Source organism: Amblyomma maculatum, chromosome 11 (assembly GCF_055883805.1).
Source record: "Amblyomma maculatum isolate TAMU_Amacu chromosome 11, ASM5588380v1, whole genome shotgun sequence".
Classification (NCBI taxonomy): domain Eukaryota; kingdom Metazoa; phylum Arthropoda; class Arachnida; order Ixodida; family Ixodidae; genus Amblyomma; species Amblyomma maculatum.
In genome coordinates, this window is record NC_139354.1 from 28,886,167 (window position 1) to 29,030,345 (window position 144,179).

The following is a 144,179-nucleotide window of genomic DNA, read 5'->3' on the forward strand; positions in this document are numbered from 1 at the left end:
TCAGTATGTGTTGTGAACGTTCTGCACACGGCGGCTGACGTGCGATGCGTGTCTTGCGCCGTCATGCTGAACGTGCATAAGCTACGGCGGCTGCGGGTGCTAAGCAGCGGCAGTTCTTTTTTTTTCGTGGGAGTTGTTTATTCTTGCCGTCATGTTGAACGTGCAGCGTAGCATATGCTATGGCGGCTGCGGATGTTAGGAAGCAGCAATTTTTTTGTTTTCTTTTTGGAGAGTCATCCTTACTTGTGCTGAACGTGCGGCACAGTATAAGCTATGGCGGCTGCGGACATTGAGAAGAGGCAGGTTTTTGTCTTTTTTTTGCGAGAGCCATGTATTCTTACATCTATAAATCTATGAAAGCACGCGGCCAGCTTCGATTATGACACCGAATTTTAGCATTGTTCGCTTCAAATGTCATTTGTAGCTATCACGCTTTCCAATGATTTTGTGGCAGTGGACTATGCCCGACCCAAGGACGGCAGGCTTTTTTTTTTGCGAGTCGTCCATTTTTACATCTATAAATCAATGAAAGCATGTGGTCAGCTGCAGTCATGACACCGACTTTTAGCATTGTTCGCATCAAATGGCATTTGTAGCTATCACGCTTTCCAGTGATCTTGTGGCAGTGGAATATGCCCACCACAAGCACAGCATGATAAATCGAACCAGGCCTGTGCAATCAAGTTGAAACGGAGGAACACGCTACTGGACGTTTTTTTTTTTTTTTCGAATTCTCGGGGGGAAAAGTGGGGTGTGGGTTCATCATGCGAGTGGGTTGATTATGCGACAAATACAGTATCATTTTTCATGATCACAAGTAGCATCTCAAGCCAATTTCTGTATATCGAATTGCCAATATATCGAACAATTTCACGATCCCCTTCGAGTTCGATATATCCGAATTTGACTGTACAAACATTCAAGGTACTCTCTTTGATCAGTCGCTAAATGCACAACATTCCAGTGGGCTTGCAATTCGTAACTGTGAAACAACGTATCTTGTGTACTGCAGCTCACCCTGAGCCTCATTATTAGTATTGTTTACTAATATACTACCGTTTAATACAACTTACTACTTACTACCTATCAAAAATTGCTGTACAAGCTTTAATTTCAATGAACGCGGTAAGTGGTACTAATGCATAATGCATTCAAGTTGAAAGATGTAATCTGAATTTGCAAATGAAGAAAGGTATAAGCACTGTTAAATTCAAATGCAAGGACCTTAACAAAAAATGAACCTGTGTATATGCAGTCCAGATGCATCTCAATAGCTTCAAATTTGGCATGCTCTATTTTGGAGTTTGCACAAGGTTGTGCACAGCAAGTGTTCACAACAGTAAAATCACAGCATAGATGGCACGTGATCTGTGAGGCTTGCCTTGCTGCTGGAGAGGTTATGCTTTTTCACTGTGGCTATGTCCAAAGTTATCTGCTGTCCTCGTACCAGGTGGCCTCAGGTTTTTAAGCAGATGTGGACATTCAGCCAAGAAGTAGAGTCACCTTCCTTCACCACAATGAGGAGGGCATGACACGCTTGGTTTCCCATATCCTATCACTTGGATGTCACAGAGTCACCAGATGGCCGTGTTGCCTGGTCCCATATCAGTTACTACTGCACCGATCGTAATGCCACCGTCTTCCACACGGCAAATGATTGCAAAAAGGCAACTTTTCACCTCCTCTGCATTGAATGAGGAAGCTGCAAGGAACAAACATCACGATGAATAATGTATCAGATAACATATGACATTTTAAAATATCCTCATATTCCTATCGCAAAATGCAGCGTCTTCCAGTATGAAACCAGCATTTTTTTTCTCATTGGTTTGTGCTATGAATACTAGCACTGCAAGATTCACTGGAGCTTAGATATGAAGACACTGGTAGCACTAGTATGATGGAAGAAAATACTGGGACTTGGTTTATACAAACTGGGTGTGCCACTGGTATCCTTCATGGCACTCGGAAATGTGCTGTACGCATGCTCTGGAGCCAGACTGCTCCCAGTATCATTATGGAAATAGTCGGAAGTCCGAAAACTGGGGAGCCGAGACAGGGCAAATGAAAAAATATTGTCCTGCTAATCGCTGTTATCACGAAACACATTGGGCACCTGAGTTGAAAATGAAGGCAGATTTATCTTCATTCGAGCATTTAGATGAGCAAGTCTACCTTTAAGTGACCTCGATTGGTGCAGCTATGATCCGCACGTCATTCACTATGTCAAGCAATTAACTGACAACTGAAAAAATATACTAATAATGTAGGCTACTGTAAAAAACTTGATCATTTTTTGTGATAGCACTGGAACACTGATTACCACCAAAATGCTCAATGTGGCTTAATCGCTGGCTTCAAATAAGGTCGAAACATTAGCTAGCGCACCCCTTACCGGCCAAGCAGAAACAACTGATTGAAAGAAATAAAATGGGAAAAAAAATTGTCTGGCGAACAATGAACCACTGGGTGAAAAAAAGAACATACAGCCCTTGCAATGCAAATCCAGTATGCGTTTCTCCCTTTTTGCACTCTTTCCTGCACTATGTATGAAGCAGCTAGCTAAGCCCTCGGTCATTACCATGCTTTCTGAAATGTTTACAGATGACTAAGATTTAGTTACAACCAAAATATGACTAAATATTCCTTGAAGTTTTGTGCTGGAGCTTAGTGTTTAGCAGCAATTACACGCGTGGTAGCAGAGCACGACCAAACAGCCGACGCTCTTGAAACTCTACGTGTTAAAATGTTTTGCATGCACATCATAGTGCACATAGACATCCAGAACATTACTGTCAAGTTTCGAAAGCTAGCAGCATGCTCCAGTGCTCAAGACGTTGCAGTCATTATAGCAGTATCCATAGCCTCTACACTTCGATACATAAAAGTCTCAACACCAAAATAACGAAGCAGACTTAAAATGCAAAAGTAATGATATGCATTTCAGTTATCTACATTGTGTAGCAGTTAGCGTCTATTACTGGTAAACCCAGGGTCCCTTGTTCGAATCCTGTCAGCGCTTGGCACTGAACTTTTTTTTTTTATTCTACTTGAGCTACTTTATTCTTTTTTAGTTTCTATTCAAGGCTTTTTTTTCCCCTGGGCGACCGCTGCCACCCATACGAGCATGCCAGTAAGCCACGTCCCAGTATGCATCATCCCAGTGTCCAGCGCCACATTGATCCGATAATCAGGTATGGCGCTGGGACGTTGGGCCCCAGTGGCACTGGGTTTCGCAATAGGGATATTAATGCACTGCTGGAATTACATTAGAGCAAAGCATAGCACTTATAGGACACAGCTACACAATACAGTAAATTGATAGCATCAGCAAAAATATCAGCTCCAGTCTTTATTATACACCAACATCCTGACCCAATTTCAGCCGATTCATGGCCCTGCTGCCCATGTTTTCCTCCAGGCTGACCTTGACATATGTCAACACTGGACTGAGGAATTCAACTATCTTGTCAATGCAGATAAGTCCTGAACAATGACGCTCACTGGACTTTGCTCTCCTCTTGACATACAGATCCTTGCTCTTGAACGTCATGAAATCAGGCTTGTAACCTGAGCAACTGTGCTTGGTGTTGAGCTAGATGTGCAACTGTCATTCACAGCCCATGTCCACCAAAAGTTGGCAAATCTCACCTTCCACACAATTAATGGAATGCCACTAAACACGTTGCAGCAGCTGTACACAGCTCTCAGTTTGCTGGTAAATGATGCTATGGAAGGAACAAAATATCACTATTTTGCAGTACGTTGATGTGCCACTTTACTAATAAAAAATAAAGCAGCAGTTTAGTTTGGCTAAGCATACGTATACATGCAGAAGTATTATTTGCACTCGTCTAGCTAAGTTATGCATCGCTTAGCTTTGCTTTACACATCTTGCCACATTTAGGCAAGTATTTACTGGGTGCTCTAGTTTTTTATCAGGATGAAGGAGAACTAATTAAGGTTTTCAGGTTTGTCAGAGGAGAAGACACAAAAGACAACTTTCACAGTGCAGTATGAAAGACTGGCCGCTCAGCATGTAAGGGAACTGGCTACCAGGATGGTACAGTGGTCTAATGCAGTGGCCAGCAAAGCTGATCTCTCTGCCGTGGTCCTAGTTTGAAACACACTGGCACCGAGGTTTTTCGAGCAGTTGCAGGAAGGAGGCTTTATAGCTATGCCAGCAAAACATTTTTAGCTTATCCAACCCTGCATGGCAACATGCTGTTGCTTTCAGCCTGGCCATATGTAAAACCATTGATCGAAATTAAAATGCAACTATCCAGTCACTTACAAGTGAAGTGGTAGGCCACTGCCTGTTTCCATCTGCTTGTGATGCCAGCCAGCATAAAGACCAGTCCATGTGCACCAAGTTCTTTTTTGGCAAAATTTGATGGGCCTATTGTTGGCTGTCCTGAAAAATCCAAGCGCAGTGTTATATCAAGGTGCATGCATGCTAGAGACCAAATAAGGAGAGTATAAATTGAAAGAAACCTTCTGTGCCAATTTAATGCATTTAGATGGCTCTTGCTCTCACAAAAGCTCTCATTTCTGACTTAGAATCTGTTCAAAACCGCGGTTGTCGCTTCATACTTTCCAACTATCATCGCACTAGTAGTGTTACTGCCATGAAAGCTAACCTTTCCCTCCCCCTTCTTTCTTATCGCTGGTCAATAGCTTCTTTGTGTACTTTTCACAAGATTTATCATAATCCTTATCTTAAAGACAAGTTATTAAAAAGACCACCATATATTTCAGCACGCATTGATCACCGGCACAAAGTTTGCATCCCTCCTTGTCACACAAGATGTTTTCATGATTCATTCATACCTAGAACTTGTGTCAGCTGGAATCACCTTCTCCATAATATTGCTGAACTTACTGATGCTGTTGCCTTTTGAAATGCTATTATAGATTTTATATAAGTGCGTGCCTGTACTACTTTTAATTTATTATCTGCTGCTTTTTTGTGTCTTTTCATGCATGTTATACCCACTCCCCTCTGTAGCACCTAACGGCACTGAGGGTAAAATAAATAAATAAATGCAATTAAAGTGCCACAAATAGATGCCTTCAAAGTGCAAAATGTCATGCTGACAACCTAGTTGATTAAATTCCGTGATAAGCATTTTGTCCGAGCACCTTGGACTAGTCCCAGCATGCAAAGGACTTTTGAGGTTTCCAGTTTCTGTACGCACAATACTGATCTAGTGTGATAATATCAATGCGAAAATTCTGACAAAATATTTGCTGCACCTATAACACATCCTGATGCATCATAATCCAATTGAGGCAAAATCTGCCTTTCATCTACCAAAAACAGGCATTCCTTTCTTTTTGAGCCATGGCAGCCACCCTATCCTTCAGGGCAACAAAACCTCATCCAGAATCCCTGTGGAAGTAAGTACAGTTATGGAGCAAATACAAGTGAGAATGTTGTGAGCTTTAAAGTTAAAAGACTGAAATTTACCTGGCCTGAGCTTGATGTGCTCAGTGTGGTTCTGTAAGATCCTTACTAATGGCAAGGAGACAAATCTCCTTCACAAAATCGTACCCTTTGGTTCCACAAGCAACCTTCACGTGGAGAGCTTTTTGAAGTGTACCAGGAGACCATGAGCCTCCTCTCATTGAGCCCTTTGGTAAAGCCTTGATTTGATCATTTGAAAGGATGCGGCCCAGGGACTCATGGAGCTTATCGCTCTCATTTTCTGCTTTTCGACGCCGCTTTTGCTCCAGGTTGAGCCGTTGCTCCAGCTCTAGCACCCGGTCTTCTTTCGAGGTTCCTGCACACAGATAAAAATGTGTTGGCTGAAGACACACTTCAGGCTTAACCACAGCGCAAAAAGTGCAATAGTTCAAGTGACAGAAAGCGAATCTGTGGCACAATAAGGGCTGGCTACCCAGTTTGCTGTTAGCAATACTAGGCTCAGAAAGTGGACCATTGTCTCACCTTCCAATGCTGAAGTAGCCTGCCATTCAGATGGTGCGCAAGGGGTCGTTGGCTACTCTGTCATTTCCATTGCCCCAACTTCCAATGCTAAAGCAGATTGTCCTTTGGGTGGTGCGTAAGGTGTCGCTGGCTGCTCTGGCATTTCCAATGGTAAAGGAGGCTTCCCATTGGGTAGTGTTTTAGGTGTCGCTGGCTGCTCTGCAGTTTGCAAACCTACAGAATTAGTATTTTACAAAGGAAAGCCTAATGTTCAATCTTCATGCCCTTAGCTGAACACTAAGAGATCACGTATGTTGATACTGAATGCATTACCTGGGCAGTCACCGGTGTAGCACACTGATACGACTGCTCAGGTGTTACAAATCTTTTGTCACAAAAAATGCAGAATGAAAACTTTGCACCTCATAATTTTCATGCACGAGACATCTATTGTGTGATCACGCTGAATGCATTCACCCAACGTCGGTGGGGACGGCACAACAGCCATGCTGTTTTCCAGTGCCTGCAAAGGCATGCCTGAATGAACAAGAGCATGTTGACATTGCAATGAATGAAGAGTTAGTTCCAAACCTGCAGAATTAGTATTATACAAATAAAATCTTAATGTTCAGTAGTCATACCGTTTGCTGGACACTAAAAGATCTCATATGCTGATACTGAATGAATGTTCTGGGCAGTCACAGGCACACCACACTGATACGGCTGTTCAGGTGAAAAATGCACAATGAAAAATGTGCACCTCATAATTTTCATGCACGAGACAGCTATCGTGTGATCAAGCTGAATGCATTCACCTAACGTCAGTGGGGATGGCTCAACAGCCATGCTGTTTTCTAGTGCCTGCATGCTGCTTTCCAGTGCCTGCAAAGGCGTGTCTGCATAAACAAGAGTACACTATTGATATTCCAATGAATGGAGAGTTAACAGCAATGCAAGCTTGGAAGTTCCAAATGGTTAGCTCACCAGAAAAGATGGTAGGCACAGCATCTGGCTTGTCATTTCCTTCCTTTAAAGTAGGACCACTCAAACTGGTCAATGATCCTGCATAGGATTATATACAAAAGAAAAACATAACCATGTACGAACACTGTTGACTGATTTTGTATTTAAAAAGGGTCCATGTGCAACAGGTGATGCACAGTGCAATCATGGTTGGTTTGTTGGGTTTAGCGTCCCAAAGTGACTCAGGTTATGAGAGATGCCACAGTGAAATCATGAATTCATTACCAATTATTTCCTACCGCCGCAATGGGAGGATGCAAAAAATAGCTGTAATTCTGCATTACCACATTCCACGCAATTTTCCACCCTTCTTGCTGGTGAATTTACGACCAGAACTTTAACCACAGCTTTGCGCTGATGCCAACTGTAGTACAGAGTGGCAAATGAATGGCACCAACGACATACAACTGAACCGTAAGAAAGAAAATCGAGACATTAAAATTACGGCAAACGATGCAGTTTATACCTGTTAAAACCACAGTCAACCAGAGAAAAAGCCGGCACAACAGGTAGTTTTCGTGCAAGTTATGAACCGCATTGTTTAGTTACCTTCAGACGTATACATTAGCTTCACGTTAAATTCTGCACTTCGTTGTCATTCGTGACCCTCTTCATTAAATGGCAATGCCAGAGTGAAAACAGCCGTACATCAGCGGAAAGTTAGGGTCAAATATAAGGAAGGCCAGTAAAATATTGCACAGCAGATGTAGCGTTATATACCACCAGCATATTATTCGCACTTTTCTGCGACGCTGGCGCCACCACGCGACTTTTCTCGAAAGCGGCCCACGGGTGAACGGCATTTGCAATGCAGGCAGCAGCCCTTTGCGAAATGGACGCGCCAACCCAAAAAGCGAAGAGCAATCGTATATGTAGTGTTCCACAGTGCACAAATCGTGCAGTTTCAGATAAAATAAGCCTGTACAACTTCCCCAAGAATAAAAGAACTGTAGTCGCTTTAGACCTTGAAGCTGCGAATCGAGAAGAAAGTGACTGACTACAAGGTTTTCTGCAGTGAGCACTTCAAGAAGGAACATTTTTGCTGGAGTAATCTGAGATATTTTTTCTTAGTAGTAATGCATTTTCACCTGAAATATACAACGCAAGACAATCAGAAAAGCGTTTAGAAGGCAGCAAATGGTTTCATTGAATGGAAGGTAATGAAGTTGGTAATGAGATAATGAATATTTTGGAGGTGTGTATCTGCCCATGTGAGCCAGAATGATATTAATATTATATGTATTGCAATACAGGTACATGCCTGCAAGAAAAAAAAAAAAATGCGGTAACAGATAGTTTGGCTTGGGCGAGTTGTTTCATTCCAATTGGTCATACTTGTGCGACGGGCGAACACGTCATGTTTCTTGTTCGTCCGTGTCTTTAAAGCGCATGTATGATCGTTGAAAAACATGTTTAAATGTCGCACATACATTCGCTATTTCTACGGCAGTGGTAAATTAATCAAACAGCTAAACTGGGCTTGTTTGTTTACACCTGCCACATTTCAAACGTACGCACTGCGCACGAATGGGGTATACAACGTGAGTCACAGTAATGTTGCACACGCGTAAAAAAAAACGCCATTGTTGTTCTTTTGCAGCAGATCTCCACGGTCACAGCGACAGCGAAGCTTCGCATGTCGCCCAGCAGCTCACGAGGCAGCCAATTGCAGAAGGCATAAGGGTACCCAACTTGTGTTCTGGCTTTTGTTTTTGTTTTTTTGCGAGAGAAGTTTGTTTTCCTAATCTAGTTTCAGCGAAGAACCTACAGACGCTCACTTCGTCTAATCCGTGCATATATGAGCGCATCCAGGTAATTCAGTAAAAGCTTAAGAGTAGTAAAAGAAAAAAAATTGCTAGTGTGGCTAGATAGTATTAATTTTTGATAGGAACAGGAAAAAGTCATTTATTGCAACGCAAGTCTGTATCCCAGTGTAGCAGCGCACTGCAGCGCTGACTTTTTTTTTTTTTTTTTTTTTTTTTGAGCGCGATGTTTAGAAACCGGATACTATCTTAACTGTACTCCCCTAGAGCGAACTACGTGGCGACGGTAACAGAACAACGCTGAAAACACGCCGCTCTGTCGCCGAGTCCAGCCGCTTCGTGCGGTGTGCACCAGCGGCAACGATCAGGCGTTGGTGTCGTCGCGCGACGAATCCGCCTCATGCGGTAAATGTTGCCTCATCTTCAACGACACACCTCCGCGTTTCATTTGCCAGTGACAAAAATCGTCTCAAGATGCACAACCGGGCCGGGAGCTGCATGCTCCTTCATACGTGCGCGCTTCTGCGAAACCTCTATCACCCCTGGGCTCGCCATTATACAGTAGGTCGTGGCCATGGCAGTGATACAACTGCGCCATCTATAGGCGCTGAAAAGTGCGGATACTGCAAGAGCTGGTGACCATCTCAGAAAAAAAGTAGTTCTCAAGTGCACCGCGAGCAATTCGAGCGCAGAAGTCGGCAGGTGCGCAAGCAAATTAATGTGCCTGTGGATCGCCCAAAAGTTAATGAACACAGCCGTTTTACAGAAAATAAGCGCAAAGAATGTATTCAGATGAAATGAAGAGAACTTACCTCACATACTCGAGCTCCTTTAGGGGCTGCTTTCATCCACAGGGCACTGAATAAAAAGCTTTGCCGCTTTCGGTGCGGTTTTTGCAGTTTGGCGCACTGCCTCCCGTCATGTCAGTGCTACAGTCTGAAGAGCTGAATTTGTCTTGAGTCATCACTGCTGCTATTCGCATCCAGAAAACGAACTCTCGGATGCGTCAACTTCCGCGGAACCACGCCGTTACCGCACAGCAGGAGAGCGCGACATCGACGCCATGGTGTAAACGATGTAAACAAGGAGCACCGATCACTTGACTCCAGAGACCATCTGCAGAGCCAAAAGCCATTCGCGCGCACGGCGGAAAAAATCAAACCAAAAGCAAAGCTAAAAAGGTTCTTCAATTCCCCACTGGATGACGCCACTTGTCAAGGAGCTTCGAAAGCGGGAAAATTCGAGTCGTGAACCCATCTATAGCGGGCTATCGATGGGAATAGGTGCGGACAGGAAAGCGGTAAGAAATCAACAGATTTTAACATACCTTTTTTTCTGAAGGTGGCTCGCAAGCAATCTGCCGTGCCGGCAACAGCAAACTTCGGCAGGCTAAGGTTTAGCTTATGTCATCTGCAGAAGAATCTGACACAGAATCCTATTTAAACCATTACCTAGTACTCGTAAGGTCAAACTTCTCCTTCAGAGGTATCCTGTGTTGGTACCAGTCCTGCATAAAATGTTCTGAGCAAACATGCGTTTTTTGATGCAGAGAGAGTGCCGGATCACTGGATTCAATTTAATTGTTGCGAAGCTCTTTTTACTCGGGAAATTGGTGGTGAATTACTGTGTTCTTTTTCGTCTAATAACTCATGCAGTCAACAACACAGCTGCTGCCCATTGCTGCAAAGGAATGTATTAAAGTGTGAGCTGAAACTATAATACGTGGATTCCACAATCTATGCTGCTTACAAGCAAGCATATGGGCTGTGTCAGCATTGTACCAGTTTGTTTCAGAGTAATGCCGCTGTCACCTGCCTGTGGCAGTAGCACCTCATAGGATTATACGTACAGGCGACGCCACACTGTGCAACCCCGCTGCGGTGGCACACTGGTTCGGGTGCTCGACCACTGTGCCCAAGGATGCAGGATCGAATTGTAATCTCGGTGGTCACTTTTTGTTAGAGGTGAAAAGCAAGGCACCCGTGGGCTGTATGATGTCAGTGCACGTTAAGACCTCAGGTGGGCGAAATTTCCAGAGTCCTTCACTATGGCATCGCTGTAGCCTGAGTAGCTTTGGGATGTTATATCCCATGCCCATGAACCAAGCAACCAACAACACTGTACAAGCTGCGCCCAGTAGAGCCGCTGCATTGTCACCGTCAACAGCTCGACATTCCTGCAAGACTGTGACGCCATCAAGCACAGTGTTGGCTGTAAACATTTTCTGTCTAGCAGCGTGAGTCGCAGGTTTTGGAGCGCCATCTTTTATATTACTTTGGAGGAAATCTAAACCGTCCTCAACTGTGCTTTTTGGGACACGCAATCTTGAAATTGTGAAGAACATATGATGCAAATTTCGTTGATATCTGTGAGCATCGAAAAATTGTTGGAGTTGCCCTCTCAAATGGTAGCTACATTGAAGAACATTGTCACTGCAGATTGTAGTGCCACCTTTGTTTATAAACATGATGCTTGTCTTTCGGATGTATATTATCAGAAATAAATTCACAGGTAATCATACTTTTTGTTGGCTGGTACGTGAAGGATCGTCTTGCTTCCTTCTAGCCTTTTTTTTTTTTTCATAGCAGCACTGGTACACCTGAAGTTGCATATCTGTGGCTCCCTGACCATGGCACTATACCTCTCACCACTATAGCAGTGTATATCTTTGTTACAACTCTGACAGCTTGAGAGGCTTATCTAGTGTCAGTAGGCCTGATGCTACAGCTGCTAGGTTTTGGCATTTGGTACTCAGCAGTGGCCTTGTCTCAGAGTTGATTGAGCAGGTTTTCTCCTTCACAAAAACAAAGCATATTTTTCAGTTCAGTTCAGTTTTACTTCTTAAGGGGGCCCATTCGAGGGGGTGTCACAAAAGCCGTGGGAGTATTTGTTTATTTATTATTTATATTATTTATCGATACTGTCAGCCATAAGGTTGTTACAGGCTGAATACAAGTGCATATAATTAAAGAACGCACAGTCACATGCTTACATAATAAATCAATTAGGAATTGGACATAACCGTCCTCTTCAGACACGGGACTTAGGTACAACACTAGTTGACAAATATTCACTAAACAATTCGGTCTGCAAAAGTGACAGGGATATCTAACCATGTATGTGACTGTACAAACAATTTTCAGATTGGAGGATACTTTCTATTTGCAGAAGTGCCTGATTCAGGTAATTCCAGTTTGTTATTCTGGAGGAAAGCAAATATTTAAAACAGTTAGTATTGCCCGTCATAGGTGTAACCTGATAGCTGTGAGAGCTTCATACTGAATGGCAGGATCGCTGTTGCAAATAAGAGCTTGTGTTTATGTTGAAGTGATTGTTGCATAACAGATAAAGAAATTTTAGCCTGGCGATCTTTCTTCATTTCGATAGTGGAGGAAGTTCTAATTCATGTAGCATGTCAGTCATAGAATCTGCATATCTATATTTTGATAGAATGAACCTGGCTGCCCTTGTTTGAACCTCTAATTGAAATACAGATGATTATTTAATGCTGAAGGTGATTAGTGGCACATGCTTGAAAAAAAGATGTCATAGGGAAGGCTGTGCAGGATATAGTGTACATGTGTGTAGCACGAAAGTGCCTTACGGGATGCTCAAACGAACAGGAATTATGACTGCACTTGCCAGTACAAGGAAGAAGGTACATGCGTTACTGTGATTCTGCACTTTTTTTGCGACACTACGCACAGTGCAGTCTGAATATTATTGCTCTGCTCTTTTATTTTGCGACTGCATATTCTGCTTTTAACCCCACAGACAAAATCGTTTGCACTATCCTGCCTGCCTTATATTTATCCCAGATTAGTTCCCAGATGTTTGGTACTGTTTAAGCCTGTCGGTACTTCTGGCAGTTCACAGTGCATTAAGCATTCCTCTCCTACTGACTGTAATCTCATTCTAGCCATGAAAGCAGGTTAATGCACTAAACCAAATAGGGTATATTGTAACAAGGTGGATTGTTGAGCTAGTGGGTTAAATGTCATTGTAAACAACAGTAGAGAGAGCAGTGATACTGAAACTTGCAGACAAGGATGATGCAGCACCATTCTTGTCTGTGCATTTCTTCCATGTCTTAGTTTTCTCTGCTGCCGCTTATAATGCTCTGCACGACTGCACTTATGAGTATACCACACCATAACTGTGATGCCTGAAATTTTAGACAGCTTTCTCCTTGGACTAGGACACTAATCGCTGGCCATTGGTTTTGTCAATGCTGTTCTGTAGGAGGCCATGCTGTCATGTGGGGATGCCTCTAGGCAGCAGCAGAAGGTATGCAAGCCAATTCGTGGCTGCTGTGACTTGCCACTTGCACAGCAGCATTCACTCAAATCTGCTGCTAGCTGCCATCACCTTCATCGCAGCTCAGATAAACGTGAGTTTGTTACTGTCTTATGAGTCCATAAAGTTTGTAGGGGTGATGTGGCTGCAGTTATTACTGGACCAGCTAATTGAAATTAGAGCCCCTGGCACTACATTGGGTATAGTCAGACTGTTGATGACGATTATGCAATTACTTGGCCAAGTAACCAGCAATCGAAAAATATTGACCTAACGTTAATTCTCTGGGGTCATCTGGATTCGCATCTTATTTAACATCTCTTCTAAACATATCAGCTACACATATCAAAACAAAACCAGTTTCCAAAAAGGGATCTCAATATAACGAATTATGGGGGACCACAAAGAATTGTTCATTATTTTGAAATATTGTAATGAAAAATCTGTAGTTATAGGCCAGTTGTAAAAAACCTAGGTAAGAAAATGATGTACCTTGGCAGGCACATATGTCGACAACAAAATCTCAAATGAAAATGTTTCACTAATTTCAAAGCTAATATATTTAAAGAAATCAGCTTTTTCTTTCGCCTGCAGCACACATAACTGCACACTGCTACATCATAAAAGGATATACATCTTCCACTTAGTGCAGCACCTCATTGGGTACGTGACCGAACCAATCAATGAAAGTATGGACTTCGTCCATGCGAAAAAAAAAAAAAACATCAGAGTTTGATATGACCTTATCTTCAGTGTTCCTTAAAATTTAGAAAAAAAAAATGAAATATAAACGTTATTTTGAAACATATGCTGTATCGAAATTCATAATTCTAATATTTTACATTGTAAACATGAAACCTGTTGAGGACTGTTAAAAAAGTCATTATATGGTGTAATAGTAATGAGATTTGACTGTACGAGTGTGCAGTTGATGCTGATTGCAAGCAACACCTGCCACCTCATGAGCATTTGTCACCTTGTGGGAACAGGTTGCACCTGCATCGTCTGCTTTTTTTGTCTGTTCTGCACCCATTTTTGTGTTCTGTAACTCCCTTTGATTTAGGAAGAGTATCCATAGAGTTTAAGTGCCTACTTACTGGACAGGGCGATAAAATGCTGCTACCAATCAAACTTTGACATGTCTGTCATATTTGTGCTGCTACTGTGTTTGCATTACCACATTAGTGCCACTGGTAAGCCTTTGTGTGTGCTAAGAGTGAGTATAGCTAGAAGTGATGACCATTCAAAGGGTTGAGAAAATGGGCAAATGCAGTAAACTCATCTCAGTGCCTTGCCGAACATGTGGTAAATGAGGGAGTAGGCAATTCATTCAACTTGCTTTCATTGTGTACGAATGACGTGAGAGTGATCTGCGAACCTGTCTTCCTGAAGTGCACGAGCCCTGTCTTTTCATTTCACCTTAAGCTCTTTCTTTTGCCTGATCCAATGCTTCCATTTACCCAAAAATTGTAGAGCCCTAAAGAGCACTGCCCATGGTATGGCATTTTAAACAAACAAGCCAAAAGCTTCGATCAGGTATTGGTGATAGTGTCTACAAAATTCTGCACCTATGGGCATGTCAGAAAGCAGCAAAAACCCAATTCAAAGCTCTTTCGTGCTCCCCTTCTGAAAGCCAGCTTCCACATTCTCTATGCTTCCCAGACAAGCTGCAAGGATATGATGTCCAGCTAGAGGCGGCAGATCGCCGGAGCTCATGAATGCCTTTTGGACCCCTCGCCAGAAAGCATTAAACAGCCTTACAATCAGTTCTCTGGTTCTGAAACATAATTTACACTGCACTGTTTCAATATAAATGTGTATATAACCAGTCTTTCAATAAAAATAGCTACTCCACCTTCTCAGCTACCCTACTCATTCCTAAGCATGCCATCGTGCAACCAAAACACAAATACTACAACATGAGGTCATTATTATTATTTCAGCCAGGCTATATTCACTGCAGAGTGAAGACCTCTCCCATTTTGTTCCAATTAACCTAGCTAAACCCAGTTGACCCCTGCATATTTCTTACGAAGTGTCTAAAGGTACGTCCGACGTATCCATTCGATTCTCGTAAAGATACGGCGGACGTCGATATACAGGCTCATGGCTATATGCACGTCGAACGCGGCCACATTCCGCTTGCTACGCGTGAATGAATCTTATCCTCTATGATATCAGCTAGCCGCCACTCTCGATGAGGTGCTACGAAGAGTGCATCCGTTCTAACATAGATCATGATCTTCACTTAGGGTTGTGTACGGCAAGCATCGCTGTCACGCACATAGCTGCAGGCGATGCTACGTACTGCACCAGCTCCACCAGCTGCCATCGAGACACGCACATTCACGTGCAGCTTTCGCTTCGCACTAAACTATCACCTCGATCTGCCAGTAATGCGAGCGAGCTATTCCTAGCATTTACGCTGTCTTAGATCCTGCATCGACCTTCGAAGGTCTAGCGTCGGCACAACACACACACACCTCGCCGTGCAGAACATTCGGCAGTCCAAAGTATGTATGTGAAATGGCATTTGGCTCGTTCCTCACATGTAGACCGAGGAAACAGGATGTTTCTATCTAAATTCTTCGTTTAAATTCTGCCTCAGAGCCGTGGCAAAAGACATGCCAAATCTACTAGACGCCTGCGCTGCTACTGCGGCGAGCTGCACATCGACTCGTCGAGGCGAATACCTACTGCACCGCACCGCAAGAGTGCACAGCCGGAAAGCCGGAAGCGCGAATGAACCGAATTCCCTGTGAACAGCAATGTTCTTTGGTATTTAGGGGAAGACTAGACTAAAGTGCTTAGCCTGCATCTTTTTCTTGTCGTTGAATTTTGCGTACATGTAGTTTAAACCCCCGCATGCTCGAGGTTAGCGTGACCCGACTGAACGGCCGCGCAGCTTTGAAACGATCGGGATCGATATGCATGTATCGCCGGACTTAGGTACGCGGTAGAAAATGTGCGCTGCACATTTCGTTGCAGAAGCTGACTCTTGGAATTTTGCAGAGTGCGCCATGTAAGTGATCGTTGCTACAACCACGCATCCATGTCCCAACGGCTGGCCCACCCCGAGGCGCATAAATGTTCAACCGTGGACGTATCAATGATCGAAGAGAGGACAGATTTTCATAATATTGGGCGCGAAATCGATAGCTACTAGTGCTCAGTGTTAGAGAAATTCTGCCTTGATCATGCGCAATTCAGTGTTTCAGGTGTGGTCAGTAGCTATAAGTTTGAACAGTTCGCCTGTCAAGTCGGCGGCGCCAGCAATGGACCGGCGGAGCGATTTTCCACGCTACACCGCTGTCATGCTAGAAAGCCTACCTAGGCGGCGTTTGACATTCAGCTGCTTTTTGTGGGCCCCGTAATTGAAAGCAACGCCTTCAGAAATGCGTTAAATGTTCAAAAATGTATTCTCTTCAACAGTTTCACTCCAGGCTGTCAAAGCAGGCGGACGTTGATAAAACAGTTGAGCACTCCAGTCTTCAGAAATCTGTAGCCTTCAGTTTGTAAAATTATTGGAATAGGTCACTTTCCGATCGCTGGGACATAGACCCTCATGACAGCGCTTTCACGTGAATAAGGACCACACCAGACCGAAAGCTTGTCTCATATAACATAGCTAACCAGGGTATACCTTACAGCATTGTGTTGATTTTTATGGTGCATAAGTGACTAATGCTACCATGCACCAAGAACAAGGTTTAATTCATTTATTTTATGTGTAATGGCTAAAATGCTCTTTAGGATGTAGCTTGTTTAGGAACATTTTAGGAAACCAAAAATGCAGGAAATTTGCACGTCTCTCCTAGGATCATGCTGGGATGGAAAGGGATCTGTTGCAAAATTGTACAAAATGTTTCCTCTTATTTTCTCGACTCTGGCACACGTGTAAGATATGGTTCATTGTTAGTTCATCTCCACACTCCTTGCATATTGGTTTGTCCTCTTTCATAAGTATGAAGCTGTGTGTGAGGTGTGGGTATGCGTTTTGTGAAGATGACCTAAAATGGCCTCCATGTTGTGTTTTTGATTACTGCATGATTTCTATTCCTTAATGACAGGTTTGACAAGTATAGTTTGTAGTTTATTTCAATGTTTCAAAAATCCTGCCATTTCACTCTCACTTTTCTTTGCACAAGCTTCTTGGTATTTTCATGCAGCATATTCACCCTCTGTAATTTAGCATTGCGTCAAGGTAACCTGGTTATTTCTTTTCATCACCTTTCAAGACAACTGTCCCGATTTCATAAAGTGTAGGGTTTCTGACGACAGGAACTCCTTGGAAGTCATAGAAATAAATGAGATCCACAATCATGAGCTATCTAGGGTATGCATATACATGTCCATCGCTCAGTGGAATGGTGTCAGTACACTGTTAGAAACAACCATTGTCTGAGGTGGTCCTTTAATGGGCATTGAAATGCTATGTAACTACAGGTACTGATAGAACTCTTGATCATGTTATGTGATGATGCGATCCTTGCATGCACATAGGTATACATTTCAGAATCTGCAGTGCACCATTTGCCACCAGTTTGTGTGAAAATGTATTTTTCATGCATGTTAACCAGTATTTAACAGATGACCCCTGTGCACAAGCCAAAAGTGCCACGAGCCAAATGTCATGAGGCCACACGACATGGCAGGAGCTGTTAAGTCAAGCTTACAAAGTTATATTTGAAATATGTTTTAGGACGTTTCAGCTCCAATTAAGAAAGGTTGAGGCTTACAGAGGTCTATGCCAGGTAACTATCACCTAACAGGGCAGCCTACGACCATATGCTAATGAGTATATCTGAGATAACAGAGACATGAATTAAGGAATTAGTAATTATGGTTGTAGCAAAGGGCATGTAAATTAACGGGAATCCACAGTGGGATCTGCAGACAAGAACCATAACGCTGGCACACCATACCCTTACAGGTGGAGATTAGGAGTCTCCCTAATTTTTTTTCTGCTCAAAGCTTGTCATTTCCTTCGTTCTTCCAGATGAGGAAGATGTAAAAATGATAGCATCGAAAATTCCAGAGACCATCGTTAACAAGGATGTTGATCCCAACAGCGTAAAAAGGAATTTCAGAAAACATGGGTGACTAGTAATGCTGGCAACAGTTGAAGCGAAGTGGAAAGGCATGAAATTGAAATGCAACATATGCAGAAATATGTTGCAAGACGACCAGTCTGTGGTGTGCGACATCTGTCTCCGTTAGTTTCATCAAGTGATTGGCCAAAGCAGATGGGGCTTGTGGTTTTGTGATAAGTGCAGTGTAGTAGCATAGATGCAACCTTGCCTATTAATGATTGGAGTGGAGTAAGTGCATTGTTTTGTTTTTGTAAGATGTTCATGGTTTCCATGCAAACATTATGAGAATTTTTTTCCTAGAGAATGTTTGCTGAAATGTGAATATAATGTGCAATAAAACTAGTGTTTTCTTGCTATTTACTTTTCCTTGTAATCATTAGTTCTGTGAAGAAAACCACAGGCTAGAAGGAAATGTAATGGCATGCATTTTGATACTTGACTCCGTTGTGCTGGCTCAGTAGTTAGAGTGCTTGGCAGGAGCATTTCAATAGAGGCAAAACAATAGGCCGTCATGCACCGTGCGGTGTCAGTGCATGTAAAAGAACTCCAAGTGGTCGAAATTATACCGGAGCCCTCAACTATCGTGTTCCTCATAGCCGTAGCTATTTTGGGATGCTAAGCCAGATATATATCACATCATACTCTGAGTAAGATGGTATTCATGGTCAGTTAATCATACACTAAATGACCAATTTTTTTCTCCATGGTACAGCAGCTGTTGTACAATTTTACTTTAGCCTTCGTGAAGAATGTCCCACTGGCTCCACATGGCCTTCTGTTGACCCTTGATATGCGTCACAATCACACACCCGAGTATGTATTTGTCTAAGGGCACCTATGCATGCAAGGGGGGGACCATTACTTTCCATTTGTCAGAACTGAAATGCACTATCCACATCATTCCTGTAATTCTACTGCCTGCTATTTGAACTGTCCAGCATTGATGCAAGTTTCAAAGAACTGCAATTAGCAAATTAATCCAAGCAGGAAACCATGCCATGCAAACTAAAATTAGCCAAATGTTGCAAAACATAGATGAGAGGTTACAAAATCTAAAAAACAATGCAGCCTACCTATGGCGAGTAGGGTTTCACATCCTAAAGTGACATATGTAGCTATGAAAAATACCGTAGTGGAGAGCTCCAGACTAATTTGACTGCCCGAGCTTTGTACTTTGCGTTGATATATTGCAGAAAACAGAAGCATTTGCATTTCACCTGCACCAAAGTGCGACTGCTATCACTGGCATTAAACATCACGACCTTGGGGCAAGTAGACGAACGTGCCACTAAGATGTCGCAGAGTCTACGTACATGCTATACACATCAACCTTTCTAGCATTAAAGCTGTCACATGCATGGCAGATATTCATGTTCTGCTTTGGACTGACAAATTTAAAAGTGTACTATTTGTGTTTGTCTAGCATGAAAAACAAAGGAAACTAAGGAAAAACGAAAAAAAAATGAACATATGCTGAAAAAGCACTAGTCATTAACACATAAAGCATATTCGTTCCTTTATTAATGATAAAGTAGCCTTCAACAATAGTACAAAGCCTGAACATTTAGGAAGGTGCTGTGCCAGGCAGCTATTTGACAGAAACCTGAACCATTTCACCTGTAGTAATGCGCATCCCGGCGGTGTGGGCTGGACACTTATTTTTCGGTCCACTCAAACATGCGAAAACTGCATCATATGCATTCCCATTTTTCGAGTTTTGAGCTCTGTAGTGCAGGCTAACAAATTGTCGATGACTTATTTTCGTCTGATTGTTGCACAGCGCGTGTAAATAAATTACCACTGCACCTAATAAACACTGACATGCACGTGCAACATCGCCGATCATAAACGCACACACTGATGTCCGTCCGGACATCGGCGCACTCATCACAACACTCTCCGTAGTCTGACACAGCACTCCAGTAGGACGTAATCCGTACATCACAGCATCTCACGGTAAGCACAAACCACACCTCCAACAAACACGAATGACGCGATGCTTGGGCTAGAGACACGCCGGCGGCACCCAGCTTTTTCAGCGCCGCTTGTATATGTACTACGTAGAACCTGCAGCACCAAACCTCAATGCGAGCAGAAAGCGATGCGTTACGTGACGCATCGCATCACAGATGGAAGTGAGGAAACTTTGAAGAATCAAAACTACATAACTACATAACGACCGTCTTAGACGTTAATCCACATGATAACGAGGACCAAATGAGCGGGCGTGGGGGCCGCGGGCTGGCCGTCAACACCGCGATTACATGCGCTTGCGCTGTGCTTGCCACCCTGCCGCGGTCCAACTCACGTAAACCTATCATCATGCCATCACGTAGTATATCACCCATTCTAGGCACCATTCTTGCCCCTGTACTATTCTTTGTAATTTCACATTTCACGCATGCAGTCTGCAGTACATACTTCTTGCACCTCGCACGTACGCCTCATACCAACTTCGATTTGGCTACATATGGCTACCATGTTGTCGGATCCGTCCGGCTTTCCCGACGGATCCCAAGGCCCATATCGGAGAAAAATGCATTGGGTCCGTCGGAAGAACCCTACCGATCGGGTCCGTCCGCCGTACCTCTGAAAAATATTTCCCGGATCCGTCCGTCGGATCCCGAAGAAAAACGCACCGGGGTCCGTCGGACGTACCGTTAAGACCATTGATCGGGTCCGTCCGACGTACCTTTAGCCACAGCCTATTTCTTAACCTCATCCACACACCTAATCTTCTGCCACCCCCTGCTACGCTTACCTTCGCTTACAGTCCAGTTGGTTTCTCTTAGAGACCATCTGTTGTTCACTCTTCATGCTACATAGCTCGCTCATGCCCATTTTTTTCCTAATTTCAATTAGAATGTAAGTAACTTGAGATATTTCTCCTACCCACGCTGCATGCATTCCATCTCTTAATGTTACACCTACCATTTTTTTTCCAGGGCCTTGCTCAGTCAAAACATGTTCACAATAAACAGTCTTGTTTAGCACACTTCAGACATTAAGAGCAGCTGGAAACCATCATGCAAGAGTCAATGCCCCGCATGATCATAAGGGGCTGGCATTTTATGGAATGTCTGCTCCTTTACGCGACGTCGCTGGTTTGTCACTTCAACCCCTTCATGTCATGCCATTTTTATTAATTTTATCGTAATGAAGTGTAAACCTTTTACCTCTCTCTGTTGATTAAGGCACTGCTCTAAAGGCAGTGTCGTTTCAGGTCATTATCTCTCCTTTCTTAGGGATCAAAATAATTTAGCATTCTTCCAAACATTTGATACTCTCAAGAAAGGCATAAAGCATATGCGCAGTAAGGTATTCCACAGTCATCGAGAGATGTAGCCAAGCCACTGCACCCACAAGTGCCCTTTGTCTAAGCAATAAGTCACGGACTCACAACTCGGATCACGAGCTGAATGTTGGTCCAGACTCGCTGACAACTCAGGTCTCAGTGGAAGTTGAGACTCACTCATGACTCAGATCTTGTTCTGAATGCGAGTCGGAACTCACGACTCACACCGTGATCTGAATGTTAGCATGAGTATACACAAGTGAGTCAAATCGTGGGTCAGCCCGCAGACTTGTGGAGTATAGTACCAAACATTCACCTCTACTAAACTTGTTAAAGGAGTAAGAAACAATCTAATTAAAAGATTTAATCTGTATCAGAGCATACGGGATCAGGACTCTAGTGGCTAGCATTGTGGTGCAGAGATTTTTGCTGCAACAGTATCCAAGAAAAGCAGAAGCCAAAAGAAGCAGCATAGAAAGTGATGCCACTTTTCTCTTTACATTATTTCGAGAATTTCCTTGTCTGTAACTATCTTGAGCCCTTGTCGTTACATGAATGGATTCCTTTTTTCTGTTCCCCTTAGGTACTGCTCGTGGCGTCCCAGTGATCATCTGGGTTCACAAGCACCAGCCTTTGGATTCTGCACAGAATCCAGGTCCAAATTCAGAGCTGCCGGTGGACAAGAACTCGAGTCATGGTGGGTCACTTCACTTAAATGGTCCTCCTATTTACTGGGAACAGTGTGGCAACCAAGAAGAACCAGCTGCAGGGCCCTCAGAAAAAAGTGTGTCCAATCTGTGGGTTCTGAAACCTGGGGGAGCGGAGTACTGCATGGTTGTGAAGCAGCCTGCTGGTGTTCTGAAGAATGTCTCCTCAAAATGTCTCCTTGAAAATCGCATGTAAAAGTATGGGAAAGCTATGTTGTATATTGATCTCCAATTTCACCGGTTGTTCGATGCATCGAACTTCGCACCACACACTGGAAAGTGCACCTTCCCCAAAGACGATCACATTATCTTAAGCCATTTGCAGCGTAAAGTTTTTAAGCTGTGCACGGAAGGAATGAGAGAGAACAGTTCGGAGATGGTTGTTCTAGAGCAGTGAGCCCTTTCCCCGAAGACACGCGCATCTGAAGTGATCGTATTCTGTGCAGCAGTACGTGACATTTGCAAGCCATATGTGTGAAGGAACGAGAGTAAACCGGTTTGGCAACGGCCAGTACGGAGCAGATGCAGCTGTGGCATTCAGGAGAGGGAAAACGCAATAGAGCCCGTGGCAGACAGAACATTGGGCACTTTCTCCAGTCTGTTGTGAGCCCTCTGTGCACGACGGGCGATGTGAGATGCATGTCTTGTTGTCGTTGTACTTAACGTGCGACATAGCTTAATCTATGGTGGCTGTGGACATTAAAAATTGGCATATTTCTTTTTTCCGAATGTTGTCTTTCGGTATTGTCGTTCTGAACGTGTGGCATAGAATAAGCTGTGGCGGCTGTGGATGTTAAGAGGCAGATTTGTTTTTGTTTTTTTTTTTGCGAGAGTCGTCCTTGTCATGCTGAACATGCGACATAGCGTAAGCTTTGGCGGCGTGAACGTTAAGAAAAGGCACATTTTTTATGAGAGTCCATGCTTGCATCTATAAATCAGTGAAAGCATGCGGTAAGCTGTGATCATGACGCATCTTTCTGCATTGTTCACTTCATATGCCATTTGAAATTATCACATTTTTCAATGATTTTGTGGCAGTGGATTCCGCCTGCCCCAGGTGCGGCGTGATAAATTGAACCAGGCTTGTGCACATTCTGCTCCGTCATCGCAGGAGCTAACATCAAAACTATAGTCAAAGGATAAAAATGCCATGACATCATTACTGCACAGCATCTTTGGCGCGCCGACAATAAATGAACTGTGGGTACAATGGCCGAAACGAAGAGACGCGCTACAGACTGACGCTTTTTTGTTTTAAAATTCTCGGTGACAAAAAGTTAGGGTGGGTTCATAATGTGAGGGGGTTTATTATGTGACAAATGTAATATGAGCTTTCCCAATTGTAAGTGGCGTCTCAGGCAGATTTCTGTATATATAGAATTATCGATATATCGAACTATTTCGCAATCCCTTTTGAGTTCAATATATTCTAAGTTGACGGTATTTAGTTTGTCGAGTATTCTAGTGGTGCTAAATACTCTAAAAAGTGGGCAAATTTTTAGGTTGCTCTGAGTCTGACTTTGGGTGGTAGTACAAACTGGCTGGCAGCTAGGCTTTAATACCAGTTACCTTCAAATGCCCTGTCTCCTCAGCCTTGCTGATATGTTAGTCGATTGTCACTTGTACATTTGGCACAGAGACACACAAAAATAAATACAAAAATGATAAAAAAAGTGCAAGGACGAAGTACACACAGAACCACACTGCACATTGCGGTAGCCTGAGCCATTATGCCATTTGCCTTCCATCTCTTGTCGATCTCTCAGGCATCTAGTACTCATCAAATTGTATGCTGTCGAATGCAATAACTTACGTACAATCCCTCTTCAATGCACAGAGGTCTGCGAGACGGTTTGCTGACAAGAATACCAGGTTCTAAGGTCTTAGTTAGCCATGATGCAGTTGGCTAACTATCGTTCTTGCAGTTTACAACGCTTGCTTAGAAACAAACTAATTTTAACAGCTTGAGGATGGGAGTGCCTAATGATCCCTGAAAGCAAAAGTCCAAATTAAATGCCAGGCAGACCAACCTCCCTGTTTCTGACACTTTGCATTTCGATGTTCCCTTGATCAGTCCTGCATTTTGTGCTTATGGCTAGAAGTGGAGATGCTTTATAGCTCTAACTGCTTTGGAAAAAAATTCAGTTATCCCAGTGATTTTAAAATTACTGTCCCACTTCCCAAGTGTATGAAGGATGCAACATGTCGCACAGAGAAAAGGCAGAAGCCACCGGGTAAGTAATGTATGATATCAAATGAAAAGCATCACAAAAATGTTTCTGGTTTATTCATATCTAGCCAAGTGTGTATACAGATCATTCCGCTTGAAGAACATCAGAGTGAACGATCTTTTGCTAGGCTGCTTATGGAAGCAATTGTTTACATGTGCGAGGAATGCAGAGACAAGGCAGAAGGCTTAGAATCTCGGTGCCAACTGATTTTGTTTCTTTTATGAGCCAGCCCCTTCTCAAGAAGCCAGTCGGCTTCGGTCAGCTACGGTTGGCTATGTTCTGCTAACAGCGCCATGGCCTAGTTGTGGCATATTTTGGGTTCATCACAGCCCTCCTCTCTAGAGAGAGCATAAACTTAACAAACGGTACACAAGCCTAGAGGTTTAGGCAGCTTGGTGCATTCAAATGTCTGCTACTGCACGTGTGGTAGCGTGCTAGAATCCAATGCCATGGGACGAGTTGCTAGGCGTCAGGGTGGAAATGGCTGTTTTGTACTGAGTTTCCATGAAAGGTGGTTTCACTCTGCCATGAAAAAACTTCCGGCTGGCCCTGCATTTCTGTAGTGAGCATTTTCCACCCACGACGAAGGATCTTGAATGATTTGTCATACGTTGCTTGTATTAGTCGAACTGCGTCGTTATGCAGAAACACATGACTACATAAATCAAGTTCGTTCACATATGTCCTCCTACCAGTGGGCTGTCGCAGAGGTGTAGCTCTGAGCTTGTTCATGATATCACATAGGCTAGATGTATAATCACTTGCGGAAATTCTTGCTTGTTGTAGGCCAGATGCAAAAAACGCACCAGCTAGACAGTGTCGCATCGTAGACAAGTTCCACAGCACAACAGCTGATGTCTGCCTTGAACACCATGTGTAAACCCAAGAGCAAAATGGGAAAAGACTCCAACCAAGACTGTTGCTCAGTTCATGAGTGCTGCTTTCAGTTACCAGTGAAACCTTTCAATTATTCCATTGCTCATTGGGTGGTAGACCGTACTTCTGATGTGCGAGGTGCCTTGTAAGTTTTGTCAGACTGGCAAACAAGGCAGATTTAAATAGGCTCTCTCTATCCTTTGTAATGGAATAAGGAACACCAAAACGGTATAGCCAGTTGCCTACAAAAGTGCAACCAACAGTTTTGACTGTAATATCCAGAATCAGAATAGCCTCCACCCAACGCGTGAAACAGGACGCAAGTCAGTATGTATGTTCGGCCCTGACAAGGTGTCAACGGCCCGATTATGTCCACATGAATGTGGTTGAATTGAGCATCCGGTTATGGGAACTCCTTCAATGGTGTCGCAGTTTTAACTTGGAACGTTGACACACAAGGCGCTTGTCTGCTGTTGGGAATTGTGGTAGATGCGGGCCATGTAAAACATACCGTGAAGGTTTTGGGTTGCCCAAAATTTTGGATGAGAAAGCTCTTGTAGCGTTGCGCACGCTTCACAACGAAGACAAGCAGGCACTAATGGTCGGGGTTTAACTGTAGATGTGTCGCAAGAAATGTCTCTTGCTCCGAGCACTGGAACCACTGCAGGATGAGTGACGATGTTTCCTGCAAGCGACTCAGTTTGTCACTATTGCATTGAACTGCCACCACATTTTCGAGGTCTGTTTGCATGAGACAAGTGATGGCATTTGCTGCCCGCTGCATGACAGAGCATCGACAACAGAGTTGTCAACGCCCTTGTTAATTGTGGCGGATGTCTGTGGTGAATTCTGATATGTAGGACATCTGCCGTAGTTCACGAGCTGTGTGGGCACCATTGGAATTGAGGGACCGTAAAGTACATGAGGGGCTTGTGAGCTGTATTACATTCAGTTCCTTCTAAGTATTGACGAAAGTGCCATATTGCTGCACAGACGGCCTATAGTTATCGCCTGAAAGTGCTGTAACGCTGTTTGGTTAATGTCAGTTTTCGAGAAAAGAAAGCGATAGGCCGCTGTACTTATTTGCTGAGTTTGAAGAACGACACTGACAGCTGCGTCCGAGGCGTCAACCATGACGCACTGAAGAACTCCTGGTTGTGGGTAGGAGAGAAGTGCAGCATTGGTAAGGCATTCCTCGATCCCTTGAAAAGCCAATTTGGTATTGTCCGTGTTGATGGAGAGGGTGTAGATTGGCTGTGCACTGAGGTGAGAAACTTCGGTAGTAGCTTACGAGACCCAGAAACTCGCGGATTGGGTGGTTAGTGCTGGGCCGCTGAAACTTTTCAACAGCGCTAACCTTCTCTGGGTGGGGTTGAATCCCAGAGCTTGAGACATGGCCAAGGTCAGCTTCTGAACACCCAGATGCCGTGCTCTGCCAGGCACTAAAATGTGGATCGTAAGTGCACCTTATGGTTGTCCGGTGAAGTGCTTGAGATGAGCAGGTAATCGAGGTATGCATGGCAAAAGTCAAGGCCGTGCAAAACACTGTTCACAAACCACTTGAATGTCTGACCAGCATTTTTCAGGGCAAAGGGCATGTAGAGCAACTTGAACAGGCCGAAAGGCATTGCTATCACCGTCTTCGAGATGTCTTCTGGGGCCATTGGTGTCTAATGGTAGGCCTGCACAAGGTCGATTTAGAGAACATCGTCACACCCTGTAGGCTTAATTGCTGTCTCGCCATCAATGTGAGGTACTGGTAGCGGTCGGGCACTGTTGTTTGATTGAGGGCCTGGTAATCCCCGCAGGGCCACCTGACTCCTGGTGCATACTTAGGTACCATGTGCAGTGATGACGCTGAAGGGCTGGTGGATGGACTAATGGATTATGTTGAGCTCGAGCATATGGTCAAACTCCTGTCTTGCTACTTCATTTATTTAGAAACATGCTGCCAGCCTGATTCCCAGGCTTTAGGCAGGAGTAGGCATACAATGCATGCATAGGATCGTAGCAAAAAAGGTGAATAAATACATGGAACCATAGTTAATCATAAAACCAAACCAGCGTTAGGCCAGTGTCTTCTTCTTCATCTTCTTCTCAATCCTTCTCAATTTCTTGCAATTTCACCGGTTGGGTTGTGCACGTGCTTCTCGGAATGAGTCTTCGTTGTTTTCTTTCGTTCAATAAACATTCAGTTGCTAGTCCAGGCTTGTCCTGTCATCTTATTCCCTGTGTCTCGTCCTTTGGCTGGTAAATATGAACCCTTACCAATTTGTCCAGTTGTCAACCTTAGTGCTAAGTAAATTTGCAGAAAAAGAAAGAATGTACAAAGAAACAGGTTGCAACAAAACTCAAAGGCAATACTTAACGCAAATATCCGAATACATTTCAGTAAAAAGCAATGTAGTAAATGCATTGTCTTCAGACAGCACGGTACAAAATAATGATACACTTGTACATTGAACAACTTTAGCAGATAAGGCTTTCCACTGGTGAGCCGTTTTAGGAAAGAATGATTCCTTGAAAATGTTAGTTTTCCAGGAGTATTCTGTAACCCTTTTAGGGTGAAAGGAACATGTTGCACTTGGATTAACGGTTTCAGTGTAAAGCATTTTGTCCATTCCTAATTGGTCATGGTAAAGCAAATAGAAGGTTTTCATCCTATCCTAATAAAGTCTTGAAGCCAGGCTTTCCAAACTTGCATCTGATAGGAGCAGCGTTGGGGATGTGCGCTAGTTATGTGGATTATAAATGAACCTTACCGATTTACATACTTTTTTTTAGTTTGGCAATGTTTGTGTGGAGGAGTCCTAAATAACGGCAGCATATTTCAATATCGCTTTGATGTACGTTTTATATGCAAAGTTTTATGTTGTGTGTTGATTTTGCCAGTTTTCGCAGGTAACCTAGTTTTTTTATTGCCTTTTTTTCAACATATTCTATGTGCTCATTTCATATCAGGTCGCTTGTAATTATTATTCCAAGATATTTATAGCTTGCTACTGTGACTAAAACATGGTTGCCAATGCAGTCTATGAAGTGTAAAGGCTGCTTTTTGCGAGTGACGGTCATTGCGACTGTGTTCTGGTGATTAGTAGCCATTTTTCACGTGGTGATAAACCATTTTTGTATTTTTACTAGTGATGTATTTAAATCTACTTGATCTTTAGGACTATTGATGTCATTGCAAAGTATACAGTCAGCTGTGAAAAGTTTTGTTTTCAGCTTTTGTGGAGACAGGCGTAATGGCCATGCATAAACTGATGGGCCTGTGGTGATGATGTGGTGGCATACATTGTGTTTGATGGCAGTGCCTGCCTGTAGTGGCTGCGTGAGCTCGGGGAAATCGCGAAGGATGCTAGCGAATCAGGCAGCACCCATGAGTGCCATGAGCATGGGACTGAGGGCCGGATGCTTGAATGGCTTCCCACATACTCAGCACCCAAGACGTGATGATCCAACTTCACGAACTGGTCGTCAAGCCGGCAACGAGGCACACGCCGCGCGGGATACTCGCCCTCGACCTGAAGGGAGCGTTTGATAACGTGTCCCACGCGAGCGTGTTGCGGAATCTGAATATGACCAGGTGTGGCCGAAAGACATTCGACTACATCAAAGAATTTCTGTCAAACCGAACAGCGACCATCAGAATAGGGGAGAAGTCAGACCCTGTCGAGCTGGGTGATAGGGGCACCCCACAGGGATCGGTCTTGTCGCCCCTGCTCTTCAATCTGGCCCTCCTGCCCCTGCCCGGTCTACTCAAGCAAATCGAAGGCGTGGACCATGCGTTCTACGCCGACGATATTACGGTGTGGACAGCTCCGAGCCGGTTCTGATGCCTGGATGGAGGAAGCCTTGCAGAAGGCGGCAACAACCGTGCACGAGTACGCAAAGTCATGCGGACTGAGCTGCGCTCCCCAGAAATCAGAGTTGCTTATTATCTAACCGGGAAAATCCAAGAAAGAGCTGCCGCCGGACGTGATCGTCACCATCGACGGAACGGCTATCAAGCCAACACAGCAGATTAGGATCCTCGGCCTACTACTTCAGGCCGACGGGAAGGCACACGCCGCCGTCACAAAGATCAAAACTACAGCCGAACAGATACTCAGTATGATCAGAAGGGTATCTAATAGAAACCGAGGCCTCAAAGAGGACGATGTCATGCGCCTGATACGCGCATTCGTCGTGTCACGGGTTACCTACTCCGCCCCCTATCTCCAGCTGACGAAGGCGAATAGGGACACCCTAAACACGATGCTTCGTAAGGCAACGAAGCAAGCACTGGGCATTCCCATATACTCGTCCACACAAAGACTGCTGGACATGGGCGCCCACAACACGGTGGAGGAGCTCATTGAAGCCCACCTCTCTAATCAGAGAATCCGGCTCAGTCATACGAAACACGGACGAGCCGTCTTACGCAAGATAGGATGGCAGATTGAGCCAGTACCCCTCAAGGAAGCCCTTCCGGAAGACTGGAAGACGGCCATTCAGACCAAACCCCTTCCCCGGAACATGACGCCGGGCAAGGACGACGAGAGGCGCACCGCGCGGGCCAAAGCCATAGCCCGGAAGCTGGAAGAGAACCCCAGGGTCCTCTACGCGGACGCCTCGCTCCGAAAACACAGTGACCGTGCAGCAGTGGTGGTTACGTCAAAAGACAGGCTGATCGTCAGCGCGTCCATAAAGACAGACGCCGCAGTTGCAGAAGAAGCGGCAATGGCCCTCGCACTCGCACAGCCGAGCGTGGACACCGTGGTCACTGACTCAAAGACAGCCTACAGAAGCTTCCGCAGAGGGGTAATATCCTCCGCGGCCCGAGCCATTCTATCCAAGTGCAAGCCTCCGGGAAGAGCTATAGAGCTCGTGTGGGTCCCGGCTCACTCGCAGGTAGCAGGCAACATCATCGCAGACTACCATGCCCGAGAAATGTCAATCCGAGGCGAGAACGAGCCGGAAGAGCTACCGCATCCGGTTACCAGCTTTCGGGAAATTACAAGTATGTATCGAGAGGAAAGGTGCAGACTGCCAGAACCGCACCCCAAGCTCACCAGGCAACAACAGACGATCCTGCGCCGAGCGCAGGCGGGATCGCTTGCGCATCCCGTATTGATGAGCCGCATGTACCCTGCGGAACACGACATGCTCTGTCCTTTTTGTAAAAAAGAAAAGGGCACCCTGCCGCACGTTTTGGCAGAATGCAAACAACTCAAACCCCCCCCTCCTCCCCATCCCGCCAACACCCCCAATCCCCAACCCCTTGAGCGATGGGAGACCTTGTTGTCCAGCCCCGCCCTATCGATCCAGCTCGCACTGACAGACAGGGGCCAGGAGCTGCTGGAAACATATGGGTCCCGCAACTAGGGAACCACCCCGTCTGGTGCAAGCATGCACCACCGAATTATTTCGGGCTTAATAAATGTTAATTCCTCCTCCTCCCACATACTTGTGCTTGCGACAGGATATCCTGCAAATTTTGATTGCGGACATCGACAAGCAGCCCTAAGCTACAGAAAACGTCTGCTCTTAAGATGAGGAATTTTCATTTTCCACTACAAAAATCCACAGAAATATCTGCATAAGTCCCAGGTCCAGTGTGAGAGAGCATTGACGGTACGTCAGTATTGTCATATATTTTCACAGCTTGCAGCGGTGCTGCTGCTGGCCGTTTACAATCAGCTGGCAATGCCGGCACTAAACTGACTTCTACCCCTTTACCCACCAGGAAACGGGGGCCTTCTCACGATTGGTCAAGAGTACCGATGGACTGTATGGCATGGCGGGGGCACTGGTCGCCCTCAGTGCTGGCCTGGAGAGTTCCCCGACTTTTCGCACAGAGACACATAGTTCCGTGCAGCACTGCCTCAAACTTGCAGTGGTACCAGTACATTTTTGTCGTAGTTGTGGAGCAGTACGCTGTGGTACGTTCTGGTTATCGCTTGACTGCAGTGCCACAATGCTGTCAGAGAGGCGAAAAATCTTGTCTAGTATCTCTTGCAGGGAGTAGGTGGGCACGAGTGGTGCATCTGCATGCACCACCCGGTGGCGCATCTGCATGGCGACGGCCATGATTTTGTCGGAGAGTTCAGCCATCTTGGTAATGTCTGTCTTGCTGGACACCAGGAGGCCTATCAGCACATTTGCTAGGAGTCTGCAGAAATAGCTCGCGAACTAGGCAGCTGTTGTCGCTTGCTGTGCTGCTGGCCAGTTGTTGCAGGTAGCGCAATATTTGGTTAGTCCTGCATCATCCAGTTCAGTGTCCTGCAGTAGCTGCTAGAGGCACTCTGGCTCTGAAGGTCTAAGACGACATGTCAACTTCTCTTTAAGGCTTTGGTAGGCATTGTCCATGTATGGTGCAAGAGGTAGGTCTTGCACCTTGCTCGCTATTGCAGGCAAGAGGTTGCTCACCACGTGGCATTTCGGGCTCTCGGCAGTAATGTGACGTGCAGCGAACTGGGACTTGACTTACACAAACCAAGTTTCTGTTTCGCCGGTCCAAAACGGAGGCAGTACGGAGGAGTTGATTGCCAGTAGAGCTATTGTAGAACTGGCGATGTTGCTTTGCTAGTCCATGGCAATCAAGTCCGGGTCACCACTTCTTGGCATGCACAAGGAATGCATCAAGGCGGAAGGCTTGGAGTTTCAGTGCCAACTGATGTATATTCTTTTATGCGCCAGCCTCTTCTCGAGTAGCAGGTCAACTTCAGTTGTCTATGATTGTCTATACAAGGTTTTCAGCTGCAAACACCTGAAAACCTTGTTATGAGTATTTGTCAGGACGCGTTAAAAATAACCATAGGAATGATTCAGAGGGCTCAAAGGATAGGCAAGTATACTCTTGAGCGTAAACAACCAATTTTTGCAAATTTTGCATGACAGAGATATTGAACTGATCCTAGGCATCAGCAATATACTAAAAAAAACTTATTATGCAGTCTCACGAGACTACTCGTGGCGTGTTAGAGAAATTCGTCAGAAGCACTGGGCTGTTGGTAAGCCGAGGAAACTTAACGGTAAAGACAAGGTGTCCCTGGCATATGACAGGCTAATATATATGGAGAGGCATTCATGTGGGATGAAGACGCCCAGTCAGTAAATAAACTAAAGAAATGACTAGCCTTAAGCAATTCCATACCCAAAGTATGCAATGCTCTGTTATCTTAATAAACTGCCAAAGCATTAAAAGCAAAATTGACGAGTTTTATGCCCTACTCAGATGATTAATCAAGACATCATTTTTGCTACTGAATCGTGGGTAGATGATTCGGTAAGACAGTGAAGTGTTTCCTTCAATGTATCAGGTCTTTAGAAAAGACGGGAACTCTAGGGGCGGCAGAGCATTAGCTAAGGAATAGCTAAGCTAAGTGTCTAGCAATAGACATGGAAACGAGCGATCACGAATCAACCTGGTGCAGGCTCCTCACTCTTCATAAAGAATAGCACTTTCTCTTCATTCAGTATCTATTAGGACTATATTTTGCTATGTACAAAGTTATTGAACCCATAGCTATTTGGTTGCCTCCAGTTCATGGTTAACATTTTTTTATTATTTATGCCATATTTTGGTGCACATAAGAGAAACGTTGAACTCATAGCCATTGGCATGTCCTGGGTTCAATTAATGCAGGTTGCAAATGCAGCAAGCAAGGAAAGGGGGCCAATGTAGTACATAACCAATCCTTGACATTCATATTTTAGTAGACATAGTTATATACTGTAGCAATTTTCATTTACACATCACGGTATGTTTTTATTTAAAGGTGACTGAAATAAAGCGGTATGCTTTATATGATCTATCAATGAACTCTAATAGAGAGAACCGTTAAAGGGCCACTGTCCAGGGAAGGACCTTTTAAGCAAAGGAGCCCAGTGTTTCGATCAGGTACCGGAGACAGTCTGTGCAAAATGCTACAGTGACACGCGCGCCGCGAAGCAACGAAAATACAAATCAAAGCTCTCTCATGCTCTCCTTCGGGAAGCCAGCTTCCCCGTTTCCTGCGCTGGCCCGTCGAGCCACAGTTATGACGTACTTCCCAAGAATGACGTCCATTGGTCCGTCTCGCTGACTGACGGGAGAAGGATGGGTGTCTACCGCTCGCTGCGCGCTTTTCCCTCGCCACGGCCAGACTGAATCCAGCGGCGCGCGCTCCCTCGCCCATTTTTTTTTCGCACTCGCGGAGTGCCACGCCCCACCTCTTGCCAAACGCAGAGGAGGAAGGGTAATTTGTCTTCCGGAGGCTCGTTGACCTCGGGCAGGAGAGTGAAAAACCTTTGCGTGGGAACGGAAGGAGAGAAGCATGACAGAATCGGGTGATTGCGGTGGCTGTAACTGCGTTATCAGTTACTCTTCAAAAACATTTTGCGGCCTTGCGTTTTAGGGGCGAAGTCTCACAGTTACCGGGGAAGAAAATATTTTCGACCGGAGGGTGGACAGTGGGCCTTTAAATTTTATGAACCTTTTGTTTGCATTCTGCCCTGTTTTTATACTTGGCTCATTTTTTAAAACCCAACCGTTTTGCTTATCTTTGCTGTTTTATTGGCTTGTTACTCCATTCCTTGGATCCTGCCTTTTAGTTTGTGAGATTTTTGTTCTCCCATTTATTTGGCTGGGCCCACTATATAATTCTTATATTTTGCTTTCAGTTATCTATTTTTGTGCCCTCGGGTTGAATTTCTCTGGAAGTGCTGTGGGTAATAAGAACTGAATTGTGAGTGATCTTGTACCTGATGAATTCTCTGCAGGTGACCTTCTTGATGATCCGGTTACAATAAAAGAGGCAACGGCTCAACAGAGACTTGTGAATGGCAGCTGTTTTTATTCCATTCGATTTAGGCAGTGAGTTTTTGCTATTGACTTTTCCTGTAGTCTGTTTATACTACACACACACAGCCCTACAAATGGTAATCTTTACGCACAGGCCAAAAATAGCTCAAAGATGATTGCCACAATTCTGGTACATAATTAATAATAACATGGCTACAGATTTAATATGCTGGTGTAGATGTTGTTTATTTAAACCTGCTCCAGAAGATGAGAATGTAGTGCTGTGCTGTTTGTTTGGTCTCTTGGCTGTGTTTTTAGTGCAGTCCTCCTTCGATGGTGCAGACAAGAAATGAAGGTGCGCTGCAGTAATGAGTAAATGTGTAGCAAAATACACCTTGCAAAATCCAGTAAGCATCAAGATATATGATCCTTAATGGCGTATATTTATTGCATCTTTTTTCTGTCTTCATTAAAGTTGTTAGCAATGTGTTGTGTGTATCTTCCTCATTTCAAAGTTCAACTGGCACCCACAACAGTAATCATACCAACTATCCTGCAGGAATGCTGCACTTTTTGTTTGGTCTCGTGGCTGTGTTTTTGGTGCAGTGCTTCTTTGATGGTGCAGACGGAGAATGAAGGTACGCTACAGTAATGAGGAAATGTGTAGCACAATAAATCTTGCAAAATCCAGTAAGCATCAAGGTGTATGATTACTAATGGTGTATATATATATATTGCATCTTTTTGCTCTCTACATTAAGGTTGTTAGCGATGAGTTGTGTATCTCCCTCATTTCAAAGTCCAACTGGTACCCACAACCAGAATCGTACCAACTATCTTGCAGGAATGCAATTTTGCTACCATCTTTTAATTATTTTAGAACACAGCTGATTTGTTGCTGGTGTAACTGAGCCACAAAAGAGAGTCATGAGCCAAAGAAAATTTTTCAGATGAGAGAATAGAGCCAAAAGCTCGATGCCCCTTGCTCGTGGCTCTTCTTTGCTAGGAAAAATAGAGTGCTTTGTATGCTTTGTAACTTCACATACATACAAGCATCTCATAACTCATAAATTCTTTGCCTCGCTGTATCGCAAAACCCCTGAAATAGCTGCACTCAAAATTTCCATTAAGTAATATCATAATGATCCCTAGAATGTTATTTTGTTAAATTATGTCCAACTCATGTCTTATTATGTCTTCACATTCTGGGTGTTGTGCTTACCCATTGCAGCTGCAGTGTAGTACCACTGGACCGCTTGAGCTTGTGACTGGGGGGGGGGGGGGGGGGTATTGGGGTTTCCCCCTATTGACTTACCAGTGGCGCCCTCTAATCTGAAGCCATGCAGGTGATGCTCTGAATAAAGCAATATTGTGTCGTCTGGAGTGGCATGGTTGCCTCAGTCTCCCAGCCTTTGTGGCTGGTGGTAGCCCCCTGTAGTCGCTTTCGATAGGACAGGAAGGCCTGCGCAACAAAATGTAGCCATCAAACCTATGCAACTCATGGCATTGCAGCATTTTTATGTTTTGGCACTCAGGGAAGCCTCAAATCCATTCTGAGAGACCAAATTTAGACCAACCTACAACTAAGCTACAACTTTTAGCTGCAAGTAGAGGAGGCAAAAGGGTTCCCAAGGACTCATTTTCAGGACTGTCAGAAAAAAAAATGATCTTTGAACAATTTTGAAAATATAGAAGCTGAAAACAGGAACTTCAGTGGTGATGCATTTATCTAACATACTGCAGGGCGACGATGTCAGATCAGCCATGCACCAGCAAGTGCACCCGTGCAGCTGGAAAGATGCCCGAGATGCAATGCAAGTGGTGCCTGTGCTTCTTCCATCTCGTTTGTATCGGACTGGAGAGAAGCCATCCAGCCATCTTGAAAGGACACTTCATATGCAGGGTGAGTGCCCAAGAACTCGATAATTCTTCCTCATGGTGAGGAACTCTATTGCAGGGGTTTAAATGCAAGGAAGTGAATTACCACATACCTCAAAAGCTCAGCATTGCTTCCTTCATGTTGGAGGACCATCCATGGTGAAAGGGTTTATGCAAGGAAATGGATTGCCACACACGTCAAAAGATCAGTATTGCTCCCCTTAGTAAAGGATAACCTTCCATGTTGGTGGCGTTTTATGCAAGGAATTGAATTTTCACAGACGTCAAATGATCAGCACTGCTCCCCATGTGAGTGAAAACCCACCATGTTGAAGGTATTTACTGCAAGGAAATGAATTACCACAAATGTCAAAAGCTTGGCACTGCTCCTTCCAGTGAGAAGAAACCCTTCATGTTGATGGGGTTTAAGGCAATTATTTGAGTTACTACAAACGTCAAAAAGATAGCACCCCTCCTCAATGTGAGGGATAACCTTTCATGTTGAAGGGATTTAATGCAAGGAAACGAATTGCCATAGATGCCAAAAGATGATCACTGCACCCTCTGTAAGGAGATTTCCTCCATATTTATGGGGATTAATGCAAGGAATTGAATTACCACAAATGTCAAACCATGGGCACTGCTCTCTATATGAGGGAGAACCCTCTATGTTGAAAGGATTTAACTCAAGGAATTGAATTACCACAAACCTCAAATACTCGACATTCTTCTAGTGAAGGGAAACCCTCTATGCTGAATGGGTTTGATGCAAGGAAATGAATTACCAGAGACGTAAAAAGGTCAGCACTGCCGCTCCTAAAAAACGGAACCCTCCAAGTTAATGGGGTCTAATGCAAGGAAATGAATTACCACAGACATCAAAAGATCACTACCACTACAAGTATGGCGGAACCCTTCATGTAGATGGAGTTGAATGCAATAAATTGAATTACCCCAGATGTCAAAAGATCAGGACTGCTGCTCCTAGTAAGGGGGAAACATCGATGTTGATGGGGTTTAATGCAAGGAATTGAATTGCCACACACATCAAAAGATCACTGCTCCTAGTAAGGAGGAAACATCGACGTTGATGGAGTTTATTGCAAGAAATTGATTTATCCCAGTTGTCAAAAGATCAGTGCTGCCATTGCTGATAAGGAGCAGCCCTCCATGTTGATAAGGTTTAATGCAAGAATTTGGATTACCATAGATGTCAAAAGATTACTGCCGCCCCTAGTAAGAAGGAACACACCATGTTGATGGGGTTTAATGCAAGGAATTGAATTACCACAGACGTCAAAAGATCAGCACTGCCATCCCTCATGAGGGAACCCTCCATGTTGATGGGGTTTAATGCAAGGATTTGAATTACCACAGATATTAAAAGTTTGGCATTGGTGCCTTAGTAAGGAAGAACCTTCCATGATGATAGGATTTCAGGTTGTCTAGCAACCGGGAAAGCCAGGATTGTCAGGGAAATTTTGTGCACTGGGAAAAACCATCGAAAATTTTGCAAGTCAGGGAAAATGGCATGATATATTCTGCAGTGCATTTCTTTTTTTTTTGAAGTGGCGCACAGCAAATATGTTCTTCATGCAGATTTTCTTTTTTGTGTGCTATCTCACCAGCACACGGCTGCCATGACGGCACGACTGTAGCTATGCTGCAAGGTGATATATATTACTTTGCAAGGCGTGATATATTACTTTGACAGCAATGCATGGCTCAGCTGCCACAACAGAAGAACCAATACACACGAAGGTGGGTATGAAATAAAATAAGTGGGAGCGCTGCGCAAGAGTAGTACACGACAAGAAGCAGGAATAACTGCACCGGCAGCAGCCAGTGCAAAAGCGATCAAGGTGTGCTTCCAAGCGCACGTGCGCCATATGGTGTGCAGCCATACTGGATTGGATTGACTGGGCCTTTTGCAGGATGGGATGTTGGCACACTCTGAGGCTGGCATCAGTGCACTTTTAACTTTCAGTATAGTTTTGATATTCTTAATTACCATTGACAATAATGGCAGCCATTTTCACTACTATTGTAAATTGCAGAATATGTATAATAAAGCATAAAAAGTGCATTACTACTTACGGGTGGGTAAGAAATCTTAATTTCAGTCAATGGATGCCCATCGATGTTCCAGCGTACGGCACAGACACTGCCTTTCCTCACTGTATATCGGGCACTCACAAAGAATGGCCGATAGATTCATCGCATCCACAGTTCGTACATGCAGGGCTGTTTGCCATGCCTATCATAAAAGAATACGAGTTTGTGAATTCTACACCAACCCACAGGCGGCACAGCAAAGTTTCTTCGCGTCGGGGTAGGCCAGGTGGAAGGCGTAGCTTCAGGTCAGGGTCCAGGGATTTTAAGCGGCAGTTCGCAAACTGGCCAGAATTCCACAAGGAGAGTGTGTGTTCCCGCGCAAGTGCGTGAAGCCTGCTCGCTGCGTCTGCCCTGGAAAAGGGAATCAGCACACAATCACTATCTTGGTGGGCTGTTCGTGCGACCTCGTTCGCCCGAAGATTGCCCGCTATGCCGCTGTGTCCTGGAAGCCATTGGAAGATGATGTCATGTCTTCCATTAATTGCACAGTGATGAATTTGTCGTATTTCCGCAATGAGTTGTTTCTGTTTCTCAGGGGTTTCTCAGTGAACAGAGTGGTTGAAAACCTGAGAGAAGAATCTCTGTGGGGGGCTAAAAGAGTTATGTATGATGCTTCGTTTGCAGTGGGTGGGATGGCCAAGGTAGAAATTATGGACAGAATGATTCAGCAGGTCCGCACTGCCTTTGTTACCTTCAGAGAATAGATGCAGAGAAGGAAGAAGAGCTGGAAGCATCAGATGCTCTGAAGAGAAAGAAGAGGGCAGCTGCTTTTATTAAAGAGCTGAAAGAGAAGGAGCGACAGTTGCTTCATGAGTGTAGCTTGAGGCTCGACTTCTTCAGAAGAAAATAAACTCCCCTAAGCAGTAAGCGCAAATATGTTTCAATGTGCAATTTCAATAAATAGCTTTTTGTTGTGAACTATTCGTCTATGCTCATTGTCATCATCGTCTATATTTGAGCCTCTTTACTCGTCAGGGAGTTTGAATTGGTATAATCGGAAAACCTTGAAAATTCAGGGGTTTTGAAAACAGTGCTTTGCTAGACACCCTGGTAATGCTTTTTGGCTCTGTAGCTTTCCAAGAGCTGTCAAGAAAACTTCTCACAGAGTATAATAAGGGAGAAGCTTCTATGTTGAAGGTGCTTAACGTGAGGAAATGAATTATGGACATGAAAAGGTGACTTTTTTCATGTGAAGAGAACCCTGAATGTTGAAGGGATTTAATGCACGGAAATGAAGTACCACAAACCTCAAAAGATCAGCACTGTACTCCCATGTGTGAGAGAGCTCCCCATGTTGATGTGATTTAGCAAGGAAATGAATTACCACAAATGTCGAAAGATCAGCACTGATCTCTCATGTGAGGGAAAGCTCTCCATGTCGAAGGGATTTTAATGCATGGAAATGAATTACCACAAATTTAAGTGATGAGCACTTCTCTCCCATGTGATGGGGAACCCTCCATATTGAAGTAATTTCATCACCATCTTTTGCTATCAAGAAATTGTAAATATCATCAGCGATGCCTTTCAACAAATGTCCTATTTTATCTTCCTCCGTCATCTGAGCATTCATTGCTTTAGAGCTTCAAGATCTTTTTTATATAGGTTGTGCACGTTTCTCCCGGTATCTGATCCCTGTGTGCGAGCAGGTGTTCAGCGTTTCTTTTTCATGTAAGGCAGTCACCAAAGCACAGGCACTATTCAGTAACAAAGTGCTCCCAGGTTGTCAGAGTCCTCGCGGTTTTCGAACCAGACTAACACGATATTTGTCAGGAAGAAAACCTCGTTCGCAAGCTGAGCAGTGGCATCCCATCGGTTGTAGCAGCTCACCCATTGGTAGTGGGTCAGCCACTCGCCAACGTCCTCGCCCGCCGCTCCTGCGAAAGTCTGGGGCTCTCGATAGTGTTGCGAAGAACCAGTCCCTGCACCCGCAGGCTGGTTTCCAGCCTGGTTGCAGCGTCACCTTGGGCTGCTGGCATGTCATTCACAGGTTGCACGGCGCTGGTCAATGGTTCAAGGCCAGCGAGTCGACAACTTCTACAATGCTCCAGTTCTAGCTGCATTGAATGCAGTGCCTAGGATCTTTATCCAGCACTTTCAACACGTCTCATCTGCAATGTAACCAAGACCTTTTGGCAGGTTTGACAAGCCAGGTTCACACAGTCAGTAGCTCAGTAGCATGCACCACCAGACAAGGTTTAGCGGAATGCACACCCCTCAAACTCTTCTTTTTTCATTTGCCTGAACACTTCTTTATAATAGTGTATCATCCAATAACTTATGTCGTGCATAATTGTACCACACTAATAATTAGTGCTAATGATTTCTAGATAGTTTGTTTATAAATACTAAATGTGCTACACCCTGAAGTTAAGTATCATTGAACAGCTTATGCTGAGTATAATTTAACTGGGGTAATAGCAGAGGATAATATTTAATGCTGAATTGTTAACTGAAATAAAAATAAACCTTATCTATAATTGTGTAGCCTATATCAAGAACCGTATTTTCCGGTTTATAAGCCGCACCCCTCATATTTGAGGCTTTCAACAAAAAATTGGTATATAGGATGCACAATTGTATAAGATGCACTTTATTTTATCCAGGTTAGGGCAGTAGGACTTCACTATAATACGTGCTCGATTGTCACGTGCTATGTGACAGAAAAAAATTTATTAACGTACACATGCAAATTATGAAAAAAAGGCCAACAATTATGCGTGAAAAGCTCGCTCAGTGAGAGCAGCTAGGAACACTTTATTATCACTCAAAGTCGTGAAAAGCTTCATCTTGATACACGGTCACCGATTTCTCCACGACAGTGCTCGGGCATCCACTTGTCTTCGTAGTCAGTGAGCTGATCGTCGCTGCAGGCGGGCGATCTAACGCACACAGCAAAACATATACAGGAAGGAAAAAACATGTGCAATAGCCACCAAACAATGTTGTAAATCGGAGCTGGAAAAGAGAGTTGGCTCGATCTGACTTGTCTTGGCAGCATGGCAAATATGAGCATTTCCATCACCTTTTGTCATTCTGCCACTGAGATGGCTGTACAATTCAAGAACACTATAACGACTGTAAATATTGTAATCACAGGCGTCGCTACCATTACCATTCTATGATAAAATTTGCCTGTGAACATTGCACAAAACGAAAGAAAAAAATGCACATAAGATGCACCATTGTAGAGGATTCGCTACCGAACATTTTGTTGAAAAACTGCATCATACACTGGAAAATACGGTATACTTGCACCACACAAGTTAAGGGTGTTATTATCTCTACTTTTTGAATTCTGATCAAATAACCGATGTACTATGCTCATTTTTTGAGATTATGTGTAGATAAGAGGTAAAAAGGCGGCTTTTAAATTTGATTATTTTGCTTATGTGTCACCTGTTGGGCATAAATACTGTGCTCGGCAGCTTGTTTTATGTTGAAAATATTAGTGCTGTGTTTGTTCCAAGCACTTTTATACCTCGATTGTGTGTCACCTGTTTTTCTGCGGAGGCCCTTTGAAAGATGGCTGTGTTTAGAAGTTTTATATAACACACTTGAAGGCACTAGCAAATTTTGTATGCTTTGCTTTTGCTGCAGGAATGCAACAAGCGTCACAATCGCCGCTGATGATGCTGTGGACCAGGATGCTGCCATTCTGTTCACCGAAGTAGCACCGAAGCTCATCAATAAACTTGTCGATCAGCTGGTTTTGTCTCTGACTCATGCTGTTGAAGACGGTGGTCGCTTGCATCACATTTTCGTAAGGAAGGTACCTCTTGCCCAACTTCGAAAAAATGGCTGTTACCATGCCGCCTCTCTGCTAACCTTCGGCTGGCTCAGGAAAACGGAATGTCGCCACGACTTTTCGCGCTGTTGGGCCTATGACATGAGCTAGCAGTGTTCAACTTGTTGCTTCTGACTTGGTGGTATACTGACATGCTACTTTGTAAAGCTGGTAGGCCGCCTTCCAGTCGGACCATGCTTCCGCCCCTAGCAAAAAGACCAATAGGGAGCGTTATTGGTTCTATAAGAATCGGTGTTGGTTCTGTAGGTATTCTATGTGTTGTATCTGCATTTTATGGGACTTATGCAGAAACTCATAAATCTTATAGACTGGTACATGTTTGTCCTATAAGCAATAGTATTGGTTTCATAGGTTTATCTGTGGGTTGTATAAGAAAAGTATCAGACCAGTGCAGAAGCCCATACATCTTATAGGCTGATACATGCTTGTCTTATAGAGCACTACATATTGGTTCATGTGTCTGATACATCAGTATGCCTTTGTTTATGGGTTTTACATGCAGGATCAGTCAGTGGGAGATTTTAGGTCTTTTTCATTGTTTCCTTTTCCATCTCGGACACATCCCCAAAACTCACGCATTCATCCCGTTTATTGAGTGTTGCCGCAACGTACAATATTAGCCGTAATAACAATTGAGAACGCCGCGACACAAAATTTCTGCGCGAGGTCTCAATAAACTACGTACGGTTGGAGCCGCAAGACGCGCGACGCTGTTGCTATCACTGAATGGCGGTGAAATGGATTGAGAGGCGCGCGTCCAAGCAACTGCAACCACAGTGTTAGTGCAACCACCGCCGAAGCGAGAGGAGTCGACATCCAGCACGCGACGAGTACGGCTCGAGTTGCCGCCGCGGTAGCGCGATGCCGGCGGTGCTTCACAGCGGAGAGGTAGGTTTCCTTTCTCTCACTCCTACCACTCCTACTCCCGCGCAAGCGTTCCCGTGCTGGCCTCTCTCATCCTCCTTTCCACCTCTCCTCTGGGCGCGCATGCGCAGCTCCGTAGAGGCATTGGCGCTGGCACGATCACTGATCTAAAGCCCCTCAATAAACTATCAGTTTCTATCAGCCGCCGGCCAAAGAGCGCAACATGCTTGAAAAAAAAAAAAATTAAATAGCCAGCGGGAACGATTTAGTAACAGTCCGTGTGGCAGCAAAACACACGGCGATATGTGCCGCGCGCGCGCCGCCCGCCCCGCTGGAAAGGAGGAAGCTGCACGCCAGCAAAAAAAAAAAAAAAAAGCGCGCGCGCACGTGGCGGCGCTCGGCCAATGAGAGGGTCGAACGACGAAGGAGAGCGCAGGAGAGGAGGCGGGCGGCAAACTTCACATGTTGGCGCTACTTTTAGTTTATTGAGGGGTTTTACGCTGATCGGGATGGCGGCAGTTCGGTCGGTGCCCTGCTTTCGCCGTTTTTCGGGGTGCTTCTCGAGGATATCAACGTTCCAGCGCACGTTCAGCTTTTGATCAGGTGCGTGTGCATCACTTGCAACTTCGGGCTGACGTTTATACTTTGTCAGTGTATGATATGGCTTTGCATTGCAGGATGCCGTTGCCTGCACGCCAACAAAGGAATTTGAATCGCGCGGTGTGATATAACGCAGCGTCGAGTTTTAAAGTTGTCGGCACGATTTCTTGAAAGTATTGATGAAACTTTTTAGCGTTAATCTGTTTTCGAATATCGTGCGCACTGTGTTCAAGTGGCAGAACATCTGGTGAGGCGCAAGACGGAATGTTGGTTCAGCAGATACCTCGGCGTTCAATAATGGCGGCGCCTCCCCTAACTGCCTCCGCATGAATACGCGCGCAATCGCTGTTGTCGGTATATATTTGCGCTGATTTCTTGAAGTCGTGGGGCTGTCGCCCTCTTGAAATCGCTTATTTTTCAAGCTGTAACGCGATTTTTTTATTTCTTTCAGGTGCCTTAGTATTGGAGAGACCATCATCGGGTCGAAGTCCGCAAGCTTGGAATCGAGGGCTACCTGGATGCAGTCAATGTTTGGATTATGTGCCAGTATGCGTTGCCGCTGTCATTGTGGAATAAAATGTGTATACATGCACCTGCTGCGTAACTGATCCCTAGAAAATGTAACATAGCTGCCCTCTCCCTTCAGGTGTCCGGAGAGGTAAACACACGCAGGCACTCGATGAGACCAATAATATTCCATAGGGCCTACAAAACCAACAGGAAGCCTACTGGTTTTTTAGGTCTATCAGAGTATTGACAGCTGTGGGTGTACTAGCATTATAGACCTATCTGTTTTACCAGATGCCATAGGACCGATAAAACCATAACCTATACGACCAGTAAACAATTGACCTATAAAACCAATACTCCAGCAGACCTGTAAAACCAATAGGCTAGGATACCCATACGACCAATATTCTGGCAGACCGATAAAACCAATATCAATAATCTGATAGGCTATTAGTTTTCTATTGGATTTTTTTTATAGGGGCGGGATTGCTGCCCAGCTTGAAATGCTTCGGTGGTTGAATGAGAGGGAGTGCCATGCTTCATATACTGTGGTGCAGTGTCACTTAGGGGCCAAAAAGGTGCTACATTGCATTACTTTAATTCTGACACCATGATATATCTGTATCACTACAGATTATGATTATGACAAATACGACACAGAGTGGATGCCATGGTGAAAGTATGGCAAGACTGGCTTACTCCGTGTTGGGAGTGGCGTTTATTGAGCAAAAACGAAGAGATTCTTAGGCGGTGCTACTGATTACATAAAAGCTACAAAGGTACAAAGCAATCTGCCTTACCCTTTGGTTCATGCCGACAGCGGCCAGGCGAAGTTCGCTGCTGTCCAAAATCAATGACCTATCTACCTTTAACTACCACTGGTTCCTAATGACCTGGGTCATTCACGAAGCCGAGGCATATGTCATTTCTGCAATAGTTTTCTCTCTCCACGAGAACAAACCACGAGGAAATGCTGATTACTTTCCATAGACGAGGACATCGCTCCACAGAAATCTGTCTTCTTAGTTCTACCGCTACTCTGTGCAATCCTTAGTTCAGTTATCTCTTGAGCAAGTGCGCAGTTTTGAACTCCTAGAGCAGGATCGCTTATGAGGATAGAAAGATTGACATAGGTATCTGTTATTTGAGGCCGACTCGGATCCGCGATGGCCGCTGCTGACCTGCCAGGGACATGTTTGGGACTACTGATGGTTCACCCGATTCAAAAACAAACATTAACCTAGCATTTACTATGCTTTCAAAGGATTTGGCAAGACAGCTGGTAAGGGCTATTGGTCTGTAACTAGTAGGAGAGGCTGGTGTCGTAGTGGCGTCCAGCTGCTATCAGCTTGAGGTTCCAACGGAGCGGAGACGCATCGGCAAGCAGAGGCCCGTGTGCAAGCCCAGAGCGAAAAACTCCCGTCTGTTTATTGTGTAGCCAAGCACATACCGGCATGCTGACGCCCCGGTTGTCACGTGACTCAATATAGACGCATGTCAGCGCAGTTGGTAGTTTCCCTGGTTTAAGAGTGGTACGATAACTGCCTTTTCCCAAGCCTCGGGCATTTTCCCCGACACCCGGATTTTATTCAGAAACTTTAGGAGTGCTCATACAGCTGCTTCAAACAGATGTGCTAGCATTTGATAGTGTATCTCATCAGGGCCTGGTGCAGCCTGTTTACCGTTAGTTACACTACACGAAGTTACTGAAGTGTAATCAAACTATTTTAGGGTTCGTTAGTACAGCCACTTGTTGGAAGCCTCTGTTTTTCTTCTGTTTTTATGCTTTACAAATGAGTTAGTGTAGTGAAGGAAACTAGAAACATGAAAAATGCACCCCACTATGTCAACCTGTTCGGGAGTACTTGTGCGTGCATCAGGGGTTGTCAGGAAAGGGAATGTAAAAGGGGAGAAGCTGCCATCAAGTCTGTGAACCTGTTCCCAAATTTTCTGATGTAGTGAAACTATTTATGGAAGGGGGAAAACCTTGCCAGGAAGTTTTTTTCAGCATTTCGACGGATATATTGCGCTCTAACCCTCGCTTTTTTTAAATTAATCAGGTTTTCATGCGTTGGGTATCGACGAAAAGTTCTCCACGCCAATTGTTTTGCCTCTTCTTTACTTCTCTGCATTCCTGTGTATACGAGATTCTTTTTTATTCTTTCATACCACTTATCAAATCAGGGTAATGGCTAGGTGAGCACCTGTGATGATATGTTGGGAACATTTCATTTATTTCTCCACATCGAGACAGAAAGGATTTTTTTCAAGAGCGACCTTTCATGAAAGAGCGCCCATCGGCCTAATGCAACTTCCAGTGCCATGGTTTGGTTAAGGTGATTGATGGTGAGGATGTTAGACTGATGATAATAGCAAGATGATCGCTCCCATAGGGGTTGTCAAGAACATGTCATTTATAATCGGTAAAATGCTTGGTGGATGAAACGATAAATCTAGGCTGCTCATTTTTGCCGAGCTTGAAAAGTAGTAAGTGTACTTTCCCGTGTTAAGCAGGCAGACATTGTTGCACACAACAAAAACTTCTAAAATGCGACCCCTGACGTCAATTTTCTCACTTCCCCAAAAAGAGGATCGTGAGCATTAAAATCCCCAACTAAAATATATGCCTCTGGTAGTTGTGTTGAAGCGCTTCTAAATTGTGAAATGTTACAGTTAGGTGAGCTTCAATGTAAATTTTGCATATTATGGCTTTAAAATGCAGCATGGTGACTGCAAATGCTTCATATAAGGTTTTAAGGTCGATTTTTTTGTGTTGTAATACCGCCTTGCACCACGCGATAGCAGCGCCTCCAGAAAGCCTGAGTTCCCTCCATCAGAGCAAACAATTTGATACCTTTTAAGAATATCTTTTTTTCTGTGGTCCTAGGTTAGTTTTCAGCAGGCACAGTGCTACCGGAGAACGTGATTTTAAAATGTCTGTTACGTCAGCATAGTTATGATGGATGATTTAGAAAATGAAGTATGTTTGTTAAGAGCGGAAAATCAGGAACTGCTTGGACAGCTTACTGAAATTGAAAAAAAAAGGGGGCCGACTTTATCCTTGGAACCAACGAGGACGAACATTCCAATGCGGGCCACGTGGCTGGGGCCAGCACTGGCATGGAAGGCATAAGCAAAGTAGGTCAGGCGGATCCGAACCGTCAGAGTTATTTAGAAGCAGCTAAGACGCCGGAAAAAAAGGAAGTAAGGAGTTATGAAAATCCCAGAGGTAAGGACACAGATAACCGAAAGCAGGAGCCAACAGTTCGGAGAGGGAGAGAGAAGGCCCAGGTGCTTATCGCCGGAGATTCTAATATGAACAGGTGCAAGCGATATATCTTGGAACGTGTAAGGGGTGATAAGAGAGTGTTGGTTGGAGCCTTCCCAGGGAGAACAATGAGGGCAGTGCTAAAAGAGAGTAAAAATAGGCTGTTGAAGAATTCCGCAGAGCGCAGTATGGTAATAGTAGCCGCGGGGCTAAACGATGTTCTAAATGGTGACGCTGCAGGAGTGGTGGAAAGTTTAGCTAAGGGAGTTGACGAGATCAGGGAGATAGCACAGCAGACGCAGATAGTTGTATGCAAAGTACCAGAGGTGCTGGGATTGAACGGAAAGATGGAAAAGGACGTGGTGACAGTTAATCAGGGCATAAGAAGGTTAAGCCTGGAGAAGCGTTTCGAAGTGGTTGAGGTAAACAGGGAGGTACATAAAGTAGGTTTTGGTAGGGGTTTTCAGTGATATGGCATACATTTTAACAGAAGGGTGGGAGCAGAGATCGGCTGGCGCCTGGCAGGCAGGGCTGTAGCTTTTTTAGGGAGTCCGCGAGGACTCCGTGCACAGAGGTAGTTAGAAGTGAAACAGACGAAAGTATAATAATGGAGGCTAAGCCCCCAAACATGGCAAAGAGTAGGTCGAGAAAGAAAAGTACAAAAAAGAAATTTAACACTAGGATCAGCTACATAAACATGCAAGGAGGTAGAAAAAGAGCGAAATGGCTAGAGATAGAACAGCAGTTGAAGGATGACAAAATAGGTGTGTACGCTTTTTGCGACTCATCTCAGGGATCTAGAAGATCCGCCGTTTATAGAAGGCTACGTCTGGGAAGGGTGCAACAGAACGAGAACGGAAAAAAAGGGTGGAGAGGTAGGTATGTTGATACACCAGGGAACAAATTGGCAACGAATTAAATCATCTTGTAAAGAACATATCTGGGTTTCAGGAACAATTGCCGACCTAAGGACATGGCTAGGGGTAGTTTATTTAGGAACAGGACATCAATGCAGGCAAAAGAACAGGGATCTTGTTGAATGTCTCAGTGACGATATAAGCCAATTTGAAAACGGGGCCAATATTATTCTACTGGGGGACATGAACGGCCACATCGACGATCTGGATGGATACACGGATTGTAACGGCAAGCTAATGCTAGATTTCTGTGAGCGACACGATCTAGTTATAGTAAATATAGCAACAAAATGTGAAGGCCAAATCACGTGGGAATTCCGCAACAGGCACACGACCATTGACTATTGTCTAATGTCGCAGGAAATTTATAGCAAGGTCACAACAATGGAAATAGGCGAAGAAGGGGAGTGTAGTCTGGGAAGTGGTCATAAACGTATTAGTCTGCAGATGGGGCCCTTGATGAAAAGAGAAATGGTGCTTAGACAAAACGTAAACGCAAAATTAAACGACGGTCAAATAGCGCAGATAGCAGCAGACATAGAGGAAGCAGTAGAGAAAAGCCCCATGGAAGACTGGGATTATGAACAGGTAGAACTACTCATAAGGAGGAAAATTCAGGAGGTTAAAGTAGTTAACCGCTGGAATGGAAAGAGGAAGCCGCGGAGCTGGTGGAATAAGGAAATCAGGGAAGCTATCGAACAACGACGGGCTGCTTCAAGGGAACAGCGAATGGCAAAGAAAGCACAGGTATCTCAGGAGGAAATCGACCAAAAATGGGAATCATATCGACAAAAGAAACTTCAGTGCAGGCTCTCGTCCAAAGTAAAATAAGACAGTCCACCGATCGTTGGATGGCTGATATACACGATGCCTCTAGAGGCGGAGCAAGAAAATTCTGGAACCATATAAGCTGGTTAGGGAGGAAGAAGAATCCATCCATCCATCCATCCATCCATCCATCCATCCATCCATCCATCCATACATACATACATACATACATACATACATACATCCATCCATCCATCCATCCTCCCTCAGTTTCGAACAACCATGGCCTGCAAAGGCCGTGCTGAAAAAAAAACCCTGGCTGCGTGATAAAAAAAAAATATGAAAATCCTCGCAGTCCAGAGCAGGTCGGCTCCGGCTGCAACAATCCATCCATCCGTCCGTCCGTCCGTCCATCCATCCATCCATCCATCCATCCATCCATCCATCCATCCATCCATCCATCCATCCATCCATCCATCCATCCATCCATCCATCCATCCATCCTCCCTCAGTTTCGAACAACCATGGCCTGCAAAGGCCGTGCTGAAAAAAAAACCCTGGCTGCGTGATAAAAAAAAATATGAAAATCCTCGCAGTCCAGAGCAGGTCGGCTCCGGCTGCAACAATCCATCCATCCATCCGTCCATCCATCCATCCATCCATCCATCCATCCATCCATCCAGTGGCGCCACCATACCAGCGCACGAGGCCCAGAGCGGGAACTTGAAAGTTCGTTTCCGCAAAGAGTTCAAGGTTGTCATCGCAAAACGAGGCTTCTGACTGGAAAACAAGCTTTGCAGACAACTTCTCATATGAATCGGTATCACATGTGAATCTCACCTTTAGGCTTCTGTGCATTCTTGTTGCAGCCAAGGACAGAACAGTATTTCGTGCTGCCATCTTGCTTTGCCGGGACAGCTCCCATCATCGCGAAAATACCACCTCGTGCAACTTGTTTGGATATGCACAGGACACTAGCAGAGCGTCTGCTTCTGCAGCGGTGGCATAGCGCAACCAAAGTTGCTGCATTGTTTTCACAACATAGTTTGTAAGGATACATTTTAAATAAAATTCAATTTTACCCAGATTTCTTCAACACTGCGTTGTTATTGAAGACTCGAATAGAATCGAAGAAAAAAAAATAATTGTATCGTAGCTTCCTACATTCATTGCATGCCTTCCATTCGCAGATCGCACGCAAACTGGGACTTCGATGAAATAAGAATGGTTCCAATAAATCTGTGCGAGAAAAAAAGGCAACCTGCATGTTCTTGTTTTTGATTTGTGTCGGCGACTGGAAATTTATATATGTATATCCTTTAGACCCCTGGTATTTGGATGGATGGACGTTAGGAGCGTCCCCTTTGAAACGGGTTAGTGATAGGCATCGCCATGCTTAACATTTCTTTTTATTTTTAAGTTAGATAATCCGTCAACTTTACCAACTTTCCAGGGTTATCTTTATATACCCGTGTTTAATTTAAGATTGAAAAAAGCGCCACATGACTGCCGTAAATTCAGAGCAAAGCTCCCTCTCACTCGCCGGAATTGTCGGAAAAGTGAAGGGGGCGCTTTCCCAGAACGGGATCGAAATTTAAGGTGAAAATTTGGCGTCAGAAAAATTGAGCGCAGTACGCGGATTTAAATTTTTATTTATCCCTGATCGGGGCAATCGCGCAAATTATTAAGAGTGGTTCGAAATGTTGGCGAGCTGCTAAGCAGTATATTTGCGCTGCACAGCTGCCGCGGATTCAAAATGATCTGCGCCCGAAACCGACGTTTCCACTCTGTGCGCTTATTAAAATGTTAGTGATTATCTTATTTCATTTCGGTGCTCAATCCCGCCTCGACAGCGGCCATCTACTCTTTCGGCCTCGCGAATGGGATGTCTTGCTCGCAGTGGTCATCCGACGCCAGCCGTCAGCAGGGAGCTCCCATTATCCCTACGGGGTGCCGCTTCAGAGCGCAGCTCTTTGGCGCCCGTTCGTGCTGCCTGAGTGACGCGCATGACAATGTAGGTAGTTGGGAGGTGCGGCGTGGAGACAGGGGGCGCTTTCCCAGAACGACGCGAACGTGCGAAATTAGCAGTTAAGTTAGAGACGGAGGGGGCGTGCTTTGCCAGAACTGCACAGAAACGTGAAATATAAGGGCGTTTGTACAGGTGGGGTGCTTGCTCAGAATTTTACGGTAGTTAAGCAGCATGCTACAGTGACTGGCAAGTTTATTTAGCTTTTTCATCCGCATACAAACAAGCCGCCTTTTTCAAAAATCTGGAGCCCTTTGCGAGCAGTGGAAAATTCGTTTGCTACTACTTGAAAACATCCTTGGACAGATGCCTCCTGTAGTACAGTGCTTTCAGCGTTACGACCGTTCCCACAGTATTGAGATTGTCCGTTTGTTTCACTGAGGGACTGTGTGGTGGCGCTAGTCTCCGCCCACGCTCGTTTTATTTTTGTAGCATTAATATTGCAGGCAGTATTTTATAATGTTAAAAATATGCGGTCTTTGGTAAGTGCGGACATCACTATTTTAGAGGGTATACCTTGGCGTCTTTTACATAAGGGGTGCCACAATTACGCCCTATTATTTTGCTTTATTGAAAAAGGACAATAGGAGGCAGACTACTGTGCCGGAGTTCCCGGGTTCGATCCCGACCGCGGCGGCTGCGTTTCGATGGAGGCGAAACGAAGAGGCGTCCGTGTGCTGTGCGATGCTGTTGTTGCGACTGTAGGAAGAAGGAAAAGAAAATGCACGGGCCAGCTACTGTCTGTAGCTGAGCCACAGTTGCTGATTTATTTATAGGAAGGGAAAGGCACGGTAACTGTCTCACTTGATTTCTGTGGACACCGCAACCGCGCCGTAAGGGAAGGGAGGAAGATGGGAATGAAAGTGGATAGAGAGAAAGAGGAGCCGTAGTGGAGGGCTGCGGAGTAATTTCGACCACCTGGGGATCTTTAACGTGCGCTGACATCGCACAGCACACGACGCCTCTTCGTTTCGCCTCCATCGAAACGCAGCCGCCGAGGTCGGGTTCGAACCCGGGTACTCCGGCACAGTAGTCGGGCGTCTTACCACTGCACCACCCCGGCGGGGCTAGCCACCTCCGCGGCCTCGTGCGGACAGAAGAGAGAAAGAGAAGAAAAAAAGGAGAGGGAGGGAAAGACGTGCGTCGCAACAGCCGTCGTCCACCACTAAAGCGATGGCGGGTGCAGTGATGGCCTACAACTGATACAAATCTGGGGGCAGGCTAGCCACCGTCGCAACTAAGCAGCGATGACCTACCAATCCCACCCCCTTAGGGCCAGTAGCAACCACCTTCCCCACCCCCTGTGACATCAACGCAGGTTAAAGATCCCCAGGGGGTCGAAATTCTTCCGAAGCCCTCCACTATGGCTCCTTTGTCTTTTTTCCCGCTTCCACTCCCACCTTCCTCTCTTCCACAGAAACAAGTGTGACAGATACTGTGCCTTTCTAATCCTCTGAACCAATTTAAAGAAATAGGGTGAAGTAGCCGCACAGACCCTTCACGCTGCAGGCATCATCTAAAGGAGGCACTGCATTGGGAGACGCAGCCGCCAGCGAAATGGCGATGTGTGTTATTGACAGCTACTGCCATCTGTCGCATACGTCTGTCACGAACATTAATCGCAGACGACCCACCCCCTTCCCCTCTAGGCCTCAGGTCATCCTCATGAATAAAGGTTTATGAATGAATGAATGAATGAATGACCTCCGAGATCAGCTGGAATTGATCGTTTGTTTTCAACCAGGGAAGAGGTGCGCGTGCGCAGAGCGGCCTTGTGAAAAAGGCGGATTGTGCTTCCACTTTTGACATTCTGCTTCTAAAAAAGGAAAGCCCATGCGTCGACCTCATAGGTTCAAATTCTCTCCAAAAGGCTGGCGCTTATGCCATTGTCAATAGTGCCGACTTCGCGTCGGTCATTTTTATATGCCCGACAGCAATTTGTTCCTCCTTTTTTGTCCATTCAATTCTATAATACACCCTCGAGTAACGAAGGTCTGACTGCCATGGGTTTCGACCCTTCGTTAGAACCAACGAAAAAACAGCGCCGATCTATCGAGAAATTTTAGACACACTGATTCTACTTAGGCTCACATTGGATGTCATTCTCCGCGACTAACCTACATTTTATTAGATGTTTAATTCAGCGCTACTGCTTACCGCGATCACGCGAACGTCAGTACGCATGCGCAGATCACCCTGACGGCGATAGATGGCGCCACGTTTCCGTCAAATTTGGGCGAACCCGACACGCAGGGTCCAATGAAAGCTTGCGCCACGACGGCGTGTGGTAGAGGTAGTCTAATTCTACCATGGACGTTAGTTGTAAGTGGCAGCGCTAAATAAAAACTACATTATTCAGGCACCCTAGACAGCGAAAATCACTATATAACAACTTTGCTTAAAAGCACAATAAAAAACATCGTAGAATGTACTTGCAACTAAGCGGTGCTTATTCCGGGGAAAGGGCTGAAACGTATTTTTCCGTACAGTCAGTGACTGAAAAGAATGTTGTACAGACGATTTATCGGCACTACTTTATCTGCATCACAATATGATGAGCACCAAAAGACCAAAATTACCGATTTCTTTACAAAAGAGAGCCCTTCGTAAGTGTATATTTAATTCAAAACCAAGCAGCATAAGTAACTGTGACATGGCAACGCAGAGAAAAAAATGTAAATGCAAATAGATGAAACTAAATGAAAGGAATGAAAACTCGTGTTACAGCGCAAATTACAACTAAAATGGGGCTGAATACGACAGCAACTACACATTGATCATGTTTATTCCTTTGAACAGAGTATGCCGGGATACGACACCGAAAGTACCTGAGCACATCATCGAAATGCGTCCTTCCGTCGCCCATAGGATTGTACAGATGTATAGGCAATATTTGTTTGCATCGCAGGAGAATCAGTATCACAGATGAGAAGTCGCCATGGAAGCTACGAGAACTATATGCGGTCTGTGGCTTGGTTGGTTTTAGAGCAAGGCGGGCATCATGTACGTTGTAGAGATCGGAGCAAGGCGGGCATCGTGTACTTTCTAGAGATCGATGATTAGACGATCGATTAACTGCAAATAAATAACCACCTTTTTAAATGCCTTAACGAAATACTATATTTACAGCCTTCATTATCGCAGCGTACTATTCATCTTCGATGTCAAACCTAAAACACTGACTCATCGTTTTATTAAATCAAAAGTACTCATCAAGTTTTCTCACGTACATGATGTCCGCGTTGGTGTAAAACACACCTGCGCAGACAGTTCCGGTATACAGATACGAGTAGGGGCAGAAACAAAGCAACAAAAAGTGTGACGGCAGCTGCAGCTGTGCTCACAGCAGTGAATCGATAACGTCGTTCAAGCGTAAAAACTTGCGTATATGACGCAGGCAAGGTTCGGGTAAGTCATCCAGCTGAGCCTTCCCGTCTTCTCTGGGCCTGCACTGCAGACATTCGCGCATCACGCCTGCGAAGCGCATGAAAACGGCGAAGTTCTTCATCCACAACGCGTAACGAGAAATCAGTTCTGTTGCTTCAGTTTTCTTGCCGCATGCCGACTGCAGAAGTCCATCAGTTAATGCTGGAGAGTCCCAAACCTTCTCAAAGGCCTCTGCCATGGACTTCACGTGGATGCCGGTGACGAAGCGAGTAGCGCGCTTTATTAAGGCTCGGTTCCTGTGCACGATGTCTTGGATGTTCAGGCGATCATCCATACACTCTTCGCTGTCAAACAAAAATTTCACGCACTGCAACGTGTAGTTGTCCCGAAGTTGTGTCTTTGATAGCTCCGGGATGAACTGGCTGAAAGCTGAATCGTTGGGAGATCCAAAGACGAACACACGCAGGGTTCTGCTTCGGTTTAGAAGACTCACCACTGGTTCAGCGTCAACTCTGCCGTACCACGTCGAGAACTCGATGGTTAGTTTCCTGATGTTCGGATTTTGGCACACGGCATCGCATATAGCGGGTCCGCACACATTCCAACACTGGTTACAACAGCGGCAGTCCACTAACAATATCAGGTTTTCAATGCAAGTCGCCCCCCGGATGAACTGAACAATGGCAGTGTCGGCTGGCTCTGTTTCACCAGTAACACATAAAATAGAGTAGACCTGGAGCACGATGCGCGTACGGTTAAAATAAGTGGGAACATAATCCGCAATGCTTTGGAGCCGACGAAACGGCACGGCTATCCTGGGGCATCTCCATGGCCAGGGGCATCTCCACAGCAGGGGGCACAGGGCGCATCTCCATGGCCGAGTGAACGTGTCTGGGTAGTACGCCACACAGAAGCCATCGACAGTTACCGTGTCTTGTAGGCCATATTCAACGAGGATGCTGCAGATGTCTAATGCTCTTTTACCGAGGTGTTCAAGGATGACCTTTAGCAATTTCGTCGATTTGACCGCTCGGCAGAATTCCTGGCACTCTGAGAGGCTAAAGCCCCACATAGAGAACTTAAGTTCTTTAATCGAAGTATCGTTCTCTAGAAGAGCGGATATCCAGGGCCTCACATGGTTGGCGTCGTCATTGCCGTGGATAATTTGACACCTTGGGCACTCCTGTCCAGTATAGAATTCGAGCCACACTTCACTGGCCATGTCGCGGGACGTGAAGCTGAAGCGCCTAAGAGCATTGTTCTTGCACAGAAGCCATTTGATTGGTGAAGCATACTCCAATTTGTGCGTCATCACCTCTAGTTCAAGGCTAGTCAGCACCTTGTTAGCGGTCAGGGCGTCGCAGATAGTCCAGACGTCGATCTCTGGACCCTCTCTCGGTGCCGTTATCTTCACGGACGTCAGAGACGAACTCAGTTTCAAATATGCGCCAAGGGCGATATGAGGGTTGCCTGGGCCGTAGCATAGGTTGCCGCTGTTTAAAAGTTTTGTTGATATCGACAATTCAGTTATACTCCTGTTCTGAAACAGGGAATCCATGAAGATTTTGGCAGCCGAGTGTGTCACGTGGACATCAATAGCTACGAGTTTTGTCAAGGAAGCAGTCTGCACGAGCAGAGGCGCGAGATCGTCGAAAAAATGCCCGATTACGTCTACTCTCAGTTCCAGCGATTCCAGGTTTGTCAGGGAAACTACAGCCAAGGCCAGGGCTCGAGGAATGACCTTAGTTGACTTCAACTGCAGATAGAGCTTCTTCAGCCGCAGGCTATTGCGAATCGCGAGGCATACAATTTCTTCATGACCGCTGAAGATTTCGTTGTTGATGGTAGCTCCCACAACACACCGGTGCTTCGTGAGCAAATAGTACAGGAGCACAGAGGCCCTCTGGCTGTCTTCCATGGAGGCCATTCCTCTGATATTTTCGTTGTCACTCGACGGAAGCAACATCAGCTGCGAGGTGTCGTCTTCTTGGAGTTCAAGCCCGATGACCCAGAAAAAGCCATTCCACGCTTTCAAGTCAGTTGCGATGTGGCACAAATGACCTTCCCGGTGTGTGCAGGGCCAGAGGTGGTCGACATCTAGTCCAGCATATTTGCAAAAGGCTTCGTAGGTGTCCTTCAGTACTATGGACTGTACCACAGATGTCTCATAATCGGGAGCCTGCGCATCATCGGAATCCTGCCCTTCTTCGGGGGTGTACGCCTGTTCGGGAGTCTGTGCGTCTTCGGGAACCTGACCCGCTCCAGGCGTGTGATCGCCTTCGGGAACCTGATCCGCTCCAGGCGTGTGATCGTCTCCGTGAATCCGAACCTCTTCGGACCTCGAAACCTTTTCGGGGAATGAAATCTCCATCAGGCCACTTTTAATGGCGACGCCGTCTCCTGCATGCTTCCGCTTGAGCATCGCGATCGCACCGGCACGTCGTCGGTATCTTCACCACTGCGAGAAAACCAAGTGACAAATGTAAGGCCATTGCTGTAAATAACTCCACATGTTTCCTGTCACGCACACTTGACAGCAACGCGTCCTCATCGCCACTTAGAAAACCGGAAAGTAATTCCTGCGTTCACCTCAAAGTGGGGCTTGGTGCAATGTTAGTGCACATTAAACAATCCCAGGCGGTCGAAATTTCCTGAGGCTTCCACTGCGGCACCCCACTCAACATGAGTAGTTTTGGGACGTTAAACCCTACAAACCAAACCAAACCAAACAAATTTGAAATATAAACCGTTTATTGCATTTTATTGCAGATGTGCCATGCTAGTAAACCTTGATGTTTCAGCCCCATCGAGACTACAATTAAAGTTATCTTAGTTAATTCGTGAATAGTTTCCTGGTGTGGCAAAGGCGATGACTACAAAACGATACACTCGTATACCCCTGTGTGTGTTGCATGTCAAGCAAACTGCGGTTAAGCAAAGGCGAGGGGAAGTTGGATATAAGCTGCCCGCATAAGCAAAGTCGATGTGGTAGACCAAACCATGGCAGTCGCGCTATCCGAGCTTTTCGACCGTCAGTACTTTTAACAGTAAAAATAACGACGGCTGTGTACGGAAAGTGCGCACAGGCGGGTGAGTACGAAAGACGCACGAGCTGGCGGCCCATTGCAACAACGTGAGCATTGTACACAAAAATGCATTTCAAAAGCAGTATATAAAACAGGCAGAGTATACAGTGCGATCTGACGGGGGTTTTGTGCAATTTTTGAGTACTGCCCGACTGCGCTGCAGCACCTAGCATACTACCTATATAGGCTCCCAAAGCATCGCTGGGCGGCGCTGCGGCTGCTGATGGGCAACGCCATCTGTGGCAGAAAAACACACACTGGGACGCCGCCGGCTCGGCTCGCTGCCTTCGCGACGTGCGCCGCGCGCTTTCTCTGAACGAGCACGCGCCCCCGCAGGCGCATCGCAACATGCCGCCTGCATTCCGTCTTGATTATTGGACAACCTGCCGCGTATTTCCATGGAGGAAACGTAATTATAGGCGAGAAAATTTTTGTTCACGTCAGCACTGTAGAGCAGGCGACAGACGGCGATGAGTAAATATTGATTGTGAATGCGTTTCTCACGTTAGCGAAAACGTAAGAAGTTTATCTCGAGGTAAGTCAGCTATGCAACTATATTGTCTTATATATGTTTAAAAACTGCGGAAGTATTATCAGTACTCTGAGATAAAGTTGCTCGCTTGTTGATTATTGTTTTGGCCTGCAGCATGAGATCTATATACAGTTTTGTTTTTATTATTACGATGTTACTAAAGCAAATCTTGCAGTAGAAGAATAAGCTATAGTCCGAAGGAGATGTTTCTTAAAAGGCACGAACGCTAGCAATCTCAAAAGCACATGCGTGTTCCGCGCACTGCACGCGACATAACCGGCTCGCTGGCTCGGAAGGAAGGTGAAATCCAAGCTTGTACTACAATCGTGCTTTATTTCGGTTCTTACTAAATGGTTGTGCTTCATTTATACTTGGTTTGCATTTACGAAACCTGTGACGCGAATAGGGTGCTCCGTGCGAGTAGTGTCAATCGAGCCATAACTAGGATCGCCTTTGTATTGCATCCAACATATTTTGGTTATGAATAATAATAATAATGTTGGTTTATTTATTGGCCAATTTGCGGAAATCTGAAAAAGCGGCTCAGCCAAGCATGTTTTCCACCCCCCCCCCCCCCCGAAAAAAAAAAAAAAAGGCCTCGTTCCTATATATTCTATTGGTCGTAGGGCACGTTCACACATCGTTATCGATCGCGGACGTCGCACGCTGGATATCTGTTGATATGGTTGCTTTCAGAGCACTCGCAAAGCAGGGAGAGAGCACAGAAAATCGGCAAAGCAAGACACGCGCGGAGCGAAGAGCAGAATAATCCTCTACCCCCTTCACTTCGTATAGATGGTGTTAAACCATTGTACTCTTTTGATGCCTCTCTGAGACGTCTTTGTCAACTGTCGAACATTTCTGAGTTTATGGAGAAGGGGAAAATGGGCCCTCTTCGTTTCCACAAAGAACGCGAGACTTCCCAGAATGCTGTCATGCGGTTGGAAAACAGGTCTTGTGGAAACGCTTCCAATGAAATCTGCAAAGTTCCACACGTGAGCCTCGTCTTTTGGCGCTTCGCCTACTATTGTGGCTACCCATGACACAATGCTACTTGGTACCTCCATTTCGCTCCAGCGGAAGCGTTTTTCTATCGCCAAATAACCGCCAGGCGCAACTCGATCGCCGCACGTGCACAGGAAGCTAGCGGAGCGTCTGCTCCGGCGACGTGCCATCGTTTCACATTTCGCCACCATGCCAGGCATGCGGCGCTGTCATCGCGCGGCGAAACTTGAGCTTGGGTTCCCTATGGCGTATCGCCTTCGTCAAAGCACCCAGTACTGCATTCCCGTCCAGTCTTACCAGCTTCGTTTGCGCTGCTTGTTGTAAACCGGTCTGGCTCCAGCCGCATCACAAAACTCACAGTTTAAGTCAGCAAACCTCAAAATGCAGTGGTTTGGTTACGTTTATGGTGCTTACCGCTCCCCTACAGCGTCAAAAAGCGACGCCGTAGTAAAGGGCTCCCGGGGTTCTGTAACGCGCACTGATATCGCACAGTACACAAGCGCCTTGCTTTTCGCTTCCATCGAAAAGCGTCCGCCGCAGCTGCGATTAGATCAAGAAGCAGTCATTTTTAAATTGCGGTTCCAAGAGCTTAGTCTCATTACGATAACAAGAACACCGTTCGTGCAGTGTATGGGCAGCTTATTGCAGCGCACACAGCAGCAGAATACGCGGCAGCCGGCATCGATTTGTATCATCACCAAAGCATTTACACTTAATAGAGAGATTTAGCTTAGCGTAATCCGCGATCCGCCACCGCGCGTTCCACTGCGTATGCCCAGATCCTCTTGATGCCGATAGATGGCGCCACATACTTGATGTCGGCACCAATCAGCTTGCGCGCCCTGCCCACGCGCCGTAGAGGATCACGGTAAGCTAAATATCTCTAATATAATAAGGTCTGGTATGACGATGTCATGACCTTTTTAACTGAAACCCATCTTGAACGAAAGAAACGTTCGCGCTTAATTTGCCACAATGACACAAATAAAACGGATGATGTTGTTGTTGGCCTCTTGAAGGCACGTACCCACCATTGGGGATTGGCCAAGGTGTCGTCATACACAAACTCGATTACCTGAACAAGTTTGACGCAAAGCTAGAATCTTTCTTTTCCTTTTTCGTTTTTCTTTAGAGCAGTGGCTTCGACGTAGCTATCGCCTCTTAATGCGCATGCATTCCTTGCCTCATGGATGGTAGACGAACTATCCCCTAGAGTTAGCGCGAATTATCATGCATTGCGAAAAAATAAAAATTCATAAAATGTAATTAACAACAGATCATAACCAAGATTATATATATATATATATATATATATATATATATATATATATATATATATATATATATATATATATGTGTGTGTGTGTGTGTGTGTGTGTGTGTGTGTGTGTGTGTGTGTGTGTGTGTGTGTAATAGTTAGTAAAAATTATTGGCACTGATTATGATAGTACTACAGATAGTGATATTGTTGGGAGCCAGCAAAACTTGGCCACCTGAACCCCCAAAAATAGACCTCGTCAGGGCTTGACCAAAATTGGCATCGAGGTCAAATTAGAATGGGCTACCCCCAACCTCGTCGTAATTTGGCTAACATTGATGTTGAATCGAACTCTAGTAAGGTCAGTGCACTATAACTTCAAATTGAGGTGGGCCACCTCCAAATTTGACGATATCCAAAATTTGACATCGTCCAAGTTTGACCAAACTTGGTGTCTAACCGCAGTTTGAGGATCGCCAACAAATGGTAACTTGCGAATTTAGATGCGCCACTCCCAAAATTGGTCCTCTGAACCCCAACATTTTATTTCTGCAATTTTAACCAGTATTATTGGCCACTAAGCAATAAAACGAAGCCACGAAATGCAGAGCTCATACTGGAACATCGCGTCCGGTGCGTGGATATGTGCATTTGCCGCCGCCGCTGCCAGTGGCTCGGTTCATATATTTGACAAGAAGCAACATGGAATGGTTGTCATCCTGTAAACAGATACTAGAACCGTTCCTCCACCGCACCCCTTCGAGTAGAAGTATCTTTTTACCGTGTAGCGGCATCGCTGATCGGCTTCTCACTAATCCGCTCGTGAAATAATTGCGCACCTCGAATGAATTGAAAACTTTGGTCGCAGCGTACGTACAGCACCTTCGTACTTTCTCACCTCTTCTTCATTTTTAAAGCGCACCGAATACACGAATCTGAATAGAACGCATCGAAAAGCTCGCTCCTTCGAAAAGGCGGCATCACTTTCAAAATGGCGGCAAAATCATACAAATGTCCTTTCGAGCTGTCAGACGGCTCAGCGCGCAAAGCACAGATGTGGTGGGATCTTTTCTTTCTCACAAGACTTAAATAACAATGTTTTACTGTCCACTACATCCACAGTTTGCGTCGCGCGAGGACAGCTCCAGAAGACCCCAGTTCGAAGGTAGTCCTGACTGCGATCAGGATATGCTAGCGGACCAAGTAAAAGCAAAAAAAAAAACAAGAAGCAAAACGTACGTTTAAAAGCGAAAACATAAAAAACAGTCAGCGATCGAAAGGCCAAATGCCAAAATAAGATTAGGAGGCGAGTTGTAAGCAAGAAAACCAGCGAGCGCGTCTCCGGACCGCGATTAACGTTTTCTAATGAAAGGCGATGACGCGATGCTTTAACTTAGTCGATATTTTGCGTAAGAGGAGGTGGTGTGATAGCCCAGAATATTCTTTATATAGTGCGCGCACAAAGCAGGCTTTGTAATATTTATCTCTTCTAGCAGCTGTGAAAGTTATCTTTGGCGCTCTTGGGCTCCGTCGCGGCGTTATGGAATTAAATATATGACTTTTACGCGTTTCCCAACCGGCCGACTCCTGAAACGAATGTAAGAAAGATAGGAGGATAAATGATTTTCACCTAATTTTTCGGTGTTTGTTGTTTTGGATTGTGCATGTATTAAAGAAACTTCTAGCAAATTTTGGTTGCAACCCATTCGTTAGAAAAATAATTTTTATTTTTATTTTTTTGCGAGATGGGGTGCCAGCTCGCCACCGAAAGTGCATTTGAACGGTGATTTCAAGATGAAGCCGCATAGCGGGCAAGAAACAGAACGCGGACTCTATCCTTTAATCAGAATTCTTGTTATTCGCGCTCTGTAGCCGAAAAGGACCTGCTATCGAGAGCTCATCAGACAGCTAAAAGATAAACAAAAAAGGCGAATTTTGAGTCATGGCAACAGCGGATTGGCAGGTAAACCGAAATGGAAAGTTGGATTCACTGAAACACGGCACGTAAGCTTCGAACGCTCTTTTCGCACCACTGGGAACCAAAGTGCTCGACAAGCTGGAGGTAGAATATGGCGTCTAGACGAAAAGCCACTCTCAACAAGCAACCAAGGCAAGCATTTCACAATCGGAGGATAGAGCACTGAAGAGCTGTAAAGCTGGAAAAAAAAAAACGAAGCAACTAGAAGCAATTGTCACACAGCACCATGGTAACTTTTATCGATTAATTTAGGCCCTAAATTTTAATAGGATATTCTGAAATCATTGAACTCATTTTTTTTCTCAGTATACGCTCTGCAAGAGCACACTCATTAGGAAAACTATACCATTTCCAAACTCATTCGTCAAAACTCATTGCTTACAAAATTGTCATTGGACTAAAGTTTTGTTCATAACAAGATAAGGTACTTTCTTGATTGCTAATTATTTTCTAAAAAGAAATAGGTATAAAATATATGACATATAATGAGAAGAGAAAAAAATCGTTTTTAAGGCCTCAGGTTTTTACAAAAATGTTATGTGGATTTAAAATCCACTACGGTGCAGCGAAAACAACACAAGAAAGAAGACACCACGTGCCCACACTACCAACTGTTAGAAAAGGGACATGTTTAAACAGTCGACCATGCGTATGCACAAAACCTAATCGCTCTCAACCCTGCTGATACCGACCGGGTTGAGTGTGATTAGGCTTTGTACACACGCGTGGTCGAGGGTTTAAATATGCCTCTTTTCTTTCAATACATAGTTGGTAGTGTGGGCCTGTGGTGTCCTTCTCTTTCTTGTGTTGTTTTCGGTGCGCGGTAGTGGTTTTATAAGTCATGGACCACCTCTCCCCACAGACCGTTATTATATTGTCATATGGAACCCGCAATCGGCCTTGCCCTGGACACTGAACAGCCTAAAAGTTATCCCAGCTCAATTGGTTAGTATACATCTTCATGATTTTTGAAATGATAGTTTTCATAAGCCGCCAACGTACTCATTATGACAGCTAGAACTTATTTCTTTTTGTGTAAAGTGATGAAAATTAGAATATATTCTAATGAGAGGAAGATAATGAGTACCGTCCCTGAAAACTTTATTGAAATTGGAGCAACAGCCCAAAAGCTAACCCTTTAGCTCCGCATTCCCTCTTACATGACGACAGGACCGTGAGCCTATCGGCGAGACAACATAAAAAGCATTGCGGTCTATGAATGGCCCAAACAATAACGGCAACTACGAAGACCCGCACAAAATACGCATAGCACTAAAAATAAGGCCCACAGTGGGAACTTGCTCTGCTGCCTCAACTAAATTAAGCCTTGCAAATGATTACGCCCACGATTGTGACAGCACATATGACAGCCAAAATAGACGCCATTAGTTTGCAGAATCTGTTAAATCTGTCTCCATCGAACAGACATTGTGACATAGATAATAAAAATCCGACCAAGGCCGTCTCTGGGCGTTGACAAACATGTACGTGCACGGTTTTCCTTTGTTATGTCTCCATGACTGGATTTGATTGGCCACTGGCGAGACTGCAGGCGTCCAATGTGGCCTATTTATCGCTAAATACACAGTACATAATATGCAACTTTATCAAAATGCCGCCATTGGCTCAGCGCTTGGGCCCATGAGTATGGCCTTTTTTCCTGTAGCGCACCGCTGTTGCGAATGTGAGGCGAAGTTTGTTCGACGGAGCGGGCTATCAAGGCTCCCTGGACAATTTTCTGTAGAAATTCCTTTGCAATAATGGGTTGGGTCTCGCTAGCCGACGCAGAGATTAGTGAGTCATCTGTGGACACACCGTAGCCCTGTTTACATGGACTTGACAGAGGTGGTCGAGTTGAGGAGCTTAACTCAGTGGACTCGACCCTGCCGTGTTTACATGAACCTGACAAGCGTGCTTAGAAAGATCATAACGAGCGGCGATCACGGTGGCGCTTCGCGTCGAGGCGACGGTGCAACGCAGCGAAAGCTACGCAAGTAGTCCGCAATAAAAAAAAAAAAAAGGAGGCGTGTCACTACGCACTCGTTTAAAGCCCCTCTACTCTCGTTTTGTGGCCGAGGGGTTCCTGCAGAAACGGGCTCTATTCTGAGCATACTAGTTTGCAATAACTTGCTTCGCGTGCCTAGACCTCTTCGCAGTGTGGATATTATCAAAAAAGAATGCGCACCGAAGAACCATTTTCTCAAAAAGAGATGCGCAGCGCGGAGGGCACAGCCAGCGCCATCTAGTGGCACAGCTGGCAAGGTTGCGGGGCAGCGAAAACGCGACACGAACGAAAACGGCATAAAAAGCATACAAATTCACCAAATCCGCTCCTTTCTCCCGAAAAAAGGCGCTCTTTATGAAGTTGATGGCAAATGTAAGATGTATTAAGCTTGCAGACAAAATAACTATTATTTCCTCTCGTCAAGAGCAGGCACTAACTATTTTTCATCTCGGATGCGGAGAGCGCAAACAAGAGCTGTAGCTTTGGCAGTGTTGAACTTGATGTATGAAACGGAGTATAGCAGACGGCACCCGATTCCGGTTTTCCCCGCGCCTCTCTACTCTCCCACTGGGCCCCAACTCAACTCGAACGCGTTTACATGCTTCCTGAAGCGGTTCCGATTCGCCTCCACCCGCCCCCTGCGCCGGAGTTGACTCGACAGCGTTTACAGGAACCCTCTAACCAGTTTTCGACCCCATAAATCAACTCAACCCGCTCCTGCCGGGTCCAAGTAAACGCCGCTCGTGACAAACCTTTCACAAGGCACTTGTGAACCTGGCCTGCACTAGGTATACAATGCGTGCAGTTTCGAGGGCCTAAAAGATGCTAGCACTGTACGCAGTTATTGTGGAGCAGTTCGTCGCGTCGAGGAAAAGCGCGTGCACCGAACTTCGCCCCAACCCCTTTTTGTTTCGCCTGCCATCCTGGTAAAAATATCCGAAGTGGCTTCGCGCATGCCGTTACTGGAACAAGGTTCATTACATGCAAACACCGAATTGCATGTTCTCAAAAAGGAAATTATTAAAATCCAGCTTAACGTGCTAACTTACTATAGTTGGCATTCTTCAACTTTATCTGATGTTAGCCGACATCGGTTTTGCAACGCCATGGATCACCTCCTCTGAAACACACGGTATGTGAACACGCATCGATCACTGCTTTAGGATGAGTATAGTATAGTGAGCCCGGGCATGCGTTAAAAAAATCGGGACGCCATTACTGACTATAGATAAGCGTGAAGTTTGTAAACAAAGGTGGCGCTGCGATCGGCAGCGACATGGGGTGTAGGTAAAAACGCAGCGTGCTACACTACGCCATGCGACGCTGCTTTCTAAACCAATTCGCGCGTGCAAATATTCTGAAGTCTAAGATTCGCTTGTGCTTAGAAATGGTTTGGTTTATTCCTAGAGAGTAGTTCAGGTACTTTTGCAGCCGATTACTACTGGAATTACCCGACTAAGAGCTGCACTGGCTTCCTTCTCCGTGGCCTCAACAGCGCGCAGCTACGGTGGTCGGCTGTAAAGACTGATTGAGTTAAATGAAAACGACAAAGCGCGATGCATAAGCAAAACTAATAGCCAACATTGTTCACCTCCAGGGCCTATTGCTAGCGCATGAACGGAAGACAACGATATGAATGACTTGAAGTATTTTCATGTGACGACTCTTTTGATGGGCTTTCTGCGGCTCCAAGCACTTTCACTCTAAGAACAATTATTACTAGCTAGTATAGGGAACTAGATATATTTCTAGCTCACTATAGCTGCGACTTAAGTGGCAGGATTTCATCGAATAAGAACTCAATTTCTTAGTTCTTTGTAATAATTCGCCTATAATAATAATTCGCCTTTGTAATAATTCGCCTAGTGCGCTGCTGCACTGTTCTATCCTGCTCGATAAAAAAAAAAGAAAAAAACGTTTCACGTCTGTTTCATAGTACAGACGCGTCAAGATCATTCACAGGTTACTATATGCACGAAGGCTTTAAAGAATGCTCTCATTTTGTTTTCTTGCTCTACAGGAGAGGTGCGTGAGCGCAAATGCAACATTCTCTACGATCACGTGCAGCACAATTTAGGCTATCTGGTGACCTGTTTTAACATACTTGTAACATATTTATTCAAATGCGCGCCATCGAATTCTGCTTATTTCGCACACCTCATAGCCGAGTTCACTTTGGGACATTAAACTTTATATGCCATATATACCATACTTAAATATCCTGCTATATCAGTAGTAGATTGTACGTGAATAGTTAATTCGTTTGTCAGGCTTCTAATCACCTTCAAAAGAAAATTTAATAATCGGAGAAATAACGCTGCGTGGCTTTGCCGAGATCCTAACAATTTTTACTCGCCTTCTAGGACTGGTGATGAAGAGTCACTCGTTGAAACTCGCGAAAGTGAAGACAGAAAAGCTACTTCACAAGTGCCGGCCGTTGCGGCAATATCGCGCTGGAAAGACCGCTCAAGGTGACTGCAGTTACCTTCGCAGAAGATTTTGTGTCCTTTTCTGTACGAACATATAGGGAGGTTGCACGAAACGCCGAAAGCGTCATTTTCCTGTGCAGTGCAGGAGTCGACCATGTAGCGGGCCGTGCAAATAGTGCCAAATTCGATATGGTTTAATGCAGTCGTGGGCTTCGCCGAAGCATACTAAAGCTCAAAAGGTAAAGTCCGAACAAAAAGAGTGTGGGTTTTTCAATACACCAAAGGTACGATTGCAGAAATGCAACACGACCAGGTGCGATTTGAACGTCGCAGACGAGAATGGCTTGCACCATGTGCCTCCTTGAGTTATCCAGGAGGCACTGCTTGCACGCATCAAAAGACAGCATTTACAGAAATCCAGACAAATATCAAGTGTGTGCACGTCATTTCGTGTCAGGATTGCAGTCATCGAAAAGTTTAGACGGCCGACCTGCAAAATGAACACGTGAAGCTAGAATAGTGAGCTCCTGCAGCAATCGGTGCCTCAATGTACAATATTCGAGGTGCACGAAGCCACTCTCGTCTGCGACTTTCCGATTGCTGGTCTTGTTGTCGCACTCGTGCAAGCGTACCTTTGGTATTTTGAAAAACCCGCAGTCGTCTCGTCCCGACTTCACCTTTTGCACTTGGTCTGCGTTCGGCTATTACAGCTCGGACCGCACAGTAGACCACCGCTTTGACACTATTTGCGCGGCTCGCTCCACGGTCGACTGCTGTACTGAACAAGAAAATGGCGCTTGCATGAAGCGAGGCATGCTGGGTAATCCGCCATGATGATGTCGCTGGCAGCAGACGGCAGGCAGCGTAGCCATGCTGAATTGAGCAAGTGCTCTGTCGTTTTCGACGGTCCATCGAGCAAATACACGGCTTTTTGTGCGCTGCCCTTACGTGCGTGCAATTGTCGGCAGATTCCTGAGGAACATATACGCGTCTTCGCTATCCCTGAAAAATTCGGCGCGCTATGAAGAAATGCAAAGCGTGCGACACGGACCTGTTCAAGCCACGCGAGAACTACTGACGGCACTATGCGTCTGGACCTAGCAGCCTGTCGACATCGCCAAAATTCATGATTTCTAGTTCTGGCAAGTAGTTTGATACTTCCCCGGATTGGCATCGATCTTGCGTATCTTGGTCCCTATGAGCCATTTGCATCGACATCGCTAGAGAAATCCTTTGCCTTCTCGCCCTCGTGCAGATCTATTTTTGAAATCGTGAAGAACCCGCAGTCGGCCTGTCCGATTGCGCCAGCATCGTCTGCGTGCACTACGCGACTATGCAGACGAGGCTGTGTGGCAATGCCGTGCAGCGTCGTCTGCTGCCAGCGACATCAGCGACCCAGCATGCATTGCTTCATGCAATCTCCGTATACACGGGCAGTACTTCAGGTGAATGGGATGTCACAGCGTCTCTTTAGTGCCTTTGATTAACGTCATAGGCACACGTATTATATGGCGTAAAAACTTCTTATGATTTGATAGTATATAAAACAAAACATGCACGATCTGCCTGGCGTTTGTTATTACGCTCTTCGTCGTGTGGTCGAAACGCATTACAAACATTAAAGTTTCAAACGAACTGATCAAGTTTCAATGCAGAAGTGCAGCACACGCTACCGCGAAGACAATCCGTCGCCGAAGTATACTTGTGTGACCGCAAGAAAGATGTGAAAGCAGGTGCCATTATCTTTTTTTGTGCCTCGTGGTGCAACTAACCGCACCACAACTTGCAGGAATATCGGGATTGATGCTCGAAAACACAGCAAGCGCTGCGCATCCGATGCAGATGGCGTGTGATTTTGCCTACACCCCGAAAGTCACTGCTGTAAACAGCGCCGCCGCATCTCAACTGATGTCACGGGCTGACGTCAGTCTACGTGTCTATACGAAGACCGGAGTAAAGCCCGTTTTCTATCTAAGAAATTGGCGTCTGCAGCTGCCTTATTTCCGTGCGGGCACTATCTTAGCTTGTAAGCCACGCTCCGGTGAGGCTGCTGTCGATATCAACAGCATATGGTCGCTAGGAAATTGCGTGCATTAGGCAACAGACGCATGGTTACCATCAGACACTCTCTCTGCAGGGAAAAAAAAAATGTTGAAGCCGCACGCCGCTGGTTGTTGTTTGAGAATAGACCCGCCATATTCCCATGGTCTGGAGAAAGACAGATGCTAGAAGGCGAATGGGGTGCACTTTGCAAGGCGTCCTTTTTAACCCGGTCACCAGGAGATAATGGGTTTCATTTTCGAGATGATTATCACAGTGCACGAAATCTAATCACCAGAAGTGTACACTGCAAGCGGAGAAGAATCTCGGGATGCTGATTAAGTGCGGGCTGCAGAAGTTACCAGAATCGCCTACAAAATGCGCCTATTGATAACTGCTGAATGCATGTCCAAGTTGGCAGAGATCTTCCATGTTGCTCCGAAGTAAAGGCCATAGGACATGACTGTCCGTAGAAATGCTTTTATCCTCACAGTCAACAAGAGTGGGACAGGGAGAGTCACTCCTCGCCATTTTACTTGGTCTCATAAGATGTTTGCAGCACTGTGAAAGGCAGGGGGAGCCCTGGCTCATGCACACTATTATAGTTATTGCGCTCCTACTGTTGCCCCCCCCTAATAAAGGGAGTGGCGGGGGGGGGGGGGGGGGGGAAGCAGTAAAAGCGATTACTTGAAAGGCCCGACCACATGGCAGAGTTGCTGTGGCGCGCGCCGGAGAGGGTGACGAAACACATGACGACTTATGAACTGTGGTCTTAAAGCCAAGGCATGGAGGAATCCTGGACGTTTGAACAATTGTCCCCCGCCCGTAGCTAAAATCGTCTTGAGAAGAGCGTATTGCCGGGCTAGTTGGTGATCCATTGGGTAAAAAATTGCGCAAAAAAACACAAAGGACAAAGAAGAACACATAAGACGTGTGACAAGCGCTTGTCACACGTCTTATGTGTTCTTCTTTGTCCTTTGTGTTTTTTTGCGCAATTTTTTACCCAATAAAATCGTCTTATTCAGCGACAACAGGAACCTACTGGGGAGAGGGAGGGAGGCAAGGAGAAAAAAGGCTAGGCATGCACGCAGACAAAAAGTGAGAAGTTCTTGCTTCCGCGGACACGAGTTTGGCCTGCGGCGGTGGATAGCTGGATGCCATCCCATGCGTGGCTTGCTGTTGTTCTCCTCCTGCGAATCATTTCCGGCGTCGACGCTGAGATATTGTATCGCACCGCACATGGCACAGCCAATAGCTGAGACGCTGACGCGGTATCAAAGAAACGCTGCCATGTCTGGTGTCGAGGCATTGTGTCTTGGAAAGAAACATCCGGCCTCCCCCCCCCCCCCAAAAAAAAAAAAAAGAAAAAACGTCTTGATGGGGGGGGGGGGGGGGTTGCATGGCAGGACCTTGTCAAATTATTAGCTGAGCCAGTATGAATGCTACGCTGCCATGTCTGGTGTCGAGGCATTGTGTCTTGGAAAGAAACATCCGGCCTCCACCCCCCCCCCCCTCAAAAAAAAAAAATCTGGATTGGGGGGGGGGGGGGGGGGTTGCATGGCAGGACCTCGTCAAATTATTAGCTGAGCCAGTATGAATGCTACATTGTAAGAGCGAAGCATGGGGTGGCTGGCTAGCATCCGCCTAGGTGGACGCGTCACTAGCACATACTGTTTTAGTTATCGAAGTAGCAGCATATTAAGCAAGCGCTGAACTGGGACTCTGGAAGAGTGTCATTTACGAATGAAGTTGGAATTTCTTCACCGCATTTACTTCAATACAACTACTTTTAACCTTGAAATGTATTTGTCCAGAAGGCGCGATCACGAATGAAAAATACGTGAAATGAAATGCCGTACTGATGTCTTCAAACGGTCTTTCTTCCCGTATGTCATCAATTAATGAAACAAGCTGCCTCATTCTGTTATTGATTGCCAGTGCCCTGTTGCCCGAATTGTGATGTGCATGTATCCTCCGCTGCTGTTTTCTACATTTCCTCTTCTTTCCTTTTTTTTTTCCCGTGAAAACTGACTGATATGTGAATGCACATTAGATTCCCTTTTTTCTATGTTTCATATATTCTTATCTATCATGTACAAACGGTTAGCACATGCTCTATGATTGATTAGTATATGTATCCTCCCCTTGCAATTATGCCTTCACAGCGCTGCGGAAAATGTAAATAAATAAATACCGTTTGCTCAAGCTTTCTACGACAATACGGCTGCCCATACTGGAGACTCTCAGACATATAACTGATGACAACACAAGTTCAGTGGGACTGCGGCAGGGATGGACAGAGTGTGCCCACGCTAGCAGGTCTCTGCAGTGTGCTAAGCCTCTAATATTGTCCTCATGAGGAGTATTTTGTTCCGGCGATTTGCAAGGCGAATTAACACACGTTTCTCTGTTCCGCGCACACATAAAGGAAAGAACGAACTGGAAAAACCATCTGAAACCTCTAAGATCTAACACAACGAAGTATCTTCAGAACCAGCGCCTCCTCTATAAATATAAGAAGCGCAGCAAAAGCACACCTTTGGAGAATGCGACAGAAGAAAAAATAAACAGAACTAATATACCGTTCGCGACAAGCCTACGGCATCCCCGTACCTGAAAGGCAGTGTTCAGTAATAAAGTGAGAATTTGTCAAAACATTTTCCTACGGCAGAAAAACGCGAAGCAAAACGAAGAAACATGTAGGGTTACGAGGCTCCGAGCACGCCAAAGAATTAAAGGAACACCACGTACGACTTCACTGACAGAGAATTCAGTTACTGCTTAGATCACGTTTCTATCTCAGTGCATTTTGGAGCCTTTTCACTGTGTTTACATCCTATCACTGAAACCCGTACCTTCAGAAAAGTCCGGCGATGACCTGTTTACCAAGTGCACACACATCATTTGCCCGCGAGACACATCCTGGCTACCACAAGAAAATCTCTCAACCACTCAACGAAACAATAATTTCTGTATGAAGCTTCGCTCACCATAGGCGTCTGGCAGGCAGGCGCCTCGCAGTGCAACACCAACGTTTTCGCGTCACTGCAGACGGCAATGATCACCGATCGACTGTTTGCAAGCAACTGCCGGATACACTGCTACCACTCACAGCTGAAGATAGTGTGAAGAGAAATCTGTGAACATACCAAAGGGGGGGCTTGGTGGGGAAGTGGGGAGAGATTTCGTGGGGGAGAGAAGGACGCCTAGCATGTGGGAGACCGCATGCCTACGCATGCGGCCTTTGGCAACACCCTCTCAATAGAGGGTGTTGACTTTGGGGTGAAGAAAAAGGGAGAGAGGCAAAATACACAAAGGGCGCCCTCCTTCTCCCCAACTACGGTGGTTGTCAACACGTGCGAAGAGCGGCAGCTGGAATGGGCATGATTCATTCTGGAGCTGGAATGCGCATTCAACTGCCAGACTCGATAAAGGTAAGAAAATAAAGGGGGGGGGGGGGGGGGGATGATGAATGAATCATCTTAGTTGACCGATCCCTGCAGCTAACTCCGAGATTTCTTCTCTCCTCGATCCTCTTCTGTTTCCCGCCGAAGTCCATGATAAGCCGTCCAAGCATTGCTGCTGATTTTATATCTTATTTCTTATAATGTTTTCAGCTTGATAGTGGGTTTCCAACTAAATTATCATTCGATGTCGATAACATACAAAATGCCTTCTTGCACCATCGCGCTGAAGCTTTCCTCATATTTTAACGCTGTTTTCGATAGTAATGCACGTTATGCATTGCTCCAAATGTTTAGCTGGAACGTCGCTTTAGTGCATTCCGTCCTTTTTTTTTATGTGAAGTGCTTCTATTTACCGTTCTATCATCGCTTATGTCAAGTAAATGTAAAACACGTTATATAGGGCTATTTGGTCTCGTACTTTGAGGGAAAAAAAAAAAAAAAAGATTGCCACACAAGTTTCGAAGAGGTCACTGCAGAGCTAATAGCTAGTTATATGTAGTTTTATAAAATGTATTAAAGCATTTGATAAACTCGGAAACAGCGCCTTCCTGCTGATTAAGCTGGATATGTTCTCATCTTTCATGTCGAAACGATTGTTGAGGCGATTCGTTGCTTCCCTTGCGTTCTCGCGTTTTCCTCTGGGGTTCGCCAGTAGCTTCCTCGGCCCTATATTCTTCACTGTTTTGGACATTGCAGAAATCATTGGGGTATTACAGACGATGTGCATTCTTTTAAAGTCTATCAATACTGTGAAGACTGTTCCCTATCAATACATTGAAGTTTTTCTTTTACGAATCGAAGGCAAAAAAAAAAAAAAAAAAAAAATCTCGTTCCGCTAGATATACATTAAACCAAAATAAATGAATGAATGAGTGAGTAATCTTCAATGATAAATGGAGCTGGCATGAAGGCTTGTTCAAGGGAGAGGGGTAGCACGTAGGGTCAGGAAGGTCAGGAAGAAATGAATGCACAATTTAGGGCTGTACCTTCTAAGAAACTTTTCTTTCTACTCTGCAAATTAAAGCATGTCCAGAAGCACGTTAAATTGTAGTACTGATAAAAGGCCCAAACACGAATACGCCCGCGTAGTTTTCATCTGCTCTCCTTTTTTTTTTTTTTTGAAAAAAAAAAAAACTGCACACATTTTGTTTTACATAAAGCAAAAAAGAAAAAGGCTATTCGCCTCATTTTCAGGAGTTATCAAAGGAATGATTCACCACCTAAACTAACCACCGCAAATAATTTTCAGTTATCGAAAAGGGAATACCAGTCGTCTCTTTAAAGATTCCTTTTTCACGTTTCGGCAAACAAATTAATTCCAACTCATTCGACTACCTGCGCCACGCTTAACCTGATACTCACAGCCACAGCCTAAACCCACACTGCACGTGAGGATCTCGCTTTTTTTTTTTTTTTTTTAAGTCCTTCTTTGCCCCCATGTATAATAGTGCTACTTATTCGAAAAGTTTACGAGGTGACATATTTGACGCGCGTGATGTTGCCGGTTTTGAAAAAAGCGTACTTCCTCACACCTGCATTATTTCCTGGATTCTTATTTTTCTGCCATGTTTAAAGTTTTCGCATTTTTATTACTTTCGATCTATTTTTTTTTTCTTTTTGTCCTTTGGTAGTTTTAATACCCGACTGACCTAAGGAAGTGAATTTACTTGCACTTGCTGGTTGTACGTATTTCGCTTTTCTTTTCTGTCTTGAAAAATACTGTTTTCGATCGATTATTTTAAGCATGATTGCGTCCATTCTTCATCTATGTGTGGATGTCAGATTCCTTGTGATTATTATTCTTATCGCTCACATGTCGTTTGCGACTGCATATTATTTTACTTATCATGTTATTGTTATCTTGTCTATCCTGCTTGGCCCTCGGGCTGAAGTATTTCGCAAATGAATAATATTAAAGAAAATTCAGGATTTATTGCCCCCTTTGCCACCCTCCCACCTCTACTCCCGATAGTGGTAGGGAGTGCACCCCGAAAGTTCACCACTGTAAAGGTAACGGGCGGGCGACGGTAACTGGATCACAATAGGGATCTGTTCACAAAAAAATGTCCCATTTTGGTAAAAGAAAATTTGCATACCAGACACCTACTAACGTTCGAACACTCGCTGTTTGCGCGTAGGGGCAGGATTGAGGCACCACGCGTGCGTGTACGTAGAGTCCGGTAAACCGGAACACGTCTACTCTAGTAGGTTGCTTCAATGACAAATTTCTAGAAACGCAAAAAAAGCATCAATTGACATGAGTGACAGGAGAGAACACGTTCAGTGAAGGGTGTGAACCAGGTTGAACGCAGCCCACTGTCGCCAGAACTTGAGATGGGAAACCTGCGGGGCCATTTTTAATTATCGAAGCCTACACAGTCTGCGGAGGCGGCCAAACTAGGGACATCGGATAAGGTGGTGCTCGTCCGCTGCCGGACTACAAGAAATACACATAAATAAATGAATAAATAAATGAACTAAACAAGACTACACCTTAGTTGAGTTGAACTTTAGTGGTTGTCCGAGGCTATAGTGCCTAGAATATACTAGTGTATTCTAGGCACTATGCTGAGGCAGTTGATAAGCGATGGCTTGGCGTCATCCGGTATCGCTATCCAGACCGAACGTCGCTCAAGGTCAACGTCTTGTGTATTTGAATTCCGCGCTTCTACTTTACGAAAGTGCGCCTTCCTGTTTGTTTGAGCACATGACTTTTAGGGCTGTGATTTAAGTTATCTAAACGTGAATTATGAATATTATATCTAATTTTAATATGCTATTTGCGTACTGTACAAAACAATTATTTTTCAGTTTACCTTACTTTTTTTGTTATGTCAAAAGGCGCCGCCAGTGCCGCTACAGTAGTGCAAAGCTGGCGGGCTTTCTGCATTGCAGTTTTCACGTTTTCATACTCGACGCAACTGAAATCATGGTAAAACATGTGCAGTTTCTAATGTTAAATCGACCCAAGCAGTGACTCTCACCAATATGACGTCTCTGAGCACTGAGGCAGCCTTGTGGGATCCTGCGGCATGGACGGAGTGCGGGCTGTCGTGCCGACAAAACGGAGCAAGCAGCGTGGCCTGCTACTGCGACCCTCCAGTGACCGATGTCGTTTCTGTGGCGACGGTAAGGTTCACAGATATCTTGCACACACCGACTCGTGGCTGCTTCGCCTGAACGATGACACGGATGATATGAAAGCGTACCTGGAATCCCGTGTAGCCTAAGAAGGCGGGATGATGCCGTCCGAAGCCGGAAACAGAGTGCGCGCCAGCGGCGAGCCGGGTTTAGGTTGGCGCTCAAGTCTGTCGCATGCGTAAGCGACCTCAACGAAGAAGTGCGCTTGCGTTGATTGCAGGTTGCCGCTTATTGCCGCTGCTTGACTTCAGCGCGGACTGTACTGGCGGAGGTGCTGTCTTACGCCAACCGCAGTTTCTGCCAAGTTAACGAATTCGGATTGCCGTCGAAACTGCCCTGCTGCGAGTCTGGACCACTGCGGCGCTTGGATACCTGAAGGCCCTTTTTCGTATGTGAATAACGCGGTTTGGGTTTATGCTGTTCATTTTGCGAAGCTGGCGCTGTCACATTGCTAGTGCTTTCAGGAGGGCACCGTATTTTTTCTCTATAACAAAAGTTAGCTTAACTACTGATCGCACCTGCAGTCTTGCCAAGTGAATACCGCAGATAGTTTAGTGACACTGCCGAGTATTATCGGCTGTGCTCCGAAGGGTACATTCGGTCTTGTAACTGCGCACATTAATTAAAAGTTACGTTTTGAGCATCAAAGTGCGAGTGAAATGGTTCATTTCCTGACTTCCGTTGTGCTTCCAACACGCTTTCCCAAGTTTAACACAGTGGTGCGCTTTAATAATGCTCGCACTGCGGCAGTTTTTGGGCCCAACTACACCTCTTGTGAAGGATTCAATAACAAATATGGAACTGTGGAACTGCTGTTTTGATTGTTCAGTGCAGAAAATTTAGCTTAGAACTAGCCTAAGGACTTGCAAGTGACTATTTTTGTATAATGTGCATGACTTAATTTTTTTCAGTTTCTCATTGACTGTTTCCTTTCTTCGGTTGCCATCATGGGAGCTAAAGCATAAGCTAGTACACAGTTGATTCTGGGTAAATAAAATAGCAATCCCAGTGGCAGAAAATTCCAACTTTTCTCCGTCCAGTATTGTCCCGCAGCTATGACTATGCAGTCAACCACTGAGTACATATCGTTCTCAAGTTTTAGGCACAACAGCTGCACTTTGGCAAAAGCAAAACACAAAACGGCATGCTTAAAATATGCCAGTTAGAGATGGATGGAAATTGAAATTTGCACCTGAGCACTGTGTATGTAGCTCTTGTGTACGTCCTTTCTGCCATCTGTCGCAAAATTTGTTCTGTTTTAAACACAAATAGTAACCAGCTTGTTCAAGCTTCCACATGAAACTTTAATCACTAAAAGCCACGGGATCACAATTGACCTGCAGCCCTCAGAAGCACTTGGTATCGGCACAAACAAATGCAATTCCCGGGACCCTAATCATTACCCCCCTTGCCCCTCCTCTGAGGCTTCAGAGCTTCATGAGCCATGCAGTCACAGTTGAAAAAAAAAACATCCATCATTCACGTGTTCGTGGGGAAGCCTGTGAATAAAGAGACAGCCCATCTTTTGTGTGATGTCTGGCATAAACGCAGAGTTAGGTACAAGATCAGTGAAAAACTATGTAACGCTGCAAATCCGACTCATGTCACTAACTTTTTCTGTCCTTATCCCGAATCCTCTCTGACAGAAATATAGAACACTCAATTGGCATGTCAGCATAGAAGTCTACACCAGTTTGCTGAAGAAGGCATGTTTTGTAGAATACCAGAAGAGGGCAAATACAGGCTGGCTGGCACATGCACATGCTGACAAATAGACAAACAGCGCTAGAAAAACGGGACAAGCTAGCAGACAAGTGTTCGCCCCGCCGGGGTGGCGCAGTGGTTACGGCGCTCGACCACTGTTCCCAAGGATGCGGGATCGAATCCCGACCTCGGTGGCCGCTTTTCAATGGAGGCGAAAAGCAAGGCGCCCGTGTGCTGTGCGATGTCAGTGCACGTTAAAGAACCCCAGGTGGTCGAAATTTCCGGAGTCTTCCACTACGGCGTCTCTCATAGCCTGAGTTGCTTTGGGACGTTAAACCGCGCAAACCAACGAGACAAGTGTTCATCTTCACATTTCTTCAGTCTTCCTAGTGCTCTTTTATTTTGTGTTTTGTTTTGTATTGCTCATATCTGCTTGTGGGCTTATGTAATATACCAGTAGAACTTTCCTCATTCTTGCACAAAAATTTGATTCCTTGAGGCAAAAAAAAAAAATGCTTCAAATTATTATTGAGCTATTACTGTGCTGCATCTGCGATGCCAGAGTTAATAAATTACATTTCATCAGCTCTTGACCTAATTACTATGATGGCCAATTTGGATCAACTTTACTTTCCTTGACTGGCATTCTGTCACTTAAATTCATCTGTATCTTTAGGAAAAGTGCAAGCAACTGTTGTCTAATATTTACTGTTAGCAAAACTGAATATATGGCTCTCCATCTGTGCAAGAGAAGGCTAGACAAGTATATATAGGGAGCCATAAATATAGCTCTTTATCAAGAGTCACTGCAACAAAAAAGCAAGCATGGAAAATTTTTTCTCCTCCAATAAAGCCAGTGCACAGAGTGAATGCCACTCCAGCAAGGATTGTTCGGTATTCCTCTGAATTTTTGCTGCCTCATTGGTAAAGCATGTACCTAGCACATGTTTGCAGTCCAAAGCAGCTAAGTTAGGTGTTCATCTGTACGTGTCCTGCGCTGTTTTGACTCACCACTTTCCCAGTTGGGAAGAGTGTTTCACAGCAGGTGGTAGTTTGTCTCGCATTCTTCGTATGACTTTTCTTCTGGCGCTTGCCAACAGTACTCGGCATTTTCCGCAGTTCACGCGATCCTCTTCAGTCGTTACTCTTCATGGAGCCCCACTTCAAGCACTCCAACATCGTTGACAAAGCTTTTCTTCGTTAAAAAGCCTCCAGTTAACACATCAACCATGAAAGGATTGGTGGGAAGCTCGAAACATGGCTTGAGTTCCTCGATTTTTTAAAACTGAGATTAGAAGTCCCTTTCAAGTTCCTTAAGCTTGGCATAATATTCACTAAGCTTATCCTTTTCTAGATCACTTTGAATCAATGGCAAAGGGGGTTCAGATGCAAGGTGGCTGGGGGCTGCATTATACATGCAGCTCTCATGCTGCAGTTTGGCCACCTCTTGTCTATGCCGTACAACAAGAGGCTAATTTGCTGTGCAGAAAACATGATCAAAAAATGGTTTTTCTTTCGCACCACTTGATTCAAATTTGTGATGCTAAGAGTGGAAAGGACATTGTGATGACTGTTTAGGAAGGGAGTGATGGGGCTGTCCAGATACAGAGATCCACAGCAGAAAATAGACTGTGACATCATCTGCAGTTTTCATGCAAATATGTCAGTGGCGATGATGCATATGATACATTTCTTTTTTTGCCTTTCTAGTTTGTAAAAGCCCCGTTTTCAAGGACAGCACCCCAGTGGAAAGTAATCAGTCGATGCAGGCCAACTTCAATTACTGCTTTCCCCACCACAGCGGCTCGACTGCTGACCCCGATAGCACAAGTTTGGTCCTGGCCATGGGGTCATTTTTCGACGGAGGCGAATGACAAGGTGCCCATGTACTGAGCGCTGTCTGTATCTGTTAAAGAACACCAGGGGGTCGAAGTTATCCATTGCCCTCCACTATAGCATCCTTCATAGCTTGAGCCTCATTAGGACATTAAACCTTACAAAACAAACCATTTGCTCCTTGATGTCCTACATTACATGTCCTGCTCATGTCCCTTTATTTTTTTAACTTCAGCTAATATGTATTTTATTCTAATTTACTCTTGAACTCTCACTGCTTTCTTTCCATGCCTTGTAGGGGCACGGAGCAGCTTTATTCACTCATTATCTTCAGCAAAAATTGATTCTCTGGTACTTTTTGACTATGCTGACATTTGTTCAGCAGCATAGCATGCATTTGTCACCTGCAAAATGTGGTGTAAAGATTTTGCGGCCAGACTATTCAATTTCATGACGTCCTTACTAAAAAGGAAGACTGACCGTCCTTTTAATGTGAACAGGGCTGTAAAGCCTATGGAATGCATGGCAAGAATTAGTGTTGATGCATACATCTTACATGCGAAGTCGGGGAGTGAGGATAGCACGGGTGACTTGCTTTTTCATTTCATCCTTGCAAATGCTCAGTTTTGAATTAGTTTTTTTTTTTTTTTTTTTTACTCGGAGTACTTAGAATGTAGTACTCTCTCAGTGTAAGTTGCCTTCTATTTGCCCTCGGTACATTTTCTTTTCTATTATTTCCTCATTCTTAGTCCCTGATATATTCCCAGCATATTGCGCTCTATTCCAGATCAGACGTAACTGCCATCTTCATGAAGTGCTTCTCAGTTGTTGGCAGATAAGGCTGGGCTTCTTTTTTTTAAAGCCATGTGAAGCTAGTGATTAGCAGCATATAGTCATGGACGTCATCAGGATATTGTTGCGGGGTGGCACAAGGAATAAGTTCAAATTTAGGGTAGTCATTACGCCTGCTGTGATGTTTCTCCTGACATCTTAGTCATACCTCCTTGCCATAAGTAGACATAATATAGGCTTCTGTACTGAAAAGCGCCTTTCTTGTCATAGTCTTTAAAATAAATTAAGCAGGGGATTAGCACACGGATATACACGCAGAAGCATTGCTTTGCTTAGCTTTGATTTACCACCATGCCAGTGAAGGAGGCCTAATTAAAGTCTCTAGTTAGTGCAGCTTGGTCAGAGGAGATGAAGACAGCGACATCTACAGCCTATCTACATACAGCCTATCACAAAACCGGCTACCAGAATGACACTGGTCTAATGCAGTGGCCTGTCAAGATGATCTCATTGCCTCGGCCTGGGTTTGAAACCCACTGGCAGTGAGGTTTTCCTCAAGCAGTTGCTTCAAGAAGGTTTCAAAGTCATCCCGGCAAAATTAAAGAATGCGTATTAAAAAGTGGTCGGCAGATTTTTGGTGTGTCTTAAGAAGCTTCTCATTTGGTGGCTGTGATCTCCACTTGGCATAATCACTTTCTGCACAATTAAGACAGTATTTGTTACAACAGAGTAAAGTTGCGGCCAGAACTCGAGAGTTCGAGGCTTTTAATTTACTTTGACTATGCTTAGGAGGTGGATGTAGCTTTGTCCTCAGTTCTCTCTGCTACCAAAACAAAAGAATTTCAATAGCTGAGGCATGCACGCTAACAAGTTCTAAAAGGCACATATTCCAGAGCCTTGTTTGGGTACTGAAACACGACTGAGGGCAGACAAACTGCAAATATTGCTGTAAAAATTTCTGTTGCAGTGTTCCACAAGCTTTCTGCAATTTTTTATATAAATTACTCACACGAAACATAGTGAAAAGAGCATGCTATCAAATGACTACAATGACAAACATTCATGAAAGGATAGGGCTAATATGATCAGCATGACTTCAAATGCTGTACAGTTGACTGTTGCATGATAGTTTTATATACAGGTAGAGAAAAAAAATTAGAGCAGAAACGCTTGTAAGAGAACAAGACAGTGCTTACAAATTGGCAGTGTGAAGCAGATATTATAAGTCAGCCCTTTTCTTATATTCCAATATCTTCATCACTAGAACTTGGTACGCCTGCACATCTGCTGTGATAATGATGGGAACCTCAAAGCCTTGAATAGACTTTCAGCGTGATATTTTGCTTAGGACCCCTCACTGGAAAGTGAGCATGTGAATCTGTTTGGCTCTGTTTTGTTCATTTTATTCATTTCCCTTTGATCAGGATCAATGCCACAATGGACTCGTGGCCACCCAATGTTTAACGATCGTCCTCTGCCTCCACACCACCCTGGTACAAGCGTCCTTGCAGCGTCCCTACCTAATGCCACGTGGTATGTTTGTGTTATTTCTCTTTCTGCGATCTCACAAGTGATCAATGAGGCATGTACTGTAGAACTTGGGTTCACATTTACTCTCCAACTCAGCTTGGACCCAAATGTCCTGATGCCACAGTCTCTAGCCATGTGTTTCTGTGCATGCACAGCCTCTGGTTTGCACAACATCCAGTTTTGATCCCCATATTACCGCAAGATAATGGAAACCTGTAAACAATATTTCTTGCTTACTCAATTAATTTTTTCTTGTGTTTATCTTCCAGTTCCCATTTGGTCTTGCGGGCGATGTTTAGTTATTTGCTTGGCATTCAACTTGCAGTGATTAACCAATGTACCATTTTTACAATGCTATGCCAGCTGGCCCACAACCAAGCTTTCTGAGATGTGGTGCTGTTTTCCCTTTTTGTTTTCTAAGAAACTTTGGACTAGTTAATTACACCATATAACTTTTAATGTTTCTGTTCACAGTTAAAAAATAGCTACATAATTCACTGCAACCACTTTGGCTTCAACTATGGAAAGAATATTGCACACCATGATGTTATTGGGTGTGCAAACACTCCTGAAGACTGCATAGCTTTGATCTCTCGTCATCCCATAGCAGAGGCATACTGAACACTGCTAAGTTTGCAGATACCACACTGTGTGCCAGGCACATTTACTTCTTCATATTAATGTCAGTGCCATGAAGCCCAAAGGAACAAAGGGCTGCTAGGTAGTGGTTAGATAAAGTGAGGTTTGTATGGCTGTGCTCATTTCTTGTTTTATTTTGTTGGCATAGATGGTGGTTATAACGACGATAAAGCAAACAGGACTGACACATGTCCAAAAGGAGCAAGCATTTGGGATGACTTTAGATCTATTCCCGTAGATTTGTTTTGGCTACCTAGAGAAACTAGTGCGAGTATCTTTTTAATTTTTAAATTTTTTTATATATACTGCAACCTTACTATCATATTATATGGCAGGTGGAAGTAGCTCAGTCAAATATGCAGGCTCGTAAAGTAAACAAAAAATGCGTACATATGCTCAGCAGAACAGTGCTGGTTTAACAGTATCATGTTACGATGTTTTAATGGTCATTGTGGAAAAAAAAAAAGGAGAAGGGTTCGATGCTGCTGAATCGAATATGGAGCAAAAACATTAGCTGCGGGTGACTGAGCGTTCTTCTTTGTCGTCGTCTTTGTCGTCTTCTTCTACGTCGTCTTCATACTCTTCTCCTTTGTCTTCATTGTCTTCGTCTTCTTTGTCGTCGTCATCTTCTTCTTCGTCTTCTCATCCTCGAGGAGCAGGGGGGTCCACGGGCGACGGACCACGCGACGAGTGGTTAGACCTAGCGTAGTATTGCTTTCGCAATAAAACAACTGGCTCATGAGTGTTACTGGAAGCATAATGGGCATGCATATTTAGCATTCCTGTTCCAAATTTTGATGGTGTGGTGCAATGAACTCGATACGAGCTTCTTGGTCAAGGAAGTATTTGCAACGTCCAAAATTACCAAGACCCGGAATGTCTTGTTGGGGGAGCAAGAGCGTGCCATATACAGGGCGTGGGTACAGCGTGAAACATATTAGTTTTAAAACAAAATAAATGAAATGAATTGCAAATTCTGCTAATGAAGTCAGCCGTGCTTTTGTTTGTTGCTGCACATTGGATATGTCTGGTCAAGCTTGTGGTGTTCATCTGGACCTTTGTCCTCCATTTTCATGGAGCCGTTTTTTTTTTTTTGCAGCATGTGAACATGCATTCTTTGGGCTACTACTTATATCACCGGAGCTCATGGCATGTCGCAGGGCAGTGGCTGCATGTTGCTTTAAGGCTGTTTTACACGTTGCTATTTTAAACACAAGGTTCTTTGAAAGATTTCACAATGGCTCACTACACCCCAAAAGCCTTTCATTGGAGGTTGACAAAGCAAAGGGTGAGAAGGTGAGGGTAAGGGGTGGGGTAGCCAGAGCAGCACATGAAACATACCCCAACTTCTGCTACATAGTTTGCACCCAATGTATACTTCGCTGAGCTCATTTCGGCTGAAAAAAAAAATACTTTGCTAGAATATTTGTATTTGCACATAACCTAGTCTGCACACATTACTTAGAATCACATGAGGCGTTTTATGTATAATATGACGAAAACATGCCGTAACGTTATAATGGAAACAAAGAGACCATGCATTGTGTTGTACAGATTGAGCACTTTAATGGCCAGAAAATGAGTAGTTATAATTATAATTTGGCACTGAATACCATGTGAAACAAACCAACATGTGCTATGATACCCTGCTACATCTCTGTATCCCACCTCATGACCATGTCTCGGTAAAATAGCAGGAGTTTTCTTTTCTTCAGGAGTGCTTGGCATATTTCATTATACAGTAGAACTCTGCTATAGTAAACTCAGGTGTATTAAAGCGAAACTTAAGTCCTAGTTTGTCTTCCATAGATGTTTTTTTTTATGGTAAAGGCATTTTTGATAAAAGTCGGTTATAGTAAAGTGCGTCTGGTCACAGTGACGTAGTACTCCTCACGAAGTGACATCATCGCACGTGGGCTGCCAAGGATTGCAAGGCAAATTTTTCTTCTTGAAAAACAAATTAATAACCATGACTGTTTGTTTTTTTTTTTCTTCTATTGGCTTTACCACCAGGCTTACCAGCTTGAGAAGAAGCCAACTTTACATAGGCCTTGAAGCTGTGAGGCAAAGCGCATGGTGTGTGGGGAAAAAACAAAGTAAAGCTGGCTATAAACATGGAAAGAAGGTGGTGCAATCCATTCGGAAAGCAAGAGAGAATAAAAGTGCAGTGAGAATTCGGGCATTAAAGAAACAGCCGAGCAAGGCAGCGATGGAAAGTAGCGGAGGCACGGCGCGTGCGGCTTTGCTGTGCTTGACTGTCACAAGTATTTCTCATATATTGCCTCTTAAACTACAGAAACAGTGGAAGACGACGCCTGTCAAAGAATTTTGAATTTTACTGAAATACCTAATTTATGAGCTATAGCATCAATGATTTTTCAGAATCAGGGCCTCCATATTGTAACATATTTCTTTTGAAGATACCTCAATGGGCCTCCCTGGGCGAAGGTCGTCTTCATTCGATTCCCGCTTTCATTTCAATCCTCGACTCAAAACTTTACTTAATGTTAAGGAAGTGCATTATTAATATATACAGCAATAACTTGTTTTTTACATGGGACTAATTTATTCATGGAAGGTAGCTCAAAATCTTCTTCCTTTCTTCCTATCCCACACTTCACTGCCTTTACCATCCAGGCACTTCCAGTCCTTTACACTGTACAGATTGAAATGTTAGTGTGTGTTCAAGTCCAGGCATATCTCAACCTGCACAAACAAGCTGAGCTCTCCAACATAGGGAGAGTATAATGGGGTTAATGGCTTACTGGATGCCCCTCTATAAATATATCGTATGACATCCTGAAGACATTTAATTTCCGGTATTGAATATTTGCATCTTGTCACTCTGAAATCTAATTTAGTTGTTTTCCGATACCTTTGTAAACTGTCTTGAATAGTTGGTTTGTTTTAGCTGACTCCTAATGCTACAAGTTGTTTATTTAGAAATACTGCAGATCCTATTCAAGATTATTACAGGGAGGGCATAAACATCCAAAACATACAACAAAAGTACAGATCATACAGCTGTGCAAAGGGATGCGGTACCAGTTGTTCAGTTAATTGCGTTCATATAATGGGTTAACAAATAGCATCAGAAAAACTACAAAAACAAACTTTACAACAAAACATGATACGGAATACATTTCAGGACAACTTTTCAAGACTAAAGATCCTCTGCTACACTTTCCTTCCCTTGGAATATAGTTTTTTACCCTAAAGACCGCTGTACGGTTGCTTTTTGACCCACTCCATATGTGTGTGGCCGTACCGAGACGACCGGTCCGGAGGAGCCAAACAATAGCTCTCACACGCATCCCTCGTCCTCAGAAAAGTTGACTCAATCTTGACTTTTCGCCCGCATGAGCTGATCAGCAAGGCGACCGAATTGCAGCTATTGGTTGCCCTGTAAGCGACATCTCCAGCTCCTCCTCCATCTCACCAGGGAAACATGGCTGCCAGCGGTGCGAAGCGAAGTGACAAGCGAAGCGTAGATGGTGGTTGTTGCTTTGCTGCAAAAACCAATAATAATTAGCCCGCATGGTTAATACTAGTGTTCCTATCGACTGTGAACATTTCCCTTCAAGTCGGATCATCTGCCCCACTTTTATCTACGTTGAGCTGAAGAGAATGATCTTCCAATCGACGAAGTGTACGTGACACCGGTGTCACGAAGTGTTTGTGATTATCGCAAGTGTTTCTAATACCCGCGAGGATTTTCATGGGCGACGGCCAGTAACAGTAGTTCACGGTGATTCTGATGTGCACGAATCGGCTTCTCAGCGCATTGAAAAGTGCCCATGCATGTGTCGCGAAAGTGTTTACGATTTGAGCGACTGCCTCCCAGCAGATCAATTAAGGGGAAATGAGAGTGCTCGTTATAATACATGAAGGAAAGAAGCCAACAGTCGGCGAGGCCAAGGAAACGTTGGGGATGGTACTCTGTCTTTTTTTTTTTTAATGATTACTTGGATAATCACAGAAATTAGTAATGTAATCTGTTTAGGGGAAAGATAATTGAACACAAAGTAGAAGAAAAAACAACGTGCCGATGGTGGGAACCGAACCCACGACCTCCGAATGTCGCATCCGGTGCTCTTCCAACTGAGCTACATCGGCCGCTGTCCCCCCTGCTACTTGCTTGGGTATTTATGTTGTCTGTATACGAACCTTGAGAGTGTTCACCAGCGCCACCCTCAATCATAGCGGCGGACGTGGAACGGCCTTTGTTACCGCCAGCGTCACGTAGAACGTGATCAAGAGCGAGGGCGAAAGCTGTGCTAGAACCCTCGCTACCTATGGCTTCAAGACTGCCAGAACCGAGACCCCCGTAAGCTACAAGCAGATCAATTTAGGGAAAATGAGGGTGCTCGTTATAATACCTCCTTCATGCCTCCTAGCAAGGAAGACAACTGTCCATGTTTACAAAGTTCGTCACACACTGTGTTTTCCTAATGCTGAAATTAACTTGGTGACAGCTAGTCTGGAACCCGTTCTATTGGTCGCAGTGACCGCAACAAAAACGAGCACACTACATTGTTGCTGCGACGTGTCGATCACCTGTGCTGATCACGGTCCGTGTGTGTGCTGTGTTTGAAAAATACTGTGTGTGCGCCGAGCCCTTCAACGACGTTAGCTGCACGGCTTTCGGGCTGCTTGCCACTATTCTGCGGTTTGCACTTTGTGCTCATATGTGTGCTCGACGGCACTGTCTAAACTGTGAAAATATCTGTGTACTTTCACGGCAGCTATCACTTCGAGAGTACCTTCCTGTTTATTTTTATTTCCTGCTAGCTATGTGCACCTATGTCTGCAATAAGTATCTGTGCGATGAATTGGTTGACTGAACACAACTTTTATATGTGATGGGCTAAACACTTTATCACCACATCAGGTATTGTTAAAAATAATAATAATTTGATGTGATGCCAAAAAAAAGTATGACGGGAGGTTATGCTTCTGAAAAAAGGCACACCATATGCAACTGTGCCTCATGGTATGGACACTTTGGTGTACCTAAGGCATGTTGAGCATAAAAACATATTTGGTTAAAGAAAAAGAAATTAGGAAATTATTATGATTACAATCTGCTTTTTTCCTGCATAACTTGGGTGAGTTAATTTCATTGGACAACTGCTTAGACAAATAATGTCATGTAGGCTTTGTACTGACATGATGCTGTTATGGAGTTGCACATGTTGCATCCTGTTCTTGTTGTTGCTTTGACAGCTCTACTCTCACCAAACTACATGCCGACTCAGTTTTATCGGTATTGAGCGGCATTTCTTAGCGGCATTTCTTTGCTAAGGTGCACCAATTGAGATATTTCCAATGCCATCAAAATCAGATGTCATCGATGCACATGTCCGTGCCTATTTGCTGCTTTCATTTTGCTGTGACGCCCATGATTACTTGCCTGCTGAGTGATATTGATGGTGGGCATGTGTCAACCGTATGTTTTTTCAACAATGTAGGACGCATTACACATTTCTGTAGTCCTTGTTGCATTTGCTGCTCGCCTAAATTTGTTAGCACCTTGCACAGTGATCAACTGGGCTTTCTGGTACACATATCAGTTCGCATTTGTTATATGGCCACCACTGTACATGGTCTCGTACCACATTTGCAAAGGTTAATTACCCTATCGTTTCATCGTGTTGAGCATTATCACATGTTTATTGGTTCTATAATGCTGATGTTGATTCATTCTGAAAGCTCTGAGGCATGGATGTAACATCTGACTTGTGGACACTGAGGTCACATGTAACTTAATTTGTGATTTGTGTGTATATTGTGTGTGTAATTTGTGTGTGTAATTTGTGTGTATATTGTGATTTCTAGAGAAAAAATTACAACTGGCATAGCTCTTGAATCTGTGGAATCTGTGTAACAGCACTGACAAATGCAACATACATTCTTCACGTCACTGAAGAGGCGTATTGAACAGAATTCTAAATAGTAATGTTGATGAAGCCAATTTTTTAGGCCTCTCTCTAGAGTGCAAGCAGATGCCGGAAGCAAAGGTTCTGTCGTAGATGAAAAGGCTGCAGAATATCTGCTAGTTTGTTTAGGAGAACATTGTTACATGTTGTTGTATGTATTTCCAATGTGCAATGTGACCAAAGTGGACATCTGTTTTCTTTGCATAGCAACCTTAAATCTACACCTCAAGTATATATGACCTGGCAAAGCATGACATGGTCCATGATATGCAGAACACATTAATATAATGTGCCGAGTAATCAATCCTTTGCATATCACGGTGGTGCAGCCCAGGGTTTGGTTCTGGGGAGAGCAAAAGGGCTTTCTTTTAACCAAAAAAAAGGAATAGAAATGATTTTCTTGTTTACTTTTTATTTGTCAAAAAATACCATGCGCATTGTTGTTGAGCAATAAATGGCAAGGTAAATGTTTTAACTTAACTCATGCTTTGCATACAACGGTTCTGTGAGCAATATTCATATCTAATCATTTTTATATTTAGCTTACAATATTATAGCTTGAATAATAGTGTTCTGTTTCCAAGGTCTCTATATCTTGATTTGAAAAATGACGAGAGGGAAATTTTACTTGCTGGAAGGCTTCAGAAGGGGGGGGGGGGGGGGAGAGGTGTGGAGTGCAGCTGATCAGCTTCCACCATATCAGTTAAGATCACAGCTGTATCACGACCGTTTCACTTGAAGCTGATCCCAAGAGGAAAGCTTACCAGTCTTTATGCCGGCAAATCATCCATACCAAGTATCCCAACTAAATTTAATCAAACTTTAAATTAGGTAGAGTAGTCTAGGCTAGTGAAACCAACCGAAAACTATTCAAAGTTCATTGCCTTAATCTCCAATGGCTTTCCATTTGCCATGTTTTTCTGCAGTTAGTAAAGAGTAATTAGTGACTTCTTTATTTATTGGCCCTAGGAGCAAAGCATCAATTCTAAAGTTGTAGATAGTGTTGAAAAACAGCTACCCGCAATGTTTGCATCACGGTTTGGTTTCCATAGCTTTATTCACTGGCTTCCAAATCAAGCTATTGTATGACTAGCTGCTCACACGTATCTCTCACCCACACCATGGAGAGCACTTCTGAACAAAAGCCGATTTTATTGTCTGAGCCACATTTCTGAACATTGAAGTGGGATTTCTGTTATGCAGACGCTTTCTTTATTGGACTTGCTGCCGTTTAAGATTGTGAAAAGAAAAATTATGCAAAATAAAAGCACCTTGGTGCAAACATCTGTCAGTTGTTTTGGAAGGCAGTTTACTACATCCTTATTGATACTAATTGTTCTTGAAGCCAATAATTTAAATGTTAACTATATAGTCCTAATCATTATAAGGTTCAGTAATGAAAACCAGACTAGGCCAGGCAACTATCAACAGCCTGCGGCTGGATTAATTCACTGGGCTAGGGCACATCGACTTTTTGAAAGCTAGGACACCTGATATATAACACTCCATGGTCTCTCTCTTTTTTTAGTTGTTTTAATGTAGCCACCTTTTGTTTTAAGTATATCACACAATATGCTAGTATTTGATTTCGGGAACTCTAGGATTAAAAGAATGTGTTTTATTACACAAGCATTTCTCAAATGAAAATTAATTGTACTTACCCAACACCAATGCTTTCACAAAGCAGCAGCACAAAGAAAGCCCTGTGGAACAAACATGTAGTAACAACAGGGCAAACTGCAGCTAATGTAAATACCTTAATTGCCATCCTGGGCAATAGTTACCTTGGCTCTATTCTCACATAGTAATAGTTATTTATGTTTCATGCCGAAATGCTCATGCTTTAGCTTGCATGTTATAGCCCTGAACTGCATCCAAGAAATCAATCATTTGGGAGTGAGCTGTTTTTTTCTTCATGCAATGCCGTTGAGTCTTCATTTCCTTTTCACACCTCTGCCCCATATTTCATTTTAATTTTCCTTTAGGGGCATGTGGTGGAAGTCGAAAGAGAGCTTGCATTTTTTCACACTTGGGGCTATTCATTGTTAGATCCTTTTTCATAATTGGTATCTATCCCGGGTTGCGCTGGTTCAGGCTTCACTACATTTTTTTTTGTAGCCCTTTTTTGTATATGTACATGCCCGAACCGTCATATTCCTTTTTTAATGTTTCAGCATTCGGGACTTTAACGCCTGGTGAATTTCGCCATTGCAGATTTTCGTCTTTTATCATCACTGGACACATATACCTTGGCATCAATGAGACCGGTGCGTGCTACTGTTGCTATTATAATTCGGCTGACTTGGGCCCACAAAACAATAAAGCAAAATGGCTTCAATAGCAGTAGTCGTGCTCATGGGTCGTCGAACTATGAATGTATGTTCATTCGACAGTGCTCAATTTAAATTCGGTGTAGAAACATCTAGATAAATCAGCGAAGAGTACATACTGGAAAAGTTAGAAAAGTGGACAGACGATTGCGGCGGCAGCTACGAACCGTCCGAGCAAAGGCCAATTCAAATTAGCAGAGGTGGCCATGTAAGCACTCAAGAACTCTACTGAAGCGCTACTCATTTGGCAGCTGACGAGAGCCCATGAGCACAGCAAAAATATGGTGATCCCAAGGCAAGGGAACTGCCGAGGTGCCGAAATCGGTAGCATCCCGCAGCACTGGTTGCGCGCCAGCTTTGAATCTCATTTGAGGGAGCATGTTATTGGACAGAAGGCGATGCCTGGGCGTGCCAATCAGGACACTGGAACCCTCTGGCTGACCGGCAGTCGGCAGAACGACCGTACAACACCCCTTCCGCACCACGTCTGCAAACGGACAGAAAGCGTGCGGACCGCAGGCTTGCGGAACTGGTCGAAAAGCGACCGTACAGCGGCCTGAAGTGACCACTGTTTGTCCTCTAATGCCCATGCCCATTTCTTCTTGATTTTCACGAATGTCATTAACTTAAGTTATTCCTCTTACCCACTTTGCACGCTTCCGATCTCCTAACGTTAAAAATTCTATTTTCGTTTCATAGCCCTCTGCGCTGTCCTCAACTTAAGTAGAACCCTTTCCATTAGCCTCCATGTTTCAGCCCCATGGGTGAGTACAGGTAAGATGCAACTGTTGTATACTTTCCTCTTGAGCGATACCGGTAAGCTCAGAGTCATAATCTGCAAGCGCTTGCCAAATGCACTCCATCCCAGTCTTATTCTTCTTGTTATTTCCTTTTCATGGTCTCGATCAGCAGTCACTACATCCTAAGTAGACATACTCGCCTACTACTTCCAGTGCTGAGGTGTTCACTTGATAGGTCGCAGCCACCTGTTTACGCAATTCCATCAACATGCAGATTAAAAGAAAATTTTTTTATCGAGTGGGGAATTGCACAGCACTGGGATTCGAACGATAGCTCTCTTTGCACGTGATTGATTGATTGATTGATTGAAACACGTTTTTATAGAAAGCCCCGAGTCACTGTGTACTTTTGCTTCTTGGATCTGTGCGGGCATCTGGCTCCACCACAGTCACGGCAGACGAGGCGGGTGCTGGTTTGACTGTCTTCGACAGCTGCCATCAAGCTTGGCTATGGGAACTCTCCGAGCTTTGCCCAGAGCATAGCAACGGCCGCGTTGTGGTGGCATAAAGGCGGATGTTCTGCCTCTATGACACCGCTGCCGCCACATTATAATCCTGGCGCCATCTGCCACTTCACTTGTTCTCAGTTATTTGATCGTGCATTGGTTCAGATTTACCTAGATGCTGCAGGCTTACATTTCTTGTGTTTTATCTCTGCTCCTTTAAATTTATGGTTGCGATCTGGAAATTCATCTGTCGAAAACCACTTGATATATTTTTCAGAGGTGCACCTTTCATAAAAAAAAAAGAAGATATGATGTGCCCTTCTGCTTCAGTCTCAGACTGAAGAAAGCCATGAGGACAACAGAAAGAATGAGGGTGGAGGGCGGAGGGCGGGGGGTATTTTGCCATGCTACTGCACTGGGTGCCACTGACCTTAGTCACTGCGGACTACAAATATTCTAAAACACTATACTTGCAAGAGAAGGGGAAGGGGGTTACAGGGTCAGGTGGGTGAACGAAATTGGGAAGTTTGTGGGCATTGGTACAGCTGACATAGGGTGGGAATCCATAACTGGAGGAGAGGGCTACGTCCTTCAGTGGGTGCATTTAGAGTGCTGATGCTACTGCTGATCATCTTGATGTCAGTAAGTAAGTGACCAGTGTTTTGATTGCAGAAACTGTTGCGTGGCGCTCTTGCAAACAAAAAAAGTGCCCCCTCCCCCCTCTCCTTCTTCCAGTTGTAATGTTATTAGAAACTAGTGCAGGCACAAGGTTTGCCTTTAGGAATCAAATGACAGGGGTACATTTGGAAGCAAGACTTTGCGTCATGGCAGCATTTGATTCCAAATAGAAGACGGGCTACATATGTATTGCTTTCGATTAAATGCAAGATATCTTTTAGAATCTTGAAGAAACCATTTAGCGTGCCTTTGTTACTTGGACCAGTGTACTATATTCATTTGAAGATGAGTACATTGCATGCATCCGAGCAGTACGGATCATGTCCTGGAGTAATCCAGGCAGTGTTTACACTTGAACAGAGGCTTTCTGCCTTCTTTATATTTTGCAGAAAAACGTGCTCTCAAAAGATGGAATCTGATGCTGCAGCCTTATCAAAAATGGTGACAACCACCTGCGTCAATGCAAAGACCCCCTCCCTGGCCAGCTGCAAGCTATGCCTGCTCGTCTCTTCCCAGACACCAATAGCTCCTCTGTATAACCACTGCACGAAGGAACCTGGCTGCATTCATGGAACCACCTAGGCAGCCTCCACACTTGAACAGAGGCTACTAGCTGCCTTCTTTGTGCAATATGGGTGCGTATCATACATCTTTAATTGTAGAGTGTCCTTTTCAGTTCCTGAATTCCTTTGTTAGTGATCGATATGAGTAACACACCTTATACAGCAATAAAAAAAAAAAAAACTTGTAAAGGTCATGAATGATTTGAGTGCACTGTTTGACACAAAACAAAGTGCTGGATATAGAGATTGGGCTAAAAACTGAAATTCAATCTGTCAGTACCTTGATAGCTTTTAGCAATAAAAGGTTTGAGAAATTTTAAGCTGATATTGTGATGCTGAGAGTGAGAAAGGCCCTCGCTGACATGAAAACAATACATAAAACAGTGAAACAGGAAAATATTTGCCTCACAACTACACCAAAATACAGTGAAAAGAATAACCTCGAAATTAAAAGCATCCCTCAAGCACCGGGCAAAAATCAGTTTCAACAATGGCAACTAACGTGTTTCGTACATAAGTTGCGATCATGATTTCACCTGAGTATTCTAGAATAATTTTTTTAATCGACACTAGGTGACAGGAGGACAAAAGTCTCCTTTTTTTTCACTGCAACGTCTACAGCATAAGTAAAAACCTTGGACACTTACTGTACATTTATTCTATTCAGTGCAAACATATCTCTGTGTTGGAGACCTGTCTAAAGAAAGGAGAGTTACCCTGCTTGCTACGCAGCACTATTCTTACCAAGAGACAGCACTGCACGAAGAGCACTGCTGTTTTATTACCAGTGGAAGAAATTATCAACAACTCACTGTTTTTAATACCATGGAAGCACTTTTTATTCGACTCAAGATTGACATCATGTAGGTGTGCATAAGCCAGTTTGTATCTGATATTTAAACAGTTTTGATTCCTCTGATGTCTCTTCAGAACCTCTTAGTAACATAGTCGGTGACTTTAATTTTGACTGCCCCAATTATGTGTTTTTACTTTGTTTCATAACCATGGCTGTAATATTCACTCTTTTTATTTTGTTGTATCTACTCTTCATAATTATAGCATTGCTGTAAGTATATTGATCGGTACAAAAATGTTTCCAACATTGTTTCGCACTTCAATCTGGTAATGAAACTAAAACAGTGTTCTTGCGTTTCTTTAAAGTTAAAGGCGACACCATTGCACCCGAAGGCGACACTGTTGCACCCACTCTTCTCACGGCAGCAGTAAGTTGTCTGAGCAGTTTAGGCCTGAATTCAAATGTTCATATTGCCGTATTCCTAATCAATCTCGTGGCGTCATCATGCTACCGGACTGGATTACCAGACAATTTAGCTGGCCTTAGCCATGCTTGTGACCCCTGTGGTTCTTCGTCTTCCTCCCTCAAGCTTCCGGCTGTCTTGCCCACATCCTTTTACGTTGAATAAACCTGCCTTCTGAGAAAACCTACTTTGGCTTCTCTGGCTGTTTGACGGTGACATTTGGTGGAGCTGTACCGGGTAATTTCCTGTGTACGCTGACTTCGAAGGCACCTTTGAAGCCAGTTCCTAGTGCATGGATACAACACATGTCCACAAGGCGAGCCGTCGCCTGCGAGGCTTACAGCCTGAGTTCAGCGCCCTGAGAACACCTCATTACCTTATCTCTCGCCAACACCTAGTGCCACCACAAAGCTGTGGTTTTATGTGGTGGTTTTTGTGCAGCCAGTAAGCCTTGCCATAGGCCTGCCACCTGCATTTTTTTTTTCTGTTTTGCGCCGTTCGTCAGAACTTGGTCGCTTGTTCATGCCATTCACGCATGCGGACAGGAATTTTTGTTTCAGATAATCTTATTGCTAAGTTCATGCGAGATCCGACTATCAATGCAGCCAGCGATGGCACCAAGAAGAAGCTAAAGCAATTTTCACTGTAGGAAAGAGTAGCCATTTTGCAAAACATTGACGCAGGGAGAAAGCAAATCGGCCTCTGCAGAGAGCTTGGCATTAGCCCATCAATCGCCGCAATCATTTTGAAAGGCTGCAACAAGATTGTCAAGCTTCACTCTAAACACTGAAAATAAAGTTGTATCGAACTCTGTGTTTTATTACGCATGAATAAAGTCCGCACTTTCATTGCTCGGTGCAACGACATACATGATGAGGTGCTGCGCGAAGTGAGTTTTAATTGGAGGTGTGTGCTGCACTCATCAGTAAAAAATGATTTCTTCAAATAGAGCAGGTTTCAAGTTAGTGCAACATTTTTATTTGAGCTTTCGCTTGTCTACCTACGTGTCTACCGCCAAGGTATGTCATTTTCATACCTAGCTGCTTGAGCACTGGCTTATAACTGCAAGTTTTCATTGCAACAACAAAACAACGAACGGTTTTAAGTGGTCTCCTGCGATTCTTTATATCGAGATTTGAATGTACTTTGTACGAGTGAGCCATAACCAAGAGTGTATGCAGTTGATCAATTTCCGATTTTCTAATTTGGGCCGGTAAAGGGACACTGTGACACTTTAACCAACAGATAGCAATCATCGCTAAACGCGACGGTTCATATCGAAATGATACCTGAATAATCAGAAATGGAACTACAATCAGAAGTACAGTTAAGCCTTACCTCTCTTTTCTTTCTTTAATAAACGTTTTTCTAGGGAATGGTGACTCACATTGCTTTTGTGCGAGGAAGCAGAAGGAACTGCGTGATGATTCAGCCATGCCTTTTTGACAGAGCCCTATAGAAATTGCCTTAGGAACGAACTGCACCTAGTCACAGTCACGAAAATGCTTTGAGGAAAATGTTTCCTTTAATCGACTTGAATTTATTTCTGTTCTTGGCAATGTTGCATTGTGCCGCGAGTTCTTGACATTGCGAGACACGATAGAAGACCACATCGTTGTTCCCACAGCTGTTCGTGCATACGAATACATGCAGAGTAGCATTGTATCGGGTGCACAATACTTAGTTGACATGTTTTGTACGTACATAATGCACGCACGATGAAAAGCGCATGCCAAAAGCTCTCAGATGGCTCTAAATGCATCCGGCGCCTCACAGTGTGTCACAATGGACGGAGAAGCAAGGTTGATCTCTCTGCTTTATTCCTCTGTAGCAGTCGCGCGGGAGATTGAATTGCGTGCTTTCAGTCCGCGATTGCGAAGGTGTTTATTGCTAATCAAAAAAATAATTTCACAGACGTGATGAACAAATAATCTGCTTAAAAAGTCTAGAGTATTAGCACATTTGAAAACCGCTGCAGTGTCCCTGCAACCCTAGAACGGCAGCAGAATTCAACTGAGAAGCTTGCTCTTATGCCGTGTCAGTTGCATGGGCTATGCAGAAACCTAACACGTTCGCTGCGTCGTGACTCACAAGTGGGTCACTCAAGAGCGATACAGCTATGCTGGAACAGATATCGATGTGTTTCCCACTGTGTGGACACAGTGTGCTTCAGCAGTAAATATGCACATGTTTTTCAGTTTGATTTATTAGATGACGGCGCAGAATTATTCAGCGATATAATTTTTTCTGCAATGCATGAGAGGCATAGCAGCAACTGTGGTGGCTATAAATGATGTCAGGTGGTGGCATATGAATGTTATCAGGTGGTGGCATGGCAAGTGTTAAAGTTATGCACTAGGCACTTCTGTGCACATCCTTTGTATGTACGGACATGCACGACAGCAACAGACATTTGATCAACGCTCATTTGTTGAAGAGCTCAGCTGGGAAAGTAGTTTGTCCCATTGCGAGTAACTTGGCCCTTGTAATAAAGCCTTGTGGCCTCATCATTGTGTTTGCCTTTTTTGTGGATTTGCGAAAATCTTGATCGACTGTCAAATGTGTTATTGTGCAGAACAAACCTGAGTAATAGTGAGTGGAAGAAGAGGATTTCCTGGGATACACGGCAACCCAAACACCTTGGAATTTACTTTGTAGCCATGGTGTTCAACACTTTGAAAGGAAAGACCATCATTGGCTCATAGCTACAGGATGTCACCATTGGTTGAATCTCGCATCCAAACTTATTGGCTGGCTAGTTGGTGAAGCATCTTGTGAAGAACTGAACTGTGTTCATTGCTCTTCTTGTCTGGTGTGTTTGCGCAGTTCTTCACAAGATGAATCTTCCAGCCAAAGGTGAGCCAGTGCACACGGCAAGTGGCGAAAGTTATCGTTGATGGGATACCCACCATCTTCTCATATATGTAATTGGTTCCTCGCTGTTTTCTTCCATATGCTTCTGTCTCACTGACAACATGCCAGAAGTAATTAAAATGGATAGTGGATTCTTATAAAATATGATGACGCCAGGTGAAGCAACTTCATCAGCAATGCATGGGGCCAAGATATTAAAGTGATAACTTTTGCAATAAATGCAAGTTTCAGATAAGCTACAGAAACTATGAAAAATGCCTTGCACCTTTTTTCAGTGAGTTGATGAAGCGGTCTGGGAAGTGTGTCCCACCAGTGTGCCACACCACACCCAAGCAAAGCAACAGGTGACCCATCAGTGGACTGTAGCCGAAGAAGAGGAAGTGCGAGTGTTCCATGAAGAAAGAAGACGCTGATGCGGGCAATCCTTTCTGTGTTCTGGGTATCTCCTCCGTCGCTCTCATTCCTGCTGCCACCCTGCTGACCTGTGGTCGCTGTCATCGTCCCGTCCTCTGGGTAGGACGTGACATTTGGTGGAGTCGCTCGGTACAAATTCCATGCAGCGCAGCTCTACATGTAATTCGAGCCCAGTCTTAAGTCCAGGCTGCCGAATTTTCTTAGTCTGCTACAGCACCTGAAAGCCGCGCCAGGCGACGTCAACAAGGTCAAGCTCTGGAATTCGGACTCTTGCCTGAGGGGAAGACCACCAGGGCTAACGTCACCATGGCCTTCCAGCTGCAGAAAACCAACAGGGGCAACTCACATGTATCCAGACTTCAAAAAGGGGGCAACGCAGCTGATGTGTTAAATAATGGCTGGTTTGCTTTGTGGTTCGAACTGCGATAATGAGGGCATAAAAAGCTGCTAATCTCTGAAAAGCAGCATGTGCTTGTCCCATCGTATTCCTGTTGTTGAAAGGGGCAAAAAATGTTGGGTAGCTTACATTCTTTCGTGACAGCAATTAACAGGTTTCTTGTCATATATTGTCACTGTCAAGCATTTTGCCATTAGCAGCTTTGCATATTTTGTGCGCGTTCTGTATGAATTACTACATGAATACCGATAGGCATTAGGATCCAGGGTAGAACAAGAGGAAGCAGATAGCTACACAGTATGAAAGAAAACTGAACAAGGGTTGGCCTCAGTTCATGAGCCAGCCAACATTTTGACAAGGGGACTTGCCTTAGCCTGGGTAGCATGGTCATAACTAGCACAGTTTAAATGTGCTTCTTCTTAAGGACAGAAGCAAAGGAGGGAGGGAGGGAGAAGCAGGATAAGGAATAAGGGAATGTTTCGTTGGGTATGAATTTCGGTGAATCTGAAACCAGTGGTCCTGCCATCTGAAAAAAAAAAAATGGAAGGATGGCAGCAGCAAGGAAAACTACAATGCGATGTAGGTGTTGAGTCAGTGTGAAGCAGGTTTGATGCCGGCAGACATTGCTTGAAAGGTACCAGGCACTCCAAAAGGAGCTGATTAATACAGCTTCAGCGGAATAGTTAAGAGGTTTCCAGAGGTCTTTAAGTGTTCGCATAGGCTAAGAATGTTGTCACTTGCGAGTGTCCAATGAGCGGGCGCACCAAGAATGCCCCGATGACGTCATTGGGATGGGAGCACATGGGGAGGGGTTTTGACTGGTTTCGAGTGGTCGCCAGGAGCAATTTTTAATTAGTTGTAAGCTCCAAGCAGAGCTTTTAAATTTGATTGAATATTCTCGAAACCACCCCCGTGGATTTCTTGCAATAGAATATACATGTGGATAAAATGGGGCTCCGCCACTGTTGCCCCGATCTTAGCTGTTGCTAGGTAAAGTTGGGATGCAGTTTTCTTGAGCTCCACCACCAGCTGAGTGTCGCATACCACTTTTGCTCACAAATCTACGCAAAGAAGCAGTAATAACGCATTTTCCCGACGTCGGCGGCAGGCATAAGCTGCCTTGGCTTGCACGCTGGCAGGCCGCGTCGCCAGCACGGCGGTTGGCACCACCTCAAGACACGGAAAGACCCTTTTTACGTCACCGTGACGTTGGCGCTCTTCGCGCTCAAATTTTTTGTCGTTGGCCGCCGGTGCGTGGGGGTGGACGACGAAACAAGACAGGTTTCCATTCCCGCTCAGTGTTTCATAGGCGGTATTCCCCTCGCCTTCGACTCCCCGCTTCCTCAAAATCCCTGTGTCTCTCTTTTGGGGCTTTCTTTTTTCTCGTGCCTTCTGCGAATCCTCACCGTGCAGTAGCAGCTCTTAGTGGTACTCCCTCGCCCTTCTCCCCGTACACTATGCTCTCTCCATGGTTGCGCTTTTTGTTGGTGGTGGTATTTTTTTTTTTTTCGTTTTCACGCTTCTTCCTACGCGCCGAAGAGAAGGAGCTGAACATTGGCCCAGGAGCGTTTTGGATTTTTTATTGCACCTCGTTTTTCCTACACCGCTCTACGCCGCCCTACGCATCTTGCGGACGCCGGTGAGCGACCGCGACCAAAAGGCATCGAAGCGGCGCCGATGGCGGCGGAGTGACCGTTTGTCTCCTGATGAGGCGCCCAAGCCCCCTCCCCGCCACCCCCTTTTGCAACTTTTTTTTAACCAAAGCAATACCCTTCTTTAATTTTGGGTACAGAATAACTGTTGTCGCTGTGCAGGCAGTTAAAGTCTACATTTAATGTATTGATTTTTCCATTCTTCCTCTATTATTCTACCCATATGGTGCTGTCGCGACCGAAGCGTGGCGATCATAGCTTTGTTCTTGCCTAGATCGTCTGTCTTTCTGTGCTTAAACTTTACTATCTGTGATTGCGCAACATGTTTATGTGCCTTGTTTGACGCATCATATGCAGTGACTTTGCTTAGTTGCATAGATATATTGAAGACTTGTACGTATATTTAAATGTCATGTTGCGAGGTTTTGTGCATACATATAGTGAAGTTTGTTTCCAGTGGTAATTTTTTGCCCTTATCAAGTTGTATCATCTCATTTATAATATTATATCTTCGCATTTGTATGTACATATGTTTCGGAACTCTCCTGCTTTTTCTGTGCGCTCTTTGTTGCGACTATAATTTCACTTAAATTACCCACAGTTATACGACCGGTGACAGGTGTTCCTGTGCAATAAATGGAAAAAAGGACAGCGTCATTGGCCGTTGGACGTGTACAAAAATGTAAACAAGCGTCTTGGATGACAGATTCAGTAAAGCATTTCCTGTCAAAGTCTTCATTTCTTGGCCTTTACGTTTTCATATCAGCGGTACGCACTGCTTTGCTGGTTTCGAACTGATATAGTTCTAGATTTCGTTTAATATTTTCTGTACTTATTCAACAGACAGAATCAGGGAAGCATTGATGTCAGTTATTTCTGCCACAATGTTTGTCACATACATATATGTTCTTTTATAATAAAGTTAATATTTTACATTTGTCTTGGCAGTGCATACTTCGTGGTATTCAAGAATTCGTTTGCAGCACCTAATACACAATGGCTATTGGCTGGAATTAATCATATTTGATCCATCGACAAATTCTATATGGAGGAGGACGCGCTGCAATGTGAGCCCCCCCCCCCCCCTCCCCCCCGAACAAAATTTCTGGCTACGCCACTGGTACAAGGCACCAATGCGGTGTGCTGTGACTATTTCATCCCCACTGATTTTAGTTTTTATGAGCTCGTCCGATAGCCAACGATTTTCACTTTCGCAAGTTATGACCGAGCCCTGACAAACATTTTTCAGCAACTACGGCTCGCTTTTCAAGTGAGGTAGCTCCAGCTTTGAAAAGATGTTGTTATTGTTTTGCGATACGCTGCAAACGGGCTGTGAGTAGGCTCCCCTTCTTCGTAAATCCTTGGTTTGGTTTGGCTCGGCTTGTGGGGTTTAACGTCCCAGAGTGACTGGCTGTGAGAGACGCCAAAGTGGAGGGCTCCGGAAATTTCGACCACCTGAGGTTCTTTAACATGCACTGACATCACACAACGCACGGGCGCCTTGCTTTTCGCCTCCATCGAAAAGCGGCCGCCGCCGGGACTCGATTCCGCTTCCTTGGGTATATCAGTCTAGCTCCCTGACCACTGTGCCACCGCAGCGGGACAAAGTTAACTACACGTTCAGAATTAGGCGTGCATCTGGCAACTACTGATCGCACTGCATACAATAAATCGGTCAGGAAAGAAACACTCGTGACTTCCCAAAACGTATGTGTGCTGTGAAGTGGTCGTATTGACTAAAAAGGTTACCATTGCGTATGGTTCACAACTACGTCAGTCAACATATGTCTTGTCACAACTGAAATGTGCACTGAAAGCTATCTTAGCCTTGGCTACCGGCGTTGCTATGCGCAACTTGTTTACGTTTGAGCTTTAGACAACAGCGCGAAAACAAGAACCATGCACGAATAAACTTAGAAACAACAAAGCTACCGCTGGCGCTGTCAATTAGGGGGTGTTTCTTCGCCAATCTCGTTATATCACGATGTTCTTCACGGTCAGTAACCGATGCATGCTCGTACAGAGATATTAAGTGACTCGACTATCATCATCTTCCATGGCATGCAACTTAGATGTAAGGTGTGCAAGTTTGTCCCGCCATTGACCGCGCAAGGTTCCAACACTGCGGTGTGTAGAAGATTCGATTGCTTTCGTTTTCTTCTCATACTGTATGCTTCACAAGCCCGCATGAAAATTATATCATTAATTTGTTTACAAGTGTTCGACAGATCTTCACTTAGGGAAGTTGGGCTGGAGCGCGGGAGAAGCTGCACCAAGCTGGTGAAGCAAGCGCTGTTCGGCGGGTACCGATCGAGGGCGATAGCAAAAGCGAACGCGTAACAGTGGCAGCGTACGTGAAAAATATCGGAAATAATAAAAAAGGTTAAGCGGCATTTTTTCTGCTTAGGCCTTGATTCACCTACCGCGTTTTATAAGTCACTTTACCAATGAACATATCGCATATGTGAACATATCCACAGCATCTGCTGCTGAGCCAGTGCCAGCGTCCATAGAAAATGCATGGTAACTTTCAGAAGCTCTAGCGTGTCTAATTGCAGTGTTTTTGTTTTAGATAATAGTGAAAGTGTTGCGGGCAGATTTTATTTCTAACGTTCTATTTTTTTAATCAGAGATAAATATTCCTAAAAATGCGTTTTTAGGTACGTTGGTCTTCCTTGTTATTTCGTAAAAAACTAGACCAAATATAAAACATTTCATCGGCAACATTTCCTTCCGTTCTTTCTTGATTGATAACTCGCAATTTTTTATCCATATCGAACCTATGGTTGGCATTTGACAGGTTCTGAAAGTTGTGTATTTTCTGTGGGAATTCGAAATTCGCGCCCAAATTATTTATTTGCGTAATGGCTCCATCTAGTGTCAAATTGTTTTCACAATAGTATATCTATCACCAACCTCTTGCTTGTCAGTGTTCGTGCGCGCACGTTTTTCACAGAACTTGTACAAACTTTAACATTTTTTTGCCTTTTATCTTGCATTGGCTGTATTTTGAAAATATTGTCCCTTTCCACTTCTTGATCGCCCTTTTCCCGGAAGCCAACAAAAACAAGTGGGACCCAAGGCACAGTCAAAAAGACCTCCATCCCCCACGATCTCATGATATGACGTTGTTCGCACCACAGCACAAGGGGTTCACAGAGTCACTTGTGTCCTGTGGGAGAACAGCATTATTCCCTCCCCAATGCAGGTATGCAGTGACTCAGGTGGGTACAACTGAAGAAAAAGAGGGCTTTTGTGCCCATGACGAGGGAAGTGGGGTCTTGAACTCTAATAACCTCGCACCCTTTCTCCAACTTCCCCCTTCACACATCCACACGAAAAGCGAACATCCACTCCCCAGGGCAAGTGAACAGAATCCTGTCTCCTTCCTTTCCTGCATAGCCCTTGGCAGGGCCAGCTGAAAAATTATTCCAGCGAGTACTATCGAAATAATCAGGTTGCAAAGGCCCATATAGGCTGACAGCTATCTCCCCAAAACTAAGGGTGAAAGAACCATCACTTTCTTTTTCCTGTCTGACCTCTGCTTCAGTGCAGCTGCGACTTCATGACAGCCGGTCGAAGCCAAAGTCATGAATACTCTGTCGCTATTCTCTTCAGATACTGCAGCAAGCGTCCTCAGTGGATTGTGTAGGATACTACGGAAGAATAACCTGCACCCGTGTCCGCCTAGGCACTTTGAATATAGAACCAAATTTGCAAGCTGGATTCTCATAGCAGCTCTAAAGGTCCACACTGACTACTCTGCACTTCCGCGCGTGGATATGAAGGCTATAACCCATACATTGATCAGCCAGGTCATACGATGATACCCCAGGACTGCTTTTTGTGGGGTTACGTAAAGGGTAATGTATAGAGCGCACCAACTTTCTATAAAACAAGAGAAACCTGCTTGACCCTGCCTGAGTAGGTCATAAGAAAAGGAATCACACATGTGCTCACAAGATGCCAGAGTGGCGCAAGGGGATATGTCGCCGTTCTATTTCACTTCTATGTTTACTTCATAAATAAGACTACAACCGACTTTCGATTCTGCCGCTGCAATAACCTTCTCGCTCACAGCGACTGACATAATAATCTCTGCTTCAATCCCACATATAGAAAAATGCAGTTATCTTCATTAACTATATAGCTATTAGACTTTGGAATGTTACCCCGACACTTATTTTGTTCCTATTTTCAATTTTCGTCTTCACATGCTGATTTTACTTCCTTTTGGGAGCAACTTTGAATGCCTTCTGCTTGTCCAGAAGTTGCTTTGTAATATGTTCGTTGTACAATCATTCTGCCTTTTATCGATGCGCAATCCTTTCTTGATAAGCCCATCTCGCCCTGTGCTCTTTTGGGCCTGTGAGGTAAGAATAAATAAATAAATGTTTAGTCCCTGCCTCCTCTCGCTTGTACGAGGAATCAATAAACCAATTCCAATAAATAAATAAACTTGTTATAAATGATAGCAACCCGGACAGTTCGGACAGCCACGGCTTCTAGCGTTGCGCAGCCAAGTCATAAAATGCGACATTATCTTCTTTTTTTTTTTTTTAACAAAAGACAATAAAAGTGTCACCGGAATCCTTTCCAGCTGTTTTTTTTTTCTTTTTTGTCGCCGCCGCCGCCGCAAAACGCGGTGCGCTCGCGGCAGCTTGCACCCCCGCGCGCCCGCCAACTGACTGACGCAGATAAAGAAACCACTGCCGACTTATCAGCCTCGCTGCAACGGTGCATTCGGCTCAAAAGCCGCAGCTGATTTCGTTCACTCAGACCACGGCTGAGAATAGCACAATCGTAGTGCACGAATGCGCTAGTCACGTGTTCCTTTTTTTTTTTTGTATTGCGCAAGCGTTCTTTGATACCATGAAAAAAGATACAGGTGACACTCTAACGCAAAACATGGAATCGAGGGCTTCTGAAGATGCTCTGCACACACACTTTATTCGTGCTCTAAGCTTGTTCCTCCAGCCTATTGACAACTAACAGACATCGAGCGATGGGAGGTTGCAGTGTCTAGTAGTGACCCGGATGCTCAAAGGTAGCTGGCGGACTGGGCTTTGGAAGTCTCCGCGAAGCATCACGGTCCGGCCACGACACGTATCCAAGAGCAATCCCATCTCTAGGTTTTCTACCACCGCCATCTCCAACTTGCCAGTCGCATTTTTCGAGCCGTCGCGTGGTCCCGGCAGAGGCCACGCTTGACCTTGAGCAGCCGAGGAGGAGGAGGAGCAGAAGAAGAAGACTGGTAACTTACGCTCTTGCGTCATACTCTGAAAGGATGAGCTTAAGTGTCCCCAATGATGTCGCACCTTACACTGATAGAGCGTGATAGGGAAATAATGTAGCAGGCAAAAGAAGCTTCCGCCGTTGCTATCGCAATTCAACTAGCATTAACCAGAGTTAAACCACAACTGTTTTTTTTTTGTCTGAAGTCAACATAATTTATTGCGATTTTTTTAAGTAATCAATTCTTTGATAAAGAAAATATCGCCTGAGGTCTTCACCACGGCTGCCAACAATACGCAACCAATCCTGGTCAGCCAGAATTGAGATGATGTTTTTTTTTTTTTCACTACGTGGCTTAAGTTTTTTGGAACGCTATGTAGATAGATGGTCACAACTACGAACAATGGCTGAAAAGTGCGCTTCTCGCCCCAAATCCAGCCGACGCTGAAGGAGTCCAATCGACATCAAAAAATCGGTTATCCAATGAATCTGACTGAGTGTCGCTCTTTTCTCTCTAATTTTCATCCTGATCAGAAAGGTCTCTACTAAATGTTCATGCCGTAATCAGTGCAGCTGCTCTCCACTGTACGCAGGCAAGGCATGGGTGTGCCCTTTCTGCGAAAAGCAGCTCGCGGATGGCTCGAGCCTAAACACTCCAGAGTAGACCTCTCCGTCGTGTAAACGTGACCTCAAAACTTCGTAGCCAGGTACACAAAATTATTCAGTTCCCACTCTGAACCGGTTTCGCATATGCCAACGGTTCGTCCAGTGCCTTTATTCTCTCAATTACAGCCGCCTGGGTATTGTCCCAGCTAGCAAGACCTTCTCCACATGCTGTCAAAAGTCGCGCTCAGAAGGGGCGCTAAAATACACAGTGATAAATAAAGACATGTCGAAGACAAGATTTTGTGCATGAGTCCTTGCACTAGAAGTTCCATCCTTCTATAACTCTTCTATCTGGAGGCTGAATACTATAGGGTCCCCAATAAAATGGATTGTTTTCCACTAAAGCAAGACTAATATTTTGGAGGCTTTGCTTCACACTTTTTAAACTCTGTCAAAAGATGGCTCACACCTATCTCTTTCGCTAATGAAAACCAGCCCTGCTGAATACTGCCTGCAAAACCTCACCCTAGCACTGTAAAGGAATTTTTGCACAAGATATGGGAGGGAGCACTGGTGACCCAAACTGGAAAAGGCTACAATGGTGGGCTACTTGAGAAAGGGTCCATTCTCTTTCCCCCCCACTCCGGTCCCGCAGGTTTGGCCGCATATCCACTTCATCGAAAGTTATTTTGGGGTGATACCCTCGACCATTCTCTTGCCGCATACGTGGAAATCACCCTTCGCTTTTTTCAGGAGCCAAATAGAACATTTCATAACGAGAAAAAGAATTAAGAGCCACAAGCTCAGGGCTCTTTCGCTTCTTCTGAGAAATTTTCTTTTGCTCATGACTCTCTTGTGTTTCTATCCAGTCTCTTACGTTCGGTTACACCGGCAACCTACCGATGATGACGCGGCTGAATCGGCAAACGGACGCATTTCAGTTGCGCCCTAAAAATATTGCGTCCTACCTTGCGGCAGACATTAAATCCAGCGTTTCAATTAAAATTTGCAATGCTGATTTGGCAGTTTACTTCGCACTTGTCTGAGCACACCTGAAGGCAGCAAATACTGCTGCTGCTACTGCTGATTAGGGACCTGCAGGAGGGAGGTGACGATTAGACGATACTGCTCGACAGCTCCACCTGGCATTCAGAATTTCGGAGATGGTTTACCCTGCTCTTGACTGAATGAGCAAAAAGCTACTGTAGGTACTCACATTCACACTATTTCCAACGAACCTCTTTCCAGCAAGTCCAGCGCATGCGTGAAGCCTCCTCTTCCTCCATCTTCGAAAACATTATAGGGGTTGGCTGCACGCCTTTTTCCAAGAACGACACCCCTGGATCATGGACAGGATGAAGTGCTAGCATTTTCGAGGCCCTCGCAAATGCAAGCATTGTGCCTGCTTGCCTTCGCACAAAGAAAGCTAGAAGAGGCAAGCTATGTTTGCATGAGCTCGAGGAATGTCAAGTTGAGTCCTTCTTAGAGCAAAATTGTAAACACGCCAAGGAAGAGAGTAGAGGACCAGTCACCCCTTCTCTTCTCAAAACTCCCTCTTTCTCTGGAATAATCAACTTGACTAACATCCTTTCAGTATACAGCATGGCAGTCAGGTTCGCAGGCGTCGCTTTTATGGTGGAAATATTCCATGTAGTATCAGCAATCTCCCCCCCCCCCCCCCCCCTCCATCACACGTACTTTGCTTGGCCGCCACAAAAGCAGTGCTGTAGTGACAAAAGGATCATTCTTCCCACTTTCCAAGGCATTTTGAGCTTTCCTAGAAACGCCTGGGCGTGTATAGAGGAATAGAACCTGGGGCTGTTCTTCGGCATTTTTTTTGCATTACAGAAACGTTTTAACCTCGCCTTAAGCGAAGGACAGCACTCAGGTTATCACAAAAGACTTCCTTCCTGTATGGATAACTGGTAGTGTCCGAACAAAGAAACCGGTTACAATCGATTGCCAGGGTATGTCCTTTGGTAGATGCCATACAAGCCCTGCCTAGAAAGTTGGTGACAATCGCTTTGTAATTGGGCTGATTGGAACTTAGTTTTAGACGAGAGCTGCGCGGTTAACACTCTTAACAAATGCAGACATGAACCATTAGGCGCAATCTACCAGCTGATGAGGGTTGTTGACAGGTCCTGTTTATCTTTGTTAACTGTGTTCATGTCAGTCTAACACAAAAATATCGCCGCCACTGTGGCCGTTGTCTTCTTCCTCTCTTTCTTCTTCCGAGATATGAGGAGATGCAAAACATGCCTGACGTCTGCCAATGCAGGCCCTTAGTTGACAAAGCTCTGCAAGTGCAGGCAGCAGTGATGACGTTGGTGCATGACTTCTCCGAGAGTTGCTTCTCGCTTTTGCAAGATTTCCCCCCTCTTCTCCTGGTTTGATTTTCGGAGGTGTCTTGGGATGTCTTCTTGAATAGTTTGCTCGGTGGCAAGTCTCATCTAGTGTCGAGAAGACGTCGCGCTAACAGCGGACCACCATACTCCAGCGAGTTTGGACTCCGTCGCGCCTTCCAAGCCTTCACGGTAGGTTGACACAAATTTTGTATCAGAATAGTCTTCGTTGCGCAAAGCGTTTAAGTACATTCCTTGTAACGGCCAGCGTGTAAGGGACTAAGGATGTATTTGTACTTGACAAACAGATATGTCCGTGTTTGCGTTATTCTCAAGATATAAGTTTTTTGAGTTCGGACGTAAACAAGCCCGTGTCTATCTACCAAACACCGAAGCGTCGAAGTCTGCGCAATCCTAAGCCGTGCTAGATTTCCTTTGCAGTGCAGTAATGTGTGCACGGACTTCTTGGTTCGTGGCTTTATTACGTCAAAATGACCATGCTGGGTTAGGTCTGCAATGTAGACTTGCTGGCAACGGGTGGTGTTTTTTGTACCGTTTTCTTCTTTGATTGTAAGCTCTATAGCCGGATAAATCTCAGGGAAAATAGACTGCAAATTGTTCTGGAATGAGGGTAGGCTAGACATACAACGTAATAGCATTGACGACATGAATGTTGGTCGGCGCCATTGTCTGCAGGAAAGCCACTGAGGGGCATTAAGCGCCTCTTTTTTTAGTTGTGTCGGATAACAAGGCTAGCTGCATGCAGCAGTATGGTGGGCGCAATAGCTCTTTAAGGTTATTTTAGACATTTTTTTTTAATTTCTAAAAAAATGCACGCGTTTCCATAAAAGTTGGCGCGATTGAACAGCGAAGTATTCTGCAGGGACGATCATTTGAGCTCTTCTGTTGCACTGGACTAGTATAACTAACGCTAGTTAAGGCTAATTCAGAAGCAAGCCTGATGTTACCAGTTGCTCCTTGCCCACGGGTCTCAACAGCTCGCGGGTACAAGCTGAACGGCGAGGAATAGCGAAAGAGAAATTTCTCGAATTAACTGAGGTATTTGATGAGAGACAGCGCAAATTTTAGTTCGACGTAGTAGACTGCCATGAAAGGGAAACCTTTGCCCCTGCTTTTGGCTTACGAAGCCTGCATCGTCCGCAGACGAGATGTAGTCGATGGTGTCGGGCCACGTGTTGCACGTCCGCTGACGAACGACAGCGATTGTCAGTTTTAATAGGTCTTAGTTAAAGGGTCCAGTCGTGTTTCCTCGAGATGACTCATTATGCGCGGTGACTCACAGAAATAACAGAGTCTGGTTAAGATCAGGCATCGAGTCCTCGAGATGACTCCTTAGTCATTATGCGCGGTGACTCACAGAAATAACGGAGTCTGGTTAAGATCAGGCATCGAGGATTCTCGTATCTTAACTCTGTTGTTATGATATTCGAGATTACCAGAAAGCGCATTCAGTAAGGTTTTTCTAACAACGACGAATGCGTGCTTTCGTTAACCGGAAGTTAGGAGCTCGCAGTATGCCACCCTATGCTGATTAAACTTCCAGTTAATAGGTATTAAGCAGCAAAGAGAGGCATGAAGGAGCGCTGCCTATAACACGGGGTATTGCATATATGCTGCAGCCTACCTTCAAATATCACCACCAGGCAGACATCTCCTGTTGCCATTAAAATATATATATATATATATATCTCTCTCTCTTCAAATATCAAAACTATAGTGGCGCTGAAAGCAGTTCCTCACTATTCCTCAGTTGTAGGGGAATAAATGGCTCAACAACATAGATGGGTGGTTAGGCGTCCTTATGATATCCGGGTGGTGTTGCGCGCCAATCAGTGTCAGTCAACTAATGCGAACAGATTTCGTCGTATTTCCTACCAGAATCCTCGCCTTTTTTGTTAGTCCGGACTTGTTCGAAATGCTGTTTTGCCACACCAAAGCTTCTGGAAGCTCGGCTTTCCCATCCTGGAGGATTGGTCGACCACTCCTAAACTTAATCAAGTGCGCTGAAACTTGTTAGAACTGAAGCTTGGGCGAATTGGTATGCCATTTTCTGAAGAACAGCGCGACTTGGACAAGGACGGAAGGAAGACAACACGGACAGGCGCTGAGACGTTGAAACGCGCTGAAACGTTTCCGATTTCTTCTTGGAAACTAAACAAGCTATGTTATGCAGTGTCTGCACTTCCACTTAAGTTTTTCTCTTTCGTGGGTCTCAGAAAGGCGGTTCAGAAAGTCGCAGCCAATGTATGAATCATGCATCGCAAATTGCACTGGGTGTGCATGCCGCGTAATCTTCAGTGAGTCATTCGTATAAGTTTTGCAACTGACCTTTTTTTTTTTTCGGTAGCGTCCCCCGCTTGCAGTCACCATACGTAGTAGGTTGGACGAGATGAGCCATATTTTCTGCAGAAATAGTTCTTTCCTTTTTCTCCCCTCCTCAAGTGCAGGGTAGCCTACTGGGCATCCCATACCATGATAGTCTTATCCTCCCTGACTTTCTGTTATTTTGTTTCTCTCTCCCACTTTTCACAATAGAGGGGTTGGCTCATTTCAAACCAGTAGTTATGTGCAGAGCTTGCGTGTCTCACCTAACCATGCAGAGAAGTTCGAGCCATCAGTGGACACTCCCTGATAGACATTCTTCCTGCACCTGATCATATTAATCCACGCAAAAAAGCGCTGGCCAACCTGACCGCCTCTTAACTCTTGTGCAAGGGCAGGTAGGGACAATGAGCACACTGTCGATGCAGGGGCGTAGCAGGGGGGAGGGGGGATGGTGAGCAGGTTAGCCTAGCCTTTCTTCAGTGATAATTTTCCAACTTGACCATCAAGGAATGCCCCGTCGATAAACTTATCGTTTCATTTTCATACGGAGTTCTTCTTTTCTGTTTTCTTCCTTTTTGTTTTTGGAAACATATAATATCACATGATGCATTATTTTTGTCCTAATAAACTTTCTGTGTCGACTTCTCCTGGCTTGGGACGGTATGCCCGCAATATTTCCTGAATGAAATTTGGAAGTAGACTCGTTACCTCCATCCCTCGCCATTGTTCTTTCGAAGCCCTTCGCGAAACAAACTGGCTACGTTACTGTTTCGATCAACTGGAAGATGCTAGCACTGCATGCAATTATTGTGCAGCAGTTCGTCTCGTTGGTGTTCGAGGAAACGTCGCTTGCAGGAAAGCACCTGCAGCGAACTCTGCTCCCAATTTCGCTCGGTAAACCGGCACAAATGGCTGCCGAGAACTATTCGCATGGATCGCACGCTGCTGGAAAAAAGTACATTCAATGTCTGCACAATAAGGAGCTCGGTGGCTTGCCAAAAAAGGCAGCGTAGAAGGATACGTAGGTGAACGGCGAGCAGGAAACCAGTGGACGCCTCGTTTTCTGTTTAAGGACTAAAACTTTATCCGCCCAATTGCGACAAAACCCACAGTTGTAGTCAGCGCCGTGGCTCAAAATGATGCCTCTCCATTCTTGCCATCTTCATGGCTCTAAGAAGGGGAGAGGAGAGTGACCGCAACAGCCTTGGAGCGAGAAAACAGCCGGAGAGGCAGTCGGAGTGGGCAGGGCAACAGGCGGCACCGCGCCGGGTCTGAACCAAAATATAATTGAGGCCAACAATAAGCCTAGTTTTGCTTAGCTGAAATGGACCGCACACCTCTCGGGCCGCTACAGAGGCACATTTGACCGGTCGTGCACGGAGAGAGTTGTCGAGGCATTTTGCATTATTTCCTCACAGATTCTTCACACATGCAGGGTGAGCTTATTTTTCAAGTGCAGGGCTGGTGTGACATAGCTTTTGCATAGACACGTAAGTCATATGCAGAAATACACTGACACACCTCCCGTGGATGATCGAGGAGGTATGGTTATTGGAAACGCACGTGCAGCGAACAGTTCGGCCATTTTCGCCTTAAATGAAGGTCGAAAATGGCGGCCGAGGCGACAGTAACGTTTTCTAGTAACGTCCTGCGCGAATGAAGAAGACAAGAAAAGGGTCTATTTTTTCTGCTCCTTAACCCAGCGAGCGGGTTATGTCGCAACGCAGGTAATTACTGCGCAGCTACATAGTGCAGCCATGAACGATACATGCCACAAGTATTACCACACTTTTCGGTCTATTGGCATTTTGGTCCCGGAAAAGCATCTGCACACGTCAGCGTAATAATCGTCACATGTCGCTACTACGTGAGGCATGATGTCTGCCCGCGGATCGGTCAAGCGAGAAATATCAGGTGAATTTTCCCTAACATGATTTCGCAACGGGGCGTTGCTGTGAGCGCTAGGTTTGGCAACTAGCTAGCCTGCTCTATTCCAAATTTTTGTCTGCTGTAAATATACGTAAATATCTCCCGTGCTAATTTTGGTTCGATTTGATTTAAGCCGAGGAGTGTTTCTTTTTCTATTTTTGGTGTAGTCATTGCGCCGCAGTGGTTTTTATGCTTTTCAAGTCATGAACCAATTCTCCCCACAGGCCGTCATTCTAAAGTATTTGGCGATTTTCACTTGTTGCAAGTATGCGCATGCCTTAAGAGGACGGCGTGGTTTGATTTGTTTCATTGCTCTCATTGAGGAGTCTCCCCACTCTGTGAGGTACCAGCTCCGATTGTTATTTGAACAAAGAGGAGAAGCAGGCAATATGGCAGAAGATAGGTGGAGAGATGTGGTGAAATTAGGCAAACACTGGATGCCGATTGACGCTTAGCAGCCACCTGAATATCGATCAGTCCGACAGAAGGCGTTGCTTGTGCAGTTGGTATTGCACATAGCGATCCTTTCCAGGTAGCCGATCTTTTATCCAGCTCGACATTTTGTTGAATTGTATGCGAAGAGCTCATCGTCTGTATACTCGCGTACAGCCTTCTGTGGCTCTACACAGCAGAGTGTATAGCCAGGGCCAGGGCCCGTATTCCGAGTTTGCATTGTTAACAAAAGTGCCGCTACCTCCCTGACCTCGAGTCATCTGATTGGTGGAAACGTCGGAATACGATATTGCCACCTCTTCTGGTTCTGTAGTGGTTCCGGCTTTTCGACTATAATCAAATCACTCGAGATCACGACACTTCGATAACGACGCAAATTTGGAATACGGGCCCAGATGACAGTCTTTTGTACCCGTCCCGTGATGAGTGGCCCACCACCATAAACGACGACAACCTCTGCTGAAGTTTAGTGACGATTATGTATTCCGTGTACCGCTAGTGCCACCTAGCGTGTGTGGTCTTTTGTCCCCATCCCGTGGTGATCGTGGCCCACCACCACAAACGACGACAACCTCTGCTGACGTTTGGTGACGATTATGTATTCCGTGTGCCGCTAGCGCCACCTAGCGTGTGTGGCGCCCTTGGTTGTCCTAATTCCATGCTGGCGCCACTAGTCTAGCAAGACGAGTGCGGATACCGCGGCTGGAGGGACCGAAATCGGCTACACTGTCTTGAAACAAAAGCCGTGCTGTCGCATTTACAAGTTCTACAATAAAAAAAGTTGCTTTTACTCTATTTAGCCGTATAACCTATATGAAAGAGGTAGCATAGCTAAATTCATGCGGCTCGAGTACGGTATATCGTTCTGCTTTTTGTTTCTGCGCTGTTTATTGCGCTTCTAATGCAGTTTCACCTGTCATACCGTAAATATATATAACGGTCTGTTTAACAATTCGAAAGCCTTACGTGGCTCCTGCGTGGAATGCGACAGCAGAGTGACAACAAAAATACGTCATTTTGTAACCATCTATTGTGGCGCGTTTAGGGCGGTGCAATAGCATTTCGCTTCCCATATGTGGCTTCCATCTGCTAGTCATGTTGAAAGCTAGTTCGCCAAAAGGATTCGAATTAAGGTCATATGCAGCTCCAATTGTACACCTGTAATAAAGGGTGTATGTGTCCACCACGAAGACCGACATATAGCGAACTTTTCCTTTCCCTCCAAAATAAAGCCAACTAAATATATTTAACGCTGTTGAATTCCTTGCCCGTATTTCACTGCCAACCAAGAAAAACCACGGCAAACTTCCGAGCACTGTTAATGCGCGTTTTACTTGGGTTAACCGGATGAAAAAACCCCGCTTTGAGCAGTGTAAAGCAAGCTTTTCAGATGCATGATTCACTGCAGATCTCCGCTTTGAAAAAAAAAAAAAAAAAAAAAAAAAAAAAAAAAAAAAAAAAAAACGGAACTTACGGAATCCTAGCCATGCGAGGTCGCGTACCGACAAGTGTCGAAACGCGACGGCAGGCCTTTGTTTCTCCACAAATGTATTCCATTGATTCATCCTAGCAAACAACGCACTGCATTTTGCGAAACATGCAAGTGGACAAATGTTTTCCTCGAGTAAAGCTGCTTGAATCATCATATTTCTTCAAAAGTGCAGTGGATATGCATCGCACATGTTAACTGCACTTAGCACGTGTAGTACGGGAACATATCTGAATGTCGACATCTCAAAAAGATCGTTTCACTTTGCTGTGACATTTCGCCTCTAATGGCGATGCTCCGTACATGTAACTCGCTGTGAAGATCATCACACTTCGAAAATGTCCCATAACAGAAAAAAAAGAAGAAATAAATAAATAAATAAAACTGAAAATAACAGCCAAATTGGCAGGCAGCTAAGGTGGTCATTTAATCACTGAACTTATAATGTGAGCGCACAAGTTCGCTGCATCTGCTGAATGTGCCATAACTCAAGTTACGTTCTCCGCACGCAACACGATTTTACAAAGAGGTGAAGGGCGCTGCCATGCTGGGCTACTGGTACGATTAAATAAGGTGCAACCCTCGATAGTCATTCGGCTGGAAATAGTGGGCCATGATCACTTTCGCAACACCACGAATAACTGATCTTTCGGGGCGCAGCGCAGTGCCAGAGCCACATCGGCAGCTTCTCCGTTCCTTGTCATGCCGTTACGCGACATATTGGCCAATTACAGGTGACGGGGCGACCCGCGGTAAGCCCCGTGGCGACGGCTGCATATTTCTGCGAACAGACTTTTCTCGTACCTAATTTCAACACGATATTCCAGTTCGCAGCGTAAAAGTTGCTGCTGAAACTCATATTTTTGCAAGAGGAGCTACCGTGCCCCTTTAAGGAAAAGCACGTGCCGTGTCCATGAGTTTGCAACACTGGATTCACCCATTCCCTGACGCTTATCTCGCAGGCCTGTTGTCGACTTGCCGGCGCAGCTGGGATGCCAAAGCGGATCCACGAAGGCGAAGAGGGTTCCAGTGTGCGTTGCCCCGTGGAGGCCGAGCTGCTGAAAGACACCAACGTGGTAGGAGCACCGCCACAAGATTTCGAAGTCATGGGCCCCAACCGCTACACTGGTCTAAGCGTCGACCACCACCGGCCATGCACAAGCCGGGAAGGTCACCTGTGCCATATCTTCGGCAGCTTGAAAGCTTGGAACAGCTTCTTCTGGGTTGTCGGGCTTGAACTGCAGGAGACTTCCGCTTCGGAACTGTCCCTCGTGAAGGCGAGTGATGGAACGATCCTCACACATAGGGCCACGTGGCACGAAAGAATGCTAGCAGGGTTCTACCTGTATGAGCTGCTAGCCAGGCATCACTGCGTTGTTGAAGCTACTATCAACAATGAAATTCTCGCAGATCATCGGTTCAGAATGTACCACGCGATTTGTGACAGCCGAGGATTGAAAAGGATCACGTTGGAGCTGCCGAAACCGAGGGGGCATATCTCGTTGAGACTCCTGGCCCAGGCTATAGCTTCCCTGACGCGGCTGGAATCCCTCTCTTTGTACGGGGACATAGAGGGCGCTTTTCTCGCCGAACTTGCACCTATGCTTGCTGGCACTTCCTCGTTGACAGTCCTTCGTGCCTTCGACATGAATGTAGAAAATCCTCCGGCAAACACTTTCAAGGAAGGGCTCATGAAAAACACTAGTATCAAAGAGCTGTCGCTCTCTACAGTGGTTCTTGACGGCGGCACTCGGAGCCATGGCCCAGGCAACCTGGATCTCGGCCTTGCTTCGTACCTGCGAACAAGCACGACTCTAAGGTCCCTGAAAATAACTGCTCCATGGCCTAGTTCGGTAGTCGACGTCTGGACCATCTGCCTTGCTCTATCAGATAACACAGTGCTAATCAAACTAGACCTAGAGGTCGGCACGCTCAGGCCTCATTACGCCACGCCAATAAAGAATCTATTAAACCGCAGCAAAACGCTGAAGTACTTCTGCCTATCATACAAGTCCTTCGATCGCAGCCTTGAGGTAGACAGCGAAGATTTCGAGGAATGTTCGGCTTTATTGCAGTACTGCCCACGCTGCAACGAAAACCACTCTGAAGTAACTAAGCAGATGAAGCCATGGATCACGACACTGTTGGCCGACGGGCTATCGATCAAGAAACTGAAATTCTCAATGTCGGCCTTCTGCCCCGTGGAATGCCGGGGATTTCTGCGAGCAATGGCCAGGAATAAGTCTCTGGAGCGACTTACGATGACAGATCTGTACCAAAATACATTGCACGTGTGCGGCATTCTTAAAGAAAATGACGTGCAGCAAAGGGTCCTGGTAGACAGCCCATGTATCCTGTACTACCCAGGCATAGACAACCCGCCTGGCATTGGCGGCATTGTCGCCCTGCCCTTCGGCATCCTCTTAGCTGCTCCAAACCGTGTGAGTGCGGCCGGTCACATCACGGAGATCACTCTGCAAGTGTCCTCCATTCTGTGCGGAACCGGTGAAACGGAGCCAACGTCAACGGTTATCGTTCAGCTAATCGAGAGGGTGCCTTTCGTCAAGGACCTGGTGCTGGATTTTACACGCGGGTGTTGCAACAACTGTTGGAATCGGTGCTCACCCGCTATATGCGATGCCGTGCTTCGCAACCCAACAATCAGGGGTCTGGCTGTCCGCTTCTTGTGGAAATATGGCCTTGACATGACGCCGTTGGCAGGCCTGCTGCACCGAAGTAAGACCCTGCGCCAGTTTGAATTTAAACATCCGTGCTCCCAATCATTCACTGAATTCGTCACGAAGCTCATGACGCCCGAGTTTGAGAAGAATCACGCTCTTCAGCGCCTGAAGTTTTGTTACTCACTCGACGAAATGGTGAGCGAGCGCCTAGACATTCAAAGCATCCTGGAAAGAAACCGGTCCTTACCGATTCGCGCTGCTGCCTACGTTACGGGAAACCGGGCTAAGTACGCCGCTCAAGCCTTTGAAACCACGTTAAGATACCCTGAGTTGATAGAAGAGCTTGAGACTGCGGCGGTCATCCAAAAAGACAGAGCGAAGCAACTGGTTGCTGAAAGTGCGCGCCAACTAGCGGATTTCACAGAGTTCATGTGCCTTGCAGGGGTCGTGCGCTATTGTGTCGAGTGCAATCCTTGCGACGACGGGAAGACACAGCTGGGGGACCTGCCCGAACCATGTCGGCGTCACATACGGCAGTTCCTGCGCCTGAGTGACGTTCGTGATCCACCTGAGTAAGCGCAGCACAACAGCCTTGCTGATGACAGTTTCTTGGCCGAAAGTCTTGAGGCTCATGGAGAGAAAATCTGTGCGGGAGCTTTGCGCTTGATCTGTGCATCCCATCTGTGCGCTGTTGTGTCATTCGTAAATAGCGGACGTGTGAGGAGAGAGAATGAAAACGATTGATGGTGATATGTGATGAATAAAAGTTATAAACAGACATCGGTAAAGATTGCTAATGACTAATACTGGCGATTAATAAGGACTAAAAATGTCAACCTAAGACTTGTGATGACCGCAACTGATTGCAAATGAGTAATAAATTATTAGTAGTGAGTGGTAATGACTCAATGAGTAGGCATGGCTCATAATTTATTTATTTTAGTTATTACATACTTTAAGTGCCCACAAACTGCAGTTCTGCCTGAACAGTGGTGCACATATGCATGAAATATACATGTGTCGAGTGTGCATCAGCTTACACATACTACACATATGTCAAAATAGAAGGTACATGGAGACATGCGTAGATGAGCTTCTTTTTCCGTCCAGGGAGGAGGGAATTAAAAAAAAACGGCTAAAAGAAGCTAGCATAATATAGAGGATAGGTTGCGCTGTATAAAACTGTTTTTCATAAATGTGTACAGTTGTTTGTTCACTCATGGCAGACTTATTAAACATGCGATGAATGCGTATCATCGGGCATATACTGTTTGCACCGACTATGTAGAATGGCCGACTGCTTAGGACGTTCGGTCTGAGCACATTCATATATAGCGCGGTTGTCAGCGTGGGACAATCAAATACACCATGCAAACGTTGCTGCAAGAAGATAGCGTTCCTTAATTTGCGTCGTCTAGAGAGTGAAACAAGCTTTAGAGATGACAACAGGCGGCTGTAGTCGAAGTAGTACTGCCGACGTAACTGCAGAATCACAATAAAGCGCTTTTTACACGTTCAACTGCGGCACACTGCGTGATTGTCAGAGTTCCAGACTACACTGCAAAAATTCAATCTTGACACTACAGGTGATTTGTACAGGAGCAGAAGGCAGTCTTTCCACCCGAAATTCCTTCTAGCACGTGTGATGATGCCTAAAGACAAGAAGGCCGAGCATGTTACGTTGTTAAGCTGGGCGGTAAATGTCAGCTGGGAATCCAGGTATACATCCATGTCGCGGACCACAACACGACGTGCAAGATTGCCATCTACACAGTAGTTATACGATATTGGCTTCTTCCTTTAAAGAAATAGCTGCCGTTCGTGTTGCAGTTGAGCATAATGCGTTTCGTGCTCATCATTTGCATATCGAGTTAACGTCTTCCTGTAACTCGTTACAGTCTACTGTTGCGTCCACAGAGCGAAAAATCTTCATGTCATCAGCAAACTGTAGTATGTCACATTATCGGACGCAGTCCAGAAGGTCATTAATAAGCAGATTGAAACGTAAAGGTGATATACTGGACCATTGTGGTACACTAGTTTTAGCAGGATATACAGATGAGAAGCATCCGCCTTATTTGGCATTATTTACGTGGTCGCAAAGGTAACTTGCGAGCCATTCACACAGAGAAGGTGAGAATGCGTATTGTGTCATTTTGCACACGAGCAGATCATGACTGACAAGGTGGAAAGCTTTGTTTTAGTCAAATTGTATTGTATCCACCTGTTATCTTGCTGCGACCCTCTGGGCGACGGTGTTCAAAAAGCTAGCAAGGTTTGTCTCGACACAACGCCCAGGACGAAAGCCATGCTGTTCAGCGGTAATTTTTTTTTTTTTTTTTAGATAAAGGAGAACATTGACGTGCAATACAGGTTCAAAACATTTCGTTAGGTATGGTAGAAGCGAGATAGGTATATAGTTGCTGACGACATTCATGGCACCTTTTTTGTAAGACGGAAACGTTTTCGTGCGCAAAGATAGGTTAAAAACGTGTGTTAGGGCAGGCGGGAGTAAATTAACACTACCCTTGATTGCGAACATTGGAATTTTTTCTGTACCGCAGCTTCCTTTATGTGGTAGTGCACGAATAGCCGCTGCTACCTCGGAAACTGCAAAAGGCGGCAGGTTCAGGAAATAATCAGATGAACAGTAAGCGCTACGAAACAGCCAATATGTCAAACGACTACATGAATGACCGCAACTGACGGGAAACAAGAGAAAGAGGCAAACGATGAGACGCAAATGATATGAGAGGAAGGGTAGGCTTTCGCCCTTCTCTTAAAGGGCAACCCGTGGGTTTTTTCGACATTCGAATATTCTGGTAAACTAGGTAAATAGGTAACTATAGAACGGTTGCTTGGCTGGCTAGTTGGTTCATATCTAACTTGTATTGCAGCGCGAACCACAAGAAGGGACGACGACAGACAGAGTGAAAAGAGCGCTGACTTCCAACTATTTATTCCTCTGATATGCCACGCATTTATACACATTTGAAGCTTCAGCAGGAAAGAGCAGGAAAAGCAATCAGCATGAAAGGCATAGGCGATAGGACAAGGCCCTAATCACCATCGATCCAGAAACTTCAGCTCTTTCTTGGTTAGTGCGACTGATGGCATGCTTACACACCTTTCCTCTGTACGAGCTATGTTTACCGCCTCAATTATCTCCCTGACACACTGATCATTGTGTCGAGCAACGATCGGGCTTTTTTGGAACGCAGGCACGCAAGGTTTTCTGCGGCGACGTGTAGACTAATCGCCACAATTACGACAGTGCGTGCTAAGATGACCCTGGTCACCATCATTTACATTATTGTTGTGTTCTTTCAATCTGGAATTTATACACCTGCCGGTTTGTCCAATGTATTCGCGTCCGCAGGACAACGGAACGCGATATACAACACCTTCGTCGCAAGTGATAAACCGATTCTGGTGTCTAATCATGCACGGGTTTTTCTTTTTGCTATAGCACGGGTTAGTTCTCTTGCATAGAACTGATAGTTTGAGTGGGGCCGAAAACATAATGTCAACGCCTGCGCGCTTTCCAATCTTCTTCAGGTTGTGGGAAGTCTGGTGGATATACGGAATGGCTGCTACTCTTTTGCGTGCATCCGGGCCTGTCACGGCATTCTTTTCAGATTGCCGGACTTCTATCATTTTCAACTTGAACTCTGCATTCCTTTTCCCTTTCTTTCTTGTAAACGCGCGAGTACTTTGCGCACTTTCCAGCTTGAGGGCTCCTGTCACTGCAGATTAATTTCGATTTTAGTGGCAAGAAGCTTTTATTGCGGCCAGAGGTGATTGCTTATTGAAGGCTCCTCTTGCCACCCCGAAGACTCCAGGGATCACTGATCAGCTCACGACCGGCTTGGATCAGCTTCACAAAGCTTGTAATCAAATTGCGTGGGCTCTACACAGCTCCTAAACTGGACGACCCACTTTCGTGGAAGTGAAACATGCTCGCAGCATTTCTCGGGCCGCAGCAATCTCGAGTTTTCCAAAACAGCCCCGTCGACCATGCTAAGAAGTTTCCGGTGCAGAGAAGCTGGCTTTCAAATCGAGATTTCTGGAGCCCACCTATATGTCATTTAGGTCAACATCACAACTTCAATTAGAGCAAATAAAAAATTTCGGGATATACTTTGGTCAACCAGTTGAATCGGAATCGCTATTGGCACCGAGGGAGTATATCGCGGTGATAGGTGCCGAGCTCTCGCTGTTTTCTGAAGGTATACGGCAATATCGGGATCATGCAGCGTACCCCGGATTATTTCTTAACGCCAGTACGTGCAATTAGTTACAAATGCTGCTGAGAATGCCCTTTCGTCTTCTGTGATATCGGCAGGCTTTACTCGATCACCGGATGGTTGGACGAGTTGGACAAGATTTGTTTTTACGATATCTCAAAAGTGTGCGCGTGCTTTCATCAGTCTTTTTTTTTTTTTCGGCTCTCTGAAACCGAAAAAAAAAAAACGCATGAAACCTCGATGCATGACTCGAGTGTCGGTCTAACCCAAAGTTGTGGAAAGCGCGATACTGAAAAAAATCAGTTCATATGTCTCCGAATATACCACACCTTCATCTACGAGGGGCCAGCATATGCTTTATCTTTCGTGCCCGTACAAACTTATTCCAGCACAGTTGTTTTCCTGGTAATATTCATGTTTGGACACTTTGCCAGGTCGTCCCATTAGAAAAAAATTTTCGTATTGTAGTTCGTTACCCCACGCCTACGATAGCCCTACGGGGCTGTGTGTGTGTAAGTGATAAGACGAACCCTTGTGGACTTAATTGCGGGTCATATCTTTCTCTGTGTTTCGGCAAAACATTAACCACAGATTCACCGTTAACGCCAAACTCTTGCGAAAACCCGTATGTATGTATGTATGTATGTATGTATGTATGTATGTATGTATGTATGTATGTATGTATGTATGTATGTATGTATGTATGTATGTATGTATGTATGTATGTATGTATGTATGTATGTATGTATGTATGTATGTATGTATGTTATGTATGCATGTATGGCTCTTTTTTGAAGATGAATGATGGGATCTAAGTATGTCTTAAATGTGAATGCCCAAGACTCGCTGCAATAGATAAGGATTTCTTATGAAATATTCACATTTAAGACATACTTAGATCCCATCATTCATCTTCAAAAAAGAGCCGTACGCATAATGACCTTCTCGCACTGGCACTCATCTACACCTTTATTGTTCTCAGAGCTTCATATACTCCCTTTCACTCTTGCGTCGGAAATGAAGGTTTGCTGTGTAGTAAATGCCATTCTCCTGAAAGCTCACCCTTCACCAATTACAATATTTGTGACACCTAACAGGAACACCAGAAATGCAAGCAACATAAACTTTAACGTTCCTATCACAAGAAACTTTTACGGCCAGCGCCTAATACAGTATGTCGGTGTAAAAATATGGAATAATATTCCACTTGAAATTAAAATGGCAAATAACTTTTTATTTTCCATCAAAAGATCTTATTTTGACAGAATTATATTATTATAACACTAAATAAAAGAGATAAGAAATGCTTACATTTCTGGTGCTACCAAATGTGTATGTTTCGGTTGTATTCATTTTCTTCAGATAGGGAACTGTATTCCGTGATCTCTCAATTATTCAAGTCGCCTAAAATAATTTGTGTATGTGCACGCCTGCTTTTCATTTATTTGCTGTTATGTATTTTTTGTACTTTACTTTGTGTGCTCATTGTCTGTTACGTTTGCGTGTGTATAAGCCTGAAAACATTTGTTACATGTCCTTTAGCGTGTCTCCACTGCTGTGTATATGTATGTATGTATGTATGTATGTATGTATGTATGTATGTATGTATGTATGTATGTATGTATGTATGTATGTATGTATGTATGTATGTATGTATGTATGTATGTATGTATGTATGTATGTATGTATGTATGTATGTATGTATGTATGTATGTACGTATGTACGTATGTACGTACATACATACATGCATGCATGCATACATACATGCATGTATTATGTATGTGTGTATGTATGTACGTACGTAAGTACGTAGGTATACGTACGTACGGATATATGTAGGTATGCATGTGGGTATGCATGTATGTATGTTTATTCATTATTTACATTTTGAGCCATGCCATGGAGAACGAAGTTATAAGTGTAAACAAACTAAAGAAAAATATCAAGCACCAGCCAGTAATAACGAAATACAGCATAGCATTGATAGGCATTCATATTTTCAATATGCCCAAAGTAAAAAACTGTTTCCGTGATTACGCATCGACAAGCCGAGTTGAAGATCGCGTGGCTGCAATGTTTGTGCGCGCGTCCCTGCGCATGAAGCGAGTTTGACGCCTCAAGAAAGTTGCATATATTCCTCATGAGGTCGCAAAGCCATTTGTTTCGTAACGCTCTCTGATCGCTCGCATGTGATCTGCTTGCTGCTATTGTATACAGTCTCCTGACGACATGGTCTGTATGCGCTTTGATCTATAAGAATGTTCGCTCGTAAGCTGACCAGGCTAGCATAGGCGGCAGTTGGTTGATCATGTTGATGTCTGCGTACTGCCAAGAATACGAAAACACGATGAACAGATTATTCATCTGAGAAGTTGAGCGTCGCATTTTAACCACTGCAAAAGAAGCCGGGAACCACTATTTGAAAAAAAAAAAAAAAAAAAAAAAGGTAACAGAGATAGCGGGCATGAAAGAGAGTTTGAAGACAATTTCTTAAATTACTTATGATTACGATTAATGCTGATGAAGAGATCTATGCAGTGGTCTGTCAATCACATTCCCTTGGGCGAGACCGAAACTGTCACACAAGAGTGGTTGTGAAATAGGCGTGGTAAAACTTGCTTTTCTTTATGATCTTCAGGGCAAAAACGTGTCACCAAAGAGTAACAAATTTTTTTTGTTTATGGTGCACGTGTGTCCTTCTGTGCATTTGTATTTCGTATTTTTAGTACATTGAACATGTTTGCAAATTTTCTTCAAATTCTGGGTAACATTGTGCCATGCAATTTAAGCCAAATGGAAAAAGGAACGAAATAACGAAGTGACAATTTACTTTTTCTTGTGATTAATAATACCCATCAGTGCATGCACAAATGCGCACGGATGAGTGCGTCACTTTTTAGAGTAGATTACTTAAAGGCCCACTGTCCACCCTCCGGTCGAAAATATTTTCTTCCCCGGTGACTGTGAGACTTCGCCCCTGGAACGCAAGGCCGCAAAATGTTTTTGAAAAGAGTAACTAATAACGCAGTTACAGCCACCGCAATCACCCGATTCTATCCTGCCTCTCTCCTTCCGTTCCCGCGCCAAGGTTTTTCACTCTCCTGCCCGAGGTCGTCTAGCCTTCGCAATACAAATTCCCCTTCCTCCTCCGCGTTTGGCGGGAAGTGGGGCGTGGCTCTCCGCGAGCGCGAAAAAAAAAAAACGGTCGCGGGAGCGCGCGCCGCTGGATTCAGTCTGGCCGTGGCGAGGGAAAAGCGCGCTGCGAGCGGTAGACACCCATCCTTCTCCCGTCAGTCAGCGAGACGGACCAATGGACGTCGTTCCCGGTACGTACGTCATTATCGGGGCCCGTCGGGCCAGCGCAGGAAGCGGTGAAGCTGGCTTCTCAAAGGAGAGCATGAGGGAGCTTTGAATTGTATTTTCGATGCTTTGCGGCGCGCGTGTCGCTGTAGAATTTTGCACAGACTATCTCCGGTACCTGATCGAAACACTGGGCTCCTTTTCTTAAAAGGGCCTTCCCTGGACAGTGGCCCTTTAAGCAGCATACGACCAGTGTTATGATACCACGCCACAACAGTTCCTCTAAAGTGGTCGACATTGAGAACAGCTGGGACGAGATAATGAAAAGAAAGAAAATATGCTTCACAACAGGAAACATATTCATTGCTTGGATACATGAGTTTGTGGGGGGACGCGTGGAAGAAGCGTCGTGGCCGGCAGTAACGACGATGACGACGACGACGGAGGCGGCGTCGGTGGCACGGAGACGAAGAGAACATTTGGTCACCCGCTGCTAATGCTTTCGCTCAACATTCAGTTCAGCAGGCTTGAACCTTCCTAATGTTTTCTGGCTCGCCCCAGCACCGTGCTCGCTACAGATTAAGTAAACGGAATGAAGGTGGTGGACCACTTCCAAGTAGTGCTACTGCGCATGCGCGAAGCCTCCTCGGCCGCCATTTTCGCCCGGATGCCACCGGAAAATTCGGGGAGGACATCGCTGCACGTGCTTTTCCAGGAAATGACGTCCCTCGCTTCATCCACGCGACGAACTGCTGCACAATAATTGCGGGCAGTACTAGCATGTTCTAGGCATTTGGAAGGGATGCACTGTATTGTCCCCGCCTCCCCCAGCTTGCCTCAAAATAGAAGACGCGGGTAGGTTCGTCAGCTTGCTGCTGTCATTTTCATGGTTTAAACATTTAACAGGGGATGAGGGGGGGGGGTTATGTGTTGATTCACGATGACACAGATGACTCACGCGTCTCTGCAACGGCTAGGCGAGACCAGCCCTGCAATCAACTACTGTTTGGAAAATAAGGCAACCCAGTTATCGGAACGAGTTTCTGCACAGATTTTCGATAACCCGTCCCTTCGATTACGCCCGCAAGAGGGTCCGCTTTTGGAAAAAAGTCCATCACATGTTACATGTGCGAAAAGGCCATTAAATCTTTTTAACGATGTGTTGTCACGGACATTTCGGTCAGCGTATTAGAGAAACTCCAAGGCTTTCGCAGCCCTTGAAAGCACCGGGTAAAAACATTGGTGAAAACTATGCATTCGTTATGAAGGAAGCTGGAATAGTGAAGCATGAGTCATCTCTGGAGACAAGTTGACGCATTTTCCCCCACCCGATGTTACCATACCACAACAGGACGCTAGGGAACCTTGACCCGTCTTCTCGCGCGAGGTGAGCTGGGGGAGGCTGGAACAATGCAATGTTCGTATTCAGAAGGCCTAGAAGGCGCTAGCACTGCATGCAATTATTGTGCAGCAGTTCGTGGCATGGATGAGCCAAGGGACGTCGTTTTATGTGAAAGCATGTGTAGCGAACTCGCCCCCAATTTTCGCAGGGCATCCCGGCAGAAGTGGCGGCCGATGAAGCTTCGCCCACGCACAGTAGATCTACTTGAAAACAGTCCATTCTCTGAGCAAGCTGGTGTGACTGGTCTGACGGCCCCCCAGACAAAAGTGCACTGGGGGAAAGAGTAGGGAGAGAAGCTTGGATAAAATCAGTCAAGCCCAAAAAGGCTTCATAAAAATAGAGGGATATGGCAGTGCACCCTGCCTTCCTAGAAAGCAGTTAACAACTACTCATACCTGAAGAATGTGCCTTGACTCATTTGTGCTCGCCGCTCTCTGACTATAACAGTGGCTCCCTTGAAGTTAATCTCTTGATGACCTGTCAGGAGACAGAATGGGGTCAAGCTGATCAGTGCAAAAAAGAAGCCAGTCTTGAAAAGAAAATGTGTGACTGGCACTCTGTTCTCTTCATTTTTGCTTCCAGGCTTTCCCTGGAAAAGGAGACTGGACTTGAGCTATGTGAAGGCCTTGCAAATTTCTCCAGTGTTGGGCCTCTGCTCATAGGCCACTGTTCATTTGCTTGACATCCTCTTTCTGCTTTCAGGGACATTTTTGGTCTCCCAATTATATGACTCAGAGGGCTGTGAACAGGACAGCTTTTTCTTTTGATCAAGGAAGGAGGCATCCCCTCATGGAAGTCACTTTGTGCATTATTGTATACACTAAGCTTCCTTTCTGAGAACAGGGTCCAAGGTTTTACTAACCTCTTTCATATCTGGAATGCAAACCCTCTTTTGCAGATAACATGTGTGGACAAGAGCTAGAATTACATTTCTGTTATGTAGAGTTTTGTCAGGTTTTTGTATGATACTTGGAATGAAGGAATAATGTATTCTGTGTAGTGGAGGTCAGACAATTCCACTCTCCTTGCTTATTTTTTATCCTGTTGAGTCAGACACATTTTATCTCTTCAAGAAGTTTTATCTTGGGACAGATGCATTGTGCTGAGTAGGGTGGTCAGAGATGAATTGGAGACATTGCCCAGTTTAGGCTGGCTTCCTGAGAACCATAAACCATCTTCTTGGTTCAGGGCTAGGACTACACTTTTTCCCTCATGCTGTTTGCAGCACTGTGAAAAGAAGGGCAGACCTGGTTCAATCAGGATTATGCCCATCACATGATTATTCCCAATTACCTATTATGTTGGCCTTTACTTGAATGGCCATGGCTTCTCTGCATTTCCCAGTGCTGCAAGTATTTTGTGAGAGGGTGTAAACACAGAAAGCTGCAGTCCAAATCCACATTTCCCTTCTTTCTGGAAACCATTAGGCAGTACTTGGGTTGCCTTGTGTAGGTGGACTGGACAAAATGCTTGTAGGGTGCAGTTGATTGCTCTGGAGAAATACACTTTTGAAATACACTTTTGACCATTATTTTTTATAGTCCTCTCCTCTGTGCAGTTTCTCTCTAAAAGTAGCCTGGAGTGGATTTTAGTTGAGTTTGTGTAAAAGCTAGGCATTGTTGGTGAGTGCAAACCCTTATTCATCACAATAGAGTACCCTATTGTAGCTTCAGTTTGAGAGGCTAACTCTGGGACAAATATAATTTTTTTTTCTTCACAGGAATGGGAACAGAAGGCACCCCATCTGGTAATTCTGGCTAGCTGCCTTCTCCTCATGTGCACAAAGCAGTTCCTTTCATGTGTTGACAGTATAGGGACCGGGCAGCTGAACGGGTGGCGCCGCCTCTCGGCGCATCGCTCAATCGCCGGAATGCGGCCGGCGCATTGCCAGCGCATTGGAGGATACTGTTTGTCGTTGGTTTGTGTGGAAATTGGAAATCCTAAGGTTTAGATGACGTTGTGGGTAAATATATCCTCAAGAGAACAGAAAGTTGGGCTAGTTGTGTGAATGTCCAGTGAAATGAAGTCTGGCCGAACAAGGCTGGCGAAGCGTGGTGCGCTGTTGGTTCCACTGGCAGCTACGCAAACTCGTCGGACGTTTTTAAGTCGATTCATTTCTACGGGTTTCCACAGAAGCATGAGCGGCGGGTGACCTAAGCATGGTTCTTTGAAATGCAAAGGCACGAATCTACGCATTTGGTTACTGTGTGGTCATGGAAAGTGCCGAATCTTTAAAATTCCGCTTGCTACCGGATGCTCTGTGCCTTCTGTTCCCCAGGAGTGACGGCACGAGAGTCTCGGAGCCGAAGCCGCACTCCTTCATCTGTAGTCACTTTATTGACAATTGGAAATCGAAGTAACCCAACAGCGTAAGTTACAGCGCTAGCATTTCTCCGCCTGTGTACAAGAAAACCCCAGCACGGAAAAAGAAAAGGCAGCTCCACCATCGTCGTTCGGGCTGCGTTACGATCTTCAGTGATGGGCAGAGACAATGTTTGTGTGGATACTTTCGCTGACATAGTCAAAGATAATTTACTTTTTTCTTTTAACAGAAAGCAGATAGGAGACATGAACAATTCCTATTACCATGATCTTGTCATTTTTCCTGTTTTCGTTTGTCAACCAATGAAAATGCGCTGAGAGCTCTGCGTTGATACTTTCAGAATTTGTTAACATTTGTTTGTGGCATGTCCATTTCGCCTAATAAAATCACTCATTTCACAGCTCAATCAATACCGCATGGTCACAAAATCTGCTAGAAAAAAAATACAATTTAATTTGTGGAAACAAGCATAAACGTAGCATTTTTTTTTTTAGTTTTGAAGGCCGTGTAGCAGTTTGTTTTTTTTTTCGCATTCACGTTGCACCTGACACGGCTTTACGTATTTTCTCAGCAGTGTCCATTTCCTGGCCCGCCTAAATACGTGTGTTTCTCATCGGCGTTTTAGTGAACGTGAGATTTCCTGATTGTGGCGTAGTATGACAAGACCATTTTACCTCTCTCGGAAATTGCTTTTATGGCCAATGTAAACAGATTTAGCAGCAGTCCGGCAAGCTGCAGTGACAAAGTTGTAAAAGGAATGGCTTTCAGTTATCCGCATTCCTTTACGTGCAAATAGAAAACTACATACATGGTCGTGTCCCCTCACACTCATCAGGTATCGAGGTCAGCTAGGTATCGGCCCCGCAAGTTCGTGGAACGCTGAGAAAGTATACCACCTTAGCGAACGAGCCATCAGAGGGATTCATTTAACAATAAAACGCCCTCTTAGTTGTCGGTTGCTTATCTTACAACACATCACACTGTGTTTTTTTTTTTCGATTGTATTTAACAGTTTGACAGTATTGGACTATTGCCTTCAGATGTTCAAGGCAGGTGCGGTCAATCGCATTGAACTTCCTGCGCTGAGAGAACGCTAGCAGGAAATTAATTTTTTTTTCTTTTCACAACCTCCGCAGTATGTCGGGAGAAAGGCATGCATAGTATAATATTTTCTAAGTCAATTATATGTAGCAGCTCCGACGTGTTCAACAAGAGCATTGCTGTATATGTAAAAATGATGCTGAGGTGGTATTACTCATTTGGCTTATATTATGATTAAGTTTGATGGTCTCAAGGCCGAGTTCAGTGAGCTATTGTAGCGTAATTGTGCAGGAAGTCCTGGAAGTATATGTGTGTTTGCTATTCCAGCCATAAATAGGATCCTACTTTTGTCTTGCTTGTTTATTTTTCTCCTTTTACAGCTCTCGTTGCAAGGTTGAAAGTGGCATGTCATTTGCTATTATTTTACTCTGAATCGTTTGAGCCTAGCTGTTACCAAAAAAGACAGGTGCAGCATCTTTTTCATTTTACATGAACGCTGACCATTACAACTACCACTACTACGGCGCCACGGCTACACGGCTCGGCGGTATTTTATCTTCAGGCAATTTCGACTAGACCTAATATAAGATAGACGCGCAGTGCACGCGCAATTCCCGTCTTCGATGTCGCCTTAACAAGTGCCTAACGAAGGTGTTCCTAGCGCATGGTGAAATCACGCACGCGGCATTTTTGAGTATATAACTGAAATACCATGCGCCGAGCGGTTTCAAAAAAAAAAAAAAAAACACGCACGCCCTGCCGAGAACGGCCCTTTTCATTTTCAAGATTGCCCCGTCAAAAAATACTCCTTGCGATTACTCAAAGAAGTCAAAGCTCTCAAAGCCACCCCGCAAAACGACGGGTAGGGACAGGCTCAAAAGCGCCTCGCAGAACGGAAACGACTGCGCCGCTCAGCTGCCTCGCCATTCCGCTGTTTCGGCACTCCGCCGCGGGCGGCGCTGTTCCACCGAGGCGACGGTGGCGCCGTACAACGGGCGCCCGGTCCCTATAGTTTGGAAGGAAGAGAGGGTATTTTGTGCATTTCTGTCCCTCTCCCTTTTTCTTCCAAAAGGAGAGTCCACATAGAGTCCTTAGGGACTCTAGTCTACAGGCCTTGTATGGCACGCCCCCTGGCATGTGGACTGTTTAAAGACACCTAGGTGGCACTGCTGGTTGCATTCATCATCATCATCAAGGCTCTTCTCTCCCCCATTAGGTTTCTCCCCCTCTATACCCGGTGTGATCTTATAATAGGTCCCTCCACACGTGCTTTCACTGCAGTGCCAGTTCATCGTCAACAGTGGCTGAGAGATCGTTGTTGTCTGCAGTGACTACGACGCATGGCATCGACGCATCGACGCAGCCTGACAAATTTCGCCAAAGTCACCTAAGACTACTTTTGTGTTTGGTGTTGCACTGCCAGTTTATACCCCGCCTGCCAGACGCCTACGGTGAGAAAAATTTCTTATTAAGATCTTTGTTTCGCCGATCGTTTGAGAGATTTGTTTGTGGTAGCCATGATGTGCCTTTCAAGGACAAATGATGTGTGTGTACTAGACAAATAGGGGATAACCTGGCTTGTTCATGGTTTCATGAACGTCTATTGGGCTTCAGTGGTAGAACGTAAACACGCGGTACCGGCGCACAATGCTGTGTGTTGAAAACATGGTCTAAGGCTAACAATTTTTTTTGAAGTAAAGCGGGATGTTCTTTACATGCTGCTACCTTACATGCTGCTTCGTTTCCTTCGCGTTTTTCTGTCTTGGCGACATATTTTTTGACAACTCAGGCTTGATTTTTTAACACTGTCACGCTTGTTCATGGCTGCGCATAGGCTCGCTCCCAACGGTCGAAGTGTACTTGTACAGTTCATTTGTTCTTTCGTCGCTTAGAGCAAGGATGTGTTCTTAAGATACCTAGTTGAGTTAGAAGTTTCAGATGCTTTTGCCAGTTCGTTCTTTCTTTTGTGTGTGCGCGTAACAAAGAAACGCATGTTTGCAGTGCACAATGCCGAAAACAAATGTTCTTCCTGTTGTAGACGTTTTGCAGGACGTTTATACACACCTTGCGTCCTTCACTGCCACTGCACTGTAGTCCTCAAGTATACATCTACAATAGTGCGTTCCGGGTATTCTCAATCTTTTGTAGTCAACAGTTTGGATATTGCCAGAGCCCCCAGGGGGACACTCACTACCCCTAGTCACAGTCTTCCTCCTTTCTTTCAGGGCAGCATTCTGTGCATGCACACATGGTTCCTAGCTAACAATTTTACCAGTGGTATGGAATGATGTTTCCCTTTTCCCCCTCTTCTCTTTATTTCTGAGGATGGAGGTTCAGTTTCCTGGTATGCATTGACTGCCATTATCTCCCCCACTGCCTATCCTAAATTGGGAGGGGTAGTTACTGGGTCCCTCTCTTTTTTTTTTTTTGCACAAATGAGGGGTAGGAGATTGGACGTTTTTCCAGTAGTGCACCACTCTTGCAGTCGCCAGGCGAAGTACCATTGGCGGGATGGGTTACCAAGAATTTGTGCATAAATTCTTTTCTGGGGGGGGGGGGGGGGGGGGCTTATTTAAAAAAAAAATAGTTGAGTGGAGGGTTGGTCTCCCTTAGCCTGTGGAGAGACATGTGAGTCATCTTTGAACACAATACCCTCCAAGCTCTGTTGAACCTTGACAATGACTACAGGAAGCTGGGGAACCTGACGATTCTGGCTGTGTTCTCTGTAGAGACAAGCTCTGGGAAGCGAGGAAATTATGATGCGTCCAAGCAGAAGGCCCAGATGATAGCTCAGCACGCAATTATTGTGCAGCACTTCGTTGTGTGCCTGAAGCGAAGGGTGTCGTTTCCTGGAAAACTATGTGCAGCGAAAGTCCTCCCCCTCTGGCGGCCGAGGAGGGTTCGCGCTTTCGCGGTAGGGCTACTTCAAAGAGGTCCATTTCTGGGAATGTGTCATCTTCTGCAGCCTTGAGCCTTGAATTTTGCATTTTCAAAGTTAATCGGTCATTTGCGGTCTTTGTTCTGTAGTGTTCGTCCATCTTGTATTCTTGAGATCTGGTGCTTATGCGTCCGTGTTTAACTTCCTTATTTCTGAATAACACAAAATGCTTAATTCTTAATTTCTTGTTTTACATGGGCGTACAGATATGCGCGTATGTTGTGCGCTCTGCTACCCGCATCTTGTGCAGTTTGTTTAGTGCGCTGAGGAATGAGCACTTGCAAGGCGCAATTGAACGTAGCGTGAGCTCTAAGATTGCATACGGAGTGCGCTGAGGCAGTTTCCCGGCCCTTGTGCCGCTGTCTAGCTCGGACGGTGTGAACATGCGTGTTTGTGTATTTATGAGATTAGGCATATGACCAAACATTTTATTCCGTAAGCAATACTACTTCAGGTCTCGGCCCCTTCGCGTAGCCGCAGCCGGTAGCCACGGTGACCTTTAGAGCAGCTGCAAATGGGCTCCCAGCTCAAGCTGTCGGGTGACCGCGGCCGGTAACCACGGTGATATGTAGTCTAGAATAATGCAAGAGCCCCGTAGACCCGCTGCATAACGACATTCGGCTTTCCGAATTCACAGAACGGCTGTTGTCACCCTTGTCCGAGTTTTCTTTACGGAATAGAGAGAAACCTAATCTTACGAACAACGTTCGTCGCTTCGCGCACCTCGGCTCGAGCAACGCTAACCAGCGCATGTGTCCACCATAAGTGGCATTTGTTAAGACAAAATTTCACGCAGCTTTCGAGTGCGACCATAACAGGCTCGATTCCCGATGCATGCGGAGTCTAAGTGACAACATGAATGTAGCACGCGAACCACCGTAACACGACGAAAGCACGCTTTCGGAGCAGTACAGTACTGGCAGGAGTTCGCCAGCTACGTGCACCGCGAAAATGGCCGCCGCCGGTGTAGTTGGGCACCATGTGGGCGCAGTGCATACCACCTATACCGGAGACCGAAGTCGCATATGTTCGGAACAAAACATTTAGTTCAGTTCAGAATCGCGTGACACCTTTCCTGATACACCGTACTGTACGCATCCCCGCATGCAAAATGTCACATTTCATCCCATGGTCGTTGTTAAAGTCATATAATCATTGAAGAACTCGTCAACCATTAACGCCAAAATGTTGAAAAATACTAAACATGCGTATAGCCTGTTTTTGTCACTAATTTTTCAGGATTCACTCAACACCGCTCCAATCCCGCGTGACGGGCAGGTGGCCAAGGTCATCCCAGTTCTCGAGAAAGGAAGCGGTACATCACCGAGTAACTACCGCCCAATAACAAGCGCCTCTCTAAGCATCCGTAAATTTATTTATTCCAAATCAACATGGTTTCCGCAAAAATCATTCTTTTGACACTCAGCTTGTTTTTTTCCTACACGACCTACCTTTAAACCTAGATAACAACGTCCCGACTGATGCAGTATTTCTTTATTTTGAAAAAGAGTTTGATAAGGATTCACATCGTCGTCTTTTGATTAAAGTTATCGCGTCTTAACATTCATCCGTGCGTTCTGAGACTCGAGGATATCTAGCTAACCGTCAGCAGTTCGTACATGTTAGCCCACACTCTTCCTGCTTAACACTAGTGCCTTCAGGCGTACCAAGGTACCGTGCTTGGGCCTCTCTTTTTCTTTTCTCAGTATACATTATTAACCTGGCTAATCATATTTTGTTCCCATATCCACCTCTTCGCCGACGACTGTGTCGTTTACCGAGCAATAACAAATCCACTGACTCTCCCGTTGCAAAGGAACCTTTCTAGCATACAGGACTGTGCAACACTGGTTCATATGTCTTTAAATGTATAAAGCTCTCCATTTGCCTATTCACCTGCGTCTCAACTACATTGCTCCCGATTACAGCATCAATAACATCCAAGTTGCAAAAACTGAATGAGTGAAATACTTCGGTGCAGATATTTCACGTTACCTAACATGGAGACAGCATGTTAACAGGCAATAAATTCTACTAACCGCGCTCTAGGCTGTATACGACGCAACCTTTCCATCGCTTCTCCCTCTATTATTGCTTCCCAAACGTTCATACGTCCTAAACTACAGTATGCCAATGCTACTTTTACCCATACCAAAACAACCATACTGGCGCCCTCTAATCTATTCAGAACATAGCAACATGATTCATTTTGCCAAATTATTCCTCCTATTCGAGTATCTCGGCACTAAAGGCAAAAATAAACTTACCCTCTCTAGCCTCACGGCGTAGAATTGCGCGTCTTTTTTATAATTTTTTTTTTCATTTTTTTCCCTCTAATAACCCGTACATAAAGAGAGCTCACCGAATCGCCCGCTCCAGCCACATTACTGCAGTGCATCCCCTACAGGCACATATGACTTTTCACCAGTTATTTTTCCTGCGCAGAACACAGGACTGGAATGGCCTGCCCAGTTGCGACCCTTGATTTCGATCTCTTCTGCATACGTGACCTCATAATGCTTGACAGTTTACCCTGGCGGTTACCTGCGAACGTTTTGGACGAGGTGCATCCCGGATAAGCACAGGATGGCACCAATTAGGTTTTCCCGAAAGCTGTACGTATGAAATATGGGATGTCGTCCTGTTTCGGACTTTGAAATGATCCAGTCCTTGGGACATATGCGCCGATTCCCGGGGGTGTCGTGACCACCCTGGCGATTACTTTTTTTTTCTTGTACACATGCTAGGAATCTAAGCTTGCGCCAGAACGATAATACAAGCTCGGCAACCCACAAGTTTAACTCAATCACTGGACAGTACGAGCAATGCGTTTACAGATGCGAACACAAAAGACAGACACGACAGGGATGAAGCTCCCACTACCGAGTATCGATTCCACACTTGCATGGCGACGTTTGTTAACACGCACGGCGCACAGTCCAAAAAGGAGCCACCATCATGCGCTTAGCCCAGTTTGGTGCCTTAATGAACTACCATTAATTGCGACAGTGGATAGCAACTTTGTGTAAAAAAAAATATTTCTCAAGTGTGGTAACAATAACGCTTCGAAATTGCAACTCTTCAATTTCACGAAAGCGCTTTTGCCCTTGACCATTATGTGCATTTCGAGTCAGTCCACGGCGTCGTTGGACCTGTTTCTCGACCTCGGGTGAAGAAGCGCAGCTGCCCATCCGAAATGTCGCTTATTTGCGATTTAGTTTCTTGCTGCTGTCACGTGCGGCGACGGCCGGCCGACGCTCCTGTGTTCGCGAGTTCCAAAGTGCGCCAAGCGAGAAAAAGCACGCAAGTGTAAGCGTCCTTCTACGTGCACCACAAGTATGGCTGCCGGCAGAGTAGTTAAGCGTGACGTAAGAGGGAACCAGCGCTGGAGTTTGGATGGATGGGATGGAATATAGGAGCGTCCCCTTTGAAAAGGCGTGGTAGCAGTAGCTATCATGCTCATTTTTCTCCCTGTATCTTAATTATTGTCTTAGATTGGTTACCTATACCATCGTTCTATTTATCAAATTTTTGTTTCTATATTACTAACACTATGCCACTTTTCTGCTTTTAAGCCACCGATCTTACAGTCGTTTTTTGCTAGCTTCCACTGCCGATTTATTAACCCGGTCACTGGTATCTCTAAACCCCAGAGCTTCAGGAACAGTGATTGCACCTGCATCAACTTCCGGATGGATATCATTACATTCGAGTATAATATGGTCAATTGTTTCACTGGAGTTACCACATACAGCACATGCGCCATCTCCATCGTTAAATTTTTTTTGCAGCTGCGTGTTGTAAGGCACCCTGATCTAGATTCAAAAAGTAGGGCACTCCCTCTTGAGTTATCAAAGAAATCTTCCTTCCTGATCTGCATTTTCCACTTACGGTATAATTCCCCACTCTGTTTCTTTTCCATCGAATTTATCCAATTTTCACCTTCTCTGTTTTTCACCTGTTGCTTATGCTTTTTATTTCTCCGTCCTTGTGACTAGCATACTTACTAGTTAGTTTCCTGGTTCTTTTTCTCCATTGTGAGTCCACGCTTTTTAAGTACAGGTATTTAAATACTTTAGCTGCCCATCTGTTACTATCCAATTTCCTCAGGCGTTCCTCATATAATATTTTACTCTGAGCTTCCCGTACTTCGAAAGATGCCCAGCCCATATCTCCCTGTACCGCCTAATTTGTAGTTTTGCCGGGGCACCTAGTGCTAATCGTCCAACGGATCTCTGATTTGTTTCTAATGTCGACTGTACCTTTGATTTTAGGCACAAAACCGCATTTCCGAAAGTAAGTCCGGGCACCATAATCCCTTTCCAAATACCCCTAAAAACCTCATACCTATTGTATCCCCACAATGCCTTATGCTTCATTATCCCGGCATTCCTTCGCCCTTTGGCCTTAAGTGATTGCTCATGCTTTCCAATGTATGCCAATCCTTCGTTTACCCATACCCCCAGATATTTACATTCAGCTACTCTAGGTATTTCATGGCCTTGTATTTTAAGACCCTGATCAGTTGAGCCGTTGAAAATCATCAGACCCGACTTAACTGCGCTGAAACTGAAGCCTAGAGCGTCCCCTTCGTCTCCGCAATACTTAACTAGAGTTTGCAATTCTTCCAGACTCTCAGCTAACAGCAGAATATCGTCTGCATACATCAATCCGGGGAGGCGCTGCTCTACCGCCTTTCCACCTAATCTATATGACAGGTTAAAACCTAGGTTACTGTCTTGTATCCCCCGTTCCAGGTTTATCATATAAAGCATGAACAGCACCGGTGATAGAGGACAGCCTTGTCTTAATCCTTTGCATACTTTGACATCCTCCGTAATTCTTATCCCTTCCCACGTAAATTCTACTTTGTTATCCCGGTATATTTCCTGTAGGAACTCTATTATCTCATAACCGATACCTTCTTCTTGTAATATGTTCCACAGGAGTTCCCTGCTTACGTTGTCGTACGCCCCGTTTATGTCCAGGAAGGCCAAATACAAAGGCCTATTTTCCACTCTAGATATTTCGATGCATTTGTAAGCACGAACAGGCTATCATCTAAGCGCTTACCATTTCTAAAGCCGTTCTGAAGTTCTCCGAGTATCTTGTTACTTTCTACCCATGCTTGCACCTTTAATTTCACCGCCTGCATGGCTAACCTGTACATAACAGATGTTATGGTAATCGGCCTGTAGGATTTTATGTGCATCCTGTCTGCTTTCCCTTTATAAATCAAATTCATTTTACTCTGCCGCCAGCTGTCCGGAATTTGCTTATTTGTTATGACCCAAAGCTTTTAACATCGTTTCGTTACTTTTTGGACCGAGTTCATTAATCAGCTTGATCGGAATTCCATCTATTCCTGTAGATGTATTTTTAGGAATATTTTTTTCTGCCTTTTTCCAGTTTAGATTGGTCAGTTCTAAGCTGCTTTGTATTATGCTACCTTGTGTTGCTTCCTGATATGCGAAGATTGCCCTATCGTCGCTCTTAAATGACTCGGATATAACTGATGCAATGTAGTTCACTGCGTTGTCTCCCTTTAAACAATTTCCCTCGTTATCTTGAATCCGATCCTGCTTTCTTTGATTCTTCTTCACTAGCCAGCTTATATGGTTCCAGAAATTTCTTGCTCCGCCTCTAGAGGCGTCTTGTACGTCAGCCATCCAGCGATCGGTGGACTGCTTTATTTTACTTTGTACGAGGGCCTGTACCTCAAGTTTCTTTTGTCAATATGATTCCCATTTTTGGTCGATTTCCTCCTGAGATACCTGTACTTTCTTTGCCACTCGGTGTTCCCTTGAAGCAGCCCGTCGTTGTTCAATAGCTTCTCTGATTTCCTTATTCCACCAGCTCCGTGGCTTCCTCTTTCCATTCCAGCGGTTTGCTACTTTAACCTCCTGAATTTTTCTCCTTATGAGTAGTTCTACCTGTTCATAATCCCAGTCTTCCATGGGGCTTTTCTCTATTGCTTCCTCTATGTCTGCTGCTATCTGCGCTATTTGATGGTCGTTTAATTTTGCGTTTACGTTTTGTCTAAGTTCCATTTCTCTTTTCATCAAGGGCCCCATCTGCAGACTAATACGTTTATGATCATTTCCCAGACTACACTCCCCTTCTTCGTCTATTTCCCTTTTTGTGACATTGCTGTAAATTTCCTGTGACATTAGACAATAGTCAATGGTCTTCTGCCTGTTGCGGAATTCCCACCTGATTTGGCCTTCACATTTTGTTTCTCTATTTACTATAACCAGACCGTGTCGCTCACAGAAATCTAGCATTAGCTTCCCGTTACAATCCGTGTATCCATCCAGATCGTCGATGTGGCCGTTCATGTCCCCCAGTGGAATAATATTGGCCCCGTTTCCAAACTGGCTTATATCGTTACTGAGCATTCAACAATATTCTTGTTTTCTTGCCTGCACTGATGTCCTGTTCCTAAATAAACTATCCCTAGCCTTATGCCGGCAATTGTTCCTGAAACCCAGATATGTTCTTTACAAAATGATTTAATTATTTGCCAATTTGTTCCCTGGTGTATCAACATACCTACCCATCCACCCTTTTTTTTTCGTTCTCGTTCTGTTGCACCCTTCCCAGACGTAGCCTTCTATAGAAGGCGGATCTTCTAGATCCCTGAGATGAGTTTCGCAAATAGCGTACACACCTATTTTGTCATCCTTCAACTGCTGTTCTATCTCTAGCCATTTCGCTCTTTTTCTACCTCCTTGCATGTTTATGTAGCTGATCCTAGTGCTAAATTTCTTTTTTTGTACTTTTCTTTCTCCACCTACTCTTTGCCATTTTGGGGGGCTCAGCCTCCATTATTACACTTTCTTCTGCTTCACTTCTAACTACCTCTGTGCACAGAGTGTTCGCGGACCCCCTAAAAAAGCTACAGCCCTGCTTGCCAGGCGCCAACCGATCTCTGCTCCCACCCTTCTGTTAAAATGAATGCCATCTCGCTGAAAAGCCCTACCAAAACCTGCTTTATGTACCTCCCTGTTTACCTCAACCACTTCGAAACGCTTCTCCAGGCTTAACTTTCTTATGTCCTGATTAACTGTCACCACGTCCTTTTCCAGCTTTCCGTTCAATCCTAGCACCTCTGGTACTGTGCATACAACTATCTGCGTTTGCTGTGCTATCTCCCTGATCTCGTCAACTCCCTTAGCTAAACTTTCCACCACTCCTGCAGCGTCACCATTTAGGACATCGTATAGCCCTGCGGCTACTATTACCATACTGTGCTCTGCAGAATTCTTCAACAGCCTATTTTTACTCTCTTTTAGCACTGCCCTCATAGTTCTCCCTGGGAAGGCCCCAACCAACACTCTCTTATCACCCCTTACACGTTCCAAGATATCTCGCTTGCACCTGTTCATGTTAGAATCTCCGGCGATAAGCACTTGGGCCTTCTCTCTCCCTCTCCCAACTGTTGGCTCCTGCTTTCGGTTATCTGTGTCCTTATCTCTGGGATATTCATTCTTCCTTACTTCTTCCTTTTTTTCTGGCTTCTTAGCTGCTTCTAAATAACTCTGACGGTTCGGATCCGCCTGACCTACTTTGCTTATGCCTTCCATGCCAGTGCTGGCACCAGCCACGTGGCCCGCATTGGAATGTTCGTCCTAGTTGGTTCCAAGGATAAGGTCAGCCCCCCTTTTTTTTTTTCAGGAAGCTGTCCAAGCAGTTTCTGGTTTTCCGCCCTCAGCAAACGTACTTCATTTTCTAAATCCTCCACACGAAACACCACACTGCCCCTTTCTTGATCAAATCTATCTAGACGCGCATTCAGTACGCAACACCGACACAAAAAGTCGCTGCCTTCCGCTTCACCTACAGAGTCAAAACGCGTTTCTTTGAGATTAACCTGCGCCTCACACTGAGTACACTTTACCTTTTTTTGATTGCACATCTTAAGCGCTCATAGACTGAACTATATCTATTACGAATTCTCAGAATATACAAATTGTCAAAAGAAGACACAAGAAACGACTAGCAAACACGCGTTAAAAACCAATTCTGCGAATGCCAATAGTCTAGAAAAAAAGTATGTATCTAAACAAGATAGTTACAGAATGAACGCCAAGAAAACCTAGCTGCCGGCACGAAAAACCAGGCCGCTAGGACAAAGAGCTAAAATCTATTCTTTAGGTTGCACCTAACCTAACTAGCTGAAAACGAAATAAAGTTAATAAAAAAAGAACTCATCTATTTGACGCTCCGGAAGCTCCCGCTGTCGCCAGTCCGTCCGTTTCCGGTAGCCACGTGCAATCGGAGGAGCGATGGAACACGCGTCCGCACCACACGGCTGTCAACTGTCAACCGCCGCGTACCACCAGCGCCGCCTCGTGGCCGTCGCGCCACTATCTTGGTAGGACGGCTGAGATTGCCGCGGCTGGAGGCGCTGAAGAGCGGCTAATTTATCGCGAAACCAAAGGCATGAAGGCATGCTGCTGCGTTTAGAAGCGCTCGGTTACGACAAAAAGATTGCTCTGTATTCTATTCCAACGAACTCGTACAAAGCACAGCGGCGATAGAACTCAGCTGGATTCAGGATATTGGATGACTACGGAGGATTGTTAAGCTCGTCGTTTGTGCGCCACTTATTACGCTTCATAACATGGCTTTGTCTGCCGTAGCGTACATATAGAGTACTGTTTATTCGCTTTTATCATTTTTGCAATCTGATGAGAATGTGTTGTGACAGGCGCCTTTTAGAGCCGGCGTGAGCTTGATGTTCACGCGCGAGCATCGGATCGTTGAGCGTTGCTCGTGCACTTGAGTGGGGCCGTTGCAAAATGGACTGCAGCTGTGCAAGTCAAGAAAGGGCGAAAGTAGGTGGCATCGTGGTGTCCACATTGCGATCATCTATAGATATAAAACCGAGAGAGTTAACCACCTAACCGAATACGCAGTATGTTTTCGGAAGTGCAAAGACTGGTAATCCTCTAGCCGGCAGGCTTTCAGACTTCTTCCTGATTTAAATTATCTTGAATTTCCAGTGATTCTTCAACAATTTCCCAATGGGCCAGTAAGTGAACCGTGCTTGAAAACAATTCCCCAATTATAGAAATAATTAGGTCGTTAATTGCTTGTTCGTATAAAAGATGTGGTGCTTCAGGAGCACAGAAAGCGCTTTTTGCATTTAACTTAGATATTTAAGTTTGGTGGCCGGCGTATCGCTGAAAACGTTCGCGCAACATTTGTTTTAGCACACGTACAAATCTATAGGTATATATTCTTCCAATTCAATCGAGTATTACTTGCCTATTGTAAATATCAGGCTTTGTGATCTATCTGTTTCACGATAAATGATTATTGTGTGGCACGTATGATGCTGACTCACCATGATTGCTCGAATCTTTTATTTGGGCATAGAATAGTAGATACGCCGATCTCTAGTCGCAGTCGGCGCACGGGGTGGCTGGGGAGATTGGGAGAGGGGGGGGGGGGCGTACCTCAATGTATAATCCCGTACATTACACTGTTAAATGGTGCCTGCTGTAATTTTCATTGTGTGCAAGGAACAAATCACAGCAACTTTGTTGTTTTAAGATCGCACTGATTTTTTTCTGTGACCATGACCGATACTAACCCCATCCTTATTATTATTACTAAATGTTCAGCCGTTCCTTCATCCTCTCCACACACACCGCACAGCTTGTTTATCTCTTGGTACTTAACTTGGTACGTCTTAGTCCGCAATACTCCTGTCCTAGCTTTGAACAACAATGGAATTATTAGTAAATGTTTTCTTTGATTATTTCCTGCTTCCAAGTTCTGTACATTTCCAGTGCTGATTTGGTCTCCATCCCCGTTTTCCACAGACCCCTCTCTGTTTCTGTTACCTTTTTCTTAACTGATAATTGTTTGCTGGTCCCCCTACTGCTGTCCAAATATTTGCTTGCCAATTTTCTTTTCCGCCTTCTCCATTCCACAGGCAGAGGTAACTGAACACTTTCCTAGCCCATCGCTTTTCTTCCATTTTTCTCAATCGCTGCTTAAACGCTATCTTGCTGCCAGCTTCCCTGCTCTCAAATGAAGGCCATCCCAGGTCACCCTGCACACCCTGATTTAGCGTATTCCCGTGACCTCCCAAAGCAAACCTACCTAAACCGCACTGCTTAATTTCCAACCATGCTCGGACCTCTGACCTCATACACAGGACTGCATTGGCAAAAGTCAGACTAGATACCATCACCCCTTTCCAAATCCCTCACATCGCTTCCTACCAATTGTATTTCTAGAGTGCCCTGTTATTCATCACGGCTGCGTTCCTGCTACCCTTAGCTGCAACATAATTTTCAAGCTCTGTTCGGTACTCAGCTCCATTATTTATCCACACCCTAGGATACTTGTACTTATCCACTACTTCCAGCATGTCTCCTTTATCCTATGTTCACCGGCCTCATTATCATTAAAAATCATGACTGCCGATTTTTCATTGCTAAACAACATACCTAATTTTCTCCCTCTGTACCGCAGATATCCATCAGTACCTGTAAATCTACCCTGTTGTCAGCTGTCAGCATTATATCATCTGCATTAATTAGTCCTGGTAATGACTGTTGGACCGATTCTCCTTGCTTGAAGAGGGAAAGGTTGTAGCCGAGTCCACTCCTCTCTAGTTTAACCTCTAATCCTTGCAGATACATCATGAACAACAAAGGTGACAGAGGAAACCATTATCTAAGCCCCTTTTTTACCTCCACAGGCTCCGAAACCTTTCTTTTTCTTAGTTTCATTGTATAAACGCCTGGTTATCTTTATGCACATATTTTAAAAGATTGGTTACTCCACTTTCCACACCTGACAAGTCCAGAATGCCCCATAAGTCTTCTTGAAGTACACTGTCATAGGCTTCTTTGACATTCAGAAAAGCTAGCCGTAGGGGTTTGTATTCCTTTTCTGCTACTTCAATACAATAAGAACAGGTTGTCCTCTAACGTCATTTGTTTCCGGAAACGATTCTGTAGCTCTCCTAGCACCCCATCGCTCTCTACCGATGCCTGCACTCTGTTCTTTATAATCTGCATCACCACTCTGTAGACCATGGATGTTACTGTTATGGGACGATAGGTGTTTACGTCAGCTTTGTCCTTCTTTCCCTTATATATCATGCTCATCCTACTTAGTCTCCTTTCACGAGGACCTTTGCCCTCCACAAAATTTTGCACACCACCTCTCCTAATGTTTCCTTAAATTTTGGGCCTAATTTCTTTATTAATGTAATAGGAACACCATCTGGGCCTGCTGATATGCTACTTGGTACTCTCTTACGTGCGCGCGTGCGGCGTTTACAAAAGCAGTTCTTGTTTGCTTCTCGTTTCCTGTGAGCTTTTGCTTACCTATTCACGATTTTACGGAAGGCTGAAGAGTGCTGCCATATTGGGCGCTGTGCTGCTTTCGTAGCAAAGGAAAGAGTTGATTACCCCCCCCCCCCCCCTTTAACAGCTCAGTCAAACCGGTTTCTCCGAGGGTCGTAAAATGTCTTACAAAAAAAATGTTAAAGGTATACTGAATAAAAAATTGCCGCCGAGATTTCCAGTGCAGATGGTAGCTATCCCATTGGGAGCGACCAAAACAATCCACTTTATGAACAGAAATGAGCGGAAAGTAAGTATTTAGCGAATATATGTCAAATCGCCGCACCTAGCGGGCTCCTGTGAAAGCTCTGACAAAACCGGATACACGTCACAACTACCCCACCGCGGCCAGTCGCACCTGTCCATTTTTCCATTCCCCTGTGAGGCAAGGCCCCGTGGCACTCACAAAGCGCACCTATGGACGCTTTTTTTTTTTGCTCCCTCCCAGCGCGCAAACAATTGTCCGCATTACGCGCCCTCCGTCAAAGCCACAGGTGGCTTTGCCTCCGTACGCGTCCCCCGTGACCTCCCTCGTATGCAGCATTCCACACTTCGCATCATTGTGCACACTGCTTGTAGCCAGTCAACCAACTTCAGCAGCGGGGGCGGCGGCGGGATCGCAGGGCCATGACGTTGCTGACGGTAGTTGTGACGTCACACCCACCGGCTCACAGTCGAGAACGTGCTGCCTCAGACCCGGCGGCCGCTCAAAAAACGTCAAAAATAACTAACCCGAATTATGTGTCTGTAGTAGTGTAATCGTGTCATAAGAACGCAGTTGTGGTGCTTTCTCAGTATTCTTGGATATTTGTTCAGAACACCTTTAACGGGCTACCATCCACGCTCAATTAATAATGGTTATGGCGGTTATATCGCTCGCTATCTCGCGAACTTTCATCTTTTGTACTTTGTGCATTTTTCTCAAGTGAAGAATTCGTGGTCGTAATTCAGCGATCGCTTTTTAAACCCGCTGAATCTTTTTTCCTGGCTGTCACTAGGTGCCACATATGTCCCGCGTCTTTATATTGTATCGCTTCCTTGCAATCAAATCTTAAAATATTCTAATCTACTACTGCTAATGTAACGAGGCGGATTAAGTAGTTTATATGGCGATATCTTTATCTTATCATTGCTGCTACGAAGTCCAGCGTTCTTCAGAGAGAGCTCGACCTTCGTCAGCTTTGTCGTCGTTACAACTTCGTCGTCTTCGGCAAGTCTCCATTTTTTTCTTGCTGCTTTTTCAGAGGTCAAGTATCTCTGTAATTACAGCACCGCCGCGTGAAAGACGCCATTCCGTGAATTAGGCGGAAGCTAGATAGTAGGGTCGTGGTAGGTTTTGAGGCGGTCAGTGTGAAGAATTTCACGTCCTTAACGACGGTGATTTGTTGAAGGCGTGAGGGCAGGGTCGGATTATCCAGGGTTCAAAGGGTTCAAACGAGCCGGACCCTCCGTATTAAGGGGCCCACTATGGTGAAAATGGCGGATTTCTAGGTTTGGTGCGAAAGACAGTCACCTTCCTGAATTCCCATGATTAATATTAGCGCTGATGAAGTGCG

At 44.9% G+C, this 144,179-nt stretch overlaps 3 protein-coding genes, 1 long non-coding RNA gene and 1 pseudogene across 8 annotated transcripts; 2 read left to right on the forward strand and 3 right to left on the reverse strand.

The window, feature by feature from the left end:
* Window positions 1-1,012: 1,012 nt before the first annotated feature.
* Window positions 1,013-6,139, reverse strand: LOC146173269 (uncharacterized). Its single transcript, XR_014701938.1, has 4 exons — window positions 5,951-6,139; window positions 5,471-5,783; window positions 4,295-4,414; window positions 1,013-1,702 (listed from the first exon to the last, which is right to left on the reverse strand). It is a non-coding gene; the product is annotated as an uncharacterized LOC146173269 (long non-coding RNA).
* A 6,824-nt stretch (window positions 6,140-12,963) lies between these two features.
* LOC146173270 (uncharacterized) lies at window positions 12,964-41,679 on the forward strand. Its single transcript, XM_084585166.1, has 5 exons — window positions 12,964-13,105; window positions 21,983-22,096; window positions 33,959-34,052; window positions 35,724-35,883; window positions 41,574-41,679. Exons 1-5 carry the CDS (start codon window positions 12,964-12,966, stop codon window positions 41,601-41,603), a joined length of 540 nt encoding a protein of 179 aa, XP_084441292.1. The 3' UTR covers window positions 41,604-41,679.
* An 11,623-nt stretch (window positions 41,680-53,302) lies between these two features.
* On the reverse strand, window positions 53,303-75,350 carry LOC146173271 (uncharacterized). Of its 2 annotated transcripts, XM_084584773.1 has the most exons (3): window positions 75,131-75,350; window positions 74,906-75,039; window positions 53,303-56,579 (listed from the first exon to the last, which is right to left on the reverse strand). In XM_084584773.1, exon 3 carries the CDS (start codon window positions 56,541-56,543, stop codon window positions 54,075-54,077), a length of 2,469 nt encoding a protein of 822 aa, XP_084440899.1. In that variant the 5' UTR covers window positions 56,544-56,579; window positions 74,906-75,039; window positions 75,131-75,350; the 3' UTR covers window positions 53,303-54,074. The 2 variants fall into 2 exon arrangements, with proteins under 2 accessions (XP_084440899.1, XP_084440900.1); XM_084584774.1 differs by lacking the exon at window positions 74,906-75,039.
* Window positions 74,780-99,792, forward strand: LOC146173272 (uncharacterized). 4 transcript variants are annotated; one of them, XR_014702227.1, is made up of 4 exons: window positions 74,780-75,050; window positions 80,819-80,927; window positions 92,146-92,391; window positions 96,728-99,792. XR_014702227.1 is itself a non-coding variant. In XM_084584775.1 (3 exons), the coding sequence occupies exons 1-3, from the start codon at window positions 74,910-74,912 to the stop codon at window positions 92,199-92,201; spliced, it is 306 nt and encodes a 101-aa protein (XP_084440901.1). In that variant the 5' UTR covers window positions 74,780-74,909; the 3' UTR covers window positions 92,202-93,751. The 4 variants fall into 4 exon arrangements, 2 of the variants coding, with proteins under 2 accessions (XP_084440901.1, XP_084440902.1); XR_014702228.1 differs by lacking the exon at window positions 74,780-75,050 and adding an exon at window positions 75,179-75,450; XM_084584775.1 differs by lacking the exon at window positions 96,728-99,792 and having other exon boundaries at window positions 92,146-93,751.
* A 26,225-nt stretch (window positions 99,793-126,017) lies between these two features.
* Window positions 126,018-141,915, reverse strand: LOC146173273 (uncharacterized; annotated as a pseudogene).
* Window positions 141,916-144,179: the final 2,264 nt, after the last annotated feature.

What these genes read in the sequence shown, in the direction of transcription:
- LOC146173271 (XM_084584774.1), bottom strand. Translation starts at nt 56,543, where the DNA reads ATGCTCAAGCGGAAGCATGCAGGAGACGGCGTCGCCATTAAAAGTGGC.
- LOC146173272 (XM_084584775.1), top strand. Translation starts at nt 74,910, where the DNA reads ATGACGTCTCTGAGCACTGAGGCAGCCTTGTGGGATCCTGCGGCATGG. An exon ending in ATGTCGTTTCTGTGGCGACG is followed by an intron (nt 75,051 to 80,818) that starts GTAAGGTTCACA and finishes CCCTTTGATCAG; the next exon opens with GATCAATGCCACAATGGACT. An exon ending in TCCCTACCTAATGCCACGTG is followed by an intron (nt 80,928 to 92,145) that starts GTATGTTTGTGT and finishes TATATTTTGCAG; the next exon opens with AAAAACGTGCTCTCAAAAGA.
- LOC146173270 (XM_084585166.1), top strand. Translation starts at nt 12,964, where the DNA reads ATGCTGTCATGTGGGGATGCCTCTAGGCAGCAGCAGAAGGTATGCAAG. An exon ending in GGACAAGAACTCGAGTCATG is followed by an intron (nt 22,097 to 33,958) that starts GTGGGTCACTTC and finishes AATTCTCTGCAG; the next exon opens with GTGACCTTCTTGATGATCCG. An exon ending in AAGGACACTTCATATGCAGG is followed by an intron (nt 35,884 to 41,573) that starts GTGAGTGCCCAA and finishes CTTTTGCTGCAG; the next exon opens with GAATGCAACAAGCGTCACAA.